At 42.9% G+C, this 113,956-nt stretch overlaps 2 protein-coding genes across 4 annotated transcripts; one reads left to right on the top strand and one right to left on the bottom strand.

Moving 5' to 3' along the window:
* The first annotated feature begins 12,005 nt into the window (after positions 1-12,005).
* Positions 12,006-60,384, top strand: vopp1b (VOPP1 WW domain binding protein b). Of its 3 annotated transcripts, none has more exons than XM_018753919.2 (5): positions 12,006-12,158; positions 22,296-22,354; positions 35,625-35,702; positions 46,025-46,158; positions 57,670-60,384. In XM_018753919.2, exons 1-5 carry the CDS (start codon positions 12,108-12,110, stop codon positions 57,855-57,857), a joined length of 510 nt encoding a protein of 169 aa, XP_018609435.1. In that variant the 5' UTR covers positions 12,006-12,107; the 3' UTR covers positions 57,858-60,384. The 3 variants fall into 3 exon arrangements, 2 of the variants coding, with proteins under 2 accessions (XP_018609435.1, XP_018609434.2); XR_001966198.2 differs by lacking the exons at positions 12,006-12,158; positions 22,296-22,354 and adding an exon at positions 31,559-31,915 and having other exon boundaries at positions 57,670-58,897; positions 59,198-60,384; XM_018753918.2 differs by lacking the exons at positions 12,006-12,158; positions 22,296-22,354 and adding an exon at positions 31,559-31,915.
* Positions 60,385-61,508: 1,124 nt separating this feature from the next.
* lancl2 (LanC lantibiotic synthetase component C-like 2 (bacterial)) lies at positions 61,509-93,630 on the bottom strand. The gene is made up of 9 exons (XM_018754205.2): positions 93,264-93,630; positions 82,491-82,608; positions 81,944-82,151; positions 80,750-80,897; positions 74,770-74,916; positions 70,872-71,054; positions 67,419-67,595; positions 66,033-66,105; positions 61,509-64,030 (listed from the first exon to the last, which is right to left on the bottom strand). The coding sequence occupies exons 1-9, from the start codon at positions 93,432-93,434 to the stop codon at positions 63,954-63,956; spliced, it is 1,302 nt and encodes a 433-aa protein (XP_018609721.1). The 5' UTR covers positions 93,435-93,630; the 3' UTR covers positions 61,509-63,953.
* Between the last annotated feature and the right edge of the window lie 20,326 nt (positions 93,631-113,956).

Below are 113,956 nucleotides of genomic sequence, written 5' to 3'. Positions count from 1 at the left end.
TAAGGTACAGTTAGATCTGTCCTAAGGAAGCACACACACACGCGCACTGGCTGAAACCACTTGTCCCGAGGGGGGCCGCGGCAAGCCGGAACCAAGCCCGGCAACACAGGGCGTAAGGCTGGAGGGGGAGGGGACACACCCAGCACCGGATGCCAGTCCACCACAAGGCACCCCAAGCGGGACCCGGCCAAGCCCGCCGCACCACCGCCCTAAGGAAGCGATCGACTATTATCTTCTCTTTATCCATGTTTTAAAATTCATAAAGTGGTTTCCAGAGCTCGCTGAAATTAATGACAAAACACTTCACTTTCCTTTTAATGTGTGGGTCCCTGTTGCCTGAAGAAATGTAAATATTCTGTGTTTCAGTATAGCAACCAGTTTATTCGTGACCCTTACTGAGCCTTACCGTGTTTCGTGATGTTCTCATTTTTGTGTTTTTATATATTGACTCGGGTTTAAAGAGCACTGCCAAGCTGGTTCCGGACATCGTACAGTTCACTGATGTAGCAGTTTGTCCATACTTTAGTTGTTACCGTTTACCTTTATTCACCAGCTGATTATTTATCCAAAGTCACTTCTGATGGTAAGTTCAATTAGGTATCCAGTTATACAGCTGGGTCATTTTACTGGGATAAGTACCTTGCTCATGTGTATTACCTGCAGCTTCTGTTCTCCAAAGTGAGCAGCTCTAACCACTACCTGCTGCCTCTTGACTGGGAAGCTGCCGTGTGAAAAACAGTCAGGAAAAATATTCACCCCTAATGAAAATTACAGTAAAAATACAAGCATGGTTATATAAAACTAAAATTTAGATAAATCAAAACTGGTAACTGGGTGCACTAGCGCATTTAAAAATTTACCAGCAATTTAAGTGGTACAGAGTGGTTTTATTCCATAATAAACTTTAGTCCTTAATAAGGTATAAACATTGATTTATATTGATGTGTCCCCAAGGAAACCCTCGAATAGTGAAATTCAGACATTTTACATTGAAAGCTGCGCCACCTAGCGGTAGATGTGCGGTATTGCGGAGATTATTATTATTATAATTCCTATTACATGTATTCATTTAGCTAACCCTTTTCTCCAAAGCGAATAGTTATAATGTTAAGGATACAAGCCTACAATTTTTTATGCATTTAGTATTTTTTTTTTTACTGGAGCAATTTACGGTTAGTACCTTGCTCAAGGGCGCTACAGCTGGAGGGGGAATCGTCGAACTTGCGTGGCCTGCGATCTTTAGATCTAAAACCAGCAACTATAACCACTACAATTACTAGCTGTCCTGTTGTTGTTGTTGTTGTTGTGTGCAATGCGATCTACACACGATCATACTCTTACTCGAGTAATGCAGCAGGGGTATATTTCCTTGCTCAAGAGTCCGGCGACAGCGTAACTAGGAGGATTCGAGCCGGAAGCCTTCGGCTTCAATCAAATGCAAAATGAATAATGTCCGTGTAATCCGAACAGCGTTAGTTTTGGTCGACTGTGTAGGAGCTTCCATCTTAGTCCGACATCCTCCTTTAGTTTTCCGTGAGTGACGTCACATCGCCGTGGTGACGTCACTCACGGAAAATACAGGAAGATGTGGAACCTTTCTTCCTTCCGCTGCATCGCAGTGATTCTCCCATCAGCTCCTGGTGAAATAATTGTCTTTGTTTGCAGCGCAGCAAGAAAAGGAGAAACAAAAAAAAAAAAAAAAAAAAAAAAAAAAAAAAAAAACGCGCCATAAAGCACAAGTGACACGTTGTATGTGTTTCGAAGATTCAAGCGCTGCAGTATGTAACATGTTCCTGTTGCGTTGACGCCACACGACCAGCAGGGGGCGGTCGCGCAGAGTTGTGGGAAAGCCGCACGTGTCTATTAGCCGCAGAGCTGCTTTGTGAGGCTGGCGGTGTCTGCTGTATAAATGCAAGGGCCGCCAATCTTTCCCCCTGGTTTTTATATTACTCATAATTTACAGTCTTTATGTATTTTTGCAGAATCTCTCCTGGGACTTTTCGTTTACACAGCAGGGGGCAGAGGTCATTTTATCAGTGCAGGGTACAGTCCGTTTGACCATCCAAGGCTCTAAGGTCAAACGAAAAGACTTTAATAGCCGCGGCTGACACGCAGACATGCACACGCCCTTAGCTCATGGGACCAAGCGCACATCTGAAGGCCTTCGATAGCTTTCCAGTGTTTGGGCTAAGCGAATGTGTCCCTGTTCATTAGACACACGGGGGCCGCAATTAATTCCAACGAAAGGCCGTTCCCAGAGCCGCCATCGCTGAGCCACAGAGCCCATCATTAACCCCTTTTGTGGCACCGATGAAGTGTGGTGACGCATCGTTTGACACCAGGGCATTTGTCGGCGTCTCGCCCCTCCCTCTCCGAGTGCACAGCTGTACGATGCGTCACCGGACACACGCTGTCAACGCGGTCAGGGCTCCATTCGCACAAATCCATGTTTCGCCCGCAGAGTCACGCGCTCGAGTGCGTCCTGGCCGCTTTGCGCACCTGTATATGCGAAATGGTTTCGTGCCTTTACACTCCTCGTTTAATATCTCATACAAAAGCGGCCAAGTCCCGAAGCTTAAATTTCCCAGTCCAGTAAGCGTGGCTCCATAGCTTTTAAGACTTTGTCCCAATTGTGTACCTCCAGGGATGAGTCCTGCGATACAGCGGATCTGGTCTGAGACAAGTCACTCGGACACTAGTGCTGAACCACTGAAACGCAAAGAGTATAGCTTCATCCCTGTATGGGCTGTCAAGTAGAATGAAGGGGCGCATTTCGTTTTTTACACATCTCTATTGCTCATTTTAATGGGACTTATAAAAACACACCACTGAGGTCGATAAAGGTGATTTTTCTGGGGTTGCGATTAAAGACGACAGTTTTTCTTCATACGACTTTGATTCTGCACCCGAGAATGTGTTTAATAATGTCCAATTAATTCCAAGAGATTTCTCTCAGTAGTTGGAGGAAAGTGTCTGGTAAAAACAGAGGTAGTACTTTCTTTGAAACATGTAATTCCAGAAACTTTTTAGAGCTTCTCCTGTGACTTTTGCGTCCACAGAAAGTTGGACCCCTGCCCTTGTGCTGAGGTCCGGGCAGGGGGTCCGATCTGAGGGGGACGCTTGTTGGAAGACTGCGGTCTCAGCTGCTAATTTGATCAGGGAGAAGCCGAATGAAGATCTCCTTGAGTTTGCAAACTCAAAGGAACTCCTGTGTTAATTTTGTCAGACATTTTAACGTCTTTTTTCAACTCTAAGAGGTGTCAGCGAGCACCTGTTTCTTAATTCATGGCATTTTTTGAAAGATAAAACTCTTACTGAAGCCTGAACTGTATCTGATTTCTAAAAAAAAAAAAAAAAAAAACCCTAGTGGTTGCTACATGTCCAAAATATTTTTGTACCCGAAACATATTGAACATTAACAAGACGACTGATCCTCTGGCTTCATACCATACAGTATTTATCGTCATGATTTATTTGTTTACCTGCCACTTTTCTCCAAAGAGAGTTACAATGGTAGGCTTGTTTGCCGAGCAGCAGGGTATTTATCCTGGAGTTATTCAAGGTAAACATGTTATTCCAAGGCAATGCGGCAGTGGCAGGAGTAGGACTGCAAACAGCAGCCTTTACGTTTCGCTTTATTGTCCAGAACCACTAAGTTCACACATCTATTCAGTGATCTGTGTGTTTATTTTGTGCAGTTGTGGCATCTGTATGTATGTAAACGGGGCAAAAACCAGTGACAAATGATTAGCTGTCAACTCTTTAAAAGAATAAGTGGGCTTGTGAAGACAAAGGAATATTTGTGGACAGGTGTTGTTTTTACTCCGTTGAAAGTACAGTGTCCGTGTTACCCATGTTCTTCTCTTTACTCAAGCTCTTTGAGCTTCCCTCTCCAGAAAATGCGACGTACCCATCCGTGCACTCCGAACCCGACCTCGGTGATATGAGTTACGTTAACGCTGTAATCACACCGATGCGAACGCAGCCTTAATGGCCTCGCTTCGGTGCGTCTCAGTTACCCGGTTCGGGAGGAGCGGAAGTGGCAGTAACACCCCAATGTCCCTCCTTAACAATACCATTACATGTGTTTTCAAAGTTGCGTCCTATTACAGCCTCTTTGGCGTTAATGTGAGACTTAAAGTGATGCTGACAAATTGAATTTCACTTTGGTCCATTTAATTTGAAGAGCTGCTGAGGGCTCAGAAAGGTGGGAAACATGGTTTCTTACACCTTTGTAGGCTACAGCAAGTTATCGCTTGAAGATGGAATGAGAATGAAACAGCAAAATGAGGACTTGGCCCATAGCAATATGGTCATAGTCAATATAGTGAAATCTCTGTCCACCACTATAACGTCTTATTATAAGATCTGTCTGGCACTCCTTTATTACTCTTCCACTCAGTATTTATATGTTCATCCTCTGTAATAAGGCATAAATGTAGTGGCTTTGCCTGGATATTATTGTATCCACAGGAAGATATGATGTGTCAGCTGGGCAGCAGTGAAGTTCCAGTGCTCTCTCAGAGGGTTTTTGGCAGAATGCTGCTGTTGTAAGATTTAAAATATATACTGTATATATATAGTACTGTGAAAAAGCACACTTAGGCACTTAGATGTTTCACAAAAATATTTGTTTTAGGCAGTTATTTAATGTCTTCTGCATTAGTGTCAATGGGAAAGAGCATGTTTTAGATTTCCAAGCATTGCCTTTGCAAAAAGTTAGAGTATTACAGTAAGGGTTTTGCATGTTGTTAAAGAAAGAAAGTACACACACACACTTGTCCCAAGCAGGGTCGCGATGAACCAGAGCCTAACCCGGCAACACAGGGACACACCCAGGACAGGACGCCACTCCACGCAAGGCGCCCCAAGCAGGACTCGAACCACAGACCCACCAGAGAGCAGGACCTGGCCAAACCCGCCGCGACCCCGCTCCGGACAAGCAGTTGTTGACAATGGATGGTTACTAAGCTTTGTGGGAGGTTTATTAACTAAGAGCATTATTTTTGAAAGCATTCTCACTTTACAGCTTTTTTTTCCCCCCCAGTGCCTAAAACTTTTGCACAGTACTGTATGTATATTTATATAGATAGATTTCCTTTCTTTGGCCTGCTTTGTTTATCCTATTACTTTTTTAGCAAGGGATGTATAATTTATTGAGGAAAAACTAGACGTGCTCTCGGTGTAATTGACTGCACCACGCAAGTAAGACATTATGTGCAGTATATTTCCACCTCAATGCGCTTCGTCACACAGCTGCGTGCAAAGGGAACACATCTGAAATGTATTCCAAGACGATTTAGGGAGCACGAAGAGAGCAAAATGAATACGACCGTCTCTCCTCCGCGCCGGTGCTTGATATTTATTTTGTATTTTTGTTAGCTTGTAATGAGATCGCTTCCAATGATTCTCACATGATTTATGGAGCAGGGTATTTTTACTGTATGGGTTCAGGATAAGTATCTTGACGAAAAGTACTACAACAGGTGAGGAGGGCGATTCAGACCAGGGACATTGGGAATAGAGGGTGGTGTCTCTCATCTCTGGGCCGAGCGCTGCGCTTCGCTGCGCTCCTCTCATAAGTAGCACAACCTTCGAAAATGCGCCTGGGTGCTTTTCTCAAGATGTCCGACAGGGGGCAGCGGCGCGCTGTGTTCCCACTCACTCCTGCTCAGCGGGAGAGCGCAGGGCAGGGCAGGGCAGTGCAGCGTAGGGCAGCGCTGACTCAATGGATCGCTTTCCCTTTGTGCTGCCAAACAGCCACTGTTGGTACGGAGGTACGGAAAAGCTGTGTAGGAACGTCGGAATCACATCCGCACTGTGGGATTGCAAGGCTCGGAGAAAATGGCGGAAAGTCGTCAGTCAATGCCTTTGCATCCTTTGTCTTGACCTACTAGTAGAAGTTTCCCCCCATTCATCCCCGTTTCACCCTTTGAACTCATAAAGTAGGAAGGTGTGTGTGGAACTGTATCGCAAATGCTAGAGGATGACGGTGTGTGCGGGGGGTTTCTTCTTTTAAACGCCGTTTTTAGTTCAAAACGTATAATACTGATCTGACTGTGCCGCGATAATCATCTGTTTTTAGGTGACGCTCATATTTGACCATCAAGGTTTTACATGACTACTGTATATCTTCCTTGGCTGCCAGCAAACAATCAAGACCGCACGGATAATTGTATTAGCTCCCCCTGAAATTAGCAATATGGCCAGTCCAAATCAGTGGTTGTATAAAAGTACTACATTTCCCATGAGGCCTGTGTTCTCCCCGGAGCCATTTTCTTCACGAGGTACGTATGCCTGTATTAACCATGGTTGCCTTAGCTATATTTGCAGTACACTAAACATACAGTAAGTTTCATTTCCATTTCACGTGCAATGTTACAGTTTTTGCTCCCCAAAAAGGTGGGACTGCATTTACTTTCCATTAAGTTTATTCCAGTCCTTTAAGCCCATTTAGTTGTACTTGGTGTGGAAAAAACTGGCTTCACCATCACCAGCTTTCTTGCCACCGAGTTCAAATTCAAACCCTAAATGTCCAGTGCTGGTTAGTTTGGGATGCTGTGCAGGAAATCTCAAATACCTTGTGTCCACCAGTGTTGTATACTTTCCTGTCAGTTTTAAATTTCGACTGGTTCCATTTGAGCAACGTCAGACATTTCAAGCAAGTCGCAAACAAAAGAAGACTTGAGTATGTTTTAAAAGTTTTCGCATATTAGTAATGTGCTGTTGTTGGTTCACAAGAAACTCTTCAGCATATGAAATTGATACAGTGAAGACTCCAGCACAGCGACACAGATCTGACCCTTTAGACGAATACAAGGGGCAACAAATTAAAAATGCACACATCATAATAACACACACACACACACTGGCTGAAACTGCCTGTCCCAAGCAGGGTTGCGGCGAGCCGGAGCCTAACCCAGCAACACAGGGCGCAAGGCTGGAGGGGGGGGACACACCTAGGATGGAACTCCAGTCTATTGCAAGGCACACCAAGCAGGATTCGAACCCCCGACTCACCCGAGAGCAGGACCCAGCCAAGCCCACTGCTCCACCGTGCCCCTTATCGTAACAACATCCCTAAATTAAACTTTTGTCAAAGAATTTAAGTCAAATTTTACTAATCGTCTTATCTAGTGCAACAGAAGTATAAGCAATTGGAGTTTTGTTGTTCTAAGCATTGCCATGACAACCAGCATTATTGTTGTCCGTAAAGGTCCCCTTGTTTCATAGGGTTTCAGAGTACTGCTTTTAAATGTGTGGAATGCAAAATGTCTGCTGTAAGAGCTGGAAACCCCATATTTATGTTGTTTGCTCCATGAGCCCAACACACAGATGCTAAAATGCTTTCTGTTCTTTAAGCCTGTCCTCCAGCCTTAACTGACAATTTAATTGTCATCATAATGAGGTAGTAATTAATTTCTTTACAGATAATGTAATGGATTTTTTGGACAGATACCATGGAAAGCCATTGACACTGCTGCACTGGCAATTAAGTTTGAGTCTGATGGCATTTCTTCTGGGTAAAATAGGCAGCGGTTCTTGTTGAAGTAGTGCAACACTATAAAATGCTGCTACAAGAAATGTTTAGATATACTGCACTCTGGCTTCTATATTTGTGTACTTTGGGGCTTTAATTTTCATCTAATTTTGGTTTAGCTTTCGGGCACCTAGTGGTGTATTGGCTCGCAATGCTACCTTTGGAACCAAGGGTTGCATATTTGAATCTCGCCTTGTTTTATGTTCTACATCTAGTCATAACGGTCAGCATTTCTATGCAGGTATTCTGGGTTTTCTTTTTAGTCCTTTTTTGTAAAGGAAACACTTTATTTGTCAGAGTTGTTTGTACACCCAAGTGATATGGGGATATTGTAGAGAATACAGTAGGTATGGAGGCTGTGAACTTCTAAACAGGGGAGGGGGTACATGTGATCTGACCTTCAAGAGACCTCTATCAGTGCTACGGTCATCAATGTCTGAGAATGAAAGAAGCTGTTAGGGTACTGAATATGTTTGGTCTTGATGTGCTTATTCATTTTGTCCAAGTTTGAAGTGGAATGTTCAATGTTTTTTTTTTTTTTTTTTTTTTTTTCTTTCTCCTCTCACTAAAGCACTTATTTTCCAAATTAAAGTAAATAAAGGCTTTAGAGATTTATTTGCGGAGCTGTTGGGAAGGAGGATGACTCTCTATCCTTCTTTTTTCAATATCCAATTGGGGTCATGATGGGTCTCGCCATCAGTTATTAATATGCAGCCAATTCATTAAATGAAGTAGCACTCAATTAGATGGTGCATAATTTCTTTCAAAATCTGTTGATTGGATTTCTATTATTCTCCACAGATAACTGAGTACAAGCCATGATGGCCAATGGAAGGGTCTGTTAGAAAATCTCACTCTTGCCTTTTGAATGGAGCACAGTGTGCCCCTACCCCTTGCCTGTCACCGTTCAAGACCATATTTCTGGCTTTCTCTGAGATGAGCGCCGCTTTGGGACCAAGTCTGAAGCCCCTTGCAGTTGCTCTCTGCTATGAATGTTGGGTGCTTGCAAATGATGGATCTGGCTCTTTCAGTTCCAATCAACACTGGGTCTGTCCAGGACCAGTGCTGATTGGAACCGAAAGCTCACAGGAAGACTGGTGGTCATTACCAGTTAAGTCTCTCTTAGCTTCCCATCTTGACTCTCTGTTGCCTGGCAATTTCCATGAGGGCCTTCTGTGGTTGGTAACACTGTAGCTGAATACACATCATGTGTACTTCAGTGAAACACCTTTGATTACTAGAAACAGACCACACGTTAGGCTAAAAGGTCTGAATGTATCCAATAAGATCATTTTTCCTTCCTTGTATTTATGTGTAGGTTAGAAAAGGGAAGTTCAGTAGTTTATTTTTGCACATAGTGTGTTTTTTTTTTTTTCATTCATTTTACTTTTTATTGTGGTTTATTCAATAAGATTTTTGAATTTCATGTTTGAATGATAAAAAGTTTTCAGAAATTAATCCAGTCTACTAGCTGATATAAGTAAATCCTGTCTACCAGCTGTTATTACAATATGTTACAGATCTTTAGGAAATTGGTTAAAGGCTCAGTTTTCACTTTATGATCATATTCTGCACTAATACATGTGCAAGAAAGAAATGTGAGATTTCTGTTTTTATAATATTCTTACAATGCTTTGCTGATAATAGGATACTGCTTTAAAATTGAAAAGGAATATTGTGTAAAAAGGCTCAGTTGTATTAGTAATACTGCCAAGTAAGAAAGTCCAGGTTTGAGTTTGGTTCCAGTTACTGAGGGGGAAAAACTGATTCACAGTGCCAGTAAATAATCATTTGCTCATCAGCTGTCCTTCCCCTGGCTGCCTTGCAATGGAAAGATGAGATTTAAAAAAAAAAAAAAAATCTAATCATACATACACTACATTTACACCCTCTTGTCCACACATACTAACTTAATTCCCATCATATTATAAGCACTGCAAATGCAATGTCCACATCTCATTTTTGTCAGAAACAAGCACCCAAGTCTGGAGCTTAGTATCACATCAATAAGCAGCAGCATTGTACTATCTCCAGAAATGGTCATTTGCATAACATTTAAATTAAAAGGCTACTTTGTTACCGTGGATGGATTTTGGTATAGAATGGGGAAAAATAGCTAACTAACCATGTGACCCGTCAGTGATCTAAAACTCAGAAGAAGGATAGGTCATGCAACATCACAATGATCTGAAACATATGAGTAATTCAACAAAAGAGTGGCTGAAACAGTAGCAATTCCATATTTTTAGAATAGTGAGTTCATCGTCCTAACCTCATTTCCCTTGAAATGCTCTGGTGTGATTTGAAGCATTTTGTTAAAGTAAAGCACTCCGAAAATATTCATGAATGGAACCTCTATGTAGCTTTGCTGTATAGATAGGTGTGCCTGAAGTTGTTGCAAATAAAGGACATTATGCTAGTTAGTAAATGCTATAATACTCAAATACTTGTCCCATGAATGATAATGTAAAATGTTGTGTGTTTGTTTTAATCGGACTATATCATGACTTACATGATCATATAACATTTTGGAAGCTATTCATGCATAGATCCAGGTAATGCCAGAGGTTTCACAAACTTTTTTCCCCACAGCTGTGGGTAGAAACTGGTTTTCAGTTATGTAATTTAGACCAAACGATATTTTGACTCTGAATTCATACACCACCATTTTGCATTTGTGTGGTCTTACAAAGAGTACTCGGCCTGACCTGACCCGGTCACTGAACGCTCATAGTTTCAGACAATGCTCAGAAAACCTCAGTTCAAAGCAAGCAGTTCTGAATAACATTCCTCCTACTGAAGGATACTTCTTTCTTAGGTGCAGTACAGTGGAGAGCAACACTTCTGTTTGTCTGTAGATTCATAATCTGAGTGGAATTGTATTCACTCAGAAGTGGTGAATCTCTCTAGAAGGGTCTCAAAACACACCTCTTTCGGACTCACTTGTTTCATTCTCGTATGTGCCTGATAAACCCCATTAATCAAACACTTTTTTTTTTTTTTTTGTAAATAACAATGTGTTGAATAATGGAGAGTTACATGATGGTTCATATGATGGACTGCGACAAATTAACAGTACTCTAGAATCACGTGCCTGCATCCAAATCTCTCCTGCGCACGCAATGCCCTCTGTACTGTTATCGGAGATGATGATGTACGTCGCTTTGGAGAAAAGTGTGTGTTAAATGAATAAACGTAAATGTAAATTTCTGCAGATAAGTCTTGAGTAGGTTTTTGTATGGAGAAATGTTGTCAAATATATTCTAACAGCCGTAATTTACCATGGTGGACGAAGGCGTCGGTTAAATGAAATGAAAGAATAATTTAATTGAATGTACACATCTTTTAAACTCTGAATATCCGCCCTGCTCGAATTCGAAAACCATAATGTGTTTTGTTTCCGGTATGTAGTGGTAACTGGATCACTTTCCTTAGAATATAATGGTTGATGATGTGACTATTACCATTAGTAATGCGCTGTGGAGAAAAATGTACTACATCTGGTGTCTCTGAGCTTGATATGCGTGACCAAAATACAATTCTGTGCGATAATATGGTTCATGAGATGGCTTCTGGGGACCATAATCTCTCCAAAAGTAATCAGGCACAATGCCGATAAGAGATCATTACACATTATCATATTAACAGAAACCGATAGAGATCAATGAAGTACCCGCGAAGTTCAAGAGCAATACAACTGATGGTTTCTCATAGTTTTTATTTCATTTCGCATTTATGGTAGGGTGGGGTGGGGGCGGGGCAAAAGTAATTAGTCTTTAATATGGAAAATTAAAAAGCGGTTTTAAAAATATTTAGTCACTTTTACGGTCGGTCACATTTGCTGCGTAAATCATGAATGCACATGAAGAAAGTGTGAAGAAAACTGGCAATGGTTCTCGTCTGGTCCAGCGCCCGCAGTCTTCGGTGCTCTCCTTGGCATTCGTCCAGCCAGCCAGCCAGCCAGCGGAGAACTTCAGAGCTCTGCAGGAGTTCTTCAGGAGTTCTTCAAGAGTTCCTCCACATCTCCCCCGGAGCTGCCCTTGGCCGCTCCACCCACACGCGCTCGTGTGCGCCGTTTGCGTTTCCCGCCTTCGCTCGGCGGACGACCGTTGCGCCGCGGCACGCGCTTCCTCCTCCCTCTGCCTCTGCTCTGCCTCTTTGTCTGTGAGATGCGAGACTGAGGCCAGTGTGAGCAGCGCGCGCGCGCACGCACGCACGCGCACACACACACACATACACACACATACACATACATACAGAGAGGCGTGCGCGCGCGCACATAGAGTGGGCAGGGCGGTTCTGCTGAAGGTGGCTGAGGACGCAGAGATGAGATGAGATGATCCCTCACTGAGGAGGAGGAGGAGGAGGAGGAGGAGGAAGAAGCCACCGCTCCGCACAGCGAACATCATGGAAGGGTGGGAGCAGGAGACGCATCCAGTGTGAAATGGACTCCTCTCGCTCCTAAAAGACCCACTTGCGGAATAATAATAATTAACCACAATAATAATAACAACAACAAGAACCGATAAAAGACTAGTAATTAGTAATAAAATACCGAAATAAAGCGATGAAGAGGCGGGCGGGCGCCGTGCTCCTGCTACTCTGGATGCTGTCCGAGGTCAGTACGGATGTGCGGGGTGTTTCTGCTCCGAACACTGGACGCACGTCGGCCGTTTCAGCTGGGACGTATCCTTATTACAATAAAGCGCGTGCCTTTGTTCTTTTTTTAATTTTTCTTATTATCATTATTATTTTTAACTTATTGCATAATAGCATCTATTTATTGAGAGCGGAGTGTGGAAACATGCGGTTTTTTTTTTTTTTCCCACTACATTTTGTTCGGAAACAATGTGAATATAATAAGCTCGTGGCTAAATGTGAATGAAAATGTGCATTTTTCACGTTTACTCTTTGAAAAATCTACATAATGTAGTGAATGAGCGGTGGCAGGTGCTCAGCTCTTTGTTTGGTGCATCTGGAGGAAACTAAAGGTGATTTACGGCTCTATAATGACGGCTTAATATGAAACAGTAAATGGAGCCTGATAGTAATTAAAGCACAATTAGACTGAAGAAATCGGAGGCACCAACTTTTTTTTTCAATGAAAGTTCATGGAAACTCCAAGTTGTTCTGTAACTGATCAGTTCCAAAGTAGTACTAGTTTACTTTGTGATTAACTAGCAGCCTGATCAACCATATTCAGACTGAGGTTGTAGAGAAGATGAGATGCTTTGTATTGCTCTCTTGTTTTTTTTCTTTTCTTTTTTTTTTTTTTTTGACTTACACAAGCAGGGTATACATCTGGTTTGCAAGTCTACAATTAAAAAAAAAAAAGATGGATCTGACCTTTCATCAGTGTGATTTATACTTCTGAAATAGGAATTATGTTGTGCTATCAATGTGCCTGTGCCCATAAATTTCAGAATATCTCACCAGCGGAACCCATGAACCAGGATGAGCTGAAATTATTTAAAAATTATAGAGTGACACATGGCAAAAAGTCATGCTGGCACCATAACGCATTAATTTTGCCAGTACTCATGCTGCCATCATCCTCATCACAATGGGTAGAAGAGAAAGCTGCGACTCCAGTATTCTACTTATTAGTGATGGCAGGACTGAAACAGAAAAATAAATTAATATCTGGGAAAATAGTGGTATAACCTACATGCAGTACTTGACACAATTTTATCATTTATGTTGTTCCACCTGTAAAGGTATTGCTTAATCCATGCCACATTGCAGTGTTATGTTATTAGTAGCATTAAGTACTTTTTTAGCTATATATTTTAAAAGCACTGAATAAAGATTATGTTCCCGAGCCTAAGCTTTGCAGTTCAAATTTGGCCATGTTGGCTAAATTTTTTTTTTTTTTTTTTGATGTAATATAATATTAAATTGAGTTTTTGCTGGATAACTTAACCTTTGAATGATAAATGTTGCCTCACATCTAGAGTGAAATTGTGTAAACAAATGCATACACTGTTTTTTTCTATTTCTACTTTAAAAACAAACAACTTGCAAAAATGGTTCCTGGCGAGATGAAATAGTGGGTAAAGATGTTGATAAAGAAGCGTCTACATTTTTTCACACTTTGGGAAGTGTTTAGAGAGATGTTGTTCTTTAAGGGGCTATATTTGGCACCAGTTATTGTGTTGTATGATCAGTGCCACTTCTCTATTTGTGGAGGTGGAATCCAATAGCTGACTTTCTAAGGCTCCCACTCATTATGTATAATACATTTTTGCTGAAAACAATGGAACTCTTGTACAGTATTGTATGTAATACAAACTATAGATCTATTGAATCTTGAAAAATTCAGTTGGCCAAAAAATTACAAACTGGGTCGATTCTCCCACAAGGTAGATGATGTTAAACATTTCACATTCAGTATTAAGATGTTTTAACATTGGGCAATTAACATTGATGGTCTTACCCACTTTCAGCAGTAATTAGCATCTATTGTAAAAATGAAAGATTTTGTGTTTGTTACAAAAATGAATAAATTATTAGTTTAAAAATGGTCTCTAACTTTCTCTCACGCTGGCAGATCCAGTAGGTTTCCTGGAGACCTCATGTCCGCTATAGGTGATCTCGTTGTTCGTGGAGATGCTTTACAACTCGGCAAATCTGCAGGTGCTGCGAAAGGGATATTCTCATGGTATTCTGCAAATGCCAAGTTGGAAGTTAAATTCCACCAGTTCTGTTTGTCTTTCCATAAAATAGTTTTGTTCAATAATATACATGAAACTTTATAAATCTCTATTAGAAAGTTACCCAAGTGGCACAGCAGGAATTGTAGAGGTTAGAGAATTTGTACATATGGCAGGTCCCAGGTCCTGATCTTGCTGTAGTGCCCTTGATCAAGATACTTACCTTGCATCAATACTGTAAAAAAATTGCTTGCCTCTATAAATGGGTAAATCACTGTAAACTATTCAATATATGAACCTAACATTGCAAGGTACTTTGGAGAAAAGCATTAACTAAATAACAGTAATAAATACGCAGGAAAAAACTACAGAGCGTGGCAGCAGACATGCTTAGAAAGGATGATGATTCATTTAATTATTTGATTTGATTGAAATTCAGTCAGCATCTCAGATGGTGAGGCAACATTTTGAAAACAAAATATGCATAGTGCTCGGCTGCAAACTATAACCATGGGAAAATGAAAATGCCCATGAATTCTGTCAAACAAAACAATCTGTATACTAAATAATGTAAGCATATTATGAGTTTTAAACGGTAATGTTTATTCATGAAATGATAATGTTGCTCAACATTTGATATCTGCCCAAGAGGAGCAGCTGTACTTTTCAGATGCTGTTACTCTGAATTCAGTTGTCCTTCAACAGTGGATGGCTAGAAAGCTCATGTTTATTTACAATGCAGTATAAGATAATTGTCTCTGTCTGTGCGAGGACGTGGGATTTTTTACTTTATTGTGTTCTTTCCTAATGCTTCACACAGCTTCAGGATGAAAGCAACAAAAATCCTGGTCAATTTTAACCCTTTCGTAGGCTTATGTGAATACTTAAGAAAAACTCAAGCAGTGAATGTGTTATTATAACAGCTTCTGAAACTTGATGGCCATTCCAACCCCCAGTATGCTTAATTGGATTTGTTATAGGTAGGGTGGGTTTATTTGGACTGACCAAGTTGTCATAACCTGTAAAAGAAAAACATGAATGGGCTTTTCTGAAGCTGTTTTGTCTTTTGTAAGTTTTTTGTTTCTAGCACACCTTGAAATATCTTCATTGGCATTTCATAAAACCAGATTCGTGGAAAAGATAGTGTGAAGTGAGACTGTAGTTTTTGACCTCTTTGCTGTTAAATGAATGCTTATGGAGGGGTGTAAAGGATCCACATTTTCATCCTGTCAACAAACTGTGCAATACAGTTTCCTTTTAGCCATGCACAGAAAGAAAGAAGCAGTTCATAGTAACTATGCCTGTTTTTCCAGCTTTAGAGCAAAAGGTTCATCTATTTTTGTCATACTAAAGCTAGGTTAACAGGCAAGGTTGATACCCTGTTAGCAGTGTTACCTCTCATTTCCTGTTTCCCTTCATTTTGTACACTCAGTTGGATGACACAGAGTATACTGCCCAACAAGATGCACCCGGAGCTGACCTTACAATTATGGGCCTCAAACGCGACATCATGCTACTAGAATGTTGGCCTATCATTGGTGTGTGCTGTCTTTGATGGGTGGGGGGGCTACTCGGTCTAGCCTTTTGCCCCTCAGATTACCCGAGACACGCATCAGAGACCTCTTTTCGCACCTAATGCCCGTCTTTTAGGTCCACCACTGTTGTGGCAATATGTCAAAATGAAATCAGTATTATATTTTACTGTGTGGCTGTAACTGCAGCCCGTGTAGAGGTTTCGTAGCAATGTGATCCAAATTGTACATTTTGTGGATGGAATAAGCAATGTATTTTTAATCATTGTCTTATTGTGACGACACTTCCTCTCATTATCTTGTGCCTGTTTACATTTGTTCACCGAGTAGCCGCTTTTCTCCAAAGCAACGTACACCTCATAGAAACATAGAGTGTATTACATCAACAGAAGGAGATATTTGGATACAGACATGTGATTCTTGCAGACAGTCAGTTTGTCACTTTCTGCCATATGAACCAGTATACATCACACAAGTAACTGCATGAAGGCTTTTATATTATTAAACAAATTGTAATCGAAAATGATCAAGCGTAAACACCTGTGAGACCTTGCTATGCTTCATTTTGAGCACTTAATGGTGCAGGACAGGAATATGTATTCTCGGTCCTGAAAAGTGACCAGGTGTTGAGATTTAACACCTGAGGGATACTGATTGCCAAGAGGTAATTTTATCAGCACACACAAACCCGCAGAGTGAAATACCTTACGTGCAGCATTCACTCAGAAGACCGTACACCTCTATTAAAATATGGTTTCTATTCCAGTGCTAATATATTCCACCTTGAGGGAGAATATTCTTCTTCTCATGTAGCTGTTTCCCCTCCACTCGCGCCGGGCTGAGCTGTGGCACGTTGTCGCCCGCTCTGCTCGTACGAATGTGTCTTGTGTTGTGTCCTCAGTGCTTTGCCTTCATGCTAAGGTAAGTGCCGCAATGGGGAGTGCGAGTGCCTTTAATGTGCAGATGATTGCTGGCGGGAGGAATTAGTGCCGGATTCATTCTCCAGACGCAGCGCGCGAATGCTGTGAAAAAGATCCTTGCTGCTCTGTTTATGTTTGCACACTAAAATCACCATCCCTCTGGTGTAAAACATTGATTTTCCACTTATGAGGAAGACGGTGCAGAAAAAACTAAACTCATATTTTTTTAATTTCTAGGCTGATGGCTGCTGCTGAGCTCAAATATTAAGCATAACATTTTAGCACTTCTATAATTAAAGCTCCCCGAAGTTTAAATACATATTCTTAAATGCCCTTGGTCAAACAGGCGAGGCTTCGCCGTATGAAAAGGTTTGTAGAAAGAGGGAAAGAGAATTTCATATGTTTTTTTTTCTTGAATTGAAATTGTTGGGTACATTCAATATTTTATGATGGTTGGATGAATCATTATGGATTTTTATGAACAAACTTCTGTATGTACGTTGTACCTCCTAACCCAGTGTATTCAATGGAAATGCACAATTTCAGTTTTTACAGTTTGTTTTAAAGACAGGATTCAATAGTACTATTTGGTTTTTCAAGAGTGTGTGATTTCCATGCGGAAAATTGGCATCCCATTCAGGGTGTACCCTTCTATATGCCCCTTGCTTCCATGGCAGGCTCCAGACCAACACAACACTGTTGATTTGGAGAAAAAATGAAATCCACATAGAATTTTCTTAAACAAAGAAATGAGTTTCTCTATTTACTAGAAAGTGATGCTTTTGATTTCTTTTGTGCATCATTGATATGGTGAGCTGTGAAGGGATTGCTGCTTTTTGCCGATGCCTGTTTGGTAAGGCTGTTTTTCTGGCTGCACTCGGGAAGGTTTTACCTTACTGGCTGCTGCAGCTGAGGCAGTCCTCTAAGCGGTTGCCCACCATTGTTCATTCTTTGAGGGGGCAGCGTGGGGTAACAAGAGCCTCTTTGTGGTCCCCTGCAGGAGGCCCGCTCCACTGGTGACAACCAGCACACGCTTTCTGTGGTTCTCAGTAAACAACCCCAAGTCTCCTCCGAAACTTGCCGACCCCCAAACCCTCACCCCTGGTTTATACCTGTGCTGCAGAAGTGTTTCCCACCTTCTCCTCTTCAGAGCTGAAGGTCGTGTGGCAAAGAGCATAGATGTCTTTTGACACACAATTGAAAATTGCGTGCCGGTGACCTTTACCCGTCTACCCACGAGGATTTGGCATCTCTTTGCCAGTGGCTAATGATGGTGCAACCGAGGTGTTTGCTCGCGCTGCATTCCACCCACGCGTTTCCAGGGAGAGAGGTGGTTTCAGGTTGTCGAGGGATATGGCGTTTTGCCGCGCTCATGTAATTTTCTCCTAGGCTGATGACAAGCACACCTCTTCAGCCACCACAGATATTTTCAAAACGGTGCAACATGTGGGACCGATGAGCTTCCGCAACAAGGCCAACACCTACCTGGGGGTCAGCTCTGCCTGATGATGAGGCTGGATTTCCTCCCTTTCAAATAAAATTTCTCTTACGTGCCCTCATCTTCTAGAGTAATTTTCACCTTTTGAAAAGCCTTTGAAATGTAGAGAAATCTGTAAGCTATGTTTGTGTGTGAATTTCAAAGGTGAGCAGCCGGAGACAGATTTCAGGTACTGCTGCTCAAGTCGTGCCAGGTTGTCTCAGGCTGGTCTAAGGCTGCAATGCTCTTCAGCCTGACCTTCAGCACTGCTCAGTTCCATGTAAATCAGTGTAGTATTTAAAACAAAGCCCTGTTTTCCATGAATTTCAGCAAGTGTGTTAGCACCTCAACTGAAAGATGATTGTATATGAGAAGAGGTGGAGGGTGTACATGCTGAATTGAGTTTGAGATACGATCAAGTTATTGCCAGATTATGTTCTCACAGAAAACTGAGTTTCCTATTGTGACTTTTAGAAACGTATTTGCAGAATTCTATAATGGACAAATTTTGTCTGTATGTTTAAAGAAGACTTCTACCATATCTTAAATTCAGTGCTGGCATACATATACAGTAAAGTATTCTAACATACAGCTGTTATTGCGCTTATTTCAGGCTCATGTAGAGTGTGTTGGGCAAGAATAGCGTAGGACTGTCTCAATGCATATTGCCATGGATCAAGGGCAGATATGGAATGCAATAGTACACATGCTGGAGGTGGGCAGCCAAATATTACAGTCACACAAAATGACCCCCAACCATCAGCACTATAACATTAGCATGATACACTAGTGTAGTGTAGTTTTACACAATTAAAACAAGGAAACACTCTAATACAAGTGATGGTGGTAAGGCTGTCTTTACCCCACCACAAGAACATATATATATATATACATATATACATATATACATATATACATTGCTCAAATTATACACTAATGAGTTTAGCTCATTGCATAATGCGTAAGAAATCGAATGTGTGTCCAGAAGGTACAAGTTCCCTTTCCAAGAGGGACAAAGTCCTCCAGCAAACTGTAGAACCTGGGCTGCTCTAACACTTGGTTGTGTCAATAGAAGTATGCCATAAGAAATGGCACTGGATGATGTTGTGCTCAAAACCATTCAATAATGGTGATACTGATGATGTTGGTTGCCAGTCTGTGACCTGCATCAGCGTGGAAAGTTTTCTGCTGTGTTCAAACTGTCAAGGACAACAGGTAACCCATTAGTTTTTCTACATTTCTGTTAGGCTGATGGGGGCAGGTTATGAGTCTCCTGGATGGATGTGGAAATGAAGGCAAGGCCCACCATGGACAGCAAAATATAAAGGTGGAACAGGATGGGAACACCTATTTTTGCATGCAGCTCTTTTAGAAAGAGTAGCTTTCATGAGTTACAAGAAAAATGTTCCATTAATTCATTTTTAAAATAAGCAGTGTGTTGAAATGGTGTTACAAATGGCACTGGGTAAAGCACACACAATGCAAATAGAAAGTGAGTACAATAGAAGTGCAATATTATGCCAGTGGGTAATATGTATAATTTAAATGTTTGGTACCCTAGATGAGGCCATCTGCCAAGCAAATCTCTCTAGTCATTTTTTAATTGTCTTGCCATCAGTTTTTCATTTGGAGAGAATGAGCTGCTTAATAATTGCTGTATACTGGGGTGACTGCTCTATAATTTGTGCTACAATGAAGCTTACCTGCATGAGGCACTTTATTTTACTTTAGCCTACAGTACGGTAGGTTTATCGATAAACTGAATATATTCTGCAGAGGAAGTGTCCAGGGCTGGCATGGTGGTGCGGTGGGTGGTGCTGACACCTGACAGTGCCTGGTTTCTTGGGCTCAAATTCAAATCCAGCTTAGTCTGTGTGGAGTTGGCATGTCCTCACATGTTCTGTTTGAGTTTCCCCTGGGTGCCCTGGTTTCCTCCCATCATCCAAAGGTATATATTTCAAGAGAAGTGGTCACTTGAAATTGGCTGTAGTGTGTGAGTGTGTGCATATGTGGCTGTCCTGTGATGGACTGGTGCCCTGTCCAGGGTGTACCACTCCTAGCCAAGCCTCCAGTGGTTCCAGTATAGTCTCTGGACCGCCACAACCTTAATATGAACAGGCACTTAACCAAAAGTGTGAAGGGTGAGTGTGTGTGAAGCGTCCAGTGCTCTGCAGTACTTGGTCTACGAACAGTCGGATCCATTTCTCTCATGTCATATTGTCCTTTTATTTCTTTGTTTTAGTTTACTGTTCGATTGTGCTCTGCTTTGATTTAAGGAATATGTTGCAGCTGTAGCGCAGATGCACGTCAGTCCAGTATTCAAAGGACATAGACTACACAGTGAGAGCAAGAATCCAGCAATGCAAACAGTAACCTGAGTGACAGTTTGGAATATTGACAACGTTACAGTTTTCATCGCCGTGATGAGATTTCTAACGGATGTAATATATGCTATAAATGCCACATATTATTCAGCCTCCTTGGATGTGTTGGGCAAATGACCTGCAGAGCTCATGACTACGACTGTTCTGTGGATAAGGTTGCATTAATGTATAATTTCACGTTGATTTTAAATCACAGGTCCTTTGCTGAATGCTTACTATACAGGTGCAGAATTACTGAGGACTTTTTTTACACCCAGCGGGTTTTCAATTAAGGCTTCTCACATTTCGTGTTGTTATGCATGAATATTCCTGTGTTTTGTATGCGGAAAAACACAAAGACGCAATGCTTATTAAGGCAGTGATATTACGACAAACTTTGGTACTAATTCAGAATCACAGATGCCCCAGGAGATTACCTTGGTGATTCTACAAGCACAAGTAAGGATGACATGTCAATAAGTGGCAGTGTGGGTACCCAGGGCTGTGCGTTCAGTATACAGCTAATATGGGATACATAATATATGCAGGTGAGGTATAAGGGTAGAACAACAGAGATTTTGGTTTATGGAGGTTTACTGGTATTTTGTGTGTTGCTCAGGAAAATGGCTGAAATCTATGCCAGCAGATTGCTTACAAGAAATGGTAAAGTCACCAAGAAGACAGGTCTGTATTGCACCAGACCGGCCACGTTTTGCCTCTTCCTGAATAGGTTGGATATAATCACTGCCATTTATTTTTGCCTTTTGTCCAGTCCAATATTTATTTTGATTGCAGGAGCTAAAGCAACCTTCTGCTTCCAGGAGACAACTGAAAAGCTCTTCTCAACAATGGCAAGCTGGGATAGAGCCAGAAAGCTTTTTTGGGCCAAGTGTACTTCTTCATCCTACGTGAAAGCAACAGCCCTTCGTGAAAAAGCCATTTGAGAAACCGAAGCTTATAAGAAACTGTCTCCACGGCAACGTGGGCTCAGCAGTAACCTTGCTTAATTCAACCTGTGTCATCACAAAAATTTTGAAGGCTGACTGTCCCATTTGTGGACTTTTGTCATCCGTTTATTTGTGTGTTTGCTGAAAATGCCTTTTGAAAGCTCCTGTAACAGGCCCTGACTCAGGTACCCTACAGGCATTCTGTTGGAGGAACATATTGACTGATGCTCTGCATCAGTAGTTACCTGGAATCTGCCTTTTCACATAGCTCACTAGTTCACATCATAGCGACTTTCCAGCCGTTGGCCATATTTGTGTTTTATGAAAAGAAATGGTATTGGAAGTGATGTTGAATTGACAAGCACCCTTTTGATTAGAACACTAGTTTGACATTAGTTCTCTGTGGCTTTTACCCAACTCATTTGTCTAGGTAGTGGGGTGTGTCTGTATTGTGGGTGGCATAGTGGCACAGAGAGTAGCGCTGCTGTCTTACAGTACCTGGATGGTGCGAGAGAATGTGGGTTCGATCCCCACTCAGTCTGTGTGGAGTCTGCATGTTCTCCCTGTGTTTGTGGGTTTCCTCCCACAGTCCAAAGACATGCTGTTCAGGTTCGCCATAGTATGTGAGTGACACAGAGAGAGTGTGTTCCACTGATGTATGGATGAGTGACCCAGTGTAAGTAGTATACCTAGCAGTGTAAGTCACCACGGTGAATAAGGTGTGTGGGCTCATAACACTACATAGAGTTCATTGAGAGTTGCTTTGGAGAAAGTGTGTGCTGAATAAAAGTGTATGTGCTGGCATACATTATTGTATCTTCCAAACAATTTACTACGTTTTCTCTCTCTCCTTTGCCTTGCAGTGCATAGAAGCCAAGAAGTACTGTTGGTATTTTGAAGGCGGTTACCCCATCTATTTTATGTAAGTACCAAACTGTACACAAGGTTCAGAGTTTTGCTTGGTGTTCTCAGTTTTCAGCTGGTATACATGAGTAACTGGGTAACAAACTGGTACCGTGTGGAGGTAGTCAAATAAATACAGCAGATCACAGTAGCAATAGTCTACAGGTTACAAAATGATTATTTTGTTTAGCTGATGCCTTTAGCATACTAATCGACAGGGCAATGGGAACAGGCAAAAGTTTACAGCTACTGCAGAATTTGTGTAACCCAAGAAGATAGTGTGTACTTTGCCTCCAAAGTTTTATTCTTCTTTAAAAGCGCATACCGTGACTAGCAAGAAGGTCCACAGGGGTATTGTGACCAAGCTGCAGGTAAAACTGCAAAGCATTTAATTATATCGCTTACTTAATGCAAGCTAGTTTATTGGCAGCATCCTGAGTACAGGGAGTTAAGGAAATTGGGGGGTAAGTAACTTATAAATTTACATTTTGCAATTGGTTGAAGTAATACATTTCAGTGTATGTGAATTTCCAGAAACATTTATTGTGAAAACTGTGTAACTTAAGACTACTACTGCAGTCCAACTGATGTACAGTATGTATGAGTTTGTCACGGTGCTCTTCTTGTTAATATATTTGTTTTCCAGTGATCCTTCAATCCGTCCATTTACTGTAGTCACTGTGCTAAGTTATTTGAGCAAATTATGAGCTGCTAAGGAAAGGTAACTTTAGCAGCGAGTAACTGATTTTCTTAGCATTTAGAAGGACGGTTAGCTGCAAATAAAATGAAATCACTGCTGGGAACACACAGAGGCGCCTAGAGAAGCTTTCTCCACAGGGAATGCCTCACAAAAAACTCTTTGCAAGTCATGTTTCAGGCAAAGAGAGCTTGCAAAATGTTGGCAGTTTGATGCCAGATTTGTGGTTGTGGATAAAAGAGTTTGCATGTTCGCCTTGCTGTAACTCTGAAAGCTTTCCAATACCGCACCATACACATCCCGATTAGCACAGACGCCACCGATTCAGGGTTGAGGATTGGCTCGCCGGCGTCCGACTTCACAGCTTTGTGTGGGTTTATTCAAAAACCTGGGCCCTGGGCCCTGGGGGTTGGGTAGCAGTTTGTTGGACGGGCACCAATTATAGATATAAGTGCGCTATGTTTGGTCTGGAATGTGTTAGTGGATTGGCAGCCATGTGGCAGCTATGTTAATCATCCAGGCCATCTAGATGCAGTGCCGTGGGTGGGATTTGCATTACTGGCATCGGCATGAAGTGAATAATGTGCGAAAGCCTTTCACTAGATCATAACCTCTGTCTATCGAGCAGCTGAAGTGACATGATTGAGCTACGCAATAAACGAATGCGGGACTCCCAAAGCAATTGGAATAGGAGCCAGGGAAATCTGATGTAGGAAATAAGTTGAGGTGGCTGCGCTGCTTCAACCAACCCCCACCACTTTAAGATCGGTCACGTTTATAGGGACTTTGCTGCTTTCTGTGCTCAACTCTTGAGGAGCTCAGGCCATCACATCTGAGCCCCAAAAAAGCCTTCTGTCGCGTTAAAATGATGGCTGCTCTCGTGAAATAACCCAACAACTCACTGTCATTGTCACATGTGTGACAGATCAGAGGAAAAGAGGTGTGTCACCCCTGGCTCATACGTTGAGTATTAACCCAGCCTTGAACACGCAAGGAGGTGCTGGATTTGATCAGCACAGACAAGTGACACCGCCTTGCTTCGTGGTAACAGTGATGAATGCACCAACACGCTCCGCTTCTTAATCCAGCCTTACCCACGAGCTCAGCACCACCTGAGCAGAATTCGGTTCACTCATCCACTGTAGAGCCCCCTCCATTGGAGCCATGACCCATGGCAACACCTCCTGGCAATATGAGAGTAGTTCCCCCCTCAAGCCCAGACAAACTCCATCTGTCCTCTATTTTGCATGAACTTGCAAAAATTTAGAGCGCATTAAAAGCACTATAGTGCCACTGTAACTGATTTGTGTAATAGAAAAACCATTTTATTTTTATGAGGCTTCCATAATGTAAACGTTTCCTTTTCAATTCAGGGTAAATCTTAGACAAATTGCTCCATTTTGTCTTAATTCGGAAGTGCACCCATCATTTGCCTGAGAGTTACTGAAGTTATAAACAGCTAAAGGTGGCTAGGGGAGGACTTATACATTGCCCACACAGTGAGCCAAACCGAGATAAACTGCTCTAATGGAGAAGCATGAAAAGCCCACAGTCTTTTCTGATGCCGCTGAAGCTTTGCGCTGTCTCTGTCCCGCAGCCCCGGCCCCCCGCTATGCCTGCTTCAGATGTCTTAATGGGGTGATAAACTGCGGACTGTCCCGTGGTCTCCGAGCCAGGGAAAACTGCTCCGGGGCTGGCACGAGGCAGCCCCCCAGCGCTGCATCCCGAGGGTGTGATTAGTGAGTCCTTGACGCAGTGACGTGTCCCGATGCTGGGTGTATCACAGCGGACTCACACTGCTGGCTCAGCTCCCTCGCCTTCTCTCTCTCCCTCCTTCTCTCTATCTCTCGCTCCTTCACTCTTTCTCTTTCTCTCTCCCCCACCTCCTCCGACTGTCTGCTGGGGACTTACACCATGGGTGTTCTCTTTGATTCCTCTTTGATTCCTCTTTGATTCCCAAAAGGATTTCACTGGAAGAGACAAGTTTTGTCTGGCTGGGATCCAGCAGAAACTTCTCTATCCATTTAGCCAAAACCAGCATTTCCTCCCCGTTTCATACTTGTCTGCTTATCTGCATGAAGTGCACAGTGGCTCATGGGAAGTGATCTCCTTGTAAGGGGAGGAGGATTAAACGCTTTCGTATGAAAAAACTCAAGAAGAAAACTTTTCATTTATATGTTCATTTTTGTGCCTGCTGTGGTGCAAGGTGCCATCTCGGATAAGTTCCCAGCGCAGTATTATATACCTGCGCGTGGAAAATAACTAACATTGACCTGAGCTGGATGGAATCTGCCCGTGTACAGACTGCGGTGGCGGGGCGCATCGCCGGGGGCATACCTCCGCTTCGCATCTTCATTTATCAAATTCTGCCCTCCTCTGCTCTTGGGAACTCTGACTTTTCTGGGTTGTTATTAACCATTTGCTGTTTGGTAGGACTGTTTTCTTGTAAACAAGACGGATAGGTAGCCAGTTGTGTAATATACCCCGAGGTGACACACAACAAAGTACCGGTGACAAAAAGGGCAAGCACTAGTATTACTTCTAGCCTTGTTTGCAAGGCCTCTCCATTACTCATGGATGGCCTGGTTGAAAGGGCATTCCGGGTTTGCCGGGGTGTTGCCTCACTCTAAAACTCATTTACAGCCAGCTGGCCTTCAAACCTTCACCACTCTGAACTCATGAGGGTAGGTAGAGGAGGGGAGCGGGGTTGGGTCACGTTTTGCACCGCAGCCATTATTAAAGCATTTCCTTCTCACTCGTTAATTTTTCGGGCATTCCTGCTGATGGCTGGAGCCTCGTGCGCACTCTTGGCTCGTGCCCATTAGCTGAAGGGCGGGTGTAGGCGTGTGACCTGTGGCGAATTGCAGGCGGGGGATAGTGGCCGCTCCACACCAGTTTCCACCCCGAGCTGCTTCTGCGAGTCAGCATCGGCATCCATCATGTGGTGAGGAGAGGATCGGTCCAGGTACCTACTCATTTATTCTTCTGTAGAGGGTAAGGGCAGGGTCACAGCGATGGTCAACACATCGTCCCAACTCTTCTCCCTATTAAAGGTACTCCACGAATGACATAAATTCGATTTGAACACAATTAAAAATGATGCCGAGCCCTCCAGCTAACACATTCAGATTATCATTATTTGAATCATGTCACGCTATCAATTAACAGCTGAGTCAATTCAAATTTTGTAAGCTCTCAGCTGGAACAAAAATTAGCAGACGCACCGATTCAGAAGGTCCAGGATTGGAAAACCGTCTTGCATAATTACGTTAAATTTTACAAGTCATGTACAGACTTATGTCTCACTTCCTCTGCAGTTTTCAATTGAATTTTCCAGATGTCTGTCAGGCTGCATGCAAGGTCCTCAAGCTGGTTCTGTATCATTCACATTAGGGCCAGGATGTGCGTTCGCCCGGATGGCTCCTCGCCAAGTTCCTTGCTGTCTTTACTCATTACGCATCACGCTCCTCTACATAAGAACCACTGGCAGTCGAAGGATGGGTGTGTCGCTCATTCATTCATTCATTCATTCATGCTAACAAAATGACAGCTTTGGAACAATGCACAGAAGAATGTACTTCAGTGGAATCGATGACACGGCTCAGACATCAATTTGGAACGTTTCTCCTCCTCCTGAATATATGTTGATATTGAAATGATCAAGTAGAAGTTATAAGCGATAGAACAATGCATTTTAGGGCCCAGGGACAATATACGGTAGTTATGAAGATGCTGATGTAGCAAACCTGCTGTTCTCGGAGAAGATGCTTTTAGAGTTCTGTTTGGTTCATTTGTTAGGTTTATACAAATGAGACATAATTCAGTCAGAATGTTCCCTAAAGATAATTCTCTGAGATCCCCATTGAGAAATGTAATTTACAAAGTAGATCAGTTTCTTAAATGGCATCTTTATAATCTCAAAAACACAACACTTTCCAGTGGGTACTTAAGTAATACATAATGGGGGGAAAAAATCTATTCTGTGGACTTTTAAGAAAACTTATAATTGCAATCATTGTATTATTTAGTCAGTCAGTGAAAAAATGTTTTTCACAGCAGGTGTTTGACTTAGCCCCTTTTTCTTTAGTGAATTTAATAAAACAATTTTATCTTCCTCCTTACAGCTGGCAAAGTCTGAAATAAATTAAACTTTGTAAATACACTAGTTTGCCACCATAAACAATTCGATAAGGAGTTACAATATAAAACCCAAAATGGTTCTGTTTGGGATTTAGGTGTGCCACTGTAATTGTGAGGATTGGTTTAAAAGTTCTTAACCATGGAAAATTTACTGATCCAGTTTCTTCAGCACTCTAATTAGGCAGTTATAAATATAACCATTATTAAGTCTGTGGGATAGGGTCCGGATCACCACAACCCTGCTCAGAATAAACTGTTACTGAAATTGGACGGATTCTCTATTTTAATTTCTTTTTTTTTTCTTTTCTTATAAAGTCATATTACTTCGTTGTCATCATCTTCATGGTCATTACTTATTCAAAGTACCACTCATCAAAGGCAGCACTGAATTAATGTACACAGAGGTACTTCTAAGTGCTTTGCATAAGGCAGCTCGTGGTGATTCATGTTACTAAAAGACATGGTTAATATATAGACACTGGGGGTAAGTGTGCCCCTCTCGCCTACTATATATTTTAGGGTTAGAGTGTGCCGTACAAGATGTCATCTAGTGACACATGGAAAAAAAACACAAAAGAGAAAAAAATGAGTGCAGCTAATTAGTAGTGACAGTAACTTATTGGCTGTCATAGCAATGTACTGTAATTGCATCAGTAATAAACACTCTGTGGGTGTAGTTGAGACAATACTGCTGTGTCTTCGCTTCAAGCGTTGATGGGAGTTGAGTATGGGCTTAGTGACACAGCGAGTATCAGGTGCGAGAGTTAGAGCGCTCAGTACTCGGGTGCTGTGCCTACAGGAGAGACTCAGCCATGAAGGAAAGGGCAATGCTTCCAATTTTTATACTTTCAATGAAAAATACAGCCTGGCACGCTTCCAGTAACCGAATTGTAATTCAGTGAAATTCTGTACCTACTCTGTGACATTTTATATGCTACAGTTCTGTAACAGCTCCTGTAATATTACATTTTTCTATTCTTTAAAGGTACCTGTAACTGCTGTATTATTCATTTCTTGTACTTCATGTAAGGAGGGGGTGCGGTGGTGCAGCGGGTTGGACCGGGTCCTGCTCTCCGGTGGGCCTGGGGTTCGAGTCCCGCTTGGAGTGCCTTGTGATGGACTGGTGTGTGGTCCCGTCCTGGGTGTGTCCCCTCCCCCTCCAGCCTTACACCCTGTGTTGCCGGATTAGGCTCTGGTTTGCTGCGACCCCACTAGGGACAAGTGGTTTCAGACTGCGTGTGTGTGTATATTGAGGCATGGTGATGCAGCAGGTAGCACTGGTGCTTCAGCTGAGCTTATTTTTATAGCGCTCTTCTCACACAATGACACAGATCACTGAACAAAGGTATAAGACAAAGAAAAAATTAATAAAGGTGACTACATACCTATGTTTATTAAAGCTATAAGTAAGCCTACTGGCCACGGAGGAAAGGAACCAAAAAAAAAAAAAAATCTCCCAACTGAAAGTCAAGGGAAAAAAGAAAACCTCTGGGGGTCCAAGTGCCAATGACTGCCCACCCCTCCTGGGCATTGTAGCTTAAGAAAGACTTCTAAGTCAGTTTCTAACTAATAGTAGCACTGTAGCTGAGTGTTAACTTGATGTCCCAATTCACAAAGGTGAGACAAAGTTCAGTGGGACGTCATACTTCACAGCTCCGTGGCTCTGGTTTTGGATCTGGGGTTCGATATCTGCTCATTCTGTGTGGAGTTTGAGTGGATTTCCTCCCACAGCCCAAAGACATGTATGGAAGAAGGTAAACGGTGAACCGCTTCAGTACCCTCCCTTACCTTGGAAACGCCGTAAGTCAGCGGAAGTGACAGCTCTTACCTTCACCAGTACATCATCGTTAATGCGTCGTGTATTGTTTTTCAGAACATCTTGTATTGCGTATGTTTGTATATCCCAAGAGTGAAAATTGTCGAGGTCAGCTTCTGTACATGTGCTGGATCCGCTGGTGCGCCGCACACTCGGCTACAGCGCTTCTCAGACTTCATAATGAATCACAACAATAAGAGGCTCTTTTCCATGGGCTACCCTTCGCTGTGTTTCAAAGTTCTGACATTTTGACATACACTTCAGGCACAGCCTGCATTCCAGGCAGAAAGAAGCTTGTTACACAGCAAGCCCGTCAGCCCTCAGCCTCAAGTTTACACACAGCGTCCTTCATAACACACTTGGTTTGAAACGTGGCTACTTAACTGTGTTGAACTTTTTAGTAAGATCAAAACTTTCTGATGAATTTCAATGTGAAGCCAGTGTTGTTTTTAATAATAATAATAATAATAATAATAGTTGTACTAGTAAAAATAGATATTATGATCATGATATTTAATAATATTTGCGTTTGGAGAATTCAAGCAGAATTCAGTTTTTTTTTTTTTTTTTTTTTTAATTGCTTTGCTTCTTGACAGACACTTGGTGACTTAAATAGTTTAACTATTTTCATGTTTGTACCGCAGTGGGTTGGACTGTGTCCTGCTCTCTAGTGGGTCTGGGGTTCAAGTCCCACTTGGGGTGCCTTGTGATGGACTGGTGCCCTGTCCTGGGTGTGTCCCCTCCCCCTCCAGCCTTGCGCCCTGTGTTATCGGGTTAGGCTCCGGCTCCCTGCGACCCTGTATGGGACAAGCGGTTTCAGAGGGTGGGGGTGTGTGTGTGTGTGTGTGTGTGTGTGTGTGTGTGAGATGTTTGTACCACTGTCCCGCAACATAGTGCAAATATGCAGCATCTTTTTTTTCCACGTGATTCAGACGCCATATGTCCTAAGTAACACTGAATCCAAGTCACAGCCTGATATTAACAGTAGAAATTCAAAACGTTCATTTACTCACGTGTCGACCTGCAGTATAGCGGTGTGTGCTAAGTTTATTAATTGTGTGCGCGAAGAACATCCGGACAGGACTTTTTGCAGCTCTTAAAGACTCCAAACCAAAGGTGGAAATGGCTTGTTTTAAGAACTTCATAGCGAAACTCTACAAAAATTAGCATTTTGTACCCAGAAGCCCTCGTCTGGAAAGTTATTTTGACAGTTAGTGTTTGCGCCGAGATCCCTCAGGATGCTCAGCTATGCTTAGTTCTGCTTGACCACACTTTATTAAGGCTATCTATGTGTGTAGAGGTGGAGGCTCTGGTGGATGAGTGCCTCGGGTCCGACCCATACAGTAGTAGTCAGGGTCAAACTCTCAAATTTCTCCACAGTTCACCTTTACCTGAGGGGGCGAGGTTACATCTGAGAATCAAGGAGCCCGAGTTCCGTGAGGAGATTCTTCCCAAAAATAAGCGTAAACGTGCTACGTAAGCAAAGTTAGGGCGGCTCAGAGTCATCCTTTGGACATCCAAGGCGTTGCTCAACATGGTCCATAAACACGCATAGTTCTTCAGGTCACCTGAGCTCAGGCAGGAACACTTTTAAAGTTAGATTTTTTTTTTTTTTTTTTTTAAACTTTTTTTTTCTTAGATGTCTTATTAGAAACATCAGCGGTTCTTCTTCACATGGAAGATCACATCTCCTCATTTTGCATATTCGCTACATCTAGTCGCACATCAGGGATTTATGACTGTGTCCTTTTTATAGCTGAAGCCGTAATAAAAGAGCAGTTACTCCTGAAGTAAGAACTCACATTTTGCCCCTCAAACTAATGAAAGTCAGCGATGCACAGCAGGTTAAGGACATGCACTTATAAGCCGAATGTTGTTGGTTGAAATCCAGCGAGGAACCATGGTGATGTACCCTTGGGAGGAGTATTTAACCCTGAAAACTCCAGCGAAAACGTCTAACTGTATAAGTGGATTACATTGTTGCTTTGGATAAAAGTGTCGCCCGAAAAACCGAAAGTAATGGTTTTCTCGTCAAATTAGGCAAAATGTAGCCTGGTTTTCGAAAGCTAACATCTGAAGCGGTTGTTGTGTTGAACCCTGTCGCCCAGACTGGTCTGAGGCTGTGAAGGAAGCGGTGAACGTGGCGGCGCGGCGCGGCGGGGCGTATCTACGGTGTGCGCTCTCTCTGCCCCGAAGACGGCTGAGCTGCGCGGAGAGATGTGCGCTGCAAATTGGTCTGGAAACATCGGACGAGTGTTCCGCATGCAAACGCTGCACAATTTTTCATGACCAATTTTCAGCGCCACTTTGTTTTATTGCTCCCTCCACGGCGGCGCGCTTTGGGTTTCGATTGCCTGCCTCGGTCATTATCAAGCTGCTGCGGAGGTAAACGTGGTCCCTCCGCGCTCTTCCCCGGTCCCCCCCGCCCTTGTCATCTCGTCAAGACGGAGAGCCTGCCGGAGAAGGCATCACGGCCCCTGCATCTCGCCTCATCCTCCGGCACGCAGCCCATTTGTTAGCGCTCTTGTCAGAGGACAAAATGCGAAAGCGCGGTAACGGGAAAGGTTTATTAAAAGATGGGGTGCTGTGCACCAGCGTGCCCAGGGACAGGACATCTGTGAAGATCTCATAGAGTGTGTGATGCTTGTCAAACGCGCCGTGCTCCCGGAGTTATTTATTCTGAAGCTACAGCGCTTCCTTCCCTGCCTCACATCAATCAGCAGGGCCTCCGTTCATTTGTCTGCACGCGTCTCTCCTTTCCGTCACAATCATGGCTCCTTTCCCGCCTTCTCGTTCTCCGCGCATCTTTCGCGGCGTGACCTGGGCTTCCGCAGCGCTCTGGTGGAGGAGTGTGCACCTTGCTCTTTCTCCGTCGTTATTTTTCATGCAAGACTTGAAGGAGATAAAGCGCTTCAAGTGTTTCTTCAGTGAGTATTCCTGCTTGTGTATTTCTCTGAATTATTTACCATTGATTGTGTGGGACATCTGCGCTAACACAGCTGTTAGCCTAGGTTGCCGCGTGTGTGAAGGCTGGTTTTCGTTATTAGCGTGGAAAATACACATTCGCACTTATTATCTGTGCTTTCTGTTGTTAAAAAATTGATCGGTGACTTGCTATTGAAAGTGCTTGGGTCTCTCTGGACTGGTATTGCACTGTTCAATGACAAGGAAGGAAATGGTAAACTGAAGAAGAAATCCCTCTGGAAATGAAAAGGCGGGAAATGCGAACCTGCGTACCTTCAACCTTGATCTTCGAGGTCCAGGAAGCTACACAACTTAAGTCGACGGTTTTATTTTCGAGAGCATGATTTTCTCATCAGGGAGACAGACGTTGCTGCAGAGCACCTGTCGGGGGAGGGGGAAAAAAAAACGGGCTGTACGAGCAGTGCGTCTGTAAATGAGCAAGTTTTGCATGACAGCTTGACGCAGTTATGATGTTAATATAACGGCTGGCCACTCATTCAGAAGTTTCTCGGCTCTTTAGATGAATGAGCGAAGGACAAGGGGAAATCGGGTGCGTTTACCGTTGATGTCAGCATTGGGGTCCCGGCCTGAGCGCCTCTTCCTCCGGCGAAGCGTTCCTTCTTTCTGGGATGAGGACAAACCAGACAGCGGGCATTGCTCCCCGCTTCTTTGCGGCCCCTCTCGCCTGGCCTCGGCCTCGGTCTCGGGACAGAGCAGGTTAGCCGATGACCCGGTTCCTCCTTCAGCGCCACGTCACCCGCAAGCTTTGAACGAAAACCTTCCGAGAGAAAATAGAATAAATGGAGCTGTACGGAAGTGAATTTTTGTGCTGTAAATACCACGGTGTATTTGATGTGAAGAGACGTCTTGAACGTGTGAAGGAATTACCGTGTTGAGGCCTTGCCCGTGACCCCCTGCCACCTGTCCATGTGCACCCAGAACCGCGTGGCATCATCGAGCGGCCGCATTTCGCTGCATTTCACCACGTGTACAACCTACAGGTAATCCGGCCTGGGCGCGGCAGCGCATCGTGCCGTTAAGCGAAGCGTCACCAAGTTTTTCAATGATTTTCATCCTTGACTTTTGCTGAAACTACCGAATACAGTTTCTCTGCTCGTGTGTTTTCATTTCAGTCCGACTTATTTTTTCCACAGCCCTTTTCCGTCGAGGCTGCCTCGGAGCACCGAACCCGTCAAAAGCGCAACATGCGCAAAGAGTCGTGGAACAAGGAGAATTACTGACAAAATGTTGCACGCTTAGAAGTTAGTTGGGATGACTGGTAACATAGAGGTTAGAATTGTTGCTTTTGCACCTACAGGTTGCAGGTTTGAATCCCACCTCCAGCTGTAGCACCCTTAAGCAAAAATACTTACCCAGAATTGCTCCAGTGAAATTAGCCAGCTGTATAAATAGGTAAATAATTGTAAGTTACTTTAGAGGAAAGTGTCTGGTAAATGTAGGATAGGGGAAAACCAGGTGGCAGGAAACAAAACTCCAAGGAAAAGACTAGAAAGTCTCAGGAGGTCCAAGGCCAGTTGACTTTCCTGCCCACCTAGACTTCATGCAAGCAGGAAAATTAATGTTGTGTGCAGCTTCTGTAATGGTTATCTGGTTGACCATCCATGTCAGTTCAGTAATGGTTGACAGTAATGTTACAAGTTCTGGAAGAACCACTTCACAACCTCATATGGGCCTTCAGGTGAGTGGGCTGAGTCTGTCTGTAGTTATGACTGGCAGCCACGGCAAGGATCCATCTGACGACATCCCGAAGTAACAGTACTGGCTTAGTGGTCTGAGTTGACAGCTTGGACATTTCTCGTGCCCAAATCTTTACAGTTTCATGACTCTCTCTTCACTTGTGGCTTGACTTTCAATGACCTGCCTCATTATTACAGCAGGTCCGGTGTACAGTACAGGATATTGTAGGCCCATCCCTGGAGAGTATGGGTATTTTAAGCAAACCTTTCTCACCTTAGAGATGAGATCTATTTTGATGCAGATAAATTATATTTAAGTAAATTAAAGTTTTATTTTAATTGAAACTATGAGTTTGTGGATGGTAACAAAAGACTTAATTGTATGTTGTAATACCTTATTTTTACTTTTCACTGATGTTTCAGTAGCACACACCGCATTCACTCTCACTTAGTCACTCACTCATTTTCATTAATCCCTAGTTCTGGTCAGGGTCGTGGCAGCCTGGAGCCTATACATGAATCATTGGGTGCAAGGCAAGGGGGGGGTACAACCTGGATGGAACACCAGTACATTGCAGTCACCGTGTTCAGTCATACTGTATATTTTTTGGTGGAGTAGCCTGCCAAAAATGAGGCCAATTTCGAACTGCAGAGGACAAATGAAAAATAGATCAATAAGCATAACAATCCTTCCGGGGGTGGGAAGAAACGTATAAGACCAGAGTCTTGGCAATCAGCAGAAAAAAGTAATATAGCGAAGAGCTCTTGTGACGCCTGTATCCAACATCAAAGGGCGAAAATAATGCCAGAACAAAATAGGAATGTGTAGGAAGCTGATATAAGAGACACAGTGACATTAACAATTTTGGCAAGAAGTGATTCATTCTTCAAGTGAGCGTCCAAATGTTGGCATAGAACGAATAAGACTATGGGAAGAATACAGATATAGAAGTCACTATATTATTTATTAATTTAACTCAACTATTCAGGTCCAGGTGGGATCGTGCACACCACTGTAGTACCATATATATTTGCCGTACATATTTAACCGTGCACACATGAAGAGAGGCACTGGTACACTTGCAATGGCTCATACATCCTTTCGTTATAACAGTGTTTCAATGTATGCATTGCACACTCTATGGACAAGTTGATCTGATTTTCTGCTAAGGTTCAACTGCTGATCCTGCTTGATTTCATCTGTGTCTACAGATAAGGAGAAAATTAACTTTGAGGCTTTCCTAAAACACCAGTGTGTAATGTAAACAGTGCTGTTGGGTGGGATATCAAAGCACCTTGGGGGGGACATTGGAAATATTCTGGTTCGTGAAAATGTCAGTGGGTACAAATTAAGATGTCAGAGTGAAGAATGTCTTTTTAAGTCTGAAATCCAAGGGATTTTAATGTAATACACTGTAAAGCAGTTCTGCATAAAAAGTAGCACCATTCTGGAATCAAGATTCACTGAACTCACAGCAGATGACTTGAATTATGCAGGTTTTTATAGCAGACCTGAATTTATATTTAATAGAAAGTACCTCATAGGGCTGGACATCCACTCATGCCCCAGTGAAGTCTTTCTGGGCATCTGGATATGTGATTGACAGCCCCTGACCCTGTTCTTCTGCAGTGGACACTACAGTTTTTCCTTTGCAGATTGGAAACAATTGGCAGTATCTTAATATTGCTTGATTTTACTCTATTTGTCCAGACTCTGTGTGTGTTTTCCATTTTTTGCAGACTGCCATCACAGACTTTAGTCTGCAATAATATAAAATTAATTTCAGTTTATTTTGTACACTTGTCATCAGCACGCGACTTCCGCATGGTTCTTTACAACACCAGTGTCCGAAAGCACCGGACACAGTGATTAAAAGTGCCGACGTATGAACACAGAAGTTGTACTTGATAGCTCCTGGATTTAGAGCAATGTGGTCTGGATAGAAGGGCTAATTTGGTCTTTATGGTTTTCCAGATGCCGCTCCTACGAAGACTGCTGTGGGACTCGCTGCTGTGTCAGGGCCCTGTCCATACAGAGACTGTGGTACTTCTGGTAAGTACCACCCCATTCTAGAAAGTGTGACATCTCTGCCCTATGGTCTGTCTCACCCCAGGCCCCTCAGGCTCTCCCCTCTATCTCCAATTTTTCTAAAACAGCTGTGGCTGTCATGGCATTGTCTGAAAAACTCCCTAAACATTTTGGTCTGAACCCTTTGATGACTAAAAGTGCAGCCCTCCTGAGGTTTTCAGAAACCAAACTCATACAGCCATTTTACCAGTGCTTTCAAAAGTGCAGTACGGTTGTGGCTTCTTAAATCACACCTTCATAAAAATTCAGCGATGGAAACCAAACAGTGGTTACTGCTCAATAGCTTATATGGGGATGGACATGAACTATGGAACTCTTTGTCAAATTGTGTAATTTTTAATTTTAAATTGCATCTAAGGCACTTTGGATAAAGGCATCTTCAAGAAAGGTTCCCTAAATCAAATGGGACATCTGGTAGTGTAGGGGTTAGCACTATTGCTTTTCAACCCAAAAGGTTACAGGTTCAATTCCCACCTTTGGCTGTAATACCCTGGAGCAAGGTATTTACCCTACAGTCCTCCAGAAAAAAATTACCCAACTGTATAAAGGGGTAAATAATTGTACGAACCTTAATATTGTAAGTTGCTTTGGAGAGAAACCTCAGTTAAATGGAAAATATGAGCTTTATGTACCTTTGTTTTCCCTCTGGGTAGTAACTGTACATTTAATTTCTAAGAAAGATAAATTAATACAGAACACACATTGTGCTGGTATAAAATGAGTACATGTTAGAGATGGCAGATAATGCACACACATTTTCAGAACCGCTTGTCCCATACGGGGTCACGGGGAACCGGAGCCTAACCCGGCAACTCAGGGCGTAAGGCTGGAGGGGGAGGGGACACACCCAGGACGGGACGCCAGTCCGGCGCAAGGCACCCCAAGCGGGACTCGAACCCCAGACCCACCGGAGAGCAGGACTGTGGTCCAACCCACTGCGCCACCGCACCCCCCGGCAGATAATGCAAGACATTTATTTATGTGTGTGTACAACCCCTTTGTATTGGGAAAAAGAAGAAAATTATTGTTGAGTTTCTGATGGCTGATGAGGCCAACTACGCATTTATAGCTGAATAGCAAATTTTCCCGATTTTTAACCTTAGGAGAACAAACAGCCAACAGAGTGTAAATACATAACTCGTACATATGAACACACATAATGCTGTTAAAAAAACAAAAATGCTCATTTTCACAAGATTTGAAATATGCATTCAATATAGCAGTGCAGCCAGTGACGTTGTGGTTAGAGCCACCGTCTTCTATGTGAAAGGCCCATGAACAAAAGGTATGTATTTAAATCTCACTTGCTGCTGTAGTACCCTTGACTGAGGTACTTTCCCTGAATTAATACAGTAACAGTACTGTCTAAATGTGCAAAAAAGTGTATTTTTTTCCTAGTGAAAACAGCTAGCAGCATAGTAGTTGTGGCTCAGCCTTGCGACCCAAAGGTTGCGGGTTCAAATCCCACCTCCAGCTGTTGTACCCTTGAACAAGGTACTTACCTAAATTTACCCAGTTGTATATATGAATAAGTAATTGTAAGTTGGTTTGGAGAAAAGTGTGTATAACACAGTTATGTACAGAAATAATGTGCTTTCAGAACATGCTAATACTGACTGCTGAAGAAGAAAGTAAAATTTTTATGAAGCAAAGTCTTTGAAAATGATGTAAAACTTGCATGCATTTTCCAGCTTAAATAAAAATCTATTGCACTATAGCTTATTGCCAAATGCAAATTTCTGCTATGACTAGGGATGAATTACCCTGTCTTCACTGGCACAGGGAGGTATGCTGGTTCCCTGGCTGCTTTCCATGCTCTGGTATCTCTTTGTATCACTTGTTCATTATTATCCAGTGAACAGAGGGGAAACTCTGGCTACTGTTTATGCATTTGTGCCAAACTGTAGTTCTGGTATTCAGCCTGCTTATAGAAGGTTGGTGATGTATTCCAAAGGGTGCCACCTACCAGCTCTTGGGAACATGGAGTCAGAATAGACCATGTTCAAAACCTCAGTTGTGGACACAGCTGCTAAAAACTGTGGTTTGGGGGAGTGGCAACCATTGGACCCACTGGTAGACACCAGCAGTGTGAGAAGCTGTTAAGCTGAAAAAGGAGGCCTTGCAGGCAGTGCTTTCGGGGGATCTCCTGATTTGGCTGAGCGATACTGGCAGGCCAAAAGGACCACAGCTAAGGCTGTTTGCTGAAACAAAAATCTGATCACTGGAGGAGTTTGGAGAGGCCACAGAGAAAGTCTGTTATGACAAATAATTTGGTCCCTCAGGAGGGGAAGAAATGACCCTACCCAGGCTCTGCTAACAAGCGTGAGGAAGTTCTGACCATTTCTGGGGAGATTGTTGAGTAGAGGAAGGAACGCTTTGAATAACTCCTTAACCTAGTGGACATGCCCTCCTATCAAGAGGCAGTGTTTGATGTCTCTGGTGGATTAACCCATCACTGTTCCTGAAATTACTATTGTGATACACATAAATCTTTCAAACATTTTTACCAAAAACTGAGTCCTAAGATCACTTCAGTTTAGAAGTTGCAACGTCTGACCATTGTGAAGAAACCCAGGGAGTAGGTTCACTGTGTTGACCCTACATTATGTTCTCTGATGATGAAGGGACCCCAGGTGTATGAATGCTTCGCCAGAGGAAACAGCTTCAATTTTAGTTACTGTGAAGATATACAGTGCTCTCACATCCCATCTTACATTAATGACTCATAATCTTAGCTTGATGGGGGAGAAACAGTTTAGGTCTCTAGTAGCTGTCAATAAATGAATCGGTCTGGATGTCACCTTGTTGTGCTCACATGAATAAGGATGAGGCATGCATGAGAATGACGTGATAACACGTCAGGGGTTGAGAGGGACATGAAAGCCACAGCTGGGCAAAGCTGTCAAGATCAGGGCGGAGTATGCCACCAACCACCTTAATAAAAAACCAGCAGGTACACACTAAATGGTCTACATAGCAAGACCTGACAAGGGGTTAAGCTGAAAGTGACTGGTGACAGATTAATACAATACAAATCCTAAAGGGCAAGGCAATCCTAAGAGAAATATCTGACAACACTTTTTTTTATTTTTTATTTTTATTTAGCCACAGTGCTAAGATGAGATTGTGTATACACACACACACTCATTGGCAGAAGCCACTTGTCCCGAACGGGGTCACGGAGCATAACCCGGCAACACAGGGCGCAAGGCTGGAGGGGGAAGGGACACACCCAGGACGGGACACCAGTCCGTCACAAGGCACCCCAAGCAAGACTTGAACCCCAAACCCACCAGAGAGCGGGACCCAGCCAAGCCCGCTGCGCCATCGTGCCCCCTTGATTGTGTATATTTATACTTTAATACATAATAAAGCCATTGTGGGGTTTCGTTTACTGCAGCCTTATTGCTCTTAACCCAGTTACAGTACATTCCTGTTTGACAAGAAGTTGCATTCTATCATGGTATCTCACCATGCAGCTACTGTTTAATCAAAGCTTCGGGCGGCTCTGTGGAGATCCTGGCTGCCTGTCAGTTCAGTTCAGTGTTGTGGATATGTGATATGTGTGCAGTTAAAATCGGTGATGGAAGGTGCTGATGCACTGTAAGCTCCGCCTCTAGGAGCCAAGCTCAGGTCGCACATTCCCCTAGCTCACACTCTCACTCGAGTAATTATGGATGTGCAACGGATGAATTAAACCCTTCCCTTTGTCAACAGGTTAAACACATCGCATTCTGCCAGTAAATAGGACATATCGGCAGTCTGGCAGAGAGAGAGGACAAAAAAAAGAGTGAACAGCATCAGTGCTCAAATTTGATTTATTTAATGCCCTTGCGTAGCACTGTGTGGGGTTTGAGGGTTGGGGGGGCACACCGTGCATTAAACCGCTGCTCAAACCTCCAACAAAATGTAATCAATACCACATAGACTGGAGGGAGAGAGCTTCATCTTCGCCTTTGTGAAAGCTCAGCATGTTTGTAGGGTTCCAGCTGTAGCAGCTGTATTCTCTACGTAAGAGTCATTTCAAAAGCCAAGCAAAAGAGAAATGTCATTCCACTTAATTTGGCAAATTGTTTTTGGATTGCATTACCCTTTTAATTCATCACCACTCACTTAGGCACAGTCCACGCCATATTAATCTTCGCTGTTGTCTCATGCAAGTTGCCATTTCTTAATCAGGATTCAACCAATGAATGGTAATATTTTATTAGACCAAAGGGATATGGAGGTGTGCAACGTAACAGTAGCATCCTATCAAAGGTACCTTACAAGGGCATCAGTGGAAATAAGAGAACATAAAACGTACCAGTCGGTAATATATCTCAGCCATTCAAAATTCAGTTGAACACGACAACCTGAAGTTAACGGTTTGCATTTACAGACTTGTATGAGCTTGCTTGTCCTTAAGAAAAGTTCTGTCATTTAAAAAAACAAGGTTCTGTTATTATTGCTGGAAACTTTCTGCTTGTGATCATCTGGCTGCTTATTTCAAACTGGTCTCCCTTTGTTGGTCAGCTGAAAGGACATTTAGCTTTGCTTCCAGAGCTATGAAAAAGCTATTAAAAATAATGACTTCCTTCGCGCTCCAAAAAGAGCAGTTTATTAAGAAGGAAGGACAATCTCCCATTGCTGTCTCGTCGCAGAAATTTTTCTATCTAATATTCCCTTCCCGTATATGCCTTTGTGCTTCCCTGCTCTCGTTCATCTACAACACTTCCTCTGTGTTTCAATAGCCCTGTGGTAAAGAACAGCCGACACGGTGTTTTGTAGTGGAGAAATATGAGACCCTTGTATTGTAGAAGTTCTGTGCCAAGGTTGGTGCGGTGGCGCAGTGGGTTGGACCACAGTCCTGCTGTCTGGTGGGTTTGGGGTTTGAGTCCCGCTTGGGGTACCTTGTGATGGACTGGCGTCCTGTCCTGGGTGTGTCCCCTCCCCCTCCAGCCTTACGCCCTGTGTTGCCGGGTAGGCTCTGGTTCCCCGCGACCCTGTATGGGACAAGTGGTTCAGAAAGTGTGTGTGTGTGCCAAGGTTGGCATTAAGAAGCTGTATATTTGCTGTTTGAATAAGATTTTTAGTATAGAAAATACCCAGCCCAGGCACATTAGTCTCTCTAGACCAAAATATTTCTTCAGTCTAAATGTGATTCCTGATCCTCTAAAATAAACATTTGCACATCTTTCGCTTCATGCTAGTTGGTTTGATCCCAGAGGCCTATGATACGTTCTACAGTTGTCAAGCAAATTTAATTAAATGGAATTATTGTAAATTTGCCTATTGCTTTGCAAGGTGCCTGGGGGCGCCTCTTCTCATTTTGCGTTTTTGACCAAAAGGTTGCTGATTCTTGTGCCAAGTCCCAGTGTTATATGTTCAGAATAAGATGTTGAATCAGATTTTTTTTTTTTTCTTTTTTCCATTAAACTTCAAGCTGCAGAGACAAAACTGTATTTACGATATCTCAGACACTTTGGGAAACGCGTAAGCTGAGCAATCGTGTGGAAACGAGAACTATTTTGGATGAGGACCCGTAAAGCTGTGCGCAGACCTGGTGCAGATGCTGATGTACGGTGGAGGCTGGGCATCTGGACCCACTGCTGGAGCTCATGTGAAACTTCGAGAGGCTCGCTACTTCCTAATTACAGACCGTCAGCAGCTTTTATTCAACGTCCAGGAGAACTTTGCTGACACAGAGCTTTAAACCAGCCTGGAAATCAATGGTTTCTTTACCTATTAGCAGGAGGTCAGTGGCTTTATTCAGACACCCTCAGAGACAACAGCAGCTTGTCTGTGTGAACATGGGACAACTTTGAAAGATGGTGACACTACAAGAGGACCAGGGCCCAACACATATCATTTCAGAAAATTGTTTGCAAAACTGAGGGTGGCATTTTCCAGTATGAGACATACTGTACCTTTCTTTTTTTAATGACACACACACACAAACGTTGTCTGAAGCCGTTTGTCCCGAGCGGGGGTCACAGAGCCTAACCTGGCAACACAGGCTGCAAGGCTGGAGGGGGAGGGGACATACCCAAGGTTGCAGGGCACCCCAAGCGGGACTCGAACCCCAGACCCACCAGAAAGCAGGCCCTGGCCAAACCCACTGTGCCCCCCCCACACCTTTTTTTTATTATTTTTAATTTTTATTGAAATGATACAGGGGGGTGCGGTGGCACGGTGGGTTGGACCAGGTCCTGCTCTCCAGTGGGTCTGGGGTTCGAGTCCCACTTGGGGTGCCTTGTGATGGACTGGCGTCCCGTCCTGGGTGTGTCCCCTCCCCCTCCAGCCTTACACTCTAAGTTGCCAGGTTAGGCTCCGGTTCCCCGCGACCCTGTATGGGATAGGCGGTTCAGAAAATGTGTGTGTGTGTGTGTGTGTGTGTGTGTGTGTGTGTGTGTGAGTGTGAGTGATCCATTTATATATACTATAACTGTTACAGTATTCCATTGTGAAAGCTACTATGTGACAGCTTTGATGTCACTGGCTGGCTGTTATTACCACGTTTCTTCCTCTCCATTCACTGCAACCACCTCCATCCTGACCCTGTTATACTGTCGCACACCTGTGGGAGTGATAAGGTCGATGCTCCAGTTTAAATCTTTAGGATGGTCCAGCTGAAAGACATACTTTTAGCTGCACAGCTCAGCAGACACTTATCTAGAACTGTTACTAAAGTGAATTTTTCTGACTTAAATGTGTTTTCCACTCTAACTCATAATGGCATAAAGCTCTAAAGGTTGAATAAGGGAGGGTGTGTTCATTAAAGTCAGGTGTTTGTTAAAATGCTAACAGGCTTTTTGGAACCCCGAAACAGTCACACCTGACAGAAAACTACTTTAGTGATAGCAATGATAACGTACTGAACGGGATTAACCGTACAGTAATAAGACTATTGTTTCCATTAATAAGACAGTTTTTCAGCTAGAACAAGGAATGTAGAGGTAACGTGATTTCAGCGTCCTTAGTGTATTCTAACCTGCACAAAAAATCTTTGCAGTGGCCTACTTCCTAAATAATATTGACTACATTTTTCAGAAAAAAAGTCAGTCCCCAGGATTTGAATGTTTTATTTTCAGAAAACGGAGTCATCTGTGCTCCTAATGGAAATTACTGCTGCATTCGGGCATGGTGCACATTTAAAATGCTTTAAAAATGAGCTCATAGCACCTGTGGGATGTAATGATGCTAGGTTTAAAGATTAGTAAAATCATGGTTTGGAGGCTGCATTAAGCTTACCAAATGCAAGTGGAATTATGTGTTTTAATGTGTTGATCCAGGTCCTAGGTCTTCAGTTTTGGTCCTGGAGGGCTGCAGTTTTTTGTTCTACCTGAGCACTTAAGCATTTCATTTACATTAATTATTTCCCTAATTGAAGTCATTAAGTAGTTTCCCAGTGTTGCGGTCATTGCTTTCTAAAAGAAGGGCTGGAGAGGGCAGGAGTGAGAGATTATGTTGTAGGTGTTGCAGTGTGATCCCGATAGATGTGTAGGCCATGTTTGCAGTACACATTCATCCAGGTAGTAACTTCCAACATCCGCACAGTTCAAACTGCATAAAGTGTGAAGGCTTCACCAAATGATCTCCCAAACTGGAGTGCTGTTGTGGGAGTAACAGGCGCTGCCACTTTCACGCTGCTTTTCCTTGAAGACATTTTATACCAGAAGAATAACTCTGTGCATAATTTCATTCATCTTGAGCAGAGCTCACCAGGCCAGTTATTGCTGAATTGGTATGAGATAAAGCAATGGTGATAGTCCCATCACTCCAAAGCTCTGACTTGCTTGTGGCATTCTGCACTTGGCGAGCTTTCCATACCTCTTAAAAGGCTTCCACAGATTTATAAGATGCACAGCAAGGGTTGTGTAGTGGGCAGTTGAAGTACAAAGATGGGTTCAAATGTAGCAACTAACAAGGTTGTCTTTTGGGCCTACATCTGCTGAAATTGCTCTTGATCCTCCAGATATAGACTTCTTCTCTTGACTCCATGCTCAGTGGAAGCATTTGCAAGGGCACTACCGTTACCTCATTTTGTCTGGTAGATTTTAATAATCTGGAACAAAATTACCTTCTACACTTCACTGGAAGTGAAAATGCTTCTAAGAATGAAAAATTGTAGAATAGTGGAAGCTTGCCTGCTCTGCGGTGGCTTCTGCCTCCCCCAAGGAAGACTAAAGTGGGAAGCATTGTTGGGGGCTGCATTTCCTGTTGGCTAAAAACAGAGCATTGGGTACTGGTAGTGCAGAAGCTGAGGAGGCGTTGGACCAGCAAGGGTGAGTTATGAACAAAAATGTGGAGAGCATCACAGTTACGGTGCATTCAGAAAACGTTCACCTCTTTTGACCTGTATCACACTGTGTAGTATTGCAACTTAAACTTTCAGCCCACGGAAGTACCTTTTTTCAATCTTAATTACACACGCTGGCTGAAACCACTTGTCCTGACGAACCGGAGCCTAACCCGGCAACACAGGGCACAACGCTGGAGGGGGAGGGGACACACCCAGGACGGGACACCAGGCCACCGCAAGGCACCCCCAAGCGGGACTCGAACCCCAGACCCACCAGAGAACAGGACCTGGCCAAGCCTGCTGCACCACCATGCTCCCCTCCCTCTTAACTGTCACAACACATTTCAGATGCAGAAATATTTTTCATTCAACATTTTTTTTTTCCAAAAATGAAAGACATTTTCCATTCAGAAAAGTATAACTACTTAAGACCTTCCAAGCTCAGTAGTATTTTTTTCTACCTGTATGCAGCTGAGCACAGGTGGATTCCACATGGATGCAGGTGCACTTCTTTTACATTTTTGAGGTCTCAGGAAAATGAAAAACACACTACCAGATTTTGGTTAGTACAAAGGAGAGAATAGAAAATTATTGTATTTGCATAAATTTTTCATTTTGGCTTTACAGCATAATAGCAGGGCTACATTTACATTTTGCATTTATGTATTTAGCAGATCCTTTTCTCCAAAGTGACTTCCAATGAACTCTATGTAGTGTTATCAGCCCACACACCTTATTCACCAAGGTGACTTACACTGCTAGATACACTATTTACAACAGGTCACTCATCCATACATGAGTGAAACGCACTCTCTTTGCCACTCGCACACTATATGGGGAGAATACTTTCTGAAGGTAGCTCCATTGGCTGCCTTTAAAGGAATCTGTTGGCTCTGTAGTGCTCATCAGGAAGGATCTTCTTAGCTTAACAGGTATTAACATCAGATAAAAATAGATTGTGGTGGCAGGAAGGGGATTGCAGCCAATGGGTGGCTTCATGATCTCAGCTGTGCTGCTAGAAAACAAAGATGTTTCAATGAGCTGTTGGAATTCAGATGAAATCACTTGAAATGTGCCAAGGGCAGGGTTGTACTGCACCGCAGAAATTGCATTCTGGTTCCTTGCTTCCTTTGTTTTGCGTTACCATTCGTTCAAATAAGAAAATACTGAATTGTCTTTAAAATGCTGGCATATGACTTCTGACTGCAGGGTGTTGGCATGTTGTGAACACCACAGCAGGACTAGAGAAGCTGGGGAGTCATTATTTAATGGGGATGGTGGCCAAGTGTCCCTGTATTAAACATAATGGGCTGCACAATGAGAATGTGAACACTTGAGATTAAATTCGCAACAGTGAGTTTTATTACAGCACTGAAAATTTATGTAACAGTTTGGGGTACTGCCAGCTGATTAGTGGAGTGAGTTTTGTGTTGCTTTGTTGCTTTGGATAAAAGGGTCAACAACAGAACAAACTTACACTCCACACTGACCAGCAGAGCCATTGGGCTTAACATCTATTTTCAGAGCACGGGACTATACTGGGTCACCAGATGTAAAGATAAGGACCTTCTAAATAGTCAGGAGAAGAATAAATAAATAAAGGTTTGAATATGCAGCTGAACTGAAATATAAAAGAACAAAGTGACTGAACAGCTTCACTGCCAGTAATTGTGCTGTATGGAAGAAGGCGATGTGGAATCAGTGGACCAAGGTTCTCTCTGAAGGCAGGGGAAGGTAATTAGATAGTTGAGTTGTGTGCACCTTTGAAAAGACATGGACACTGTTGAAGATGTTTGTTATGGAGGATTGTGGGCGACAGTGAAGGGGAGGGATGTTGTGTAATAGGTGGGGCACTGAGGTGAGTCATCAGCCCCACACCAGCACTCCATTAGTAGACGGTACACTCAGACAGCGAGTGATGTAGGAAGTGGGGGAGGGGTCTGGAGGGGAGTCATCATCAAATTTACCCCCTGATTCCCTGACCCTGCTCTGCCTCATGCAGGCTGCTGCTGATGATGGGCGTGCTCTTCTGCTGTGGAGCTGGCTTCTTTATCCGCCGACGCTCGTACCCTTCGCCCATCAGCGAGGAGCCCGCCTTCAATGTGTTCTTCACCCGGCAGCCGGTTTCCACCCCAGGTGAGTTGGAACCCATCCGTCACACTCAAATGCAGGTTCCACAGTTGGGTGTACATTTCTGTTTTGGGGCCAGTTGTTTGTGACATCCCACCCCCTATCCACCTACACTCTTCACACTGGGCGCTGCCGTGCTCTAACGGCAGGACAACTACTCTAAAGCCATAAGATGTATGTAGTGGATATGCACAATGGCAGGTTTAAACCGTTCTGCCGTGCTAAGGCACATCCACTTGTGTGCTTCACCTAATCAATATCCAATGGTTTTGAAGGAAATGAAGCCCATTGATTTACAGCCTTGGGAGCGGTGCCTTGAAAGTAATGGTAATTACGAGCTGTAGCCAACAGGCCATCTTCTATTCTCCAGTTCCTTCAACTGCCATTGTGTCACTTTCCAAACTGTTTCAGTCATTGAAAAGAAACAAGAGAAAGTAATGATACCGTATTGCTTTTGGCTGAGAGCCCCTTCAAGGCATCCAGGGAGCTTGTAAACCAGAAACGCATAAAACAAAAAGAAAAGATTTTGATTTGAAAACTAAAACCCTGCGTAGTCTATGAGTAACAAGTGTTGCGAGAAGTTAGCTCTTTAACTAATCAGCGTTGCTCCAGGCCATGTTGAGTTTCCAATGACCACTTCGCTGGTGTGGAAAACACTAAAGAAATCAGGCCTACAGCAGAGGGTAGGTTGGGGGCAAGTGCCATCAAGCAGAATCCTACTCATAGGGACCACCGGTGTGGTCTTATTGGTAAGAGAGGGTTCAGAAGTCTTTTACAGTTTCCTTCACATCTTTGGATTGTGAATCCTGAGCTGGATTGAAACCTACATCTGAATGGATAGTTCAGGAGCTGTGAGGCACAGTTTTTACCCACTACGCCTTCATGCTGCCTGCACTGTGGGTAATATACAGGATGGAAGATGCATATTTATTTTGGGTTTCATTATGTAAATAGATTGAGAAAAAGGAAAAACCATACTGACAAATTGAAACTGTTAATATTTAAATTGATGTGAATTTAAAAATGAATCACCTATGCTTTTTTGGCAGAATTTACTTTAAAGGTGTGAATTAAGGCACACTTTATAAGTAAAGTGGCCCAGATTTTAACCCCACCACTGCTTGCCTGTTTCCTGATTAAAATCCATTTATTAAACATTGAATGACAAAACATGAAAGAATACAGGGAGTCCCCGGATTACGAACGAGTTCCATTCCTAAGTCTGTCTTTAAGTCAAATTTCTATATGAGTCGGAACAGTTGGGTACAGTTCGTATGTAATGTCAGTCAGTCAGATGTTCGTTATAGTATATAGTGTACTTTTCTATGCATAAAAAACATTAAACAGTTCCAGATACACTAAAACATCTTTGAAATAATGCAATGATGATGATAATAATAGTAACAACAACAATAATAATAATAATAATAAATGTTCCTACATTATTTATAATAGAGAGAGTGTGTGTGCGTGTGTGTGTGTGTGTGCGCGTGTGTGTAGATATAAAAACGTGAAAGAAACTTTAATGTTCGCTTTTCCAATGTTCATTGGCATTTCACCTTTTTTCTGATCGTTTTATTATTTCCAATTTAGTTTCAATCGTGATCGTTTTTCTTTTCTTTGATGCATCACCATCACTTGCATCACATTTACGCTTTGGTACCATGGTTACAAGGGTAAAAACAAAAAAATTAAAGCCAAATACAGTAACACACACAAGACACTTGTTAACAGCAACGTGGTCCATGTCATACTGAGTGGGCAGGAGACTGAGGTGTGTGTGTGTGTGTGTGTGTGTGGACCCAGTCATGGGATCTTTGTCGGTACACAAGGGAGTAGGCGAGATTCGTGGTTGGGGACAGGCATGGGTCGGTCAATGCACAAACGTAGGTCTTGGGGAGAATCCGATGCCATAGTCGAGCAATGCAATTGTCGGGAGTCGTGGATGTCGGGAGCGGGAACGAGGGATTGAGGAGAACGAGGAACTTGGAAGGATGGATAGATTGTCGTGGGTTCACTTAAGAGCGCTGGAGAAACAAGTTTTCTCAAATGAGATTCCGCAACCAGGGCGTGCAGGTGCGGACTCTTTACCCCACTGCTCTGATTTCGGGCAGGTGCAGACATTCGGGGTGAGGTCGTGGGCGTGACAGTCCGACTGAAAATAACAAAGTCTTTGTCTTACCTCGGGCTCATGCGCCCATGAACCAACAAACCGCTGTAGACGCGCAATGCTTTGATGTGCGTGGCAAATTAGCACCCGGTTCTTATTATGAACTATTCTATGTACAGTAACTCAAATTTTTAATGTAATAGGCTTGAAGGGGGGTGGTTTGTAGCTATGGGTCGTACATAAGTCGGGGACTGCCTGTACATAAAGTATCAATGCTTATAAAAACAAAGGAACCTGTTTACCGCCATCAGCAATAGACAACAGTTAACACTTCATTGGAATAGTGGTGTTTCTGTCATACTGATTTCACAAAGAGGAAATCTGTATAACACATATGAGTAAAATGACCAATATGTGGAAGAACATTAAACCTCAGCGGCAGGAGTCATTTTGTCATTCTGTGCATTTACTGCCAATGTCAAACTCCCACTGATATAACAAGTATTTGATTTTTTTTTTTTTTTTTCCTGCTTGATCTCAGTTCAGTCCAATAAAGAAGCAAAACACAGTGACACCTTTAATGATATAACCAGGACTGTAAAACTCAGTTCCCAGTGGTGGTGTTTTTATATTTTTCTCTGTTTTAAACCAGTTTACCTCCCTTAATTGTAAAAATTAGCCCTTTATTATTATTTGTTTGTTTATTCAGCTGACGCCTTTCTCTAAGACAGCTTACAGCATTTGATTTATATACTAAACTACTTGCCATTTTATGCAGCAGGGTAATTTTTACTATGTAAATTCAGTGTATCTTGATCAAGAGTGCTTCAGCAGGAACAGGGGTTTCTCACCCAGGTCCTTTGATTGTAAGATGGCCATTCCTATTCCTGTGCCACGTGCTGTCCCAGCAGGTCACCATGGCCTATTGGCACGAATGTTCAGCAAGGACTCTTCCATGTCTGTACATTTCCAAAAATATTTCCACAATCTTTTCTGCTCTTTAACTGAACTAACTCCAGCATAAACAGCTACGCTTTATGGGTGGAGTGTGACAGAGTGAGATAAAGGTTGGTTAGGATTTTTGGCTAAATAGTGTAGAGATTCAAGGCTCAGAATTACAGGTACAGTGTATCGCATCTAGTTGTGGGTACAGAATGTGGTCTGTTGTCTTACCCTAAATTGCTAAATGAATAAATGTAAGTACAGTGCTCAGGGGTACTGCAGTTTGAGAAGATTCAAAGCTGCAACTTTTGCTTCCAAAAGCAGCAGCTCTAAACACAACAGCACCATCTACGATCTTATGATTAAGCTGGTTTCCATGGTCCCGTCAGTGGTCCTTATACACTGTTCCCCAATATAGACTCAGAAAATGAAGGTTGGATCGGACTGACGTGACCTTGAGTGAGCCTGGACATGCTCTTATTTACGGTAATGAGTTTGATATCTGATTGTACAGGGCACTCGAGTTCCCAGCCTCATTAGTTAGCAGTGACCATGGCTCCTTTAGTTTGAGCCTGTCTGTCTTGTTGGAGCGAACGTACTTGGTAATGAATCTTTTTTGTGAGCTTCTCGGAAACATATAAAGCCTTGTCGCTGTAGTCATGTGATGCTTGCTCTTCGGAGATGCTATGACCTTTGTATGTGTTGTTTTAAACGTGTTTTAACGTTCTAAAATAGAGAGCGGGGCAAAAATCAGCAATGCCAAGGAAGTGATCACGAGGATTTCAGAAAGGATCTCTAAGAGGATCTCTTCAGTAGGATCTCTAATGTGAAAAGGCACTGGCATTACTGTGCTCTATCTAAAAGGCCATCAGTGCCATCAGATCACAACAGTGTTATGTGTCCCACATCGCTCTGCCCTTACGCAGTTCCAAATTTAATGGTTCAGAAATAAGAAAAAGCAGCAGTGCTTCAGAAAACTGATATATGGCAGCTGTGTTTAGAAGAAATTGACAAACTGCAGCTCGATGTGGGTTCAGTAATGGCCTGGGGGAATGGATTCCCCGCAGCTCTTTCAGTTTACACGAATGCAAAGTTAAATGGTCACTGAAAGAAATCTGAGTGCTATTTTTACAAATGCTTTTCTTTTAAGTTCTTGTTACAAACAGTTCAGAAGCAGCTGACAGTTTTTTTTTTTTTTTTTAAATTATTTTTACTATCAGGAGCAGCAGCATTAAATGAAAGCAACATAGAAAGAGAGCGATGGAGAAACGTCATGAATGCATCCACACATATAAAGCAAGGACACAAAATTGCAATTTTTCTGAAGTGCAATCAAATACCATTGTCCAAGAAGTCCTCGGTCCAAAAAGGTGTCTGGAATTCGAATGAGCTGTCATGCAGACTAAATTCTTCCCAGCGCAAGGAAGTTCATCACTTGGGTCATCCATGTAGCGTTTTATCACAGCAGCAGAGTGGTCTGATCACTCCTCTTAGGGGCGACAGATGATGGTGGGCAATTTTCCGATTCAGCGTGTGATTAGTACTGTGTCGAATCAGCTACACTTCCATGACCTGGCTTTGTGAAATGACCTCCATCTGATGATTTAACTGAAGCGCGGCAATTAAGAGAAGGTCCCATCACTGCACGCTAAAGGATTAACCTGTAGTGTAGAACTCGAGGCTTTGATGACCGTCAGGGAAAGCACACCTGCGAGGCCCCAGTCTTGTGCAGTAATAACTCTGCCGGTGTTTACTGTACCAGAATGTAATGCTTTTATGATGACAGGGGACTAAAAAAGATCTGGCATTGAAATAATACTGTTGTGGTTTGGATGATAGGCTTTGTGTTTTCTGTGGGCGATGAGTCAGCTTTACTGAATAGACATACTGAAGGCTCTTAAAGAATAACAAGCTGGCAGGGAGATGTTTCGATGTTACTTGTCCTTTCTGTGGCTCGCTGGACAATCTTGTACTGCTCCTGCATTTCCAAGAACCAAATGGCCACTTCACTCAGCATGGCCATGAAGCACCCTGACCGCGGCAATTCATCGAACGCTACCAGACTCCATGTCTCTGACCCTTCTTCGACACTTCAGCAGCATAGCTTCTCGATATATGGGCGCCCACTCACCCCCACTGCCCAGAGCTCTGTGGGTGGTTCTCAAGGCCAGTTACTGGAAAGGTGCTTTGTGTTCACTGTTGAGGACTTCACTGAGGTTATCAGGTTCTATGGAGGACCAGAAAACCTGTTCTCACTGCGACTTTTCAGGACTAGGGACAACTGTGGTCTACACTTAGGCTCTGTTTTTCAGCCAAGTCCTCAGTCCACACAGCTGGTGGTACGTCTATTTACATTTATTTAAGTGGCTCACACCTTTGACTAAGTTGTCTTATAATTTTAGGTTTGTATAGTAGCCCTCCTACAATAATTGACCCACTTACCAAGCTGGGTAACTTGTACTATATCAATATGGGTAAGTATCTTGCTCAAGGGTCTGGCAGTAGGAACAGAGATCCAAACCCTGGTTCTTCCAGTTGGCTGGTGATGCCTTTGACGACTGTGATACGTGCTGCCCTAGTCTAGCCCATAATGTCTCACTCAAATAAAAATGACCTCAGCTGCTAACTTTGCTATACTGTTCCAGCATTACTTTTTTAGCTAAACTGTGCCTTTCCTGTATGACAAAGTTTTTGATGAGATGACCTAACTCAGGCTCCCAGGCTCTATGTCTCTCTGCCACCCACCAGCAACGAATCCTCCCCTTAGCACATTACATTCTTAACCATATTTAGTATCTTTCACTTTCACACCAGCAGGAGGGGAATATATTCCGCCGGCAGCTCAGCTGTTTATGGGTAGGAATTTAAAATAAGCCGTGTCTTCTAAATCCTCCACTTTCTAGAGGCTGTGACCTCCTTAAGCTGACATGGCCCAAGATAAAGGGTGGTGCAGGAGGTGGCCTCTGGAGATGCTGCACTCTGCATATGAGGTGGGAAGGGCTTCACAGAATCATATGGAGCACAAATCAGGATTCTCAGAAAGGTTTTCTCTTTTTTTTTTTTTTTTTTTTTTTTTTATACAAAAGTCCATTTCAACAGACATTTTATTGGTTTTAAAACTTACTTTTGCTTTTTTTTTTCCCCCAAATTGTTGTGCATTATACAAGTAATTTGTTTGATTATTCCTCATTTCTTGGATTTAGTGTATTAAAAGCTTTTGTTAAATATATGAAATATAAATTACTATTATTTATTTCTTACTCATTATTACATTTACAGATGGTCCCCCGATTTAGGAGGGGGCTACGTTCTGCGAAACCCATCATAAATTGAAAATATCGTAAGTCGAAAATGCATTTAATACCCCTAATACACACCTTTGCGTGAAAGACTGGGAGATGCGGACTGCTCCCTGCTGCCCAGCATCATGAGAAAGTATCGCTCCGCGTATCGCTTGCCTGGGGAAAAAAATCAAAATTCAACATTCAAAGTACGGTTTCTACTCTGTCTATCGCCAGCTCACCATTGTAAAGTCGAAAAAATCGTAAGTCAAACCATCGTAAATTGGGGACCACCTGTACATTTATTCATTTAGCTGACACTTTTGTCCAAAGTGACTTACAGTTTTAAGCTTACAATTACGAACATAAAAGTAACTCTAATACTATTATAAAATAAGTCCCGGTTTAGGTTTTTGTCTTTTTTCAAATAGTTCTGTACAAAAATAAAAAAAGCACGAAAATATAACTTTCTAAACTTTTCAGTTGTCGGAAACAACAAGAACTCCTATTACTACAGTTAGTCAGGTAGAAAATTGTTTTGAGAGCTTGTTTGTTGTGTGTATGTTTGATTTACTGTCTTGGTTTTGAAAGTTGTGGATTTTTATGAACTGGAGGAATAAATTGGATTAGCGTAATGATTTTTCTTTTGATTTTTGTACTATTAGTTGCTTCTTATAAAATTAAAATGAGAATATCCTTTAAAACTAGTAACTAAAATATTATTTTGTGACTTGAGAAAGACAACATCCACTAACAGTAAGTGCTTGTCCAGTCCAGGGTTGAGGTGGTCAGTAGCCTGTCCCAGACGCATAGGGCGTGAAGCTGGGGACACCTTGGATGGGACAGCAGTCCATCACAGGGCAGCAACATACACTCACCAAGGGCAACTTTGAGTCGCCAGTTCACCTGAAACATTCATCTTTGGACTGTGGGAGGAAATCATATGGACGGAATATGGGGAGAACATGCAAACGCCACACAGACTGAGCTAGATTCCAACGCACACCCAAGCCCAATTCCCACGAGCTGTGAGCACCAGTGCTACCCACTGTTCTACCCAATGTGCTGCCCAGATTAAATTATCAGTGCATTAATTGCTGTTAATCCATGTGAACTACAGGTGGTCTGTACAGCTACTGTGACAGTCAAGTCACTGATCATGACACGGTGTCAGCCCAGACATCTGAAAAGTGTCAGTAGTGGTGCACAGAGGTGCACAATGAGCCACTGGAACCTCAGACAAGTTGGGTCGGAAAAGCTGCCTTCTTCCTGGGACTGGCCATAATTCCTGACTGACAGGGACAGAAGCAGTCAGGCGCCCTGGGATGGATGATGGCAGCATCTCCTCTTTCAATCATTAAGGCCATGTTTCCTTCCTTAAGACTTGCTCTCAAAAACTGGTTAAGTCCACTTGACCCCTCATTATGAAGTCAACAGCGATTTAGCAGCTCTCCCAACATCCGGCTCTCCCTTAATGAGCTAATGAGGTCGGCGTTGCCTCGGACCTGCCCGTGGGCCGTAGCTGAGTTTGTTCAAGAGCACACTGTGGATGCGCCTTGCTTCTGCGGATGAGTGAGCAGACGCTTGCCCACAGAGTCTCCGCACATCTCATTGTCAGCCCTAACTACCTCCGTGACATCGGCATCTCGGGCACAAAGCAGCTCTGTCAATCACGGGCAGCGCCGAGCTCTTGTTAGGTGCAGAAGCCTGGACTCCTGGGCCTCCATCACACTGATTGGGTCCAAACTTTTTGACAGCACATTGCGAAGCAAACGGAGGAAATGCGTTTGAACACACTTTAAAGAAGACTACCAGCTATCGTCTTTCACACCTAGCTCGAATCTCCCATCTGTCATCCAGCAGAAGCTGTTTTTTTAGGTCATTTAATGCTGCTGGAAAAAAAATGATTTGCTCATGTAAAGTGTCTAGATTAATGTGTCATCACAAGAGAAGAAGGGTGAAAATTGCTCAAGCTCATTTTTTGTAATTAGATTAAAACGTGTGTGATGGTTCAAACAGATGGTTAGATGGGAGGAACATCCTTCGAACATCTTCCTTTACCTTGTAGCTTTAACGTACTTTTTATAGTTATTTTTGTCTAGAAGGAACTCTTTAAAATTAATACTTGCTTTAATGGAATAGCTGCAGTCTTGGCAGTTTTAATTTTTTTTCAAAAAAATGTTTATTCATGTTTACTGTGCTCTAGCCTGTGTTTATCTCCCTGTACCTTCTTGTGCCTTTAAATGCTTGTTTTCAGGGAAGAAGAAAATTGCTGCAGTTGAGTGACTGTGCAGCCAACAACTAATTCTTTTCACATTTATCTTTTTATTAGCAACAGCGGCAACACCGGGTCACAGTACCATAGAAACAGAAACAGCAACACCGAGAGGTGATGAATATATTCACAAACATAAAGCAAGGATTGCAAAAAAAATTCCAATACTGCAGCAAAAGTGTGATCAGGTAGAAAAGTCCATTATCTGGAAATGTGTCCAGAGTTCATATGATTTGCCATACTGTTCACATGCTAATTTTTACAAGCTGAAGTGCTCTCATCACTTGGGTTACACATGTACTGTGTTACATTTACCAGACACCTTTATCCAGTATGATTTAGATATTCGACTTGGTGATTTACCCATTCATACAGCAGGGTATTCTTCTATGTCGGTTCAGGGTAAGTACCTTTCCCAGGGTACTATAACAGCAATGGGATTCAAACTGGGCACCATGGGATGCCTGCCCCGAGGCATCAGGCCTAAACGCTCTACTACCTGCTCTCCCCATTTTTGTGTGATCTGATGTGCTGTACAAAAGACATACTGTACAAAGTCAGTTTAGTTGGTTTCCGGTTTTTTTCTTCCCCATTTCGTATATGAACTGGTGTCAGGTTTACCTGCAAAAATGTGCTTGCTTGCTGGATCTCCAATCATTTCCGCTATAGTATACTGCAGTCCAGCGGTGAAGTGATGTCCTCTTCCCAGACTGCCGCTGTGGGAGATTTATGCGGTATTACCCAATATTGGACATACCGGGTCCAAGCAGGCAGCATCTCGGTGTAAACAGGCGTGCGGTGAATCGGCTGACAGCTGACTGTCACCCAGAGGTCTCTGCACAAACCCACTCATTTCATAGCAAATCGAGGGTGAAAGAAGCTTCTTATTTAGGGGTCACTGGATGTTTCTACTAATATTACTGAGTGTTGTTTGAGGCATTTTTCTGTTCCTGTTTTCTTTTTGGTTCCTTTAATAATAATCATGATTAGGCCTATCTGTAATCTCTGTATTATTGTCAGTTTTTAGCTGAAGTAAGGAGGTCTATACTTTAATAAGTTTATTTCCTCTTTGCATCATCTCTATACGTGTAATGCACTGGAACCCATAAAAGTGATTAATTTGAGCCCTTTATACTACACGCGGTTTAAGGCTTATCTGTGACATTCAGCTATTTATTTGCCATTTTCCTCTCAAATGCAACTTGTAGACAGTGTGCAAACTGAAAAAAGCACACTGGGATGGAGGTGATAGCAAAGTTTCATCCTTCCCTCCAGTTACAGAGCTTTGTTCAAATGCCGAATAAACTCGGGATTGTTAGTGCACAAGGCCGTACAATTTCACACTTGAACGTGCAAACTTTAATTACTTGAGTGTGTAACTTTTACAAAGGTCAGTGATATGGAAACTACATGTGAACATATAGCTGACGCTTTTCTCCAGAGCACCTTACAATATTAAGCTACCTAGCACTATTTACCCATTTGTACATGTGGGTAATTTTACTGCAGTAATTTAGTGTAAGTACCTTGCTCAAGGAAATTATAGATGGAGGTGGGTTTTGAACGTGCGACCTTTGGATCCAAAGGCAGCTAAGCTAACGTCTATGCTCTCAGCTTTCCCCATCTCCTACTTTACAGAGAAAAAAATAATCCAGAAGTAAGAGCCATGAAGTTTTTAATGTGAGCATATCCTTAAGGACCTTGGTTCTTATCCCACCTCCTGCTGAACTGTCTTTGGTCAAGGTTCTTACCCTGATTTCCTCCAGTAAGAAACTACCTAGCTGTATAAAGACAAATAAATGTAAGTGAATGTATAGTTTAACTACCGTGAATTAAAAAAATCTGACCACAACTTAGTGTATATTATCTGACCAGAAAAGTGACATGTACTGTATCTGCAGTTAAAGTGATACTTTAAGGGAAAAGCCAAAGTGTTGTTCAAAATGCGTTAGCATTAGCGTTAGCATTAGCATTCTCGCATTAGTCACACTGTCAGGCCCCAAATGCACAATTCTTTGTAGTCGGTTGCGTTTCCTGCAGGACTGAAAATGCCAGGTGTTAAAGAGATCTTGCTGTAAACTGTCCTACAGGAAATTATGACAGCCAGATGCAGCAAATGTTCATTTAGGTCGTCTGAGACATTGTCATTTGTGGCATTTTATACTCGCGCCATTTTGTATTTGCGATTTGCGCTGTTGATTAATGATTGACGGTCTTACGACACCTCTACAGTGTGGATCACACCTTTCTAGAGCGGATTTTTTTTTGTCAATTTCTGAATGTATTGCTTTGCACCTGCTGTGACACAAAAGGCTGCGTTTCTCCATTCCAGCACTGTCGTGTACTTGACTAGCGGTGTTTGTAGGCCATATGGTGACGCTCTTTTATACCCTATTATTTTTTAGTTCGCACCATTCCAAGTGGGCTGAGCGTTTCCTGCTTGTTTTTCCAGCACATCTGTAGACGTTTGTGTGCCCTACATTACTTTGCGCGCCTGGGTTTGAGTTCCTGCTGTGGGTCTTTCCTCCTCGTAGCCCACAGCAGCACCTACTGTCAACAAGCTGTGAGTGGAAGTGGGCGATCGGTGTTCTCGTCCATCACCCGACGAGACGTGGAACCCGTGGAACCTGTGGGGCGCTCGTCCCTCCGCAGCGGTGTGGATGTTGTGTTTTGAAGGGGCACTTGCAAGAATCGGGAAGCAGATCATGACTAAAATGGGTCAAAAAGCCAAAAATGTCCACATTACGATGGTCAATCTCTAGTTTACAGAAAGCTCACAGGTAAAGAGCACTGTGATACGGTAGCAGCCTTCGTAGCAACCGTTCTCATTGTTTCAGGAGAAGCTTCTTGCCATGGGTGCAGGTTTGCTTGGCAATGTGGCTCATAAGACCTCCATGTTTGCCTTGCAGGTTCACAGCCGCCTGGCATGCCGAACTACGGCGACCCGGGAAGCGGCATGATGACCCCCCTCGCACCCGCCTACCAGGTGCAGCCCAACTCCCCTCATATGATGGCTGCATACCCACCTCCTCCCTCCTACTGCAACCACTCGCCCCCACCCTATGACCAGGTGTTCACAAGCACTGAGAAGAAGTAGTCGCTTTAGAAGCTGGTCTCTTCCGTCCTCCTGTTTTTCTTTTGTCTCACGGTGACACACACAGGATAGCCAGCTTGCAGTCAGGAAGAAGCGGTCCCGACAGTCTTGCCCCAAATGTAATGAGTGCCTGTCACCCCAGCCTTCCTGCGTGAACCCCCCCACCTCAGCTGCCCGGGGAGACCAGAAGCATCGGTGGGAGGAGGTCGACCTGATGTCTGCCCTGATTGTGTTTCTCATCCAGATCGCAACAAGGCTCCCGGAACATGTTTCCTGCAGTTCTTACATTTCTCTTTAAAGCTGATTTTGCCGTTCGCCCTTGTTCTGACCGTTCAGAAATGAAATATTTCCCAGGTTTACAGTGACGTTTTGTTTGCAGCCTTGGTGGAGAGAGGATGGACCTTGAGTGGGTCCAGCTGTTGGCTCCAGTAGCACTTGAGAGTGACGGTGAGAAGTGACCAGTGCTCTTCTTCAGAATGTACGTACGAGTGTGTGTGTGTGTGTACACAGATGGGTTAAATCCTACCAAGAAAAGACTCCAGGTGTGTTCCAAGAGCCACCAGTACAGTTTTACCAGAAGTGGTAGCAGTGACAGGGAGGTTGTTTTCCAGCATCATAGTTCCGCCCACAACAGCAGAGCAGATGGCTGCACTCTGGGTGGCTACCCGGCCCCGCCGGTACCCCAAATTAGGATGGCAATTGTGTGTTTCATCTCCACCTTCAGGCAAGTGCAACGAGTGTGAGAAGGAAATGATCCACCAAGCCCATTTTGGGTTCTGCAGCAAACAATTAATTTCCAGAAGGGAGTCACTTTTGTGTGCTCTTCGCCTAATCCTTCAGGGCTGCAGGGAGACATATGAGGTTCCGCACAGGCTGCAGGAAATTAGTTTTCGCGGGATGGGTGTGCGTGGAGAGAACTGGCGGTTGTGGGAATTGAGGAGCACTTTTGCAGTGGCTGTGCTACATGGCAGGGACATGGATGCAGGAGGCTGATGGAAGTCCGGACAAATCAGAACTTAAAAAAAACATCTCAGAAATCACAGGTTGGTTTAGTAGTTAATGGTTCTGAGGGTTTTTGTGGAACGTCTTGCCTGCGTGTGATTAATTGCTCCCCTCCAAAACCATGTACCATGCAATGCTGTGGTCCTCCGACACACAGAAATGTAAAACTAATTACAAACGGATGCAGCGGGAATCTGGTAGCGCTGTTCCGGCAGGGGAAGGGGAATCGCTGACATGTTTGTGAGCAGATTGCGTTTGGTGAACTTTTGTTTGCAGAAGATGGAATTTTTTTCTTACATCATAGTGTTGGTGTTTTGTTTATTCCAGTCTCCTCTGTTCAGGGTGACAGTTTGGAATACATCCAACTGTTTGGATCTTATACAGTGATCTGAGCCACTGCATCTGAGCATCTGCACTCGATGCCTCCCATGGAAGGTAGAGCCGAAAACACCCGCACACACCCAACAGAAACTGTACAGGGACATTAGAAAATCCTTTTTAGCTAAGTGGTATGTGGATTTCACTCTCCTGTAAATAGTACTTTCCAGTGTCTCCTTGCAGAATTACAGAGGTTTCTCCCACAATTCCCTCCGTGGGAATAAACACGATTACCATAGTAATGACAGGCCAGAGCAGAGCCGCAGCCTCCCGTTAAATGGATTTAATTGTGTGCAATGACCGAGACCCATCAGAACAAAGAGTCATCAGAATTAATGGAGCCCTTTCAAATGCATGTGCAGACAGTGCGCTGAAATTAGCGGAGCACATTTCTAATGCGAATCAGCAGGAGACGCGGAGCAGCACCTGTCAAGAGTTTCATACCCGATAAAGGCAGCGAGGGAATTCGGACTGAAAAACACCCGAATAAGTGTCCAGGTGTTTCTTCGCCAACTAGTTCCCCATCTTGTTGTTTTCTATAATGATCTCCCACAAAATAGTACCAGTTATTAATAATGGTTGTGTATGGTGTAAGCATACAAAAACACACTGTATGCGTTGAAATTGTAGCTAGACTTGTGCTCATCATTTCAAACAATCCCACAATGAGTTGTTCAGTAAGTGAGTGATGGATTAATAAGCAACGTTTGTAATAAATGCTGAATCTGTGTTAACGGATGTACAAAACAGACGCGTTGCATTTTAAAGGACAACATGTGCAATTTTTGGCATAGACATTTTCTTCCGAAAACAAACCCAGAAGGAAATTTAAAACTGACAGTGGTCGGGACGTTCTTTCATTCACTTCGTTTTAACTTCAGTATCTGCTGGGGTCGTTTCCCACACCCTTCTGCGCAGACACAATTTTTACAAACAAACATTTTTTTGGAAACGGGGTGGTTGGTTGTATGTTATGTATAAACAATGTTTATTTTCATTTTTAACTGCAACCTGTATGTAACAGATACACCATTTTTATCTATGCAACTTGGACATGTTTTCAGATGTAATTTGTAAAGGTAAAGATTTGCTTTCACTGTTGTCAGGGTAGTAGTGTCCGCTGATTAAATTAGGTAAAAAAAAATAACACTCCCTGTTTATGAGCTAAAATAAAGTTATTTTCCGTTGAATAAAATGTCTTATTTTTCAGACTTTGTATTTAATTTATTTTTCACACTTTTTGTATTTAATATTAAACAAGTAGCAGTGGCTAGGGTAGTGAGCGAGGGTTGCAAAGCCTACAGAAATGGCCTAAATGGGTAAACAGACAAGACGTGTGAAGCCTAATTTATGACGACGACAAAACGAGCACGTGCTGGATGGGTCTGTACGTAATCTGTGCGCAGCCCTGTCATAAGTACGTACTAGACACATCACATTTTCATATCTGCCAAATTTTGAAAATTCAGCAGTATTTAATACATTTGACCTTGCCTGCTGTCACTGGGATGTTCCAGTATTTCATGTATAATTAATCTGTTACGCATACATTCCTCACCCATACTGCTGATCTTATTCTAAGTGTTCACTCAGTGGCATCAAAACCAGTAAAATGGTTATTTCATTGAAAACTACATTTATAAAAATGTATCAAGTTCAAAAGTTTGCCAGATTTCTTGGCTTTTAAATTGCAGAGAACACGACATTAAAATACAAATTCCAAAGGCCTCTACGCATACCGTTGGACTGTATATGGACTGTCTATCGTCTTATGCTTCTTCGGTTATTGATGGGCCTTTCAGTTTTAGACATTCGTGGATAGAAAGGAAGGTCTATCACAGTAGGTTCTTTGACAGTTTTTCAGAGACCCTCTTTATAATAAAATTGTTGCCCATGATAATGCTTATGTTGACGCTTCTATTGCAACATGCATTACACGTAGGCATGTAAAATGTTAGTGGTCCTTTCCGCTTTTTGCCAGACCACTTCCAAATGTTTTGAAGGTAGCTGGAAGAAAATCCAGTGGCTATAGCAGTGATCAGACCATATTCTATACAGTCAGCCCTCCAGATGTTTGATGGCTGTGGTGGCCATGATGTGAACGGTAGATTTTGAACAAATGGGCTTCCAAGGTAGGTCTGAGTAATGTTGGATTCTTGCTGGACCACAGAAACAATGATATTTAGCTGTGAAAACCTGATAAATTCCTCATGAGGATGTAAATACTTTTTCACAAAAAGTGCTTCTGACAGGACACTTTATTAGAATTACATTAGCTTGTTTTGATGAGTGTGGAAAAGGTTTTTACAGACTAATTATGTGAGTGTAAAATGTGCTCTCAACACTCACTCACAGCCATAGAGTTACATTTATGAAGTTAGCAGATGCTTTTGTCCAACGCAACATAAAATGAGTTTGCAGAAGTGCATTAACCACATCACATTCAGTGCGTTTTTATTGCCCACCAGTACAATGTAATAAAGCCTTTCTATGAGTACTGCTCAATATATGGCAGCAGTTACTAATTTTAAAACACCACAACTGATAGCTTCCATTTTTACTTTTAAATAGCTGTAGGAGAAAATTTACTTTCAGCTTTCTTTTTCCTGCTCAAAATCGAACCATGAAGAGGAAATTTTAGCCCTTAATACGTGCTGGGCTTTTCCTTTCCGCAGCTCTGCTACGTATTTTACGGTGTTTTAACATTTCGAGATCGCGTCTCTAGTGCAGTTAAATCACAACCGAGCTGCACACCTACCACGAGACAGTATGGAGCATTACATGGAGACCAGGTAGCACTAGACAAGACGACAATCAGTTCAGCCTGCATAAACACTATCAGAAGAACGTGTACCACTGTGTTAAGGCAGTTATGTGGGATAATGCATTTGCAGTAATGCAAGAAAACTGTTCACCACAAGGGGAACTGCAGATTCATTGTGGAAACAGATCTTCCATTACTACAGTCTGTCATTGTATAGCTCTGGAGAAGACACTCAAACTTCACAAATCACTAATCTGTACTTCCCATGTATAAATCTAACACACAACGCTACCAGTAATATTAAATACTAATTTTCATAATGAGATGTCTGGGGAAAAATTCCAAATAAATCTAGACTAATGAACAACATTACACAAATGCCCAAGTAGAATATAAATTGTGATGTTCTAACAGTCTGTATTTTGTCAGAGCTGGAGATATTTTAAATTACACACCTAGAGGGTTGTGTTATGCTGTGGGTGTTAATATTTACAGAAAGTATGACTACATGAGGGTAATTACAGTACAGGACCAAATGGTCAAGTGAAGCACAAGACTTTCACAAAACAACATAACAGCCCACGTTTGACACTTTATTTTTAACATCTTCATCCAAACCCCAGCAGATTATGATGACAAGAAGTGGAGGAACTTGAGTCTGAAATAAGCAACAAGCAGTGTCCTCAAACATTTAGAACAAGATGACAGAGGGCTGTAAAAGCAGAGAAATCCACACGAAAGAAGTGAAGCGTACGGTTCGCCAACACACCAACTTTCTATTAACTTGTGGACCTGAAACACAGAGCAGGAAAATGCGCGAGTTAAAAGAGCTGTTGCTTTGGATCTGCAGCCCTCGATGCCTGGCATGCGAGTGATCATTTAAATTCATCGCAGACGACGGGGAAAACGTGCACCATGGCCACAAAGCCCGGCCACAAATGTTGTTTCTTGCCAGATATTTTGCACACACTGCAGAAACCTGCAGCTGGAGTTTTATTAGCATTTCAGATTCTTTATTCCAGACACAATGGAGCCCAGTCCTTTTCCACTTTTCTTTGAATTAGAGGGGAAAAAAAAAAAAAAAAAAAAAAACCCCAATATACTATAAGCACTGTACTTTCAATATAAATACTTCACCAGGCCCACTGATTACAGAACATGCTAGACCAGGTACACAGTATTTCTCATCCAAAAATGTTGCTGTACCACACGACTTGCTCCACTGTGACAAATACATCTCACGAAACACACCATGATCAAATACACTTTTATCCATCATTTCTGGCAACAATAAACATCTAGCGAAGGGGCATATAGCACATGAGTATACTATGGTAACTACACTTCGGCAACATTCATTCAGAGCAGACGAGCTCAGAATACGGAGATTTACATCTTTCGCAACAAATGAACTTGGAAGATTAGATTACTGCACAACAGGCATGTCTCCTACTGTTCTTCAGTTGTCTCTTCAATCACTCAGCACAGATTCGGAAAAAAAAAAAAAAAAAGTAATACAACCACACGTCAACACAAAAGTGACTTTATATGCAGTCTAGTTTTTATGGTATGCTATAGCCACGCTCGGGCACATTCCCTCACAAACATTACCCATGCACAGGCAGACGACAGACACGGCTGAACGACAATTCACAAACACAAAGACGGTACGCGCAGGACGAATGAGGCGTAGCAAAAAGGACACTCTGGCCCCAGCAGAAGCATGTGGAGGTGAGAGCTAAACTCTACAAGAGCGAAGGAGGACTCTGAGCTAAACTCATGGACCCAGAGACATGTTTCGGGTTATAGGCTGAAGGCTTGTTTTTGTGTCCGTGCCGCCGGCGGGCGTTTCCCCCGCGCTCTTCGCATCTCGGCCATCCTTGCCAGCCGCCCTCCCCGCTTCCTCTCGCCCTTTACACTGAGCCGGCAAAGTTCAAATCCCCAGAAAGCAGGGGTCAGAGTTCAAATGCTGGAAAGCAGGAAGTTTCTGGTTGCACCACATCTGAGAGATAGTGAATAGCACCAGCCATTCCTGATGGAAAAGAGAGAACATTGTTATTACCGTTTTTGCACTGATGCCTTTGGCAAAGTGAGAGCAAACAAAAGAGCATTTCGGGACAGACGGAGGACTTTGATACAAACACAATGAATAAAGCTCGTTTGTGCAGGACAGAATTTGGACTTCGCACACCTCCCAACAACTGACTGGTGCAATAAATTTACATGTACATTTATTAATTTAACAGACACGTTTTTCAAAGTGAGAATGAACACTTACTAGCGATTATTAAACACCTTTTTTCCCCCCCAAGACGACTCACAATGCTAGACACACTGCACTAATCCCCATACAATCAATCATTCAACACTTAGTAGTATAACAGACTCACAGACAGACACACACACTGAGGGCAATTTAGAGGGTCCAGTTGACCTGAAACACGTCTCTGGATTGTGGGAGCAAATGAAGACACCTGGAGGAACCTCGCGAAAACACGGATATTTTTCAGGGGAGAGGGATTTATATGTATATATTGATATTTATTCTGTGTATATTGGTGTGTTTACTGTATAATTACAATACATTTTCATAATCGTGTTTAGTAGCATATGTTTAATTTTGTGTAAGCGCAAGCTTATTATAACATATCCCATAAGGCATACACGTGGTGGCAGGGATAGACATGGTTTCTGACAAAGCATGGTGTTAACAACAGAGCAACGTAACACACATGCACACACTACGGGCAATTTAGCATCATCAGTTGACATGAAACACAAAATAGGGGCACCTGGAGGATACTCACGCTTTCATAAGTGTACGGTAATTAACAGCTGTACGTAAGAGCTGCCCGAGCGCAGGAGACAGCTACCACAGTATTATAGAGCTCAGGAATGAAGGGAAACTGCCATGTTATGACAACTAAAGTTAAACTACTGAAGCAACTGTGTTCATTTTAATGGCATTTTTTTTTTTTATCATCATATGTGGATGTCAGTTTTGAGGTTTAGGAACACATACATTTTATCATTGCAACTAATCGTAAGAGGTGGAGAAGCAAAGCATTCTTGGTGTGTCTGGTGTATTAGAATTTCAATAGTATGACAATGTGTTGAGCATGCATTTAACTCCCATTTCCACAGTGTCCAGTAAGTGACGCACTGTCTGTGCAGGTAAAACATGGGATACCATTGTTGCTTTGCTTTAATGTCACTGCAATGGCAGGCCAAATATGTAATAGGTTAGAGACTGGGGCTGGGACTGCAGAGGCCCTGCTAAAAGTGCCACAGGGCTTTCTGAGGTTCGCTCAGGGACAGCTGTACAGGCCAGAGTCCGCCAATCCCATCCTGGGATTCCAGACCAAATGCGTTCGGCAGTCTGTTACCATGGCAACCACGCGTGAGCTCCTCCACCGCATTCCGGGAACGTGACAAGGCCGTGGAGTTCTCGGAACGGCAGCTACAGCTCGCTTTACGATGCTAGACGGTTTCTTAACACGTCTGAGAGCAGAGGGCTATTTCTGTTCGAGTCTGCAGTGTCCCCTCTTCCCCACTTACAAAGCGGCGTGGAACAGGCTTCAAACAAAAGCCCCAGCATTTAGAACAGGTGTGCACTATGAAGGAGGACTGCACTTTAAGTGTCCCTCAGAAAAGCCGCTTTTTAACAAAGCAGACTTTTTCTTGCAGTCAGGGACTTTTGACAATCTGCAGCTCTAACGTGTGGCATCGTGTCCTGATCCATCAGAACAGGCTGAAAAATCACAAATATTCCTGCAATAAAGAAACAGACCTCACCTTCCATTTACCTGGGGGGTAGGAACAGCAACATTTCTACTGGAGAAAGCAACAAATGTCACTGCATTGCCCATTTGTCCTCTACCATGTTTTTTATGATTGGGGTTATAAACCAAGGGCAATTAAGTTTTTATCAGCCTCCTGTTAAAAGGCAGGAAACATCTACACCCGTTACACAACAGCAGACCAGCTATTGCGCTGGACAGACTGAATGCTATTTTGAGGAAGTGAAACGTTACCTTCGAACAAAGAATATGGTCTGTCTGGAATGCGACATCCATGCGTCCCGTAGTCCAAACACCATTCTGCAAACTGCAGTACAAGAAAGGAGTAGCAGGTAACATTCCAGTGACTGTCAGTCCTCAGGATAGTGTCAGTGTGGTTGGATAAGGAAAGCAAGGACTCTACCTCACAGAAAGGTATATGGGAATATGAGCTTGGTCCTTTGAAAGCGATTGTTTATGGCTGATCAACATATTACCCTTCTAGCTGTCACATTATGTGTCACTGTAATGGATTCCTATATGGCAGCAAGTCCACTCACTGGCTTGTCACCTGAAGGTTTACTGCTCAGTTCTCAAGATGAGCTTGCTGTAGTAATCTTGAGTGTGGTATTCTGTGGTAAATCTAATCGCTCTGTTGTAATATCCAATATCGCATAAATGGGTGACTATGGAAAGGTATTCACATAATTTGGCAACTAAGCAAAATATTTATTTTTATACACACACACACACACACACACACACACACACATATATATATATATATATATATATATATAGAAGCCCCAGGATGTGTACCCTTAATGGTCACACAGTGACAGGGACACAGGGCACTACCCTGCTCCGACTGCCCACCGGTTGGCAAGGTAGCTCAAGCGGCTCTAGAAATATAGAGGTAATAAACACAGGAAAGGAGCACAGAGGGACACACATTAATGGCAGGGACATTACTTCAGTATTACACCTCATGTTCAACAACATCCACTAATTACTTGTAATGTTGCATGTAATGTAGTCGTAAAATATTCTGCACTGAAGAGGAAAAGCAAGGGAAAAGACAAAAGATGCGTTCTCTCTCTCTCACACACACACACACACACACACACACACACACACACACACACACACACACACACACACACTCCACAATGCAGAAAGCAGTGGATATCAACAACTTTTAAGAGCATTCATTGCATCCCTGTGGTTTCCCAGACAGGAACACTGAAATCATAACCTGGATTTCTGCAACGTGAAACCCACGTGGTCACCCTTCAACATCAACTTTATATTAAAAATATACAAAAAAATGTATTTTATTACAGGCTACATATATTCATTAAATGTACTGTGCATTACTTATATCTGCAGTAAAAGTCAGAACTATTCCGAATAAATTCATCTCTTTCAAGACTGCACTTTGTGAAGGGTCTGCAAGAATCCACTGCGAAGAGGAAATTAACACTACATATTGATTGCCTTCCAAAAATGGGCACCAAAAAACCACCCAGAATATAGCGTATTAAGTGCATACTAATAAGAAGTGTCTGCACAGCTAAAAGGGGTGCAGAAGTGTTAAAAACAGTAGCAAATGCGGTTAGAGCCGGGAGCACAGCACTGTACCTTGCAGGCCCGATACAGGTACTTCTTTTCCTGCGTCGCATGGTATAGAGAGAGGAAGGAGTAGCCATTGCCCGCTGTGCCGTGGCAGATGCCGTAGCCCTTGCGGAGCAGTCCTCTCTGCCAAATAACCTCCCCACAGTCCACGGCATCCTTGAGGTACTTCTCCTCCTTGAACACCTGGGCAGAGGAAGGACACGTAAGTCCCAGGCAGCCCACTTTTTCCACAGCTTCTTCTCCAAAGTTCTGCTCCCAAATGCTACAGGACCAGCCCCCTCCAGTGTATCGAGGGAGGGCATGAACCATGCTTCACTGTTCAGGAAGACTTGGGGCAGGTCACAGCAGGAGGCGCTCAGATGCAATGCACCCTATAGCCTGTTTGGAAACCACGTCAGTTTGGGGAAACCGGGGGCTATACTGATAAACATGAGCTTCCTGAGTCAGTTTTCCCCTTTGTCATCAGAACAAGATCAAAATGACAATAAAAATGAAATCCAGGTACGGGGGGGCGCAGCGGGTTTGGCCGGATCCTGCTCTCTGGTGCGTCTGGCGTTCAAGTCCCACTTGGGATGCCTTGCAACGGACTGGTGTCCTGTCCTGGGTGTGTCCCCTCCCTCTCCAGCCTTACGCCCTGCATTTCCGAGTTAGGCTCCAGCTCGCCGCGACCCTGGTCCACGGTTCAAAGTAGTAGTCCAGCCACAGAGGTGGCTCTCTCAGCAAATCCAATATGTTACCATTCATACATCCTGACAGCCCCATACACAGGTGACAGCTTTTCACTGGCCTGCTGCACTGGTGAGCCCAGACTGAGTGCAAATTCCCACTGAATCGATGCCCATTACATGACTGTGAGCAGTGTATCAAACCTAGGAACTCTCTCATGTGCATATAAACAAACAGAAATTCAAATCTGAGGGCATATTGCAGTTTCAATCATTGCTAAACTCATCTACTCTGCTTCTCAATAACATGGCTGTGGGCCATAGCTGTTTGGTATAATGAGTGGCCTCTAAATCTCTTAGTATAATGAAAACCATCTTTTTTTGTACTGTAATCTGCAGATAAGTCCTAAAAAGTGTTTACATCCACTGTAATTACTACTATTACTAATAGTCTTGAAAACCAAATCTGACCCTTTGATGGAGTTAAAATGATCACCGTTTAGCCGCTTAACTATAATGGCTATTGGGCTATAACAGTGAATTTTATACTGTCACTGCATTCTTCTCAAAGGAGAGCTACAGCGGAGCACAGGCTCAAACTCCTTATCTTTACACTTCATTGCTGCTTTGATGCGCATATTTTCCATATCTCATGAGAAACAAATTTTAAAATGTCATTTTTTTCTGTTTTTTAAAAAATCATTCTGTTTATGTAGTTTGCACCCATCTACACCTGACATTAAGCAAGTGTTTATCAAATCCAATCAGTTCATGACCAAATCACTAGTAAATATGTCTGAACATGGCAGGAAAATGTGTATCATGTCTGCCATTTGTATGAACGTGACTGGATTTACTTTCATTTTATGTGAATGACGCAGCATTTTACAAACAAAAAAAAAAGATCATTTGAAGAAACGAGCACAATCTAGACTACTACAACAGATTTCCACATGAAATACTGCAGATGATGATGTCAAATCCAATGACTTTTCATGAGCTAGATAATCCTGACTATCCAGGAGTGAAAGATAAAACGTGTCCTCATTCTCCTTGTAAGGTGGACAACATCTGGCCACAGACACTACCCGACTCCACTGGACTAGGCCGCAGATCACGAGGTATAGATCAGACTTGGCTCAAATTTGGCTTCAAAAATTTAAGGACTTGGACTCACAGCTCAGACTCAGATAAACAATGCTGCTGTGGTAAAGCAAACTGACTGAAGGCACCTTGTCATTTTTCAGAGCAGAACAGAAGCTCTCTGAGAATAACTCTAGTTTCCAAATATAATGCTTGCTCCATTTCCACAATGCCTGAGGCCATCATTTTCTAGGGAAGGTGACTAGGAGGGAGTGAGATCGCTCAGCCCATTTGACCCACTGCAACCAAGTGAAGCAACAGTAGAAAACAGAGAAGGATGGGAAGCACAAAGCATACCGTGAGGGGCAGCATTAACAGTCACCCCTCTAACAGCATCGAAAATCAAAAGACAGCAGGTTCTCCCGTTTGCATCACAACATCTGCCATGATCACCCCTGTATTTTCTGTCATACTCTATGCTATATGCAGCTATTCACATAACATGTACTGATGGATACAGAAATATTACCACGCTTCCTCAAACGTGTGCACGCATAAAGCGCTTCAGCTGTTGTCAAATTCATTTTTGTTTAGTCTGCACTGGCCCAACACGTTGGCGAAAAGCATCTGCCCAAAGAACAAATGTTAACGAAAGAATGGCATGGAATCCCTTCACATGAGAAGTCATCTCCCCTACAGTCTGCATCCTCCCCACTAGGTGTCGCTGTCGATTGCCTGATGACTAGGAGACTCTAGCCAAAGCAGAACAGCAGCAGCCCGATTTCCTGCGGAAAGTCAGCCCCAATCCCCGACCTTGTACCTGCAGCAATACACTTAATGATTATCCCATGGGAATTTCACCCAATTACATCAGAAAAGAGGCTCTCCATGGAACAGACAGCCGAAATTGGGCCGAGCACCTTGATTAATTTCTCCGGCTTGTGAATTTCTGCGACGCGGTGGCTTACTTCATCAGTGTGATAAAGGAAAAGCAAGGTGGGTGCGACGGTGATGATGGCAGCAAAAACAGCAACTGTGAATTCCAGCTCTGACCTGCTAGTGTGTGCACTGCACCAGCGGAAACATGCTACTGACCGCGAGGCGTCCACTTCCACACAGCACACAACGTGATGACTTCACAAAATCCCTCCACTTTTGAACCCATTTACACTAACACTGTAATGCAGCTTCCCTTGCAGTGTGTCCAAGAACGTGGGAACACCGTTCCGCACAAGCTGAAACGCACAGTAAGGATGCAAACATGTTGTCTTCTCCAGCATCACCGAATGGAATGAGATAATGTCCAGTCTACGGATCTCAGACATCGTGTACAAAAGCGTTCCCGAGTTCTCAGGGTACAGCAGACGGCGTTCATCCCAGCTGATCCCCAGGCTGAGACCCGCAGTGCAGAGCTCCACAATGGTTAGGGACAGCCACCGCCCACCGCTGTCCCTGGCACCAGTCACACGCGGAGAATGAGCTGCAACGGCCAGCAGACACATAAATCGTCCCCGGCCAATTAGGGAGCCAGATTTAGTGCTGTCCCGTCTGGAGGGGAGGGAAAAGCATCCAGCGTGCTCTTTACCAATAGACTGTGTCGCATCCTTTACCATTCTGGGGTGTTTTAACCGCTAGGAACCCATGAGCATCATCATGCACTAAAGACGTGTGGAGGGTGACGCAGAGAATGGTGGCGGAGAGCAGAACTCACCTTGTGGGCCATGAGCAGCACGTGAACCACGCCCGGCGCGCCGTGACACCAGTGCACTAGCCGGTCAGTCTCATTGCTCAGCGACGATGGGTAGTTCCCCGAGCGAAATTTCTTGTGGCGTACGTAGTCGACGCTGGGCCTCACCAGCTCGGTCAGGACCTCCTGGCTCACCTTGGCACCCGGCTGCAAGGGGAGATGAAGGATCAGGATGTGGGGCATTCACAGAGTCTCAGGGGGCTGCTGAAAGAGTCTAGCTGCGGGACTTCAGTTCAAAAATAGCTAATTAGGGCATTTTCCACTAATCACACTTTCACTACAAAGTTAATTTACACCATCGATATTTTTTCACATTTAGAATATCTATACAAAAAAAATTAAACCTCTTTTCATCTAAAAATTGATTTTATGGTCACACTTTTTTTTTTTTTTTTTTTAAATGAATGCGAAACTAGCTTATCGCCTCTGAAAACAACACTCATAGTGACAAGAATTTTAAACGCATTACATAGTGCTACGTGCCAACAAGTATCTTTTAGTCCATATTTGATACAGTAAACTGGATCTGGTGTCTATACACCTCCAGCATAACAACATTAAACTGATCAATATTTATTAAGTCCTTACTGCAGTCTTGTCACGCAGTGTGGAGCACTGTTGCAGAAGCTCCTGCTGGACAGACTGTTTCCGACAGACCAAAGCTACCCGATCTCTTAAGGGGAGCAGCAGTTAGTAAAACAATGAGACAAAATCCAGAAAGTGCAACCTACAGCCCATGTGGTGCTTTGCCAAAGATGTGTTTACAATGCTGCTCATCCCAGTCCTCACATCCAAGTGAGTTTCCTCTTAAAAAGAATGTCAAACTAACAGATGTTCGAAAGTGTCAATGTATGTAAGTGCCCCAGAGTTTGGTGCTTTCATAGCAATGTGCCCCGGGGGCGTAACGAAGGATGTTAAGGGACATGGAGCACATCTGTTTCGGTCTACTATGGGGCTTAGTGGGGCATGGCCTCATGGGTAATCCCCAGAGCAGACAGCGCCGACAGAGTCAATGCCTACTGAGTTTCACCCTTCTTCACCTCCTGCTCTATAGAACTTCTCTCCTTGCAGCATAAATGGAACTGCTGTTAACCACAATGCTCAATGTGTCCTGGCGTGATGAGCTCCATCCAGGGCATGGTCAGATACCACAGTGTCCCCTTTCACACAGGTGCATCAGGACCTTTATTTTGCAGGATTTAAAAGCATGCTGCTTCACAACTACGAAATCCCACTAGGAATATGCCAGTTAAAGCGTTCTTATGGAAAAACCACCCACTTTAATACACAAGCAACTAGAATCCCACAGCAAAACACAGAGGTCTACATCGATTCTGAGCAAACAATTTGGGGAGGGAAGCTATGAATAATGCATATCCTTCTGGCATTCATCCATGCATGTATTTAAATATCTTTTGCAGATGGCAGCTATCTTCTCGGGCAAATACAACAGAATGCTTTATAGGTTTTGATTTCTGTGACCAAACTCCACACGGCACAAAGATACCTCTTACTTCCAATCGGATACCTTTCGGCTTTAGTGGCTGATACACGTGGCCAGATGGTCAAGGTTAGGGTTACAAAGAGCTCACTGCACAGCTAAGGGACTGGCAATTCCTTTGCAGATGGGTGGGGTCCTATTTGTTCAGGCACACATTGGGTACAGGCATCCACCAACACAAAACAACACACTGCAGTAAAAGATAGACAGTCACTGCCAGAGAGAAGCAGAAAAAGAAAATTTAAAAAAAAAAAAAAAATTTAGACCACTGAACAGTGAAAAAATTAGATGCAGTCCAACAGTTGATCACATCCACAGTGATTGCTCGCACAATCTAAATAAATGCCACATGCAGACTTTAAATATTTAGCACTTTTAGCTGCGCTGTGTCCCATGTTTCCTTTTTTTTTTGTTACTGAAAAGCTAATTAAAACATTCATCTTCACTGCAGTTGACTACTAAAATGCTCTCCTCGCTGGGGTCTCAAAATCCACGTCAAACAAGCTAAATTATGTCCGGAATTCAAAAACTAGAATCCAAACTAGTCCAACGGAAGGGACCACTGAAGAGTCCCTGCACTTACTTCCTTCAAAGTTTTGAACAAATTCAAAATTCTCACTTCTTATCTGTAAAGTTCCACACTTCCACAGTTGCTTGGCACCTCTACGCTTCAACCTCTGCATCCTATCAGTCTCTGGCCCACTTTACAGTCTTCATCTCACTCTGGTCTTACATGTCTCTCAAGCTCACATACATTCTATGGGAGGTCATGCTTTCTTCTGCTATGCCTCCAGATCAGGGAATCTCCTACTCTGTACACTTTTAAATCAAGGCTTAAGATCCACATGCTTATATATACACCATTTAGCACAGTTTTTCCTATGCCTTTTCAACCCTTTCCCTCTCATTAATTTATTATAGTTTAAGTTTGTTGTTTCAGCATCATTTTACTGTAATTTTTTTAATGCTGCGATTTAATGTAAACCACTGTATAGTCGTAACCTATGAATCTTCAAAGCCATTTGACAGACTGTTTTAAATAAATGCACTACATAAAATAAGGGGGCACGGTGGCATTATAGGTAACACTGGTGCCCAACAGCTTCTGAGCTGCTTGGTGGGTGTGGGGTTTGAGTCCAGCTCATGGTACGTATGGTTTCTCCCCATCTTTGTACCGGCAAATCAGTCCCGTTCCTCCTTGCCACGGAAACCATGCGAGTGTTCGCTATGAGTCAAATTGAACTCGATGGCACATCCATAAATCCCACAAAACAAAGATTATCACTTCATGGAGCTGTAGATGCCACACACAATGTTTCTTTGAGCGGTGGGGTATTGAGGAAACCTAATACACTGGGCAAAAATATGATGATGGGAAGCCTTACTAGCCAGCTTCTCTCTGCTATCCTGGACTCGGGAATATTTTTCAAAAATGTACATTTTAGATTCTGTCTCAGTACCGTGCTAATCTCATGTTTAACCATTCATGAAGGGCGACACCTCTGTACCATGGAAACCGTGATGCGAGGAGACGAGCCTCGGCCGCAGCCAATCGGAGCAGACGCTGCCGGCGAGCCAAGACGAGCCAACCAATAGCAAGACGCACGACACAGATCGGCTAGCCTCAGGCACAGGAGAAAACAGCTGTCCATATAAGGAGAAGCTGCAGTTCAGGTATGAGAATCAGGTGTGATGCACAATGAGCCTGTTCCACTTCCTAAATCGGCAATCTCCTGACTACTCAAACTGGACATGAAACTGAACAGCACCATCACACAGCACACCACCCTCACACTTCAGCTTCCTGAACCATTCTAATGGAAACCTGCTTGTACTGCATTAGTAGCTCAATTACGAGAGCAGAGTTGCCTGGACCCATGTAATAACGTAACGCTCTAACTATTCCCTGCAGAGCAACATTTTTCTGCTCAGCGGGAGCATTTCTCACAGGTCACATACATTTTACCTCACAAGTTAATAGTTGCCTAGTAGACATTTAGCTAAGGTCTTTGAATGCTCTTGGTTTTTCATCTTCGCTGATCTACTGGAACTGGAGCGTGTGCAAGGACAGAGCTGTGCTAAAGGGTACGACAGTTATGCCTTCACATCCATGTGTTCCCACCGACAGCACGTAGGGAGTTTGCTGCTTTCATTGCTACGGTGGAGCGCCCAACCAGCTGAGGGACCTGGGCTTCACTTGCAGCAGTAACAGCCAACCTGCAATGGCAGTCAGTAGCGCAGTGTCCAGTAAGACATCACAACCTGTGCTTTTGATACTTGGACAAGACACAGAATTAAAGTTGCCCCGGTGCACACCATGCACACAGCCACACACACACACACACACACACACACACACACCTGCATGAGCATGTAGTAGATGCCCGCTAAGCCATGTGCCGCGCCCACGTACTGCTTCTTGTGCCACTCGTAGAGCAGCGGGCAGCGCTCCGTCTTCTTCTCTTCCTTGGACAAGTTCTTCCCCGACTCCAGGATGGCTCCTACCACCTGGTAGAGAGCAAAGACACCAAATGAGCTCTCGTCCACACTGTACACAGAGACAAAGAAAATTGTGGTTGGATGTGTTCAGAATGTCAAATAAAAATGACTGTCAGATCTAGACAATTCAAATAACACTGAAAAATTGCTACATATGAATTCCAGTTTTCATAAATACTACCATTAGCATTAATAGCAGTATTCATTCAATTACATTTTTGGATGCTGTTTTACAACAAGGGTGGCACAATAGTACAGCAAGTGGTGCTACCACCTCACAGACCCTGGGTGCTAAAAAAGAACATGGGATCAAACTGTACCAAGTCTGTGTGGAGTTTGCATGTTCTAGTACTTGCATGGTTTCCTCTGGGTACTCAGGTTTCTTCCCACAGTCTGAAGACAAGCAGTCCAGGTCAACTGATGACTAACTTGCACATAGAGAGAGAGTGTGTGTGTGTGTGTGTGTGTGTGTGTGTGTGGGGGGGGGGGGGGGGGGGGGGCTACCCTACATTGAACTGGCCTCCCTTCCATGGTGTACCCCCCCCCCCAAACCTTGTACCCAGTGATTCCAGGATAGGCTCCAACTCACTGCAACCCTGCTCAGGACAAGCAGCAATTGAAACTGGATGGACAGATTTTACACAGAACACAATATACCAGACACACCAAAACTCAGGGAGTGGCACTTCCACACAATAAATGTAACAATAACAGTAAATGGACAGTAGGACCCTAAGGTCAGCCATTTGAACTCAGTGTCCAAGAGTGAACCCTCATCTCAGCTCAGAGTAGAACACAGTGCCATAAGTAGCGTGCCATAAGCGGCACTCAGCAATTAAACTCGTTCATTGGAGCGAATTCACAAGACGAGATGCGACAAGAGACACTAGGTCCTAGTCAAGGAAATTGCACCCCGCAAATAAACAGTCCTGCAGCCTCCTCCGCACTGCCCAACATGCTCAGCAAACAAACCACTTCATCCTAGAGCTCCTGTTCGCTGCCTGGCTTTTGCATGCTGCCACACGGCAGGGAGGGAACATGAATCACCAATGAGCACAGAGCTTGGCGGGAAACCGGAAAGGAGACGCGCCAAGTCAAGCTGAGACCTCAGGTGACAGAAAGGCTCTGCTGTGCTGTCAGCACCATCAGCACCCAATGGTGAGAGGAACACTGTGTGGCTGGTCGCACTGGCAGTGAACATCATCTATAGATTCTTTTTAACACAGCATTGTTTTTGCACCAAGAAATGACAGCACCAGTCATGTAGCACCATGTGTAGCGGCATCATAGTAGTTAGAGCTGCTGCCTTTAGACCCAAAGGTCACAGGTTCGCATTCCACCTCCAGCTGTAGCACCCATGAGCAAAGTATTTATCCTAAATTGCTCCAGTTAAAAAAAAAAAAAACCCAAGCTGTATAAATGAGTAGTAATTGTAGGCAGCTTAACATTGCAAGTTGCTTTGGGGAAAAGCATCAGCAAAAGGAAAAAATATAAAGAGTGAAAGCAAAGCAACCACCGAGAGTCCCACATATCCTAAGAACTGCTGTGAAGACATGTAAGCTCATTTCATGATCAAACTTTTCAACCAAATGCCTAGTGTGGAAAGAAACTAGTTTCCAGCAAGAACACTCAAAATTGTAACTTACTATATAACGCAGGTAAAAAGTGTCACATGAAGAATGAAGGCACATCCAGCACTAAACAAGGCTGTGTTGGATTGATAGGATGGCAAGAAATAACCAGCTATCAGAAAGATATCTCTGATGTGGTGCTGAAGTACAGCCACTCATCACTGTCATTCCGAGGTCTTCATTAGTCAATCAGCAGACAGGAATAAGACACCAGGTTCTCTTTTGATAACACAGCCCTCCAATTCAGCAAGCTCAAAGGCAGCCTACCTAATGCTTGTTCTGTTGCTACACTATCATCAATAGTCCAAGATGTACCTCTCAAGGGAAAGTTAAAAAACCTTCACACAATATATACCTTATTTAAAACAGTATAACTCAAAATGTGGAAAAATGTGATTGACGTTAGGGGGGGGAAAAATTTTTTTCTGGTAATTACCAGTGACATGAAAAAAACAATTCTCCAGTAAATATTTAGCATTTACAGGGGAACTGTTGGTTACGTTTATCCTGTTCCAGGCTCTGTATTTTTTTCCAATATAGTAGGGGGAGGAACAGAAAAATCAAAACTGAAGATTCTGAAATGTACCCACAAATGCCTGCAATATATCGTGAAGTATCTTGAAACTGAAGTTCAGACAGCTGCTTGCCTGGACCAAAAGGAAATAAACATTCTTGTGTCCAAAGCTCTTTTATGTCTATACAGGCCAGGCTTTTCAAAATGATGCACATCAGCACTCACATCCAGAGTTTTGTACAATGGTTTTCTGTCAAATGGAAACTGACAAAGGAAGAGAGATTTATGTAGTGGTTCTGAACATGGTAGTAACAAAGGTGCTACAATACAGACAGACCTGAGCCTATGAGCTGAACCTGCTAATGGCAAAGAAGTAGAGAAGATGAATGTCTGCAGCGTATCACAGCCAGGGCAGTCATGCCACACCAGGGCCGCATGCATCGGACATGTGACCTACGAGACAGAGAGATGAGACAGACCAAACTGGAAAACACTGTTTCACAAAAACACAAAGGAAAAAAAATCCAAACAAACATCTTTTACTGACCGAGTAGCTGAACAGTTTCTCTTCCGTGTTCCCTCCCCACCTATCCCAAACTCTTAGGAATCCAAAACCCTCTTCTTAAAACCAAAAGATTTCCCTAAAGCCAGGATCTCTGCACACCACCGTAAATTAATGTACTTACTGAGACACAAGTAATTTACTGCATCTACTTATAAACAAACCCAACAGCTGGGGATGTGAAACGTGGGAAATGATGAGCAGCAGTATGTCCCTTCACCACACTGACCAAGAGTAAGAGGGCTCTTCCATAAAGCTTTCAAAGCAGATCAACTGGCGTCACTTACGCAAGCAAGTTCTTCATATTACATAGTGTGATTCAGCTTGACGACTGACATGAAAACAAACAAATGATGAGGGCTGGTCTGGTGTTATTCACAGGCAGGCTGAAATGAAGGATATCCATTATTCATGCGCTTCACAGATGTCCGTGCCCAAGGGCAACTCACACAGCAAACAGTACTACACTTTTCACAATTATACTGTCTGTTGCCTGGGAAAACTTCTAGCAACAGCTCCCTCTGGCTTCTGAACCTGTAGGCAGGGACAGACTTCTGGAAAAGTGAAAGAGAGAAAACTTCCCTTCTCGAACCCTACTGGGGACAGCTAGTTGGACATTTCACCAGCATGATGAGATTAAAGAGGAAAATATTGCATCCATCCATCATCGGTACCTGCTTGTCCAGCGAGGGTCACTGTACTCCAGCTTGGTGAAGGTACACCACAAAGGCATTCACACACACACACACACACACACACACACACACACGTATAGAACTATCAATTCAAGCTGTAAAAAACCAGCACTACCTGCTGCGCTAGCGTGCCACCCTAGCAAAATACTGCCTCAATAAAAGGGAAACAATCATTTCAGAAGTCAACTGATATTCATGCAAAACAAAGCAGAGCGTGAGGTCGCCTTCAGGAAGCTGTTTTCACGCTGGCACCAGAGTGTGATGGACTTTATTTTTTTTTTTTTTTTGAGAAGTCAGCAGCTTCCCTTGCCAGTAACCCCAAAATACAAAATTCAAATAGGGAAATTGGAAGCAGGGGACAAAACTAAACAAAAACCAGCTATCAGCAGAATCTGTAATGAATCCCCACACCAGAGAGAGCACACCTTAGAGTCTTTGATCGATAACTGCCAATAATTCTTTCACAAGACAAATTGATCAGGTATGCACTTCAAAAAATGCAGCACTGCCAGTAAGATTTCTTGATGCAAACTTATCCCTTCCACAACTTGTAAAAATAAATTGTTATAAGAGTGCAAAGTAAGGAACAAAACAATAATACATGAATATTAACTTCTTATTCATCTCAGCAGTTGGGAAAAGTGACAGATACCTGTGTGGCACCTCCACTCTGACACACAGATTTTTGTCATCTACGTGGATGCATTAAAACAACATGCTGACAGCCTTTGTTCCTTTGATCTTAGCAGCACGCAGCACTGGGTCCCTTCTGCTTACGGCAATATGCCTGTCATTCGTGAAACAGATGTCATTACCCCGAAACATGGTGGCCATTCCAAAAAAAAAGTACAGCGTTGCAAAACACCAGGTGGGCGCCTACTCAAGGAGACCACCGGCCTCACGAGATTCTGCAAAGAGGACAGCATATGGACGTGAAGGCGATGCCAAGTGGCTGATTTTGCACCCTCTGGTGTGAGGGACTTGGCTGCTGCCTCACACGTCCTTCCCCACACAGTAATGATGTATAGCAAGTGGCTGCCCGGTAAGAAAGAAACAAAGGAACACCTCCGCTGGAGCTGGGAACTGCGAACATTTACTTACCACTGTCACTTCAACATCTGTATATATCCTCTAAAAAATGTACACTGTAAGACAAATTTCAAAGGATATTTTCCCAGCACTATACTCCACAGTATCTTATCCGTCAGAGATTTATTCCTTATTGCAGATATCTTTCTACACCCATTTGTACCTTATGATTCAAAAAATATATTTTTAAAAGTTCACAATGTTAAAAAACAAGAGTGACAAACTAGAAAATATAGCCCAAACAATAAATAACATGATACAAGAACTCTACTTCAAAAAAAAGTCAATAAGTTTGCATTTCCCTCACTCAGTCAGTCTATCACTTGCCCCCTGCAGATTTCTGGTCATCTAGAACCTGTCCCAGAAGTATAGGGTGTAACACTAGTTCAATCCAGGGCAACCAAACACATTCGTTAACTCACACATAAACACAAAGAACAACTTAGAATAACCCAACTAACATTGAAAAAACCCTGCCAAACAAGGGAGAACATATAAACTCCACACAGACTGAGATGGATTGAAGCCTGCAACCCAGGAGCAGTGAGGCACCAGGGTTACCTGCTGTGTCACTAAGTATGGCAATAGCTTATGCCAACAATGAATGAGGAGTCCTTGTCACCAAAATTATGACGACGTATAAAATTTAGGGTTGTGGCTCAAATACTACTCAGCGTTTTTTGGGGGAGGCGGAATTGCTTTATCAGACTTCAAGGCAACATTGAGCCATAAATAGAATGAACTCTGCAGGTCTTTCTCCCACTGGAAAGGGCAGCATTTAAACTGTGCTTAGAAAGCACCTTTTCATAAGAGGAAACAATTTCCTCCATTCCTAATCCTTGAAACACAAGGCTACAGGGTGCAACTTGACTGGTGTATTAATAACCATCTGTTTACTAGGCATGCTGGGAGGAGCTGGACAGGGGCCAGAGTCATCCTCCCTCTACACTGGCCTGGTGAACTGCCCTACCTACAGCAATGGCGCAGACTCTCCATCTTTCATTGAGACATACAGAGTACTTACAGAGGTGTTGCATCAACCGCTTTCTCTTTCACATGAACAAATACTCTCACTCACAGAGTCACTGACACATGGAGTCATTCACACACCAAGTTACTGCAGAAAGCAAGCTGATCACCTGCAAATTCCCGCTGCTCCTCTAGTGTCTTATTGTAGTCACTGCTGCAGAACTGTGGCCCCAGATACCTACTGTAATTACATTCAATTCACAACATACACAGCCCCCAATCTGAATCCAGTTACAGACATTTAAAGGGCTAGATGCTGATGCGGGAGGTACAACAGTCTGTGCTGTGCCTGCCAGACCAGAAAGGGAGGCAGAGCGGTCACCTTGGCAATGACTGCATCATCCACGGTGTTAGGGCCGATCTCCTTGTTAACGTAGAGGAGTGCGTACAGGTACCCTGCCCGGCCATAGAGCAGCTCATCCGGGATGTCAGAGTCGGAGCTGACCACAGAGCGCTGCAGCTGAAGAAGCCTTTAAACACACAGGTTAACAAAAAGCCGTAAGAAATAGTCCTTTCACCTGCTATGTCCCTTGTTAGGTAAGCTTGACCACCAGTACCAGTCAAAGTTTGAGCACACTTAATGAAAGATAGTCTTTTTTTTGAGACATTCATTTAGCAAGTCTGATCAGGAAATGAGCCAGCATGTCTTTCCAGCTCCTTTGTAGCAGTTCCCAGAGATGTAGAATCCTGCAGCTTGCTTTGCTGTCCAGTACAAGTTTTGTCCAGGTTCCCTACATGTACCTACTCTTTCCACTAGCACCGTAGTTATGACCAACCAACGCAAAAGTAGAACTGGGACCAAATCACAGACAAGTTTACAGCTCAAACTGTCAAAGCAGCAGGTCTTAAACACCAGGGTGTGTGCAGTTCTGTAGCTAAGGAAAAAAACACCATTGTCTCAGACTGTTTTCTGCTGCACAACTTGAAGAGGAAGATTCTCTATAATTCAATCAGCCACTTACTGTGAGCAATAGGGGCTCATCAGAACTGCAGTATAATCAAATGTGCAACATATTTCATTTGGAAATTGCACTAAACCAGATGTTCTCACGGGTCTAATCAAGACTGCTGCAATATTTCACATGGTCAGAGTTTAATGTTTCTTTTCGCAAGAGTTTTCTAACTACTGAAACAGCAAGACTGGTTTCACTGTATGAAGTAGAACTAAGAAAGAGACCTCTGTGAAAATGGCTGAATCTCTTCATAACTGACTAAAATAAAGATTCAGTTGTGGAACTAAGTGCAAAAAGACTAACATTTAACCCTTAATGAGTTCGTTTCACTTCACAAACCTCTGTTAACTTGATATGAATATTAAAGCACAATTTGATTAAAAATGAACATTTCTACTGTGGACAGATATGAAGAAAGGAGGAAAATGTCAAAAACCACTTCCGACACCTACGTAGTACATTTAAAGCATAACGAGCACAGAGATTTATTTCAGCAAGAGTTTTTTTCTTCTTCTTCATTAGGAAAGGTGTTTAATCTGCTAAAGGAGGCCCTGGGCACACACCTAGTGAGGCACTCCTGCGACTCAGCCTGGTTCTTCAGCTTGTGGTGCACGACAGCCCCCACGGCCAACGGGCCTGCATCGCCACACAGGAAGGTCACGCGGCGACCGTTCAGGTTACGCAATGTCCTCTTGACGTAGTCCAGTGCACGCTGCAGGTGGGACGACTCTCCAGTGACGCGATGCAGCTGCAGGTACAACAGTGCTATTCCTGGGAAGAGAGGTAGGGAGGACGTATCAGAAAACACCATCAAAATACGCATCTCCAAATTCCAGTTCAGTAGGAATTCACATCACGTCCCAAATCAATTTAGCCTAGGTGCCCATTTCAAGCAATAAACTCAGTCAAAGTACACTGAAAAAGTGTTTGGGTCATTTTCAAATGGAATTTACTTCTTTATGTGCATGTTGTCACCACCAAGCAAATACAAATAAATACTTGCTGCCATCAAGGGGGACCGAATCACTTTTCTATGCAGTAGTAGAAAGCGTAAGCAGGCTAGACAGATGACGAAACATGGCAGACCATGCAGACCCTGTGCTCACTGACCTGTCCAACCAGTGTAGGCTGAGAAGTCATGTGGATCAGCAGTTTTCAGGCCCTCTTCCATCTGCTGCAATAGATCTTTGATCTTGTTCTGTACCTTCTTCTTAAAGGCCTCGCTGACCTTTGGAGATAAGAACACCAGACAACATAAAGCTAGGGACACAGCAAGCCTGAGGTCTCTGCAGTTGTACTGGGCCAGTAAAAACCATTCATTATCCTTTCCTCCAAAATAATACAGTAATTCAGCTGTGTTCACTTTAGCATGGGACCTGGCTGCCTTCAACGCCTCCACACCTGGCAATAAAAAGAGAACAGTGGACATTTTGTCCTCCTACTCATGCCCTGTCAATGAGCCTTTATTTTCAGTTATAATTATCAATTTTGTTGACTCTATTCTCTACAGTGATTTACAATATTAGCTTTGTACAGTAAGCTACTTAAAATAACTTAGCAGTTAAACAGCTGGGTAATTTTTACTGGAGTAATTCAGGGTAAGTACCTTGGTCAAGGGTACTACTAGACAATGGGTGATTTTGATCCTGGCTTGTCGATTCCAAGGCAAAGTACTACCCTATCAGCTGGAAAGTGGTTTTGTGGCAGCTTGTAAGTTGCAGGCACCTGCCACACCAGTGCACTGAATGTTAATGCAGCGGACAAATAGGAAACCTTTGACCATTAACCAACTGAACCTCTCAGACTCCCCACACTAACATAGATGATCTGAGCAGTGGGGGGTCTAAAACTAAAGCAATTCCATATTCTTGCTGTTTAAAAGTCAAATAACTGCACACTGTGCCTGTTTCGGCATTCTGTATTATTGCTAGAACACAAAAGGATTCCAGATACATTGGTAGCAGTTGAACTGAGAAAAGAGAAAGGGAAAAAAAACTGAGTGAACAAAGCAACAATCAAAACAGCAGACAAAGCGCCTTATGTCTCAGTATTGTAATTGTACAAAAGATGTTAGGAACATCACAGACAACAGAGCTAGAGAAGCATGGTACAGAGAAGTAAGATTACACTGTTTGCTCTGAAAAAAACAAAGAGCAGCTTATAGCACAAACTGAGTTTCGTAGGGAACCAAGATATCAGAGCTGATAAGTGTGAATGCTGCATAAATTGAAGGAAATCTGATGAAACACACAGCCTGCTACAAAGATCTGAGGCAAAAAAGTGATAACAAGAAAACCCTACAGTTGTTTTCAGCAAAGTGTTAAGGAGGATCAGTAAGATCAGTACCCCAAAAGCCAGGTCAAAACAAAGGGCAAATGACCCTTTACCTGACTCATGGTGAGATTAATTAATACAGTGCTTAATACTAGCTAGTGAACACGGTGGAAGAGCTCAGACGAATGACACCACTCCTGACACAGTGTCATCCACCCACCTATTCATTCTCGATAACCACTCAACTCCCAAAAGTCAGAGTTGTAATCCACAGCCTGTCCTAGATGCGCACGTGAGGGTGCGAGGCAGAGTACACTCGGAATAGGACACCAATCCACGTAAAGGCAATCACACACTCATTCACTCACAAATATACACACAAAGGCAATTCAGCACAAAGTCATGTGAAATATACGTCTTTGGACTGTGAGCGGAAACCCACACAAATGCAGGAAGAAGAGGTAAACTCCACACAGGCGGAGATGGACTCAGAACAAACATTTCCTGTGCCACTGCACTACATGGGGAAGAAGGGGGGCAGAATTAATGAGATACTTCTGTAACTACGAAGGGGGTGCGGTGGCGCAGTGGGTTGGACCGGGTTCTGCTCTCCGGTGGGTCTGGGGTTCGAGTCCTGCTTGGGGTGCCTTGCGACGGACTGGCGTCCCGTCCTGGGAGTGTTCTCCTCCCCCTCCAGCCTTGCACCCTGTGTTGCCAGGTTAGGCTCTGGCTCCCCATGACCCTGTATGGGACAAGCGGTTCAGACAGTGTGTGTGTGTGTGTGTGTGTGTGTGTGTGTGTGTGTGTGTATATATACCGTGACTACTGGAAATATAGAAAACCTGCAAAGAGCAAAAAGGGACACTGCCTAAGTATGAAGAAACATAGACACTCAATCGCAAACACTGGATTCCTTGTTGGAAGCAGGCAGCTGTTGATCAGGGCGCTCATACTGCTTGTAGCCTGGCAACATGAGAAAGTCCATGTGACACAAAGCAAAGTCTCCATCTCCATTATGTTGTGTCTTGCACGTTTGGTTCTCTTTAACTGGAGGATGTAGCACTGGGTGCTCTGAGGTTGCTTGGAGGAGTGACAAATTCAGTCTCCTTGGCAACTAGCTGGTTTAGAGGACTTTGAGTTCGGCTTCAAGCATTTCAGTCTCATTTGGTGGAAGGAGAAGGATTCACCATCACTGCAAACCATCTAAATATGACAGAGTGGTCAGCATACAGTATACTCTGGACAGCACCTGGTATAGATGTCACCTTATAAAGCAAAGTATTAAAGTTCAAATCCCTAGCTCTGCTGTAATAGCCTTAAAGAAGGTACGTACTCTGAACCAGTAAAATTATGCAGTTGTACAAATGGGTAAATAATAAGTAGCTCAGTATGAACATCTGATATTGAAAGTTACCTTGGACAAAAGTTTGAGCTAAAAGAATAAGTCATACAATTACATTAATTCAATTTACTCCTTTACACAGCTGGGTATCCAGAGGTAACAGCTCTAACCACCACAGTACCGGTGACCACAAAAGCTTGCTAAATCCGTACACTTCAATGGCCTTGTCAAATTGGAAGATGAACATTACATGATACATATCTATCTCCCTAGCACAAGAAAGAGAGTGAAGGCTGACGCGGGGGGACTGAAAAAAATTAAATCTTGCTGTCCACAAGCTGCTTCAGGTCCATGCGTCACTTCAGTCTAAGGGAGAAACAGTCCCGTACATGTATTCCGTTCTTGTTTACTTTTAAAGCACCACTAGTGTTTAAATTTAAAAAAAAATTCAAAAACTTGTTCTGTTGTATCATCCATGTTATCCTAACAGGTCCATTCCTTTGTGAAATATTTTACAGATCCTACGAAACATTAAGTACAACAAAACAGCACATCTTCGCTTAACTGATATTTGATCACTGCTGTGCATGCAGTAAAACCGCTCTAACGGCAACAATGAAATGCAGCTACATGTCTGAAAACAAAACGGTAACCAATCACACTATGACAGTTACATTTATTTATTCAGCAGATGGTTCTTCTCCAAAGCAAGGTACAATGATTAGTGCATAGAATTTAGCCGACACCCTGATGGAAGCATAGTAAGACAGGCTCACACTTGAATGGAGTTCTGTCATTAACATGTCTAGGCTATGTTAAAGATCACAGTCTCTAACAGCTCCCTACTTCCTGTCTTTTATGGGATACAAGACAGATGAAGACACTATGTCAGTTATTGGAGAGAGTTTATAAATCAACTGTGATATCAGCCACACACACTGGTATGAAGCAATTTTTTTATGTTATGTAAAGCGTATTATTCAGTGTTTATTTTGTGTTTCTTCAGATTCGTGTTTTCGTAACATCTACGTGTACTGTGTAGACCACCTTTGTTTCTGTCCTCTCCTTTGATCTCTGCTTATGTAGTGTGTAACAGTTTCCAGTATTTACAATTCATGCAGTCACTGTAGCTGACAAGATTTTAAATTACCCCTCAAAAAAAATCTGCCACAGATTGTGGATAAAGCAAGCCAGAAATAACGGCTTTCATAATAATATAATATGAAAGCCATTATATTTTCATCAACTTCAAAATTGAAGTTGATAATACAAAACTGGATTTTTTTGACATTGGTATTAGCAATTTCTAATAATAATAATAATCGATCCCCTAGCTAATAAATTACAATCTGCCACCTTTTCAATGTGGGTGATATGGTGGCAAAACAGGCAGTGCTGTCGTTTCATAGTGTTTGTACGATGCGAGAGGATGTTGGTTTGATCCCTTCTCACTGTGTAGAGTTTGATGTGTGTGGAGCTTACCCATTGCACATTGGATGTTTACATTGTGCACTGTACACTTTATACATGTACATAAATCTTGCTTTTGCACTAATAGTTATTTTGTAAATTTGTAATTTATGTCTTGTGTCTTTTTTCCTTATGTCTTTATAATCTATGTCATAAGCTGCTGTTTCTTGCATTTGCGCTAATAGTTATTTTGTAAATTTGTAATTTATGTCTTGTGTCTTTTTCCTTATGTTTTTATAATTTATATCATAAGCTGCTGGGAGGATTCAGAGAGTAAGAATTTCATTGTATGGTGTAACAGACTGTTTACTGTACATATGACAAACTCTTCAATCTTTGAACATTTGCCCCATGTTCACATGGGTTTCCTTCAGGTATTCTAATTTCCTTCCACAGTTCAAAGATGTGGTTTGATGAAAAATACAGTTAGAATAAGTTAAAAAAATACAATCCTGAAAAATACAGTTTCATTAATGATTTACCCATTGCACATTGGATTAATCCACCCAGGCCTTACATGCTTAACATCATTACACCCAGACCATATTTTAATAGAACTATTATAAACAACTAACCAATGATACATTTAATTTAATCAACAATCCCATCTTGCCGACAAAACAAGGTCCTGGTTACCAGCACGGATGTTTGGAATGTTTTTCCAAATTTGTTGCAATAACCAGAGGTTTACGTTGTATCTAAGACTTTTAAAATAAACTGGCAAAAGGAAACCGGTGTATAACCAGTATAATCGGACTGTCAGCATTGAAGCAGGGGAACACTTCCATCAACCCTTGTGTGATAGCCTTCCAAATAACATGTCATGTATGTGTGTGTGCGCTAACTTATTCTGGTGTATAGACGGATGAATGATCATAGAGAGTTTAGTGTACTGTATCTAGTATGACACATGGAAATTTTAATTCATTATCGCTTTATCTGTGAATAACTGGGTGGGACATCTATATTCTCAAGCTTTTACTGACTTACACAGTGGTTGGATTTACAAACGGACTTCTGATCCCAAATGTGCTCATAAGTTGAGGACCAAGCGTTTTAAAAAGTTAGGACAATGTAAATAAGAAAAAATGTCATAAAATTATTTACAAAGACAGCCAAGAGGGGGAAAACTAAACAAGGAACCTGTCTACAAACTTTGGCTGTAATTTACCTTGTAATCTTGTGAGTGATGCGAGCTAGAACTTCATACAGAGAAAACAACACAAAAACAGGGCTATGAAAATTAAGACTGAGTTTAAGCTCTCCAAAGCTTTGCTACCTTTAAGCTACTGAAACGTAGGTCTTGAAGGGCACCAAATTGATTTTTTTTAGGAACTTTCCACAGTAATAACTGGGGCAGTGATTTTTTAAATGCAGTACACTACATCCATTATGTCTTTAATCTTTTGAGCTACATTTGAAAGGATAAAATTCCAAGCAACAGCTTTAAACAGAAGTGAGCATGAGATGCCTTTCATGCTAATAACCCAGTCTCTGGGTACTCACCCTGGCTAACAGCAGCAAATAGGCAAGGCAGTGCTGAGTCAGAGAGTGTTCACCTTGCAGAAGCAACACCCCCAGCTAGCTGGTCTTTCACAGCCACCCCACTGGGCAGCTTTCCAGGCTGAATGTGATAGAAAGACTGAGTACAAGTTCTCTCCTCTTGAGGGAAATCTCTGCAGTCTAGTTAGCTTAATCAGATCCAAGGACGACCCAACTACCACAGAGACATGCTTTTGACCAACGGTGATAAACAACGGACAGCAGATGATGTAATGGTTAGTGCTTCAGTTATGAACCCAAAAGAACCAAGTCTGAATCCCACTACTGCACTAGTATCCTTGAGCAAGGTATTTAACCTGAACTGACAGTCATACAGCTGTATAAATGGGTACAGAATACAGAATGAACAAAAGAGAAACTAAGTAGCTTAGCATGCAAACAAACAGTTGCTTTTCAGAAAAAGCATATCTAAATTAATTAATGGTGAAAAATATGAGCCCAAGGTACATTTCATCTGTAACTACTGACATGTTTGTGTCCAAAAACACCCTCTGTCCTGCCCCTAGTGTCAGAAATTTACATTCAGTGTTTGGTCCGTCACCTCTGCATCACGACATTTAGAGAGAGTTGTTCATGTCTTCACCCTCCTATCTTACATTTCAGAGCACTTGGGGAATCTGATTCCACCCACAGATCCCTCAAGACCAGATCAGACACAGTGCTTTTCAAAAGGTAGGTTCAGAAGGATTTTTACACTTTATGCATAAAAAAAAAAAAAAAAAAAAACATTTTTATCCTACGCCTGACGCTAAAGCCCCTGATATCCACCTACATCCCCTACCCATCAAACTGCCCAGCCCCAAAATAAGTGCTTACAGAATATATCACATTTCTTTGAAATCATTCAACAAGTAATATTCCTTTGTTCTAGATACACTTCAGCAATTCTGTATAGAATAAATCTCCAAACATTGATCACATAGTAATGGCAATAAGAATGTTTATTTTAAAAAGATTCCTTACCAATAAATATGCTGAGAAGCTGTCACTTTAACTCTTTATGACAAATCAGGCACATATAAAATATTACTGTGCAAGTGCAACAAAAACACAGATTTGCTGATATTAAAGATCAACAATGGAGGACTGCTGAAAATTACTGCTTCTACATGCAGAAGGAAAGGACACTGGCCGATCCAAGTTAGAAAGCATAAAAATCTAACTAAGGAAAAAAAACAAATGTATATTTACATTTACCAGATCTATACATTTATCTTTTCTCAAAAGTGGGACAACTCAGAATGAACAAAAGTGCATTTAACAGAAAGATACAGATGCAGACAAGACCCAAAGTACAGTTAATTCATCATATCCCCATCTTTCCTGGTATACTTTACACAAGTTGCTGCTTATCCAAAAAACAACTTAGACTACATCTGTTTTCTGGGCCACTATGCAGAACAATATCCATCAGTATGACACCAAAGTTCACTGGACTGTGAACATCCTGAGCTGCAAAACTGTTGTGGTCACCAGCTGCCTGCTCTTTCTAAACTTTCTTCCAATGGTGGATTTAAAAGAAAAACGAATTTCAAGGGAAAGCGGAGTTTCATGCAGGCTTCACACTTCAGTCCCAGAACAGCCGGTAGCCGCACCAGAGGACATCAGCGAGCTTTCCCTTTCATGGATCACAAGGTGTTGTTTCTGTCACATAAAAAGAAGTGGCCACTCTGTATGTAGACCAAATCAACAGACAAAATAAAAAAAAGCATATTAAAATTTAGCCATTAAAGACCCTCTGCAGAAGAGACATGTATATGTCATCTTGAATTCCAAGATTCTATACAAATTCAGGTCTAACTACACCCTTCAGTGAAGGTAAAGTTTGATTTCTTATGATTTGTTGAATTCTCAACTGAGTCAGAATCTTCTAAAGATTTTGATATAAAGCCACTTCTGCTACTTGACAAGTTACTTCCCTACATCATTTCGACTGGTTTTCTACCAGGTACGAAACAGTACCTAAATAAGTATTCTTCATTTATAGCAATATTAATAAAGCCAGAATTTAAATAGAACACCATTTTGTACTAGATGATGGACCAACAAAAACAAATATTTTGTGTGTATATAAAGTATATCTTTTTAGTCCTCACGAAAGACTAATAAATTGCACAGCACATTAAAAGTTCAAGAGAATCAGCCGAAAACCAAACTTACAAGAATTTGTTGAGGTTGGCAGCAAGACTGCAGGGAAATCTGTGCGGGAGAACCAGCTAAATATAAAAAGTGTAAGAAATTGTGCCATTTTGGCAATGCTTAAGCAAATCTGTTCTGTGGGCTGCATCATTCTGGTACACACAACAGAATGACAGAAATCAAAAGTGGTTCTCCACATCCCCTGTTTGTGAAAACTCCAAAAACACTGTCACCTTCACATAAAATAGACAGTACAAACTCTCCTGAGGAACCTGCATTGGATAAACTGGATAGAAGAGTCAAAACAAAGTTACCACAAACGTCCTACATCTCTGGAAACTGCTGCATAAAAGTCACGAGAAGAGTCAGCCCATTTCCTGCTGAAACCTGTTAACCACTTTAATAAAGAAAAAACTAGCTTCCAGCAAGGGTACTCAATATTTTGACAGGCACTGTAAGAGAACCATTACATAATTGTGTATGAATATTAATAATAGGTGGAGGAACAGTTTAGAAACTGATTGTGCAGAGTAATGCTGCGGGGGTGGGGGGGATAACGTTGAACTTACGAGTTAATTAACCTTCAAGATGTGTGTTGTATAGAATTGTCAATATTCTAGTAAAGTTTTATGCAGCTACTTGTGTGATGAACATCGGTGCATATGGTGAAGAAAACTAACTGTACTTAAGAGTCACACATCTGCAGCTATGTCTCTTTCTCCTAATGTAATGCACAAATTGTATTTTCTATGAGATATACATCACTTTGGAGAAAAGCATCTGCTAAACAAATAAATGTAGATGTATAGGACAGAAATGTCATTGAGTTTCCAAACAATACAGATAAGCCAGGGTTGTTTCAGGACAGGAATGGCTGCAGATTTGTGGGCCACTAAGGTAGGTTCTAGGCCTTTTCTTGCACACCTTCTGCTGTTTTCTGTATCTGCTTCATTCCAGCACACCTGACTCAGAAAAAGCACATGGAAAGCGCCAAAATCCAATTCAAGTCTAAAGACAGGTTTATTGCATTATCCCACTACACAGATGTCTAATACTGCACTGAAATATTATTAATCTCAAGTCTCAGTACTACCAAATCAAAAATCTACATTATAATAAAAACTTGAGAATGACATAACTGGTAAGTATTCACCTACTTTACATTAACAACGTTAACTAGGCAAGGTGTATTCCACTTGAGAAAGAGCACCAAAACACAACAATCAGTGAAGTGACCAAGAGGCTAACTGCAACACTGACAGAGCTCAAATGGGAAACACTGTCCAGAGATCCATACCTGCAGCAGTACTACAGACTGCAAAAATTAATACATGAAAGCTACTACTGGAAAGAAAAAGAAAAAAAAAAGGGCAATCTTAACTAACTCCAGGAATTTGACAAAAGCTATATAACAGACCTTGAGATCTTCTGGAAGAATGCATGGTGGTGTGATGAGGCATAAATTGAGCTCTCAAGCAGAAAAGGCAATTAATATGTTCGGCACAAACCAAACAGGTAATGCTGTTCCCATCATCACGAACAGAGATAGCAGCATCACGTTGAGATCTTCAACAGGATAGATTGGAAACCTTGTTCCCATAAAAAGGAAGAAGGACTGAGCCAAATACATGCAATCCTGTAGGAGACTGTTTCATTCAGCAAGAAATAATTTTATAATCTGAAAATGTATGGCAAAAACTACAAAAGATAGTTTAATATAAACAAGACTGTTCTAGAATGACTCCGTCAAAAAACCCAGGATTAAATCCCAATGAAAATCGAAGGTAACTGCTTTTCATCCATTTTCTCAATCAAGCTTGGTAGATCTGTAGCTGATCCGACACAAGGGAAATTCTTTCAGAGAATGTAATCAAGCTTTCACTTTTGGAAAGGGAAAAAAAAAAACAAACAAAATGTTAAATTTGTTTTGCTAATGAATAGATCAAATATTTCAGCAGTTTTACATTTTGTGGAAAACAATGTTCAGTTCCCATCAATGGACATACTTGAGTAGCTATTTCTGCATGTATATAAATAATAATTAGAGAATAAAAATTATTAAAAGCTGCTATTAGCGCAGTCAGTTTCACTGCTGTCACTTGGAAAAAATCTGATTAATAGGGAGTGTATTTTTGAAAATGCCAACTTCCTAACTCAAAGACGACATGCAAGCAGCTTTTGCCAACCATCTGGAGTGAGTCCAAAATTAATTGCCACTTCTGACCCCATGGACATTTCAGCTTCATTTATATAACGATGGGGAGGGGTATAATCCGAGGTTCAGGGCTGGCCTTCTTTACAATCTCAAATCATTAGGATTACAGATTTTATCAGAGGATTATCACCAAAGTCTTTCACTTTGTTCATTAAATTTAAAGTGTTACAGAAAACCATCACCTCCCCTGAACTGGATTCTAAAAATTTCATCTTGAGCGGAATGAAAACCGAAAACTCGATACATATGATTAAGTTCTTCTTGCAAAAAAAGAAAAAGAAAAAAAAAAAAAAAAAACTAGTGGCCTGGGCAGCAAGAGCCGTAGCAGTTATGGTTGTCACCTCGCCATCCAAACATTATCATTAGTTCAAATACCCACTCCTGTTGTAATAACCTTGAACATGGTATTTATTCATTGTAATTAATTATTAATATGGCAAGAAAACTCTGCTGTATAAATGGATGAATTTGAACAAACCAAATTCCAGTCGATTTTTTAACAGTATAAATTCCTGGAGAGAAATTAATAATCAAAGTGGCAACACTGCACGGTTATTCACTAACTGGTATGCAGTGTGTGTGAATAGATTTACAAACTTTGGGACCTCGTCTCGTCTGCTAGACATAGCTGGGCCAGCAGGTGGAGTGATGGTAAAAGGCAATAACACTAGATTTTACCTGTCTTAATCGAGAAAATCGAGTAAAGCTGTTTCCTCTAATCACGTGTTGTATAAATGTGAAGTATCAAACTAACAAAAATGCAAGCAACATTTTTACCAGTTGCTCTGGCCTACTGGGCTAATCATGTTAGCTAGATGCTAAGTCGTTGTTTCGAACAAACTTCTGCCCAAATTTCTCCAAAACACACAACATGTCTAACCTTTCCGTTCCCATCGAAGGGCTCAGTGCTGCCACCGCCATCCGAAGGCGAGTTGGCGGCTGTGAAGACGCCTTGGTCCCATTCCGGGAACGGATTTGTGAAAGATCGCTCTTCCATCTCCGCCTCGGAGGCCGTCACCAGTCTGAGCCTCTTGGACATGTTCTCTCCCATCGCCACGGAAGGTCCACGGGGACAAACTTAGCGAAGGCGGCCTGCCGTCCGTAGAGGACCGAGAGGAAACGCGTTTTTGAAACACGGGGAGCTCACTGTGGGACGGGGTCTCAATGTAACGGATTAAAAAAGGTGATAGAGCAGATGGACACGGTTCAAAATCGCCCAGCTGTCTGCGCAACCAACAGAAATATAATACCTACTGTTTACCAGTTAAGCGAAAAGCAGGATTTTGCCGCTCCTTACTCCAAAAAGACCATGATTCAGGTGCTGAAACAGAGTAAAAAAGCCGGTAGTAGTATCATCATGTTTATATTCAAACTGAACAAGTCCGTGCGCGCTGACTAAAATTAATCATAAAAACGAGTCGGCTAAGTTTGAAAGCCCTCCATACACGTAAAATAAAAGATGTCCCGGTTTGCGTTTCTACAAAACAATCGTGCGAATATAACGCAGCATCATCATGTGTGTATAACTAAGAAGAAGAGCTGCGTGGTCCAGGTTGGGTGAAGAAAATCACCTGTGAAAAGTGCAGCTGAACGGACCCCCTGCTATGACGTGTATGAATGAATAGCAGGGTTTTCCAACCAGATTATTACGTTTACATTTATTTTGACGGCTTAAATGGTGGAATATTGTGTTTTAGTGAAACAGCATGATGCTGGCAAAGGAAAGGTCTGAGGAGCCGCGACTGTAACGCTGTGTGGTGGACGAGCACAACGAACGAACGAGCAGCGAACGAAGCGCAGCAACGAACACGGGCGACCAGGACTGTAAACACAATCATTATATAGATCTCGGTGTCGTCATTTTATAGTTGTTCGATCGATCCCCATGGCATGTGTGAATAAATACATGCAAGACTGGATAATTTCAACGAACAGTGAATGTAGTTACGGAGGAAATAGTGAGAGAAGCGTCTCTGAGAACTGCATTGGAGAGAATATGATCCCAGCGCGGAGGAAAAACAGCGATTTTCTCTCAAAATGAGCCCATAAATAAGGGGAACTGGAGAAAAAGTGCGCTGTCGTCCATAAAGAAGGTGACGCTTCTGCCCAGCGTGGCTGTCGACAAGGCTCCAGGCTCCGGCACTGCTGGACACTCACTCACTCACTGACTGACTGCGCTCGGCTCTCGCGGCACCGCGGTTCTCACTCCAATTCGGCGCTTTTTTTCGCTCTTTTTCTTTCCCTCCTCCAGCGCGCGCTAATCGCTCCCTCGGCGACGCGGGCCGGGGCTCCTCGGAGCTCCACGGTAAAAAAGAAAAAAAAGAAAGTGTACGAGTTCCGCAGTTGGCGCGTTTCCCTCTGGACGGGGAGAGAGAGAGACACTGAGAGACAGAGAGAGAGGGGCGCTCCGCTCCAGACAGGCTGCAGGGGAGAAGAAGCGGCCACAGCAACACCGCACTGTACCACACCGCTGTGTATAGTAAATACAAGACTGTACCAAACCGGTTACCGCACAATACCACAGCTGTATAGTAAATACAACACTATACCAAACCAGTTACCACACCGTCACCTGTAGTAAATACAGCACTGTACCAAACCAGTTACCACACAATACCGCACCTGTAGTAAATACAACACTATACCAAACCTGTTACCACACCTGTGGTAAATACAGCACTATACCAAACCAGTTACCGCACAATACCACACCTGTATAGTAAATACAGCACTATACCAAACCAGTTACCACACCTGTAGTAAATACAACACTATACCAAACCAGTTACCGCACAATACCACACCTGTATAGTAAATACAGCACTATACCAAACCAGTTACCACACCTGTAGTAAATACAACACTATACCAAACCTGTTACCACACCTGTGGTAAATACAGCACTATACCAAACCAGTTACCGCACAATACCACAGCTGTATAGTAAATACAACACTATACCAAACCTGTTACCACACCTGTGGTAAATACAGCACTATACCAAACCAGTTACCGCACAATACCACACCTGTATAGTAAATACAGCACTATACCAAACCAGTTACCACACCTGTAGTAAATACAACACTATACCAAACCAGTTACCGCACAATACCACACCTGTATAGTAAATACAGCACTATACCAAACCAGTTACCACACCTGTAGTAAATACAACACTATACCAAACCTGTTACCACACCTGTGGTAAATACAGCACTATACCAAACCAGTTACCGCACAATACCACAGCTGTATAGTAAATACAACACTATACCAAACCTGTTACCACACCTGTGGTAAATACAGCACTATACCAAACCAGTTACCGCACAATACCACAGCTGTATAGTAAATACAACACTATACCAAACCTGTTACCACACCTGTGGTAAATACAGCACTATACCAAACCAGTTACCGCACAATACCACACCGCTGTATAGTAAAGCATACCATACAACACTACCACACCTGTTACCACACAATACCATGCTACTTTTACATTCATTCATTTAGTTAATGCATTTCTCCAGAACTACTTACATTTATTTACCACATTATACAGCTGGGCAATTTTACTGGAGCAATTTATGGTAAGTAGGTGGTATTAAAAGCTGCAATCTGTGGGTCAAAAGGCAGCAGCTCAAACCACTACACTACCAGCTGTCTCATTACCCTGCTTCACCGCACTGTACCATGGCATACCACGGCACACCATACCACAGCAGTTGTCACAGCATACTGTGCTACACCATGCCATACTAAACCAGATCAATTACCACACCAGTTACCCCATCATACTTCACTACACCACACAAGACCAATTGTATACCACACTACACCAAGGTCACATCATTCTAAACTTCACCACATCAACACCACACCCTACAAGAAAATACTACTGTACATCATCCTTCACCAGCTACCACACAGCAACTACATTGTACCGCACAGCACCGTAATTTACTACACCAGAACACTACACTGCTCCATAACATGCAATAGTACACTACAGTACACCGCAGTAGCCATAGCAACATAACAACACACCTCACCACACCAGGTGATGTTATACATCCCACTTCAAAAACATCGGTGTCACAGATTTCCAAGAAGTGTGTGTGTGTGTGTGAGAAAGAGAGAGTTTGTCTTTCTGTTTTATGTGATTTTAGCTGGACAATATTGTCTTTTCTTCTTTTCTGAAATTTTTATTTCCCATTGAATCGTGCCAAATTGTCCCTATCATGTCTTTCATAAACTTATTTTTTGTTTGTTTCCCCCACATTGGGTATTGTATTTAAATTGTTTCATTCCATTAAAAATGTCTCTTACTTACTGAGGCCGTTGTTCTCATTGCTGGAGGGTTAAGCTGTTTAGATTGTTGTTGAATTTAGCATTTTAAATTACCTGCCTTGCTTAATTTTTGTATCTTTTTAGTGGAAAAACAACATTTTAAAACAGTGTGTAAAGAGGAAGAACCGTTAAAAATAGTTCCTGAAATTTATTTAACACAATCTGCTGTATATTTTTTCCACACATACACACACACACACACACTTTCAGAACTGCTCATCCCATTCAGGGTCACGGGGAACCGGAGCCTACGGCGTAGGGCCAGAGGAGGGACACCCGGGACAGGACACCACTCCGCCGCAAAGCACCCCAAGTGAGACTCGAACCCCAGACCCACTGGAGAGCAGGACCCGGTCTAACCCACTGCGCCACCGTAGCCCCCCATATCTTTTCCAAACCAGACAAATATTTCCATTCACTATATTTTTGATGCTAATGATTAGTGATTCTTTTTATTTTACATTTCTTGCTAAAACCTTATTTAAGTAAATTTGTTTGTAGATACTGCCAGCTTTATTGAACTCATGAGAAGAATTGAACCCAGAGTGGGATTCCTGGGTTAGTAGTGGATTATTTACTGTGCCAGAATCTTACAGTTTTCCTAATAGAGTGGGAGCCACTCACCATCTGCATTAATTTAACCTAATAAGCACACACGCACACACTTTCTGAACCACTTGTCCCATACTGGGTCACAGGGAACCGGAACCTAACCCAGCAACACAGGGCGTAAGGCCAGAGGAGGAGGGGACACACCCAGGACAGGACACCAGTCCATCGCAAGGCACCCCAAGTAGGACTCAAACCCCAGACCCACCAGAGAGCAGGACTGTGGTCCAACCCACTGCACCACCGCACCCCCATACATAATAAGCAATTCATTTAAATACTCAAGGGCATGAGAATGGCTTGGGCACTGTATCCTTTGCATGTTGTATCAGTACTAGTGTGTGAGCATTCCTCCGTATTCCTGTAAAAGTGTTTTCTGCCTTTGCTTGCTGTATTCCTGTCTTCTCAGAGGGACGATAACCACTGCGTAGGATAATATTAGTATACCTTTACCAAGGACAGCTGGTAGCATAGTGATTAGAGCTACTGCCTTTAGACCCAAAGGTCTACAACCAACTGTAGTACATTTAAGGCAGGCACTTAGTCTAAAATTACCCAGCTCTATCAATGGATGAATAATCATAAATACCTTAATGTTGTAAGTTGTTTTGGAGAAAAGTGTACAGAAAAAGGTAGAACTGGTTTTATAGGATTGATGTGTTGCTTCTTCTCAAGACTCTATGTACACAGTAACATCTTCTAAGAAGTACACTATAGCACCCTGCTCCTCCTGTGTTGGAGTTCATGCACGGATGAACAGGTGCGCGCTGCTCTCTGGATCAGTGAGAAAAGTGTCCACTTTGGTGACCTGTGATCAGTTGACCACCTTCCCGTCATCTGCTGATGTCCTGCACTTCTCTCTCGGCAGTATATAACAGTGGCTTCCACAGTTAATGGGTCAGTCATTGTCAGAACCAGTTGCCAGACAACACGGGGACGCCACTGTGATGGAGCGCAAACATTTCGAAACACGACTGCTACTAGTGCCATCAGTGGCTGCGCACGTTGCCAATAGCCCAACATACTGAAAACTTCTGTGAGCTAGTTGCTTGCAGTATTCGGGAAGCACTTTGTATTGCTCCTAAAATACAATTTGCTAAGCATTCACTTTAATCCTACATATTTTAATATTTTACAAAAAAGCTGCACCTGCATATGGTTGGATTAGTTCATAAGTCCAATTCTTTAAGTACTTCGCCACCTGCTGGCCCTCAGTAATATCTGCAGGCACAAATAGCCATAACACATTTTTTTTTAATCATTCCCGATATATTAAATGTTTCAGAAAAATAGCAATGCAGGTGAATTTTATATAGTATTCGGTATGGTGGCGGAGTGTTAATTTGCACTAAAGTGTTTATACAAGGGGGGTGCGGTGGCGCAGTGGGTTGGACCGCAGTCCTCCTCTCCGGTGGGTCTGGGGTTCGAGTCCCGCTGGGGGTGCCTTGCGACGGACTGGCGTCCCGTCCTGGGTGTGTCCCCTCCCCCTCCGGCCTTACGCCCTGTGTTGCCGGGTAGGCTCCGGTTCCCCGTGACCCCGTGAGGGACGAGCGGTTCTGAAAATGTGTGTGTGTGTGTGTTTATACAAAGCATTTTCCTCTTTGAAATCATTCCTTTGACCTTCTCAGAGATATCTAAGTAATACTGATACCGATAACTGACTGCTTGTGAAGGTGCAACATCTTAAGAAAGTGATTTAAAACATTACATCTGATTTCATTTACCCTGAGCAGCTTCAGATGGAGCTGAGACTCAGAAATATACTTCAATGCCTCCATAAAACTGTCACCTTGCTTATTTCCTGGCAAAGACTGATCTGATGCGTGTGACCTATTAAAATTTATATTGCGTCATGTCAGCTCACCTATTTTTCAACTTTGTTAAAGTCAGCCGAGTTGAAGGAAAGGGACACCGGAAAGCGCACATTAAAAATGGATTCATAAAGTACGGATTCATAATAAACATGAAGATCATGACAGAGGGTGTGGCGGTGCAGTGGGTTTGACCCGTGGATCTGGGCTTCGAGTCCTGCTTAGGATGCCTTGCAATGGACTGGCGTCCCGTCCTGGGTGCGTCCCCTCCCTCTCCAGCCTTGGGCCCTGTGTTGCCGGGTTAGGCTTCGGCTCGCCGCGACCCCGCTTGGGACAAGAAGTTTCAGACAACGTGTGTGTGTGTGTGTGTGAAGATCATGACGCAGAAAATCCCGCCACTGTGTTACGCCAATCCTTTTTCATTCACGCTGCATTTCTACTCCTTGTTTGTAATAAAAATGCAGAAAACTGCTGTATCCCAGAGCGTGAAACGTTACACGCAGTTGTCACGAGTCCTCCTCAAAATCAGCCTGTGCAATTTGAGTGAAAGTACAGTATTCGAATCCCCCCTCATAGAAGCGCCCCAGCGCTCAGAAACGAGGGTTTTTGTACACGTTGAGACGTTCCTCAAAAACATTTCAGGAAGAATGTCGAGGACTGCCTGCGGCCTTATAAATATTCATATCGTTGATTGTGCCTAAAAAGTGCGAGCGGCGTTACGCAACAACTCATTAATGCTCAAGTTTTTATTCTCAGATGGTGCACTCTCATCAGCTCTGCTTAAACTGGTGACACTTGTAAAGTCACAGCAAACATGGAAAGCAGCAAGAACAGAGAGAACGGAGCGCAGTCTGCGCTCTTCTGATTGACGCCGTCTCAGCCGCCAGAATTGAAAACAATTTCCCCGAGCCTGAGCCACTGCATCGCCGTATGAACTTGCTTCCTGGAAGACAACGTTTTGAGACGGTGGTGGAAACAGCTGCCCGGGACCTTTCAGAAATTCTCACACACACCAACCGAACCGCTTGTCCCCTACAGGGTGACGGGGAGCCAGAGCCTAACCCGGCAACTCAGGGCGTAAGGCTGGAGGGGGAGGGGACACACCCAGGACGGGACACACCCAGGACAGGACGCCAGTCCGTCGCAAGGCACCCCAAGTGGGACTTGAACCCCAGACCCACCGAAGAGCAAGACCCGGTCCAACCCATTGCACCACAACGCCCCCTTTAAAAAAATTCTCAAGAGTTATAAAATTTAAAAGAATAGTTTTGCTTTACCTTTTCTTTAAATGACTTTGAACATTGTCTCAATGCGCTCAAGCTTATGTTGTTATTTTATCTTGTTAGAACTCTATTCGGAAAATTACATTTATTCATTTAGCTTACGCTTTTCTCCAAAGCGACTTACAATGCTAAGGTCACAGTTATTAGATGCTTACAATCATTTACCCATTTCTACAGCTGGGTAATCCTACACGCGCAATTTGGGGCGGGTACCTTGCTCAAGGGTACTACAGCCGGAGCTGGGGATTGTCGCAGGTTTGATCCCCAGCTCCGGCTGTAGTACCCTTGAGAAAGGTTCATACCCTAAATTGCTCCGCTAAAATTATAGTGTCACATGAACAACAAATATCAGTTTCTTATTTATTTAATATGCTAAATTGATATATTCCTGCTCCATCAGACAGTTAATATGTGTTCACTGTGACAAGTTTAAAAAAAAGCAAGAAGGAAGAGCTTGTCTTTAAAGGTTAAAAGGGGGTGATGCCACAATCTTTGCGAAAAGCCAGACGTTAAAACAATGACCAGAGATTTGACAGTGACATCAGTAAGGAAAAAAATCTGAAAACTGTGACGCTTATTACTAAAACAAATTGTGTGTGTGTGTATATATATATCCATATAAATCTGAATACATATGTGTGTATATATATATATATATTATATATATGAATACACACACACACTTTTCTGAACTGCTTGTCCCATACAGGGTCGCAGGGAGCTGGAGTCTAACTCGGCAACACAGGGCATAAGGCTGGAGGGGGAGGGGACACACCCAGGATGGGACGCCAGTCCATCGCAAGGCACCCCAAGCAGGACTCGAATCCCAGACCCACCGGAGAGCGGGACCCGGTCCAACCCCCTGTGCCACCGCACCCCCATATATGAATAGATAGTGTATATATATGTGTGTGTATATATACATATACATAGAGAATATCCATCCATCCATCCATCCATCCATACAGACATAACATTCAGCGTTAAATGCTGCCTAAGAAGCATTGCACCACCTCTGCACATGTGATTTAAAGGTAAAGGCAAACAGTTTGCCATTTTCCCACTTTTTTCCTTTTTTCTCACTGAGAAGCATTTGGGATTTAAATATGGTGTAACCAATGAAGTACATGCAGCACTTTTCACCGTTAATATGCAGTGAAGCCTTAGCCATGGAGTAATCCGTTGGAAGCATGGTCCAAGATCACTTGTGCATGCGTGTGTGTGTGTGTGTGTGTGTGTGTGTGTGTGTGTGTGTGTTGGGGGGGATGGGGATGAGGTCAGCCGGCAGCGAGGGCAGTTCCATTCTCTCGTGGGTAAGGGGGACCAGGCAGAGTGATCGGGGGAGGGGCGTTGCAGAAAGAAAAGCCTGCTGTTAAAGGCTGCTCTGGCCTTTTACTCCATCTCTTGGCCGCCATGCAGGAACAGGGACGGAAATAGAAGAAATGACCCTTTCGGGCTCTCAAAGTCTTTACAAGCAGCACCTTGTGGAAGCACTAGATTCGATGTGCGTGACAATGAAGAGATTTCATTTTGTAACGCTAATAAATAACGTGCCGTCTGACCTGCGAAGAGCCGCGCTCTTAATTCCAGTAATATTCACAATTTAAGTGTCCCAGGCCGTTTGTCACAGGTTGTGTGTTTCATTGTTAGGATTGCTGACGTTCCCTCGGCGATCCTGGACGGCAACGGCCACAATCCATTCTGCAGTCCACTCACGACCCTCGTTCATCGATATCGAATTTCTTGGCCTCAGAGCGCATGTATCAGAGGTCTGTGATCTGGAGGGGAGCATTACACGTGGACCCTGATCTGTAGCCTTCTGAATGCGGCTCCGGGCCGCAGTAAGCTTCACGTCACTACGACGTTATTTATGAGATTTCGCACGGCCGCGGTCACTCGATCAGGCATCAGTCGGGCCCTTGGAACAAGAGCAAAAAACACGGATCCCGATGAGGAGCTGCACAAAATGAAATACGCGGCAAGCGGAACGCGTAACGAACGGCTCGACAGCGGATGCCGTAACGGAATCTGCGCCGCCACTGGTGCCGAAGGTGCTTCGTCTGAGCTGCATCAATGAAATATCCAGATGTATAAATAAGTGAAATGGTGATCAGTTTGGATGAAGCCACCGGCTAAGCGATGAATTAATGAAAACTCGCGCTGCTTCCGGAAAATTAATATTAAAAGTAATATTCAGGTCGTGAGTTACAGTGGATCTCATTAAAGAGACTTGAGAAGAACAGCCATCGGCTAGGGATCACATGAGGGGAATCTCACACGGGAGGCAACCGCCGCTGCGACCGACACCTCAGACCTCGGATCCGCCACTCGGGCCTCACCCACCGCAGGCCTCTTCGAGACCGTCTAGGTCTCACGGAAGACACGGCGAACGAGAAGCGGGGACGCACAGCGGCGCGTGTGGGGCCTTCTGCTGGGGAGGCCACACTCTCCCCTCGTCTTGGCGGCGCTTTGGCCGTCGGAATTTTTTTGCCATCTGTTTTTCATTCAAGGTTAAAAAGCATTTTGCCGTGTCACGCTGGAGGGACTTCATTCATTTGCCGAGCATCCGTGACTCCCGACTGCAGCGCGGACAAAGGACGCAGAGATTATCTCCGTGGCAACAGGCTGTAAGGCAGAACGCGAGGAAGAGACGGAGACCGAAGGCCTCAGCGAGACAGAACGGCACAGATACCTGTCAGCTGCGCATCTCAATCGCAAACACGGAGAGAAAGTGGGCAAATAAAACACGAGCCCGTCGGCTACCATAAACATACAGGGGTCCTCTGCAAGGGGTCGCGAAACTTTTGAGTTTATTATTTACGCAACAGTTAAAATGCATGTTTTAAAATTGATTTTGCAGAGTAAATCTTAAAAGACCAGGACAATAATACAAAACATTTTTGTTCTGTTTTGTTTCAGCCCCGTTTGATGTTTCTCATAGCATAATTAATGGTTGCCTTTTATGATATCAAGAAATTATATTATTTCTTAGTTACCTAATTACTTAATTATTAAATTTAGATATTACTTTGGTAATATAATCTGACTTTAAGTGTATAATTTATATGTCATACATAAATTTAGCAATTCGTGCAAGAAACACTATATAAAAGCAGATTACATTATTTTAACTTATTTTATGATTAATGCAGCGTACATCTCAGGGTACCAGACAGCTTTCCGGTGCTCTTTTAGGACGTTTCTGGTTTGGATCCTGCTGCTGTAGTATTGTTGATCAAGATGTTTTCCCTAAATAGATACAGTAAAAATACCCTGCTGTTCAAACGGATGAATCATTGTAAAGTTGATTATCTAACAGTGTAAGGCACCTTAAACGCAGGGGTGAGCGAAACAATAGGCGGATGGAAGGACGGTCTCGTCGGTTCACAGCATCACAGTTCAGTCGTTGTCCACTAGAGGGCGGCATGGACCTGTTTTTCGCACGAGGAGCCGCGCGCGTTTTCCGCGCTGTCCGCGCGTGAAACTGTGTGCATCCGGACCAGTGTGGCACGTGTTTTGCGCGGCACGTAAATGACACTTTGTATAAGGGCAGCGCGCCGCAGGAAAAGTCGAGAGCGTTGATGTTTTTAAATCTTTCAGCTCGAAACGCATTATTGCTGCTGCGTAATCGATGGAACACACGCACACGCACACGCACACCCACACGCGCACGCGCACACGCACACACACACACACAGAGCGCGCGCGCGTACGGAGAGCTGGACCTACAGACGCTGTTGGAAGTAGCTAACTCGGTCGGTTCATAAAAACACATCACACAGTCAATAAAAGTTTAATAATACAGAGGTCTCTCAATTTACTCCCAGGATGAGGTCTGAAAAACCTATGAAATGTCAATAAATTTAAAAAAAAGCTGCAAAAAGTCATGAACCACTGGCCTAGGACTGGGGGGGTGTACAGGGATAGATAGATAGATAGATAGATAGGGTAAATTAATTAACAAATGGAATTAAATGCTCGTGAAAAGCCCAGAAAAAGTGCCCTAGCATGTCTAAGGTTTGTCTAGGTGTTTAGACACCAGATGAGTCATCCGACTATTGCTATTGCATCTTCAGTGCTTGCAGCCATTCTTATAAAGAACCCGATATGGAGGAGGCAGTTCATCTTCATAACCCCATATCCAATTCAGACGGATTCATGCCATAAGCAAGTGCAATGTTCTTCAGCATCTGGCCACATTCAGTTTGCTTATTATCTATACAATCAATAATTACATAATAATACTGGAGAGATGTTTTTTTTTTTTTTTTTTTTAACTTTGAGCTTTATTAAAATTACCCGAAAATAAAATGTCACGCCCACAAATTCATATTTAATACCCAGCATTGACAGATTTGTCCCATAACCATGCGCAACATTTGTGATCTTGTTACTGATCACCAGGATTCAGGAACACCAGCCATGAGCTGTAAGCAATGCAGAAGCACGGTGAATTAACTAGGTGCAAAATTCTTACTGCGATTGGGTGTATTTTACTACCAACTAACACCTGGTTGTGGGACCACAGGTTCCGTTTTCTCTGCAGCAAACAAAATTTTGACGATACGCAAATGAAGAAAATACAGTTAAAAATAATCAACTGGAAATGTTTGTACCTTTTAAAATTTATAACTTAAGTGTTCGCAGCATGGGGGCCCAGTGTATTGGACAAACACAGTGCGCTCCAAAAATCATGTATTTGCATCTAAAGTTCTCGCCGTGTTGTGAAATGCAATTTTGTTTACTCTGACTTGTTTGTGGCTTTGCAGAAAAGTGCCTACAAAATGAATAAATGTAAATGTAATGTAGCCAGTGCATTACTGAAATAATACTGTGACTCACACAACAAATCAACCAAAACAACTCTTTTACTGAGAAGCTATTCTTTTCTCCTTCCCCCCCGATTCTTTATTAAATGGAAGTAAGAAAACACACCATTTTCCAATAAAGTCAATAAAGACAATAAAGCAAAGCTATTCAGTTCAACACACTGTTCTGGCTGCTATACAATAGAACAAGTCAATATGAGCAGTGAGTCCCAAATCCCATTGCTTTGCCCAGGCTTGAGGGATGGCAGCAACCGGAGAGTGAGCACAATAACTTAATAACGCTTCAAAAAAGCCAAGTCCCAGACGTGCGGCACTCATAATTAATAACAACGCAGAAGAGCAACAGTATCGTGTAAAGCGTCAAGGCACAGGCCAGCCACAAAGCATGCTGGGCAGCACATGCTGTTCCCAGGTGGAATGAGCTGCAGTGCAGTGCACTGATTTGTCGCAGTGCAAATTAATGTAACACTTCACTTTCATAAAAGCAGTAATAATATTTACTCAATTACTTTTTGTACATCTCTGACAAATTGCATTCCATCCTGCGTTATTTTAGGCCTCTGAGATGTGTTTTTACAGAACCTGTTTACCTTCTCAGTACATGGCACTTAATACCATATCCAGGACTACATGGAAAAGTGAAATATGAATGCATCGTGGGCAGGGAGATAGACGCAGTACAATATAGCACAGTACAGTACAGATCTTGATGACTGAATATGTTTTTCACTCACTCAATAGTCTCGTCATGGAGACACTGAAACGTTCAGCCTTGAACTTAATGACCTTAAAGCTGTACACTTAGAACTGTACACAGTTTCAAGGCTTTACTGATTCAGCCTGTTTTGTATTCACATTTGCATTACATTTATGCATTTAGCAGATGCTTCTCTCCAAAGCGATGTATATCTTGTAGAAAATACAATTTGTGCATTACCTTAGGAGAAAAAGACATAGCTGCAGATGTGTGATTCTTAAGTACAGTTAGTTTCCTTCACCACATCATATGGGCTGATGTTCATCACACAAGTAGCTACATAAAACCTTACCGGAATATCCACAATTCCTAATCACCTTCCTATTTTTTTTTTTTTTTTGACATACATATAAACATTTACGTTTCCGAGACCTGCCGTAGTACATTTACTGGATTTTACTTTACACTCACCAGTGCTGTACAGTACATTATATAAACTATATTTGATAGTGTAAGTACTTTGATTATAAACTACAGAGAAAAATAACAAGTGACATGTGCTTATTTTAACACAAAGGCGTAATTTAAGATGATATGTTTTGAAATAAAGTGTAAAGAATAGAACATTATAATATTCAACCATTGCACACTGGTGTTAAAAACAGCACACACACCAGAATTTCCCGTTTCAAGGTTTCAGCCTGATAATCGACGAGTGCAGCCCCTTAACCACCCCAGCACAATGACAGCGGTTCATTTCTAATTAGCTCTTCTGAAAGCTTTTCCCCAGAATATTTGCCTGCAACAAGGTAGCAGCCCAGGTAACTGAGTGAGTAAAGGTGAGATTGAGGAAATATAAATATTAAAAGGACGCGAAGAAGACGTTGTTTTTCAAGCGCTGACGGAAAGATTTTACGTTAATGTCGCCGCTGACGGTGGAGCAGTAACGCTGCTGCCTCATATCAGCTGGGTGGTGCTTTGAACGGGAGTTGCTCTGGGTGCTCTGGTTTCCTCCTCCACTCGAAAGACACACAGTTCAGGTGAGCTGGTGACCCTGTGTGTGGGGCAACTCTGAGAGACTGGTGTACCTCTCCCTCTCCCCTTTTCACTTTTTCAAATGTTCTAGTGGATTTCGTTCAACTGTTTCTGCAGCACAGAACTAAGGGCTCCCGGTGCGAGCGGCATTGGAAAATTGAACTAATAAATCCCCCTTTCGGCTGAGACCTTACATTCAAATTTCCACCTGCTTCCGCCTCGCCTCCCAACCTTTAGAACTGCAAAATTATAGACTTTACACACCAGTAAGTGCCCAGACTGGAGAAACACTCCACTGGCTTTGGAAATCAGGGGTTTAAATTAAATATTTTCACAGTTCTAATTATAGCTGGGCAGAGCTTCTACACGCAACACAAAAAGTAAAAGTGGAATATCACTATAGTATAATACATGTACCAGTATCTCAGGATGTACGTGAAATGTGATTTTCACCCCCGATCGCTTAAGTTCATGTAATGTGTAAATGTTTATGCAATGTAACTTTCAGATCACAGCTGTTAAACAACGGATAACTCTTCACGCAGCTACTCCCCTAATATAATGTGTTAATAAATAAAAAGAAAAAATTACTAGGAATGCGATTAGAAACCGTCGATATTCGGATAAGGTTTTATGCAGCTACTCGTGTGATGAACATTGGTTCGTATGGTGGAAAGAAACTAACTGTACTTAAGAAATCACACGTCTTACCTAAGTGTTGAAAATGAAAAACACGATATAAGTATAATTTATTGTGTATTGATTTTGTTATCACTTTTATCCAAAGTGCCTTGCAGTGTTAAGCCACTTAAGTGATTTACCCATTGATAAGGCAGGGTTTTCTTACTGTCTCAAGTGAGGATGAGTATCTTGAACAGCAGTATTACAGGTGGAGGTGGAATTCAAACCTGGATCCTTCAAGGCAAGAGCTCAACCACGTTGCCACCTGCTGCCCCATCTCTCTTCCTGCTCATTTAATGCACACATTGTATTTTCTATGAGATGTATGTCGCTTTGGAGAAAAGCGTCTGCTAAATGAGTAAACGTACATGTGATTTTCGTTCTTACTCTGTGGGATCCCCGTGTCACACCGCTGCTATAGGAACTATTAAGGATGCCCTGACGTCCAGTCCACTCGTGCACATTCGTCATTGTTTGCGGGCACGGGGGTGCGACGGAGGCCTGGGACAGACTCTGTGTTTCAGACAGGTATCAGGTATCAGCAGTGAGGCCAGCGCTGTGCCATTTGAAAGCTGGAAAGGACTCCCCCGGAGGACACGGGTACCAGGTGACACTGCCTAGTAACCAAAAAGTGGACATCGCGCACAGGAAGTGGAAACACTGCCATGTGCTCCTCTTTTATCTTACGTTAAAATGCGGAAGCCGGATAAAGCTCCAAGGGTTCTTAATCACGTGCAGAGATTTTAAACTGTAGTGTCATGATTTCACCTCTTGCTGTACAGTAAAGCAATGTTCTATAATACTGTAAAACTCCTAGCAAAGGTTTGCAGTGAATTTTTACTGGGGTGATTATTAACCAAATGGCTGTGGGCAAAGGCAGCGGTTTCTGAAGCCGTCAGCCTGCGATCGTCACTAAGAAAACAATCAGATAATCACACGTCAGCGTCGAGAGCATAAAGTTAAACGGAACGTAGAAAAAAAAACGCAAATTCAAATGTCAAACTCAAAATCCAAGCTGTAAGTAGATTCTTCCACTTTTGCACATTTACCAATAGCCTCCGTAGCTGGGGCTGAAAAGAGAAAACAAAAAAAAAAAAAAAATGGAAATGCAGCCTCTTCGTCCATCTGAAATAAAAGCAGCCAGAGGAACACTCCAAGAGCAAGTCTGGCGTTGCTGCCTGCGATCTGTGCGTCTCAGCTGAGTCGAGCCAAAAGGAGAAAAAGTCACCAAAATCCCCTCAGTGAAAAAACTAATTCTTAAGTTCCAGTTTGGTTAGGGGGTCTTTAAATACAGTTATAAAACAACACACTTATTTTATTTCCCCACCTAACAAGCCCAATAATTCACAGCAGGTAGAAGAGTAGTTGGCGCCCCAGCCTTGTGACCGAGAGACCTGGGTTCAAATCCCCACCTCTGGATGTGCTGCAATTGGTTGAGTGCTGCCAAATCACATCCGCTAGATAGTGGTTCTTCCTGGACCACAAAACGCAAATCCTGCCCACTAAGACAGAGAGAAGGATCCACTTAAAGCAACAGCGTAGCCTTAATTCAAAACGAAATCACAGACAAAATAACTCTGTGTGTGTGTGTGTGTGTGTGTGTGTGTGTGTGTGTGTGTGTGTGTGTGTGTGTGTGTGTGTGTGTGTGTGTGTGTGTCCTGTGATGGACTGGTGTCCTTTCCAGGGTGTGCCCCCCCAAGCCTTGCACCGTGTCATTGTGGAATAGGCTGTGGGTACGAGCGACCCCGATCACGACAAGCCGTAACGGAAAGTGAGGGAGTTTATTAGTTTCCCTATCATTTGGAAAATAATTCTTTTGCACGGAGCAACGTAAGAAAATAGGAAGTTGTGCCCAAAGTTATGCTTTTGTTTCGTTTTTATATCTTTTCCACAGCTTAAGCATTAAATCAATTAAAGTGGTTAAAGGTTTAAAAGTAAAGTTTGCCTTACGCCTGTGTTAAAGTACTCTGTGTTGCTGCGTGAGAAGAGCGCTCTATAGAATAAATCAAATAGAATTAAATTGAGTTGAAAGGGGCTCCCTTGCAACACTGAGATGTAAAGTGACAGTACAGGATACCAGATACCAAGGAACGTCCTTCCAAAGTCTTGTTCTCCGGCACGTCCCCAGACTTCATGTTTACACCAACCAACGCATTTCAAGTTCTCGTTCAAACCTTTATCCACTCCAGAGCTCAACTTGGTACATTTTGTGGTGTCAAATCATGAACGGATGGATCATTTGTTTTATTCAGGTGACACTTTTCCCTCCAAAGCAACTTACAGTGTTAAGGTTACAACTTCTCCCTGTTTATACAGCTGAGTAATTTTTACCGGAGCAATTTAAGGTAAGTACCTTGCTCAAGGCTACTGAAGCCGTGACCTCTGGATGGAAAGGCTGAAGTTCTAAGCACTATGCTACCAGCTGTGCCCACTTTCCTGTATAGTGACCGACGATGCTAAGGTACTCACGACGATTTACCCATCTATACAGCTGATCAGCTTGTTCTCCTTGTTCAAGGAAATTAAATCAGAAGCAGGGATTCAAACCTGGCAGAGTGGGAGAGAAAGCATTACAACGTTGTGTCTCGTAATTAAGGGATTTTTTTTTTGGTGGGGGGATTGATATGCAACGGCGATTCTCTTTACCAGTAACAACCAGTGTATCTTAAACAAACAGTAAGACCCTACAGATGTGTTGGACTGACCTCTATTACAGCTTCTGTAGTTGCACGTCAAGAGTTTCACCACGTTTAATTTGTAGCGCGACACTGAAATAAAGGACAGTATACCATAGAGACTGCTCATTTTACAATTGCACACACTTAGCCACATCGCCGGGGGCACACGTACACGGACGTGCGTTTATTGTGAATTGTTATTCCGCACTCACACGTTATGTGTACGAGCCTCTTGGTCGGCCGGCCGAGACGGACGGGTTGCTGCTGCACACGGTCACACGAACTAATGACCGTTTTATCGGCCGGACCAGAAAGAACTATTTATTGCAAACTACACAATATTAGTTGAGAGCTCATAATAGCTACCAATAGACAAATCGATCGCACCAAGCGAAGGCAGCTTTTTCCTTCCATCTGAAACGCATGACGGCCACGAGCTTCAGGGTGCTATTTAGAGTTCAATTTTTTTTTTATTTAAGAGTTTGTTAAATTTTTTTTTTTTTTTTATTTACTTTTTACTACAGTCGTCTTATCTCAGACACACAAGGCATGAGGCGGGGTATTCTGTGGACCACCCATCACACACACACACACACACACACACACACACACACACACACCACAGGCAGTTCAGTGTACAATTTCCCTGAAAGACACCAGAGTATCCAGAGGAAATCTTTGCCCCTTTTTGTCTTAATGTCACACTTTTTTTTTTTTAGTATCATACATTTTTGTATTAAAGCAGGGGGAAACGTCACAAAACAAATAGCTGTAAGAAGCGACTTACATTCCACATAAGTACATTTTTTATGAAGACCTTTTGTTTTTGTGTGCGGTGTATAGGCCTCTTAATGGAAACCGACCACCTCAAACACCTGCGTAGCAGTACTTTTGGCCGTAACTCATTGGTTCATATTTGTCACGTCATGTTTATGCTTCTAATTATTTCTACACTCATTACAGTAAATGTCAGCGCTACATCTTTACATCTTTTTTTTTTTTTGCAATATATACATCTATCTACCTTTACTATTCTTGGACTTAAATGGAGACAAAAAAAAAAAAACCCTTCCATCAATACCCCATTTCTACACAGTTCAAAGAACATATAGAAAATGCCTTGGGATGTTTATTCTGCAGATAAACTAGACAGAATAATTGCTAGAAGGTAGAATGCTGAGTTCCCACACTGTCCTCCCCCACGTTGAAATCAAAGTCGTGCCCCGGATACACCAGCTACCGAGTTGTGCCACACTAACGCATCTATTTAAAAAAAAAAAAAAAAACATACACCGTATGTACAACTTCCACAAGGTAGCTGGTGGTGTAACAATTAAGAAATTCATCACTTAATAAATAAATCCTGCAAGGACAGCGGCTAAAGTTCCAAGGACTGCGCTGCAGCGTGCGTGAGAAAAAGAAAGCCGTCCAGCCTTCAAAAGATGCAGCTATATAGAAATTAATGTATTGATTAAATACTGCAAGCAGATCCCTGCTTTCAGATCACGGCCTAGTACGTGAAGTATTTTGCAGCGGGCGATCTCTCCATTCACACTCATACGCACCCGCGAGGTGCCGTCTCACTTTTGTCGTCCAAAGCGTCTTAAATGCAAAAGGGGGCTTTTTTTCCCCTCTCTCATCCACCTTAAGTGTCTCTGGAAGTACAGCGTGATTTAAAAGAAAAAGAAAAAGAAAAAAAAAAACTGCATACAAGTGAACATTTGTTTATTTCTGCAACTTTCTACAGTGTTAGAAGTTAAGTCACTTCATTGCTACTTTTCTCCTTTATCACTCTTTCAATGTACACGCCACAAAAGTCAATACATTTGCTTAAGACTGGATACAAGACACTTCCGTATAATCTTTCAGAGGGATCCTTTTTGCACTGTATGCTTTTGTCGCTCTTTGTCGTCTTCTTTTTGACCGCAGCATAAACGTGACCGAAAAAGTAATACAGGTTCACAAAAAACACACAATATACCATTATCGTAAGCCAGTACGGACAAAACCGAAACGCAGTACATTGCAAATCTGACACCAACGACAAACACGTAAGTCTTCAATGAAGTTTTCCCATACGTAAGAAAGCAGACCTTGAAAATAAACAAATGGTTATATACAGTGAGGTAAAAAAACATGTTAGAGAAGCCTTTTTAACCTTTATAGATTTGTAATTGCCTTTTTTTACAATTTATTTATAAAAGTGATGCAAACATTGGAATTCAAATACATGCAGTTCATCATTCCAGGTGGAAAAGATCTGTTAAAAATATAGTCAAACTATAGGCACTAAAAATGTAATAAAGCTTTCCTTTACCTGTACACAATGGTCTCAATGCAACAATCACACAAAAACAAGCACCTCGTTGGGTTTAAAGCAAATTGCACCCTTTTGTGACCTGAGGCTCCTCCTTAACATGCTGAAATTGCGTTGCCCAATTGGTGGCCTTTCATTTTCCTAAAAGTCGACATCCACTCTTCTAATGAGCCCCCCTTGCATCCGTCCGCTCCTTGCGGGCTGCGGTCGTTCGGGCCTTGCTTCCACATTCCGATTCGGGAAACTGGCTTAATTTTGACAAGTGATTAAGAGGAGCGGTTTAAAGGCGCGTCTTCAAGACGGCCCGCCGACACGCAAGTCGCTTCATCCGCCGCCACGGCACCTATGCTCTTGCGCTGCCGAGCGCGATGCGGAACACGGTCTGCGTATCAAAAGCACACGCGGGACTAAATGCGAGACGTCGCACCACTTTACAGCCGTGCGGTTAAGAAATGCAGCCATCTGAGCGTTTGTATTGTGCACTTTCAGGGTTTGGGTCACAAAAGGGTACATAACACCTGCTGGTCTGCTTACAGATGCCACCGCTGACATGAGTGTAACAAACCGCTGAATTCATTTGTCGTTCACGAATTCGTCGTCCTGCTTCGCTGTTCTATGGAAACCAGAGGTGTACAGATATGGTTTAAGTCATAGCTGGTGTGCTTGGTCTGTGAAGACCATAGATACCTGCATGTTGCTGAAGATTATACCTGGATGTGTATGTTTCTGTTCAGTTAAATTTGACACAGAACCAAAAAAAAGAGAGAGAGAAAAAAAAAAAAAATGTTGCTGGTGATTTAAAGAATAGTTTGCTAGACAAAATGAACCCTGGTTTAACACCGACTACAGCGGCACTGCGAAAGGATCGATGTTGTGTCCCAGATAATGGGGCTGACCTGGCCAGCGACTCGCTGACGGCACGCATTCCTCTCCGCCTAGATTCGGACCTTTCTCGCTTCTCGTTTCGCGCTCGTCGCCACCTTCGGACCTTCCATTAAACCAAACGCGCACGCGCTACATTCCGGGAGTTTTGCCATTTCAACGCGGAACGAAGGAGCGCATCCTTTGCGAGGCGCACAACTCCGGGGTCAAAACTTTGCCGAACTTGTACCGGCCAGGCTCTTGCAAGACCTCTGCGATTTCAAAGGATTTCTCATTTAACAATGGGCGCAATCTCCGCACACGGCACCTTTGAAGCCGGGGCTATTTTTCACGTCGAAGTGCCCCGTAACAGCATGGAATGACCGCACAGCACACGGGTGCAGAATATTAGCTGC

This window comes from Scleropages formosus, chromosome 9 (assembly GCF_900964775.1).
Source record: "Scleropages formosus chromosome 9, fSclFor1.1, whole genome shotgun sequence".
Classification (NCBI taxonomy): domain Eukaryota; kingdom Metazoa; phylum Chordata; class Actinopteri; order Osteoglossiformes; family Osteoglossidae; genus Scleropages; species Scleropages formosus.
Note: the sequence above shows the minus strand (reverse complement) of the source record. Positions and strands in the feature narration are given on the sequence as shown.

Bases quoted from the DNA above. Each gene is read 5' to 3' on its own strand.
- vopp1b (XM_018753918.2), top strand. From the start codon at position 31,629: ATGCTTGTCAAACGCGCCGTGCTCCCGGAGTTATTTATTCTGAAGCTA. The intron at 35,703-46,024 runs GTAAGTACCACC...TGCCTCATGCAG, and splicing joins CAGAGACTGTGGTACTTCTG to GCTGCTGCTGATGATGGGCG. The intron at 46,159-57,669 runs GTGAGTTGGAAC...TTTGCCTTGCAG, and splicing joins GCAGCCGGTTTCCACCCCAG to GTTCACAGCCGCCTGGCATG.
- lancl2 (XM_018754205.2), bottom strand. From the start codon at position 93,434: ATGGGAGAGAACATGTCCAAGAGGCTCAGACTGGTGACGGCCTCCGAG. The intron at 67,596-70,871 runs GTGAGTTCTGCT...TCCTCTGCCCAG, and splicing joins TGCTGCTCATGGCCCACAAG to GTGTTCAAGGAGGAGAAGTA. The intron at 66,106-67,418 runs GTACAGTGCTGT...CTTGTACTGCAG, and splicing joins ACCTGTATCGGGCCTGCAAG to TTTGCAGAATGGTGTTTGGA.